Source organism: Pithys albifrons, chromosome 4 (genome assembly GCF_047495875.1).
Source record: "Pithys albifrons albifrons isolate INPA30051 chromosome 4, PitAlb_v1, whole genome shotgun sequence".
Taxonomy (NCBI): Eukaryota; Metazoa; Chordata; class Aves; order Passeriformes; family Thamnophilidae; genus Pithys; species Pithys albifrons.
The window spans coordinates 63,582,666-63,698,869 of record NC_092461.1 but is presented as its reverse complement, the minus strand read 5'-3'; the positions used below and the strand labels follow the sequence as shown (position 1 = coordinate 63,698,869).

The 116,204-nt window shown below is 38.4% G+C and overlaps 1 protein-coding gene and 1 pseudogene across 2 annotated transcripts; both read right to left on the bottom strand.

Annotated features, from left to right (window-relative positions):
• Positions 1 to 2,995: 2,995 nt before the first annotated feature.
• On the bottom strand, positions 2,996 to 5,232 carry LOC139670939 (uncharacterized; annotated as a pseudogene).
• Positions 5,233 to 7,200: 1,968 nt separating this feature from the next.
• Positions 7,201 to 98,084, bottom strand: ARFGEF1 (ARF guanine nucleotide exchange factor 1). 2 transcript variants are annotated; one of them, XM_071554399.1, is made up of 40 exons: positions 98,063 to 98,084; positions 97,281 to 97,394; positions 69,210 to 69,240; positions 64,920 to 65,076; positions 63,711 to 63,857; positions 55,730 to 55,909; positions 53,920 to 54,193; positions 53,260 to 53,373; positions 52,499 to 52,671; positions 51,279 to 51,412; positions 47,761 to 47,995; positions 43,668 to 43,767; positions 43,408 to 43,547; positions 43,199 to 43,307; positions 41,968 to 42,169; positions 40,784 to 40,895; positions 39,420 to 39,625; positions 39,235 to 39,319; positions 38,547 to 38,718; positions 37,253 to 37,404; positions 33,720 to 33,848; positions 30,509 to 30,667; positions 30,004 to 30,154; positions 26,261 to 26,351; positions 25,160 to 25,200; positions 24,902 to 25,071; positions 24,109 to 24,260; positions 23,776 to 23,948; positions 22,627 to 22,787; positions 21,882 to 22,012; positions 20,922 to 21,051; positions 19,879 to 20,014; positions 19,654 to 19,792; positions 14,423 to 14,492; positions 12,505 to 12,634; positions 11,509 to 11,648; positions 10,970 to 11,138; positions 10,393 to 10,531; positions 9,349 to 9,466; positions 7,201 to 8,629 (listed from the first exon to the last, which is right to left on the bottom strand). In XM_071554399.1, exons 2-40 carry the CDS (start codon positions 97,375 to 97,377, stop codon positions 8,465 to 8,467), a joined length of 5,514 nt encoding a protein of 1,837 aa, XP_071410500.1. In that variant the 5' UTR covers positions 97,378 to 97,394; positions 98,063 to 98,084; the 3' UTR covers positions 7,201 to 8,464. The 2 variants fall into 2 exon arrangements, with proteins under 2 accessions (XP_071410500.1, XP_071410499.1); XM_071554398.1 differs by lacking the exon at positions 98,063 to 98,084 and having other exon boundaries at positions 97,281 to 97,925.
• Between the last annotated feature and the right edge of the window lie 18,120 nt (positions 98,085 to 116,204).

Here is a 116,204-nt window from a genome sequence, read left to right as displayed (position 1 = left end):
TATTGTTCCAGGTTTAAATTCACCTTTACTTGATTTAATAGATGGGTGAGGGGATTCAATTTGAGATAAGATAGTTACATTTACTTCTGGACGATTAGTTTTGCAATATTTGCTGTGTGACAACCAGTTAAGAGTTATATTAGGAGGTGGGATATAAGTTTGGTATAGGTCATGCACTATAGGAATACCTTTCCAGAGTATTTGAGCTCCATTGGTCTTGTTTGTCCACTGCTCAGATAGGGATAAAGGGGCTGTCACACTTGTCATGTTAAAAACAAAAGATAAGTTCAATGGTATCATAAAAAACCACAATCCTTGTTCAGTAGATTCAGGTAAAGTGATACAAATACCTTGATCAGTATGATTCCATATTTTTGCAAACCCTTTGATTAGTTCCCAGGCAAGATTTCTCTGATTTTCACCTTTAACAGTTAGTTCTGATGAGCATACATACAAGGTAAATAACCATACAAACACAACTAACAACTTATAACTACAGTTACCCATAAACTGAAACATAGTCCAAATCTGAGGTTCTTTCATTCACCGTTCTGAAAGATTTTTTTTGTTGAACAGTTACCTGTAAAAGAAAAAAGAAAAGTCTGTCTAGCCCCTTTTTAGGGCTAACATTAAAATGTAGGAACAATCCATCGCGAGCTTATTTGGTGTTCTTTGCCATAAGCATCTTTAGCTTTCCAGGAGTACATGTTCAAGGGTGTGTCTAGTGCCATCGGTACAGCTCCCACGGTAGGCAGTTCTACTAATACAGGCTGTCCAGGAAGGTGAGAGGGTTTTTGATTACTCTCAGGTTTTGATGTTGCTGGTAGCAGAGAGGGAGGCTGTGGATAAAAAGCTGTGAGTCTGGGACAACCATTTACCCCCCATCTGTCATTTATTACTTTTACAGCATCACAGAGTCGTTCAGTCCAATTGGGTTTTGAGGTTTTAGAAATCGTTTTAGCAGGCCATTTGTTCTCTCCACTATGCCATTTGCTTGTGGATAATAAGGTGTGTGGAATATCCACTGGATTCCTTCTTCCTTGGCCCACTCCTGGACAATAGCAGCTGTGAAGTGTGACCCGTTATCTGATTGGATAGATACAGGTTTTGGGAAAAAACTGAACCACATTTTAAGAGCTTCCAGAGTGTTTGTACTGGTTGCTCGAGGGAAAGCTTCTGGTTGCACCAATCCTGACCTAACTTCTACTCCTACTAACACATACTGTTTTCCCTCAGATTTTCTAAAGGGACCAATATAGTCTATTTGCCATGTGTCCCATAGACCTTTTTTGTCTCTTATATGTAACGGGGGTTGTCCTAAAGGGTGACGCTCAAGTCGGGTTCTGCACTGCTCACATGAGGATATGCAGCTGCGGCACATCTCTCTTGTGACCGGCCATCCCCTGCTTCCTGCTTCTCTGTAAAGGTCTTGTGCTCCTGTGTGCTTTAAATGCAGCCACTCTAACAGTCTATCCCAGTTCTAAGCAGGAGCTTTCACACTTACTGGGGATAGTTTGGCTAGTTCATCTACTTTGTTGTTCCAGTGGCTAGCTGGAGTTTTATTTTCCTGGTGAGAGGCTACCCACCCAACTAAAAAATTCCCTTTCTTTGCTATAGCAAGAATTTCTTGCCACTTTTCTTTTTGCCAAACAGGGACTCTATTCACCTCCCAGTCATTTTTGTCCCAGAAGGGGAGCCACTCAGTACACCCTTTGAACACAGCAAAAGAATCTGTGTAAACATACACAGAGTCAGAGGTTTCAGCTTCAAGGTTAAATACACTCCAAACTGCTACTAATTCTCCTACCTGTGCACTGCCTTCTCCTTCTGTTATTATTTTGTTTCCAGTGTTTACTTCTAAAGCTGCAGCACGGTATTTCCAAACTTTACCTTCCCTCTTAGCTGAGGCATCCGTAAACCACACATGCTGCAATTGCTCTGAATATGGGGGTGCTACTTGGATCACAGAAGGTAGAGAGTCAGCAGTGCTATTTAAAGTTACTTCATCCTGTAAGGGAAGATTTTTTCGAGCTCCTTCTGTTACCTGAAAAATGGTGCAATAATGTTCAATTTGAGCATACCATTTCCGAACAGTACCTCGCTGGGCCACCCCGTCAGGGGGTGGGGTCCCTGCCAAAACAGGCTTAATGACCTTAAAAGGTCCCCTTAGAATTAGGGCTTGCTGACGAACAATTTTTTCTGTTTCACGGAAAGCAGTACTCACCACAAACAAGCCTTTTTCCCAGGTAGAATATCGTTTTTCAGCATCTTTAAAGCTGTGGGAATAAAATCCTATAGGCCTGGTGGGACCATCAGGTCCTCTCTGCCATGAGTGTATGGACAGTCCAGAACTTGCAAATCCCCACTCAATTTGTACTGGATCACTAGGGTGTATGGGACCCAGTGAGTGGTATGTGTTGGCCTCAAAAATTAGGAGTTGCAAGGCTTCATCATGAAGGGGAGTCCATTCCCACTTTGCTTTTTTCCTCAGCAAATCATATAAAGGCCGTGCAATTATTGAAAAATCAGGAATGTGTTTTCTCCAAAAAATTAGCAGGCCTAAAGCATGCTGTAAATCTTTTTTGTTTTCTGGTGTTTTAAGTTGGTCTAGGCAGGTGAGTGTATCTGGGGGAATACAAACCATTCCTCCTTTCCACCAAATTCCTAGGAATTTTACTTCTTGTGCAGGAGTTTGTACTTTTTCAGGAGGGATATGTAAGTCCAGAGACTCAAGGTGCCTGATAATGTTTGTCTGAGTTGTTTGCACAGATGTAATTTCATCTCCTCCCACTAAAATATCATCAATGAATTGGTACACTTTTACTCCTGGTGCAGCAGGAATAAGTGACAGCTCTTGTGCTAGTGCATGATGTGCTAGAGTGGGTGAGTGTTTGAATCCTTGTGGGAGTCAGGTAAAAGTGTATTGCTGACCCTCCCATGTAAAAGCAAAGAGCTCTTGATCCTGCTCCTGTAGGGGAACCATAAAAAACATGTCTTTTATGTCAATAGTGGCCATAATTTTATGGGCTTGTTCTTGGATGGTAGCTATTAACTCAGCTAGATTTGGGACTGCTGCAGTGAGAGGTCCTGTATTTGCATTCAGTTGTCGGTAATCTACTGTCAGTCTCCAGTTACCATTTGGTTTACGGACGGGCCAAATAGGTGAATTGTAAGGAGAATGTGTTGCAACCACTATCCCCTTTTCTTTTAAATCTGTAATAACTGGAGTGATACCTTGTCTGGCTCCTAAGGGTAAAGGGTAAGGTTTGACATTGGTTATCAGGGAGGGAGGAAGAGCAGGGACAGATTATAGTAAACAGAGATGTGAGATTTCCTTTCCAAAAGCCCATATGTTTCCTTCTTCATCAGTCCAAGACTTTCCTTTAAGGAGGTCTAACCCCAATAAATTGGTAGGAAATTTACCTAAAATCATGATGGTTTCAACTGCTTTCTCCTCCCCTGGTAACCAGCATCTTACCTTTGCTGTTATCGGGGCTTTATGTTTCCAAAAGCGTCTGCAACAAACATTCCTTTACGTGAGGGAGTGATTCCACAAGCAGATGCATCTTCAAGTTTCAAAGCAGATATCTGAGCACTAGAAAAGTGACAGGAGTTTTACGAGGACCAATAGGACAGGTTATTAGCAAGTCACCTTTAGAATTTTTGGTAAGCCTTCTAATGTAAATCCAACCTTCACCCCCCGGCTCACCTATTGAGGATGAAGCGAGGAGTTTCCCGTCACCTCCTCTATTTTTAGTTTCTCCCGGGGAGGGGCGGTAGCAGCTTTAAGGGATCCCCCTTTTGCTGGCCACTCTTGAATTAATATTTCTCATTTATCTGTGGGTTGGCCATCCATTAGGGATTTAGGGATTCCCTTTTGCAAGCCTGCAATCCACAGGGTATTCCGTTTTTCCCTGTGAGTCCCCGTATTTGTGGGTGCTCCCTGCCCAGGAGAAAATGTTACTTTTCAGAGTTTTACTGGAGGAATAGTTGTTTTGCATTCTGTTCGTCGAATTGATTTAGAATCAGTAGTAACTGAAGGTACTGGACCATATTTTCTTCCATAATTAATTAACTCTTGTGCTACTTCCCCCCAGGTCCAGATTTTATTTTTATTTTCTCTGCGGTAAGCACCAGGGCTTAAAGCAGCTTCTAAAGTGGCTGCAGCCCTTTCTTCTTTGGTGAGACTTTCTATTTGTCCCTTTAGCTGTATGCCTATGGGTTTCAAAGATTCAGGGAGGCCTCGGATAAGAGGGATCATTCTTTCAGGGTTTACCGGCAGCATCATAGGAGATTCACGTCTTGGTGTTAATTCTCTGTCATGCATCATTTTTAAACAAGCTGCCTTTTGAACACTCTCCACAATTTGATTAACATTTCCCACTATTGCGAGAGGATCTCCCCTCTCTAGGGGGCTGAGCCCCCCAGCCCAATAGGCTGCCCTTTGAGTTATAGACCATGGAGCACGGTTATCTCCTGTGGTCAGAAAAACTCCAGCTCCCCAAAATCCCTCAGCTTCTTTTTCTGATAACAAAATTTGATCACCTCCTGTGACTCTCCAAACATACTCAGTTTCAGATTCTTTAGGGGTTCTGCTGTATTCTTTTTTCAATTTAGCCAATTCAGTTGCTGTATAAGGAATTTCTTTTGTAGTTATTTGGGGTGTGTCATCATCTGACCCCTCATATGTATATTCGGTTTTAATCAGGGGTCGCAGGGCAATAGCCTGCTTTTCAACTTGGTCACACAAAGGTTTTAGGTCAGAGATGGGATATATTTCTTTAGATGACTCCAGCTCTGTTTCTTTTTTCCCTTCTTTCATTATTCTTGCATATAACTCTTCTCTGAGTACTCTAGTGGTGGCTTTTTCATTCCTTATTTCTTCTTGGAGGATATTAACAGTAGTTTTTTGTTCCTCCAGCTGCGTCTGAAAGGATTTTACTAAGTCTTGCAGGGAGTTAACCACTTCTGTGTGACCTTTTTGCTGTTGTACTTTGTGGTTAACTGCAGTAGTTAATGCAGCGCCCAATATTGAACACACAATAGGTTTTCCTTTACCTTTTCTAGCTCTTACCCCAGCCCGCAGGGTAGAGATCCTTTGAACAATTGCTTGAATATTATACCAGTTATCTTGTGCCCACTCCATTCCTGGAGGAGATGGCTTAGCATGAAATTCATCTAATAGATTTATAAGCGCTTGCACATCATTTTCCATATTACCACAAATTTGGAGTGAATACGTTTCCAGGGGGTACCTCTTGAAAGTTACAGCAAAATTTCCCAAATTTTTCACTCCTCTCCCTGGAAAGGCCCCTCTTAAAAGTTAATTTCTAAAATTACACAACAAGTCGGAGCGATCTTTTCCAGGGAGCCCCTCTTAAAAGTTACAGAAAATTTTCCAAAGTCTCGCTCCTTTCCCTGGAAAGGTACCTCTTAAAAGTTAATTTGTAAAGTTACACAACAAGTCGGAGCGATCTTCTTCAGGGAGCCCCTCTTAAAAGTTACAGAAAATTTTCCAAAGTCTCGCTCCTTCCCCTGAAGAGTTACCTCTTAAAAGTTACCATGTGCACATTAACTTAAAAAAACAAGGCAAAAACAATCAAACACACAAACAAATTTGTCATGTCAAAGTCCTAAAGTCACAGTCCTAAAGTCAGAAAGGAAGGTACTTTTACTGTGTTTGTAAGATATCTTACTCTCTTTGTCTTATCATGAAAAATAAAATAAAAAAAATGATCGATCATAAAAAATTAACAATTATCAGATTTTTGGGATAAACAGTTTTGCTTCAAGAGAATCCTGCCGACTACGCCAAATTAATGTGACGTTCAGATCTGCTTAATTTTTGATGCAGATTGAACTACAAGTTCGAATCATTCTCTTGAGCAAAATTAAAACTCAAACAAGTTATCTGTAAATACCAAAACCTGATTTTTATTAATTGATTGCGAGAGAGATGCGAAAGGAAAAGAGGAAAAATAAGAAAAGTTAGGAAAAATGCTTAAGATTATGTATAGAAGCAGAGAAAAGATACCACCATGAAAAACTACTTGAGTGCCTTATCGATGTAACTGAGAGGAAGGGGGGGGGATGCAGATGCTCTCTCTGTTTCTGCCACGATGTTATCTCTTGGCTCAAGAGAATGATTCGAACTTATAGTTCAATCTGCATCAAAAATTAAGCAGATTTGAACGTCACACCCCTCTTTTAAGTTGCTTCCTTCGGCCCTGCTGTGGCCCAAACCCACTGAACTTTACCCTCATGGCCTTCAGCACTGACACTCTTCCTTACAGCCGTCCTCCTCTGAGCACCCAGGCTGCACTCTGGACACTCTGGGTCCTTCAGTTTTCTCTGCATCTCCAAAGCTCAGCTGTTGGCAGGGCCCTTCTGCCTTCCTACATTTTTTAAACTTTTCATTGTGACAGCCTCACCTGCAAAATAAATGTATTTGCACAGTGGTTTAAGATTTAAATACTGCACAACAAACTTGAAAAGTAAAAGCCCAAAAGGAAAGGCTGTTAAAAATAATTAAAATAACCTCAATTCTCCACCTTTTGACACTGGTGAATGCAATTTGGTTTTGTGAATCACAGGTCAGGGCAGTTTATTCCCTTCTCTGGCTTTTCCACAGCTATTTCATTGAACTGCTTACACTTATTTTTGGAACCTGCTGTGAAGGGCTACATTCCTCAGTAAGCGGAGGCTGCCACATGTGCCTCCTCAGCCTTCACACCTCTCTCCTGTGCCAATCATGAGTTTTTCAGGAACACACTAGAGAACAATCCAATTCCACTTTTACCCTCTAAATCAGCAGCTGAGCTGGCTGATGTTTTCTGAGTCAGCAGAACTCCCAGTCTTTGCATCCCATCCACCCTTTCTCCATTGTCTGTTTGGCATTTCTATTTTAAATCCCCAGAAAGAAAAGCACAGTATTTGAGTTTCTATCTGTGCAGCACTGGGAGGTTCATTTGACGAGTTTGTGCCCAAGTGCTTTTATTTTCCTCCCCACCCCCATTTTGTTTTTAAATTTACCACTTTTTTTCCCCATATTTATCTTTAAGAGCCATCATAGCCAACCCAGGGGTACCCACCTTTCTGCCCTGGGGAGACCAGGGTCTGCTCCTGTGAAACAGGAGCAGGAGAGGCAAAGCAAACTAAAACAAGTAGCTGTGGATTAGGCCGGTTTTGATTGCACTGATGAAAGAGTTCAAAAACTTTATTGACCTATAACCTGATTAGAATATGCCAGATGAGAACCAAATATTGTACAGAAAGTTGTACAGAATTTTTTTTACATAGAAAACTTTACATATCTGTACCATATACATTTTGTCCATCTGAAAAAAATTTCTACATCCATTGTAATACAGAATGCTTGACAATCTCGTCTGTTAACCATCAGAGCACAATTCACAGTATGAATACATTTCCAATAAATTTAACCATCCCCAAACCATGCCAGATTTGTTACTTGAATATACTCAACATTAAATTCTGTACATAAGAGTGAAATCTACATCAAACAAAAAACATCTGACAGCAGACACAACCTAGACTTGTTTGCAGTGATTCAAGTTCCAGTCCTTGCAGGATCATCATTTCAATGGCTCGTTATATTTAAAAGCCCTAAAACAAGTATATTACAGGTAGTTATGTCAGTCGTGGTATTTCTACCGCTGTTCTTGATGAAAGTCAGCAACACTGACCTCTGGGCTACAATGAAACAAAACAAAACAACAAAAAAAGAGGAAGAAAAATCACAACCCCAAAAAAATAAACCCAAACTTCTAGTGCATTTGGTAAACGAGTAAGAGTTATGGGCTTTCAGCAAATCAATAATACAGAAATAAACAATTCAGGAAGAACTGTATAGTGTTAAAGAGTTTATATTACAGACCTGCATCTCTGTACATTTTCACAGAAGAATGATTACCAATGTCTCAGACAGCCTGAGTGTGCAAAAATCTTAAAATAAGAATATCAGACATAGTTGCTAAATATCTTTTACCATGAACAATAATCTCCATTTTCTTTTCACTATAAACATTTTATCCTTCAAAATACAGCTCTCCTGAGTTGTACTTCTCACAGAAGCTCAAACCTTTACATATATATGTTTCTTTGGGTACATTTTACCTTCACACCCGCCACAAACATCTGTTGCTATACTGCTGTCTAGGACAGGAAAGGAAACTGCAGCCCGTGCTGACAGGGGACTGTTATAAAAACTGGCGTTGTGCTCAGCACCAGCCAGGGAAGAGAAACCGATAATCCGTCAGGAAATAAAGGGACTGGAGTGCTGCAAGCCTTAATTACAGTTGTAAGCGCCTGTACCGTTAACCCTTGGATACACATTGCCATACAGAGAAATCATTTCTATGGATATCCGGACAGCGTGGCTCAGCTACCTGGTCCTTGTATTTAGCTGAGGAATATAAACTTCTAAACAGAGTATCACTATCTGCTAGTGCTTGCTTATTGCAGACTCTTGTTCTGGTGGCTGCGATATTTGGAAAACCACACCAATCCGAAGGAAAAACCTCCGTAGAACAGCTCGAAGCTCAGGAATAAGGTCAAACTGCATGATCTCACACAACAGAGGATAATAGAATGAGGCATGGGCCTTGAACTGCAGAGAAAGCAAACAGAAGAAATTACTCTATTATACATCCATACACCTCAGAAAGCGCCCTGCAAGATACAAACTTTAGATACTCTCCCAAATCAAGGTGAGAAAATCACACAGTGACAATCAGAAACATCTTTATAACCAAAGTTAGCAGTGCTAGAATAAGGCTATGACAGCTGTGATGTGTTCTGATAGATGCTCATTAGCTACACACAACTTATTCTCCAATAGGAAATATTTTTCTATTACCAGTTTATTATTGTAGATGGCCCTTTTCATCTCAGTATTTCGGCCAAGTTTTGTCAGAAACAGAGGGAGATCTAAATATGGATTTATTTACTTCAGAATCACTTTTGAGAAGGTGAAGGTGATGTACCTGTAGCACTGGAGGCAGAAACAGGAGCTAATTCTTTGAATAAAATATCATCACTAATCCTATTCCTTAGCAGGAGAAGGGTAAAAGCAACTTAACAGACACTTCTAAAGGATTCCAGCATCTTTCAACTTTTCCAGACACATTTTATTTTATCACTCACTGCACCTTCACACTGAATTATTACTGTCAGGATCTGTCAAGTGCAGTTTGAATGTACATTCCCTCAACAAAAGAGTGTCGACAGAGCAGCAGGAGCTTTTAAAGTCAACTGTGTGATGAGACAGCCTGGAAGTACTTCTACCTGTAAATGTTACCTGAGACACCATCCCAAACAGTTACTTACCCTTTCATCACTTATCTTCAGGACTTTAGTCAAAAATAAGAGTAAAAGATTAGTCCAGGCTTCCCGATGACTCTCTGATGTAAGAGTGAGGAAATAGCTGAGAGCCTCACTGCAGACACTAGAGAGAAAATACACAAAAATCAGTAACTCACATTTCATTCTAAGCTCTACTGCAGAGAGGGAGCTTTGGCTTTGCAACTTAGGACCCTGGAGTAGAACAGCATTGTTTTATGAAAGCTACTCAAAGCCTGAGTAGTGACAGAAAGCAGTGATTTTGTTCAACTGAAACCCAAAGTCCTAGTAGTTCAGTAATAAATAAGCTGACAAAACATGATTATGCTGTTTGTGCATGTATTTGAAGTGCATCAAGAGCTCTTCGGGAGGTATTAAAATGCATGGGACAAATGGTATGTAGACTTTAAGAACATATCTAAGACTGATATAACCAGGTAGTTTTCAGCTCTGCTTCTTGGTCTGTGAACCTTAAAGTTTTAGCCTTAAGGTGTTATGTCACGGTTTTAAACCCTTTCTTATTCCAATACTCAAAGAACTTTGTAAACAAAAGACATTCAGGCAAACCTTAGTATTCACAGTAATGAGTAACCAAAAAGCCAGAAGCCTCTGGATGCACACAAGGCTTTTCAAAGGCCAATGTCCATTTCTGAAGATGAGAACAAACAGTGTCAATTCCCTAAAATACCTGAAGTTACTGAAAAAACAGGGTTTGGGTGATAGTTGGTTTCCTTTTCAGCAGGAGCTGTAACAAGCCCCCACCTACCCACAATACAAAAAAGTCATGAAACCTTTGTTCTCTTCTGCAAAACACATAATGAGAACAAAAAGCAGAGACAGCATCAATCAGTAGTTGGAGGCACAGTACTCTCCACAGCACGTAAAACCTCTCAGTGTTTGCTGTGACCACAGCCACACACATTAGCACTAGCAAGTTTACTGCAAAAAGAGAAGGTGTGTATTTTCAAATTAAAAAAGACCTCTTCCTTAACATCAGAAACAATATCAACTGGTCAGCTCCGTGGGCCTTACTTCAGCAGTCTTTGCTGGACTTCCTCCCAGGCGCTGGTGCGGCTTTCGTCCATGTACATACGGAACAGAATGCGCAACCCACAGGCGAGGCTGCTCGTCTCCTGCTTCAGGAGATTAGGCTTGGATTTGCCTTTGAAACCTAAAGAAATTCCAAGGATCCATTTAGAGTTTTGGTTAGAGTTAGAAGAACGACCTTGGGTAATTAATTTCTTGTGACACAAAGTACAATGGAGAATTGCCACAAATTAACCTATTTATATATGCCACAGTTGTGTTTGGCAACGGTTTTTACATAAGCTTCCAATTAGCTGTGAAAGGTGTGACTGTGCTTGCAGCTTCCAAGCTCACATGATGGCCAAGAATCAGCTTGGCAGCTGTAACTCGGTGAAACCTTAAATTTCAGAAAACCAGGAAGATATTTGCACCCACACAAATGAGGTCTCCTCCCCTTAGGAATCTCAGGGTTATAAAGCTAAAGCCCGATATTCAGTTTTTGCATTCAGCATCTAAATAGTTTTTACCTTCAAAGCACAGTAGCACCCTGTCACAAACTATTTTTTCAAGATGACTGACTCACCTGCTTTCCAGAGAGCAGTTCTCTGCTCATTGTTTGAATTAAATGCTTTAGCAAATCTGTGAGATTCCAGCAGACAATCTAGAAGTTTGAAAAGTTGCTGTGATGTTAGAAAACGATACATCCCTTGATCTTGTGTATCCACATGGACATCAAAGTCTACGGCATCTCTCTATTAAAAACAAAGGGAGAAAAGAAAGGATTTCAAGTAAAAAATGCCAACTGCCTTCAGCAAGCTCCTGTGCCAATTCAATCCTACCCTGTTTACATTTGTATTTTTTTTTAAACTTAAAACTATGAAAAATTGTATCCACATCCTGGCTACATAAATCCTTCTGAACAACACATATTTTAGTCTCCACAGTGCTGCCTTGGCACAGCAAGTGCAATTTAATGCAAGTTGCAAAAGATCTCAACAGTCTGATGGAAGTTCTCAGGCGCATCTAAAAACTGTACATTAGCAGATGTTTCAGGACTTTATGACACTTTAGCCACTAGACAAAAAGCTGTTAAAAAGAAATATACCCATCAGTTCTACTTACTTGTGCTGCTGCTAGATTCTCTGCATCCTCTTTTTTGCTCGTTGCTGGGAAGAACACAATGTTGTCAATCGTCTGAATAAGTTCCAGCTGTACAACACACTTGATCAAAAGGGCAGCAAATAACTTCTGTTCTGGAAATTCTTTAAAGGAAAGAAAAAGAAAACTAGTTGTTAAGTAGGGAACTGTAGTACTTTATTCTTTTTTTGAGCTATTTTGAGGGTAAGTTGAAGAGCAGTTTCATTTCAAGCACATTGATAAGAACAAACCCTGGAATCCGCCTGTCTGAATTACTAAAACCTGGACCGATAACCATGTTTATAATTGTCACATCTTAAAAAACTATTTCCTGAAGTCAACTGGGAGACATTGGACAAATATTCAATGCTACCTAAAAATCACCAAAATGAGTGACTTGGATCTTAGCATCAGTGCAATAACAAGAACCTGGTCCTGAGGCTGTCCACAGGCAGGAGGCTTAGGACAGCATTGGGATCACTGCTTGTTTGCACCCAGGGCAAGTACTAATACCACCAGACATAAGCATTTTAAGAACTAACACAAAACTTTGCACACATATCTTAAGGGTTTCATATATTCTCTTCAAATCATAAAATTCTGTAGCTACATTCTACAGCTGTATTTTCAGCTACAGCTTCTGTTGCATTTGCACTGAAAGGTCTTTGCCCCTAAGGAAAAAAAATGACTCATTTACATAGCATTGTAAGGAGAACCCTATTTTTAATATTCTGCTTTGGGTAAAAAGCCCACAAGTTAGCAGTTGAACTCTAGACTTTTAAAACATAGGTCAAAAATGTGGACCCACAGGATTCCAACAGAATTCTGAAACACTGCATGAGGACAAAAATTTAAAGAGAGTGATTTTCTTCACATGGTGTTTCTAAAGTTACAGTTGGGGCTGTAACTTACAGAGATCAAACATCTGCTAAATACTGCTCTTAACAGATATAAAATACCAAATCATTACAAAGCACGCACTTGCTGTTGGCCTGGTTTTACTTGTTTCTTCACCTACTGTAGCCCCTGTGCTGGGCTGATATGGGCGTCCATCTGAAGATCTGGGCTGAATGGAATCATGAATATCTACTGACTTCTGTGAGATTGTGTCCTGAAAACAAAGCAAAAAAAAATTAACTTACAAAAAAATTCAGTGAGCTGTCAATAGTGCTGTGCTCTTCACAGCTTAAGACACTTGCTGGTTCAACACTGCACTTTCATTCACTGTAGTCATGTTTGTTATTATCATTCCTGAAAGATGTACTAAAAAGATGACCTATTAGGAAAGATTTGACAAAATTTAACAAGCAACAAATAATTATATGGAAAAGTCAATGTATTTTGCAGATAGGCTTTTGCATTCCAACCAAGCATTTAGTGTCTCAGCCAACAGTTAGTCTGGCTTTTACCAGATGAAGTGTATGGGGTTTGCTGCAAGGTTTCGATACTGTGAAATACATTATTTACTCTGGTCTACAGTGAAAAAAAACCCCTCTAAGACCTTCTGTGAGAAACTGTTTTCCTTTACAACTGGTGAAAATGTGAATGCACAGCTCCTAAATGACAAGTACAAGCAACATGAAATATCATCAGACTTTAATCTTTACATGCTTTACTCCCTAGAGTGTTCTAACAATAAGCTCCTACTGACAGATTTGTGGATGTCACAGGAATTTACCACGGTAAAATGATGGAGGAGAATATATTCATAGCATGAAAATAATCTACGTCTATACATAACAAAACACTCCACCATATTTTGAACTACCTAAAGAAAAGTAAGACGAAAATATCTACACCCTGCAAAAAATCTATCCTACCAAAAGGAAAGATCCAAAGTATTTCTCTTTAATTCTATTTATTATACAAGTTCTGTTAATTTTGAAGTTATAAAGTGCCTTTTTGTACTGGAGACAAAAATATTTTTGAAAACATTCATGTTAAAACTATTTCAAAGAGAAAAGATATTTCAACTTACTCAAGACAAAGACATTTAATACATCTGCCACATATGCAAGCTACTTTGACATAAATGGATCAAAAAGGTAGTCAACGTTTAGACCAAACATTTTACACATCAAACCACTATAAATGAGTCATATATTACATAGCATGAATGTACGATACCCACATAAAGAGAACTGGCCATCAAAAACATTCACACTCTGTTTCAAGTGAACTATGTCACCAGTCCATAAAACAAATGGAGGGAGTGAGTCTCTCTTGGTAGAGCTCAGTTGGGGCCATTACCCTTGACCAACTATTATCAAATGCTTCACTAAGTTATGAAGACTTTACACATCAATCTTGTGGGAATGTTCAATGAACAAACTAATTCTCATCAGTAATAGAGTACCTACAGGGCTGTCAACTTGCAGGTAAATGCAAATTTTACAAGTTTATTTAATCACTTTTAAGCAATCTCACAGTTATACAGATTTTCTATTTTGAACACGAATGTTTTAAGTTCTTACTACCAGAGAAAATCTGAAGGAGAAAAAAGGTCAATCTAATTATCATTCTATCCCCCTTCAGCATTTTCTCATCTTGCTTGTATATCAGAGAAAAACCATGACCCAAACCAGGAAAACAACTCAAAGCCTAAATACAGTATTAGAGAAACCTACGAGACAGGGGCCATGACCCAAAATAAACACAGCTAACTACCTACAGCCAATTTCTGGAAGTCATGTTTGCTGAAAACAAATATGTAGTTCTTTATCAATTAATTCTTGTTATTTTAAAGCACTAAATAGAACTTTAACTGGAAAAAAGTTTTCAAGTAAATCAAAATTGAAAAACGTCTTTAAACCAAGTATATTTTTCACTTTTTCTACATCACAGCACAACTACACCAACGTCTAGCAATCTTAAATATTTTTTTATTTCAGCAGCTTACCAGTTTTTCTTTTGCATCAGAGGGAGAGCCAGAGCCAAACTCCCCTCCAACTGGTCGCCAAGTCAGCAGCCTTAAAAACACAAAACCAGTACCAAATTTACTAAGTTTGAAATACAAATCAGAACAAACACTCTAAAAAAGTCCACTTCAGTATGGTGGGGTGTTTGTGTTAATGCAATTAATGGAACCTAAACATAAAAAGAGTATGATATAGATACTTCTATAAATTAAAAAACTCAGTTCTAAGTACACATTTTACTCTTTCATACCTATTGAAAAATGTAAGTATTGTGCTTTTTGAACTTCAATGTTTCTCCCAACTACTTTGTATGGACAACTGGATTATGTGGAGGTGAATTAATTTTTCTCAGAAACACTGTTTTTGGCTTAAGGCAGTGTTCTAGTGCCATTAGTGGGCTCTGTTCTCCCACAAGTCCTTAAGCTTTACCTAGAATAAGGAATGAATATACCCCAGAACAAATCTGCATGAACATTTGGAGGTATTTTGCATTCTCTGCTCGGGGTATGTTCCAGTACTGTATTTCTGCTTCCACTTAGGACTGATTGCTACTGTAAGGTATCAAGTCACTGACAAGACTTCTGATCATTCCCTGCTGATTTCCTACAGGATGTTGCTGTCTTGAAAATCTTCACCTTAAGCACTGAAAAACTTCTACCTTAATTGTAATTTACTGAGGCTATTTGTGCCCGCCAAGAATTGAGGGAAACTGGATTAAATAACCTAAGTGGTCTCATCATCTCTTGTTCTATCAAATCTATTGCTACAAAGTAAGATTAAAGCTATTTGTCATCGTTAAGATCTCAAACTATTTAGTTTCAGTCTGTGAAGCAATGCAGGATGGACATTGTGTCTGCATACCCTAAAGGAGAGCCTTCCTCACTGTGTTAAAGATCCTAAATTAATGTATCGCTGATCTTCAGAAAACTACAGACCAGAGAACTAGAAAGACAAAGTGGAGATAAGGAAACACAAAACTTGAAGCATGTAATGAGACAACAAATAAAGTTGTCAGAGAACTGAATTCATTCTTGAAATCTACCAGGACACAAACTGAGGTCTTGGAATAATGAGCCAGTAGAGGCCAGATCCTCATGATTTGTGCAAGGAATCAATTCCAACTCGAATTTCTTGAGGACAAGAGGGCAGTCACGATGGCTTTCAAAGCACCAGCAAGCCACGACTTGCTGTCATGAAGCTTCAGAAAATTTTTATCAACAAAATTCAGAAACAGAATAGAAATTAAACAAAAATTAAAGAAACTATTAAAATAAACTAACAAACTATGGACTGGATAAGCAAACAGTGAGATGGACTGAAAACTGGCTGAAGAGCCCAGTCAAGAGGATGGTGATGAGTGGCATAAAAATCCAGTTGAAGTCAGTGGCCCTCAAGGGCCAATATCAGATCCAGTTCCGTTCAGTAATGATCTGGGTAATGGGGGAGAGTGGTCTCTCAACAAGTTTGCTGATGACATAAAAGTGGGAGGATTGGCTGATATATCAGAGGGTCATGTTGCATCCACACAGACCTCAACAGGCTGGAGAAATGGGCTGATGGGAACGTTGTGCAGTTCAGCAAGGGGAAGTGCAAAGTTCTTCACTTGGGGAGGAACAACCTCATGCACCAGGACATACTGGGGGCTGCCCAACTGGAAAGCAGCCCTGGGGACTAAGAAATACAAGCCAAGAAGGCCCTGGGGATCCTGCTGGACACAAGGTGCGTCCTTGCTGCAAAGAAAGCAAATGGTATCCTGGGCTGCACAAGGAGAGGGAGGGGATCTCCCTGGGCTCCCCATTATGAGACATGGACCTACTGGATAAAGTCCAGGAAAAGTCCACAAGGTGATGAAAGGACTGGAGCATCTCTCCTACAAGGAAAGGCTGAGAGAGCTGGGACTGTCCAGGCTGTATAGGAAAAGGCTGACGTAATCTCATCAACACTCATAAATACATGAAAGGAGGGTGCAAAGAGGACAGCACCAGACTTTTTCCAGTGATTCACAGTGCCAGAAGGAAATGGTACAAAGTGAAACACAGAAGGTTCCTACGAACATCGGGAAACGCTTTTTCACTGTGAGGGTGACCAAGCACAGGCACAGGTTGCCCAACAAGGCTGTGGAGCTTCCCTTTTGGGAGATACTCTAAAGCCAGAACATGATGCTGGGAAAACTGCCCTAGGAGGCCACGCCTGAGCACAGGGGTGGGACTAGACAACACGCAGAGTCCTTTCCAAGTTTAGCTATTCTGTGCCATTCTGTATTAGTATCTTCAGCTATCAACACCTCAGTGATTCTGTAGAAGCTTGGCAGCAGTACAGGTTGTGGTTTTCTAGTGAGTGATCCTAGCTGAAATTGGTAGTTGAGTGTATATTCTACTACTACAATTTCTAAACAAGGAAATATGATCATCTCTCTGCAAGAAAGTAACTTGCCAAGAACCAAGAGAGGTTGATACTGCAGCTCAGAATTCCTGCAGCCAATATTGCAGCTCTTAAACTGAAGAAGTTAGTTACATAATACCTGGGAGATGTTTTATATGAATACTAAAAAAGAACATATTGTAACCTCACCTGATCAATAAGAACCTCTGCCAGAAGATACTTTACACTCCACAGATTCACAGTAACTATTTCAAGACAACCAGTAATTAAAGCACTAGTCCATAAAGTTGCATTTATACCACTGTGCGATTTGTCTCTGTCTTCAATTCAACATTAACTAATGTGTTACTTCCAGATATGGTAAAAGGTAAACAAAGGTAAAAGCATCATTTGCCACTTTCTCTAAGTACGGAGGGAGCCTTCACCACAAGCTGAGCATTACAACTGCAGTCAAAAAAAAGTAATAAAAAAACTAAGGCTGGGAGGGCAGGAAAAGCTCTGTTGCAAAAATAAGGCTAATAGAGGGACTAAGAAATACAAATATGGAATGTCAGCCAAATAAGGAGTCACAAAAAAGAACTAGATCCCATAAAAAGAGAGATAAAAACCACAAGCATCCTCCTAGGAGCTCAGAAAGAGAAGGAAAAAAAGATAAGTACAAAGTCCCCAATAAAATTATGAACAAATACCTGCATATTGCAATAATATCTTTTCTTACTCATCTAAAAAGCTTCTGTTTTAATCAAATATGGTCAAAGTGAAAAGACTGTTTGAGCAGTTTTTTGCAACCCAACAACTGTTTGGAAAAGAGCAGGCCTACTTTCAGAATGGATAAGGAGATGAATTACATACTCATATTACATACTCATATTTACTCTCCTATAAAATCCAATTAAGATTTACTTTATCCACAAAAGCTGGGAACCTCCCAGAAATTTAAGAAGGAATAACACAATGAAATTCTCAAAAGAAGGCACAGAAAGATGAAAAAAGGAGAAAACTGGAAATCTATGGAATGAGTCAGATATTCTCCTAGTAAAAATAACCCATTTGAAAAGCAGAAGTGCCATAACCATCAAAGGGAATAATATACATATTTCAAATCAGATGTAACTAAAGGCAACAAGAGTACTTCGAATGTGTCTAAATATTAAGATACTCAAAATGCTGCTCTGGAAGGGTTTCTAATATTCAACTACAAGAATACCCAGAAACCTACATTTTATCATATGCTGAAATCAAAGCAAATATTCTGCTACTGAGTATTTACTTCAAAATATTTTCAAGTATAGGACACAGTAAGTTAGGGCTAATTCAACTCGACTTTCACATCCAAGATTTCAAATTTTATTTTTGGCAGTTATTAAAACGCAGAAAAAAATACCTGCTACCTCCCAAGTGTTTCACCTTTATTTCAGTATTATTTTTGGATTGAATTAATTCATACCTACTCACATAAAAAAGTAGGTGAGGTAATGACAGATTTTATCTGCTAATGAATGAATCTGTTGTTATCTGTTAATGAAGCCCTCTTACAGTGCTATCTGATACACAACTCTAAAAATTAAGGAGACTGATGTGCAGAAGTTCCTTTTGCTTCGGTTTTCTTCAGGCCTGAACTAGGTCCCAGAAGCAAATGCTATGAACCAGCTGACTAATACAGGACAAGTAATAATATCAGATTTGAAAACAAGTAGTGTTTCATCTCAGTGTTGGTAGCACAGGGGGAAAAAACCTCATCTTTAGCATAATGCTGGGCATGATTTCTTCTTAGTCTGCCCTATGATGTCTGTGTGTAACATATTCCTCTGTAAGGTGCAGCCTTGTTCCAAGAAGCTTCACATCAAGTAATAACATGACGGGAAAGACAGTTACCAAATAAGATCATTTTCATAGAAAGACTTAAGACTTGCAGAAACATATGATGGAAGTTAATCATCCACCACAGAGACTTAAATCTGTAAGATGTGCAGTGGATATAAGACCTGATATGCAGGTAGGTAACCAGAGAACTAAGCCATAACTGGAACACTGAGGAAATTTTAATTCAAAATAGGAAATGCTACAATCAGCTGTGAGAATTCACAGCCAGGTGGGACAAAACACACACATCCTGCCTCACATAAAGGCATGTGAAGATGGCCACTAGGCTGCTCTTTTACAGTTCTTACTTTCTTTTCTTATCTCCCTTCCCCCAGGTCTGTGGGAAACAAAGCTTTGAAGTTTTACACAACCTGCAGTTATCTTCCTTGACAGAAACTTCATCTGTTTGGCAAGAACAGACTGAGGGAAAGACAGAATGTTACAGTTCCCACACTACTTTTCCTAGACTTAAACCTTCCAGGAGCAGAAGGTCTCTGGAGCAAGGAAAATCCTTAAACAGCTCACCCTTTTCCTTTGCCCGAAAATCTTGTTTGCCATCCCTGTTTTGCCACAGTGGGAAAAGTTTCATGTGTAATTACACATAGCAAAGTCTGCCTATCAATAGCATTATTCTATTGCAAAAAAGAAAATAACAAACAAACAAAAAAACCACATAGTACTTCTCCAAAAATCCAACATTTTAAAATTGAATCAAGTGCCATTTTGGAGGTGGTTGGGGTTTTTTCCACTTATCTCCTCTATGGTATTTTATGTTTTAACAGTTTATAATCTAAAATACAACAGTATACCTAGCACCTAATTTATCATTATATTCCAAGAAAGTCTGTTTCTCTGCAGTCCACAGGTAACAGCTCCTTATTCACTCCACTTATATCTGAGAGTTTGAAATCAGTAAGTCATTTAGTTGAACTATTTTACAAAGTATAAGTATTAGCAGTTGTCTTACGCATGAGGGATTGTAGTTTTGAAAATATCCAGCATGCAAGTGCAAGTTTTATCCCAGATTTCTAGGGTAAACTTTTCACCATTTAGGATGACAACATTCTCCAAACAGTTTGTACCAGATCGTGCCAGTTGTTCATTGTCTGCAAAAGACAAAGTGTATTTGTTTATTCACATTCAACAGAGTAAAATGTTAACATTGTTTGAACACAATCTGGTACAGTCCTACCTTGCTGCACGCACCAGTACAGCTGTGCAAATATATCGTCCAAAAGAACATCACTAAGTACTTCTAAATACTGTGTGAATACATCACATATTGCATAAAGTGCATGGTTGCAAGTAGTTGTCATCCATTCAGCTTTCTAGGAGTGGAAGAGAAAGACTAGTTACAACAGATACATGTATTTACTCAATTTGAATAGCTTCCTAGTGACATGCAATTTGTTCCTCTATCTCAAAACCCTCAAAACTTGGAGCACCAACTTTTGCTTTACTAGCGAGAAGGTTTAAAAAAAACTACAGACAACTGCCTGAGTGTCTAATCCTAGCTCAATGATTTAACATCATGTCAAAGCTGTGTTTAAGTATTTTCCAGAGAATAAAAACTCAGAAAGTGAGACATGTACTTCCACGAACAGCCAGGAAGTCACCCAAACAACTCACAATTTTGATCAAACTTTTAATAATAATAACTTATACATAATTTAGATTTTTAAGCCTCATCCAGTTCAATTCTTTGTCAGAACAGTACCCTGCTCTGGTTTTGCAGGTCAAAACGGTTCAGTGAAAACACAGTGCTGGTTTTGAGAGGCTTTCTGCTTGTTTTGGGGTTGGTTATGGGATTTTTTAGCTTCTGTTTTGGCTTTTTTTAAGTTAGTAATCAAAAATTTTGAACTAGTAGAACTTATTTCTTCCAATTGTAACTTCACTGCTGATTACAAGCCTCACTCCACCGAGCATGTTGCAGGTCTCAGATTCCACACATCTCATGTAAAAGCTACAATTCTCATGAAGCCCACATACATTTCATTTTATGCCATTCCTCTGTTGTTCATAGTGTAAATTACTAGGTCTTTGACACTCATGGTTTAAAAAAAAATGAGAAAAGTGACCATACCTGCCTAGAGAATGTCATTAAAACAAAATAAAGCCACTAGGTCAACCATGCAAGTTTTGAGGTTTGCCTTATGTTACATGATGAATCCATGTTACAAGTGTTCCACTGTAAATATAGTTCTCATGTAAATTATCTTTTCCCACTTTTTTCACCTCAGTCTGCTGTTCTGGCAGTTTCATGTTGTCAAATATCCTGAAGACAATCCGAAACAAATCTTGCCACCAGTGTTTTTCATAGGTATGGCCATATGTCTTCATTATTTCAAACATTACTGTTAAGCCCCTGAAACGAAGAAAGAACAACATATACTAAGAGTTACAGAAAGACAAGATACCCGAGACCAAATATGTCCAACTGCAGCAGCAACAACAAACTCAAATACTGTTGACAACATTATACCTTGATCTGATGTGGATCAGGCACACTAGTACAAAGAAATTAAGTAGAAAATCAGCTTGTAAAAAAAGCACTTTATAGTCACAGGCAATAGCCAGAAAACTGTGGTATCTTAAAAATAAAATAGGAAAGCAACTTCTTTACCAAGCACCACAAGAATAAACCAACAAATATTTCCAGGAAGGAACAAGTATTAACCTTCACCAGCTACAGAGTTCATACGTACAGCTCACTTACAGATGTGTAAATTTACAGTTATTTGTAAATACCCTCTCATATTTCACATGAGCTGCAACTGAATACACTTTATAAAGGAAAAGCTGTACACAAGGAAAATAAGGTTTTACATGAGATCAGAGTGCAGCTTCAGTTTTTTCAACTGTTCCTGCAATCCTCAACCAGTTAATGAATCATGGTATAAACCCAGTTTTAAAATTCCCAGAGTAAGTATAACGGTCAAGACAGAATGCAATCACAACTACTGAACTTTGTTATTTATTTTAACAGAAAATAAAAATGTCACATGCAAAGAACACAGACTAAATTTCTACATTCCAGCATCTGTTTAAAAGGTGTTTATAGTGTTTACGAAGTGATATCACAAAAATTAAATATGTAAGTGATTTTATGATGGTTACATTTAATAAAAGACGTGTTTCTATTTTAAAATTTAAAGTAAGCATTTTAAAATGTGAATTACGAATACTGATTGTTACCTGGTTCTTACATCTAATTTGCATCTATTGATGATACAGGACAACTCGAAGAGAATTGGGAACCATCCTCGCACCCACACTCTGTCTTCAGGAGCTACATTCATATCATCACTTGTGTATTCCTTGAATGCCTTTAGAAGGAAACACAGGGTTATTTAAGAGAGTCACAGAAGTTAAATTCTTAAAAAGATCCCATGATCTGCACTGTAAATAATGATCTCTACTGTACTGTACCCTGATACTTCAGGGGAGCTGGCAATCAAAGTAATAATACTGGGAAGTATATTATGAAGAATAAACTTAAAAAGAAATGAGATTGTACATTCAAGCACCGATTTTTGCTTGTAGTTCAATACGAGTCTCCTGCTGTCATTTTTATGGAGACAGCACTGCAAGTGAGGCTCTACCATAATATCTTGAGGACTTCAAGCATTTTTGCTTATGCCATTATCCATTCTTCACACATTTCTCAGTAGAGAGCAGATCCTGAGATACGTTGATTTCCAACAGCTCTCAGGAACACTAGTCACCAGCTGAACTGGGTGGATAGGGATGGGCAAAGGGAAATAGAAGAAAAAAAATGCTTATACTTTCAAAGCTTGTGGCATTTTATACTCCTACTGTGTCTGAATAGCAGATACTTTTCATTAATCCATGAAATTTGAAGGGAAGCCAGTAAGTTTAGCACAAGTCTTTTTTCTTTATAAGATTAAAGCACTTAGAATCTAGTTAATACAGACTATACCTGAGGTCTGTCAGATACGTATTTTGCACAGTGGCGAATGAGTCGGATCGCTTCCATACTGGTATCTGGGAATGCTGCATTGCAGGCGAATTCAGACAAGCACTTTACTGCATCCTGGAAAGAATCTATGGTTGCTGGAAAGTGTTTTTCAAACACAATTGCTGAGAGAAAAGTGTGAACAGAAGAGAAAAAAGCGTCATGCTTTAAAACATATTAACTCTAATACAAACCGACCGTAACAGAAGTCATGAAAGACCAGTTTATTGACTGATGCTGTCAAATGCTTGAGTAGTAAAAAAACTGAAGAGAAAAAAACAGAAGAATGCTCTACCAAAAAGAATCACCTAGAGGGCATTTCATTTTGACAGTACCTAAGTGTTTAAGATAAATTAAGGTAGCATCTAGTCTAAAGGAGGGAAATGTAACAGTTAAGCAAGACCAGAGTGACAGGCTTACTGTATAACACTAGACTGTGTGCACAGAGCTTAAGAGGGCTACATGAAGCATGGAGTTACATCTACTAATGGACCTCTCTCTCTGCAACATGCTGCCCTGTTTTTAAATAGATACTTTTGAGGATTAAAAAAATGTTTCATCAATGCTGAGAAAGTTTTAGGAACTTGCAGAGGTTGAGACAGAATGAAGAGATCCGTTATGGTCCCTAAAGACTGGGATCTAGATTAGAGTGGGAAGGAAAAAAAAATTAAAATCATCATGGTGCCACCTAGCTCAGCACTTTCTCCTAAACAGGACCATACAAAAGCACAATTCAGAAACAAGGAAAAAGACAGGGCAATAGTAAAATGACTACACTTCTTTCTCTTTGGGGGAAAAAACCACAAAATTCTTCACTTAAATGAAAATGTACACATTGTGTAAAATTATCTAAGGCCCGACTCATTTTACTACAGAATGATACGAACATTCTTTTTCTTTTTTAAGCCATAAAGACAGACAAGTAACTAGGATCTTGTTGCATTACTTTCCTAAGTATTTTCTCAGCAGACTGGTCGAGAAGTGTATAACACTATTTCTAAAGACATGAAGCAGGATTTACTATGCAGGCTGTGGAGCCAACAGCCTAACAAAGCTTCTCGGGCTCTGGAGCAACACTCACTTCCATGACATCTGACTATCGTCCATACTCACTGACAATGTGTCCTGTAGTCTGGAATGCCAGTTCCACTATACTTTCATCCTGATCCGAGGCTGCCAGATGAAATACGGAGAAGATGTTTTTCCAGCCAGAACGAATGTTAGCAGCCTGGGAATTTACCATCTGTGCAATACACCGTACAACCATATCTCGAATAGTAGGAGACCTAAATTAAGATAATAAATAGTTTTTTTCAAACTAAGTTACATAATCAATTAGAATAGTATAATTTCCTAACAATTGATTTTACAGAAGTAATTTGAAACATTAATTGCAAACGTTTATGCATGCAATCCCAGGCAATTCAGTTAATTGCATGTTATTACCTATTTCTCTTCATGATATGTTCAAATGGTCTTAGGAAGTCCTTCTGGAATCGGAAATTAGCAAGCTCTCCTTTTTCCAAGAACTTCATTGACAATTGCCTTAATGAGTCTACTGCAAAAATAGCTACATCTTCATTGGGATTGCAGCCAACCTGAGAATGTAGAATAGAAATGCATGGTAAACCTACATCAGAATTCTTACAGATTCAGCATGAGCTGCCCATACAGTTGATAATAATGGAGAACTAAGCAGTACCGGAAAATTACCAAAATTAACCAGCAGCCAATTCCACAAACCACACTGTTAATGGCATTCGATAATCCCATACCAATACCAGCTACTTGCTACATTAAACAACATGGCATTTAAAACATTCTCAAAATAAGCAAGCTGTCTAGAAAGACTTCAGTAGCTCTATTAAAAACACAGGTCAGACATTCACCTGATAAATAGTCCATTTACACTTGAATAGAAAACAGTATCTTACCTCAAGCTTCATAAAACACCCATGAAAATTCTAACACAAAACTAATGGCAGCCAGTTCTAGACTCATGTCACAATAAATAACAATGTATACTTCTGTTTTTACATTTATTATACTGTGTACCTCTGCCTTCTCACACACCTTTCCAGCTTTACAATTTTTGTTGGTTTAAGCCTCTAACATAAAAGGACAATAAAAACAGTTTCATTCAGATGAGCATATGCTTTTCCAACTAATCTCTAAGTAAAATTAATTTGTATCAGCAACTGGAGCATGTAGTAGAATCATTAACCTTATTAATCATTACCTTATTAAAATGATCGCCAATAACTTCCCAGATCCGAGACCACTGTAACCTTATCCGGCCCATGTTGTAGTACGAGATCTCCACTATCTTCTGCAGACTAAACATTCGAGGGTGGGTAGCAGACAGCAGCTCATCCATAGATACAGCACACAGCCAGCGAACAAAATCCACTGTTGAATGACCACAGATTTTAATGCAATATTTTTCCAAGATGTATTATTTTACAGTGGTGGGGGGTGGGAAAGAGATAAAACCTACCAATAGCATTTCCATCCAACCTTGTAGATCCCGTAAATATTCTGTAAAGGGAAGTTAAAAATATTACAATTTTTATTAAAAAAGCAACAATTAAACATGCATTCAGGTTTCCTTTAGGTTGTTATTTTTTTAAACTATAGAGACCTTTTGATTACTTTTATTTATTCAAAAATAGTTATTAATTGTGAAGAAATATTGATGAATACAGTCACAAGTTTTTATCAACCCTGCCCAAATACAGAAGTCAAACTTCTCTAGAGTGCCCAATTCCCATTTGCCATGACAAGTGGATATTTGAAACACTTTCCAGTATGAAGCAGGGAGACACTGCAAACCTAAAAGGCTTTTAGAAGTTTGACAGTAACCTTCCAGTTCACTGAATGTGATTTTACCACAAGGCAACTTTCATCGAACTGGGATCGATCTTGCTGCCTATACTCAACAACAGAAATGTCTGTAAACCTTCAAAATGATACCTCTTTATCTACTTTGACAACCAGTAAGAAAATAAGGTGATCTGATTTCTTATATGCTGAGCAAACAAGCGCCATTGACGCTCCTGTCTGATCAGTACTTCATAATATAAACAAAGAATGTTCATGATATGTATTACACCTGGCCAAATCCAGATAAAATAAATGTGATTCATTGAAAGGAAGACTGGAATAATAATTTTGGTCATTTCAAACAACATCTACATAATCTAGAGGAAAGCAGGGAGTCAGTAATTACATTTATTAGAAAAAGAGTCTGTCAATAATGATCTCTGTACTAAGACAAAATGAGATTTACTATCTGTTACTACATACAGCAAATCAAGATTCACCAGACACCACAGCAGACTTCATTCTGCACTCTCCTGCAGTAATCTTTTTACCAGTTACAAGGCTTCTTGCCTAATCTTAGCTGTGCTTTCTTGCAAAAATACTTATGATCCATAAAAAAAAGGGAAAGCACCGCTCCAGCACAAAAAAAGCACTTTAATATGGTACTATTTATGTAGGGTTTTCATATAAAATTAATAATGTGCCATTCTTAGCACAGGGTATTCAAGTAGTGCTTAAAAAGCTTGAGGTCACAACAACAAATTTAATACAATACCTGTCCACAGCAACGACAACGCTTTGGGAGCTGGTTTCTCCAATGGATTCCTGAATACTTGCTATCTGCTTCCAATCCACATTTCCACCAACTACAGTGAACAAAAATTGAAAAATGGGTAAGTGATAAACACAGAAAGGGATGGGAAGAAAGAGGAAGTGCCGCTACAGGTATAATTAAATATACTTTTAATTCACAAAAAAGAGAAGCATGTTATTAATTTCCATTTCATGAGCTAAGCATCTCAGTCAATAGTTGCATGTTGGTTGAAGTCCTCATTAAGTGGATTCTCTATCAATGTATAAACTAGATTGGTCTGAGAAAATTGTCCATGTTTGGAAGCAATTATATGAACGGACACAAGTGAAAAAAATAGAAACCACAAGAACCCTATTTTTCTCCATCTTTCAATGAATCTTAGGTAATTCTGCTAATGAAAACACACAATGTATGATAGAAAATACCTCATAGAGGGGAATATTTCGCACTTTATTAGCATCGACTAAATCTATCTTGATAGGCTTTATTTTAAACTATTCACAGAGAAGAGTTTTGACCAAAACTCCATCTTTCAGCTACATCTCAAGTACAGCAAAACAGTCACAATAGTGAGAAAAATCTGTGAATAAAATTAGCATTTATTTTGGAGGCTAGAAACTGTAACCCACATCTGGGAAATCTCATATTAAGAAACTGCTGACGGGGAGCAAAATTCTGAAATTTCTGGTGATCTCTAAACTCCCCTCAAACAGCCACTAAAAAAAGAGAGGAATCTTGCAACTATTCTGGGTAATTCCATATACCCTATATTTAGGGGTTTTTTTTCCCTTAGGTAGCCTATCAGAAAGATAGGGGAGAACAGAAGACTGAAAGAAAGCCAACAGTTCTGTTCTCAGAGATTTGCAGGGACAAGAAGTTCTCCTATTTCAGACTGTCTCTCAAAAATCTGCCTCCGAATCTCGCTGTGCTCCATCCACACTTGGAGGTGGCTGGAGATGGCTGTCTGACAATCTATATAACCTGACCCATCTGAATTACTTTTCTAGGGCACTTATGGACCAACCTTTCAGTATGTACATGCAGACACATGTAACCTTATATTGGTATTTCAGCAACTTATAATACTGCTGAGTTTGATCAAGACTTCTCTTGTAAGCACGCAAGCTGCCAGTATCAATTAGCTTGAAGCTTGGTAATGAGTCAGCTAAGAAACACATCAAATGAGCAGCTGTGTGAAGTGAATTTGAAGGGCTATCTCCAAGAAGTCAGGTAACACTAACCAACTCAGTCAGTTTACATGAGAATTACTTGCTATTGCAGGATGTTAAAATGAGTGTTGGAAAACCTGAACGGACAGCAGACTTCCATTCTAACACTTATGAATCTCTTGTAATGAAACATAAAGAGTCACCTATATAATTATGATTTATGAAAAACTGATTCCTCAGATTTCCCTTGTCCAAAGAGGATTGCTGGTTACATAAGCTCAGTTGGTCAAAACTTGGTTGTAATAATGTCAAGGTCATGGGTTCAATCCCCTGTGTGGGCCATTGACTTAAGAGTTCGACTCGATGATCCTTGTGGGTTCCTTCCAACTCAGAATAGTCTGTGATTCTGTGATAAGAAATACACTTTGGCTATGACCTACTCACAGCTGCAGGTTTTGTCTTCCAACCTTGTGGACAGAAACTGGAATAGAAGAAACCTGAATTTCACAGTTACAAGTAAGACAACATTCCTTCCAAAGAGGCAAAAGAATAGATGCTTATTCATTTGCTTTTCCACCTCACATGCTGGTGATGCTTTGAATGTCCAAGTAAAAGAAAAAAAGGAAGATAATGCACGAGATGAAGACATTCAAATGCAGATGACTGAAGAGCCACACCTGAATCCTTGTTGAAGCAGGAAATGAGCCAAGGAGACTTAGAAGTTGGTTCTGTTGCTTTTTTGCATTTTTTAAAAAAATGCATATTAACTGCAGCAAGAAGAGTGAATGCTGCTGTTTATCCATGTCTGACTTTGCAAGATGAAGATTCTGTGCCACAAGATCAACTTCACTAACTCTAATTAAAACAGCTGTTTTCCTCTAAAATGTGTCTGTATATATGGATGTAGGCACTATGTGTTCTCCAATGGAATTTAGGTTTATAGAAAGGTTGTGTGAAACACATAGTTCCAAAGAACACTTTGGAGTGATCACAGAAAATTAAACTGCCTGCAAAACACGATTTACAGAAAAAAGTGAAGAAAAATGAAACAGTTGAGAAAATGTTGTAACAGCCCCTAAGTGCAGGAAAACCAAATTCCTATAAGTTAGGCATTTTCCTACGAAACTGAAGCAATATTATTAAACAAAAGGAAAAAAAAAAGAAAAAAGGGAAAAAAATTGTTAAGTTTCCATATGTGCACTGTAATATGCATTCCAGAAATTCAATTCAGAGAGACACTTTATGCATTTGGGCATGAACTATTTTCCTTAGAAATGCAGTCGACAGCAATAAAAAGTCTTTATGAGTTGCATTACACCAGTGACTAGCAAGAATGATTTATAGACACCTGACTACAGTTTACATTCTTGAGCTATTAGGATTTAAAACCTTTAGAGGCCAGTCACTTCAGCACAGAGAAACTGCCAGCATTTCGATATGGCAAGGTTGGATAGGTCATTGGGGAACACTAAACTGGAGGATGCAGATTACAAAGGCAGAAGAAGCACAGTATATGAGATGTTGGCAGACTCATTCATTTCCAAGCATAAGTTTTCCCTTCATCAGCCCTTGGCAAAGTGAGTACACAAAGGCAGGCCAAAGGAGAGCAGAAGGGAAGGAAAAATACTGACTGCAGAGGAAGAAAAACTGTCTGAGGAGAACACAAAGCTGCATGATTAGGACTAGTTTGGGGACTAAGACCAGGGAAAACAGGAAAATAATCATTACTACTCAAGAAAAAAAGTTACACAAGAAACTGAGGAAAGACAAAGCTTTTGCTTGGCTGTGGGTGTAGTTCAAAAAGGCAGGAGATATACTGAGCATCACACAAACTGAAACTTTCTTTCAATCAAATACAGTTACACATTTACACTTTGATGCTTCTAGAGTTTCCTATTATGCTACATCTGTATATCTTTAACTGTGTCCCTTGTCTGAAAAACAAACAAACAAGCCCACGAGAAAACCCCCACCCTTTTAAAGATATTTTAAGGTAAGATCACTATGTATTTCTAGGAGGATGAGAAATAACATCTCATTTATGGCATAAATTTTGGTGCTTGGGTCAACTCGATACCAAAGTAACAAACCAGGAAAGAAATGGCATCTCAGAATTTAAGCTAAATTGATCTCCCAACTTGGTTTTAATTCTGTATATTTTTCATAAAGCTTTGAAACAGATGCTTAACCTACACATACTAACTTGCTTGCTTGGGAGAATACTTAGCACACCAATGTTGCAATATTATTAAATCTGGTTACACCATCTGTGATCCACTCTAACTTGGTCAGTTATATTTTAATAGTAATGAATAATATATAATTTTTTTACATTTCCCACTCTCTCACTCTAGCAATATTTAACAGAGCAAACCAAATATTCCAGAAATTGCAAAAGATTTATTCAAAGCCTAAGAGTTTTACAAGGACTACTTCGTGGTCTTCTGTCTGAATCTCACAACCAACAAGAATGAAAACAAAGGACAAACTTGAATAGCTGTGAACAAAACCAGTTGAATGATGTGTGTTACTTACCCAGTCCCAGGCCCACAAATTCATCAGGTGCCTGATCTTTTGTTCCAGTAAAAGAACCTTCCCTGCCACGCACTGTCCCTGAGATGTAGCGAGGTTTTACTCCAGTTCCTATTAACTGTGCCAGTTCAAGCTGACTGATGCATTTCAGAATCTATTTCAGAGGATAACAAAGTTGTTTATCAACAAAAAGTACCTTTAAATAGTAATAAATAAATCAATTAAAATTTTTAGGAGAAAAAAAATTCTAAACATTCAAGGTCAGAAAAGTATTTCTCTTGTTCTGTCTAAAATGAATATTAATTTCAATACTATTGGATTCATCTGCCACAATTTTATTTCTCACTTAGAGACGTTTTGCTACTTTAATTGGCTGCATAATGTATGCACGAAAGTATATACTTGGCACCTCCCTAAAAAGCACTGTATTTATGCACAAACAAGTACACCGCTGTGTTCAAAATCAGTAAACATGCTTTCTTACAGTTTAAGTACAAATGGCTTTTACCTCATGCCAGGAATTTCCTAAATAGTTTCCATCTGTATGAGCCACTGTGATGAGAGTTTTAATGGTGTCAATATTCTTCTGCTTCATTTCAGTAATACCAGAACTTACTGTAAGTAATGTAAATCTTGCTAATGCTTGAACATAGGCATCTCTTTCAAGCTACAAATGGGAGGGAAAAGAACAAAAGTCTCGTAAGTATTTTGTTTCTTGCTCTTAGAGCAGTCTGTGTGATTTCATGAACTATACCATTTGTCTTTCTCTTGCTACAACTGAATTTCCAAAGCATAGTGAAAACATCTCATGTTCTTCTACAATAAACTGTTGGATAAAACCAGGCTCCTCCTACTCATGAAGTGTAATGTCTGACAGCAGAGAACACATAGGTTGTTGTTAGGTTTCTAGTTTGGTCTTTTGTGGGGGAACTGGATGCTCTTTCAAAATAAATGTGGCTACTTAGCTAAGCTTTTAGTATTCTTGTACTATACTCAGACCTACTCTGAAAATGCTGCCTTAGTTGCAGGATTTTTTTGTCAACAGAATCTACATAATGTATCTAAAAAGGCATGTTTTTGCCAATGCCACAGAACTGCTCAAACCCTATTTGATTTAATCCACATCGTTTGGAGCACCTTGGAATCTTCTGAGGCAAGAGTCATGGGCAGGTAAACAGCAAGAGATTATAATCTAGACAGATGAAATCTATCTCACAAGAGTTCCACATGTAGTTTACCCAATTTTTATGTTTTTCTATAAACCACAAAGGGAACTCCTCAAATTTCATATGAGCCAATTAAAACAGTGAAAAGGAGATCACACTTGAGCTCACAAAGTGTGTTTTACTGTCTTGTTATGTATGAGTGAAATGGTTGTACATCAGATAAACAAATTACAATTACAAAATATACTTAACTGCTTGGATATTTAAGGCTCTTTTCAAGTAAAAAAATGGCTGAGCACACTACAATCAAATATAAAATATTAAAAAAAATCCCAGGAAGAATGCTTGTTTCACAGAGAAAATGTGAACACCACGGCTCTGGGCAATGACAGAAAGGATGAATTATCATAGAGCCACACAGTGTGTCTGCCATGTTCAAACCCAACTACTATAGCAGGGTATGCTGGCAAAGGCATAGCAAACAAAGTCTAAGCACAGAAAAATAGAAGTTTCAAAGAAAGTGTACTCAGCAATGAAGCTTTAGAGTCTACAAACTATGCATCTTCTACTAGAAGAAAACGTTTTCAGTCCTACATGTTCATATTCCCCCTCTGTCACTTCTACACCATCAAAGTAGGAGAAAAAACAACTAAACAATGTGTCCATCATCCAAAAATTGAAACCAGATGATATAAGCAGATTAAGTACATCCTTTTGATAGCTATCTTGGCTCAGATGTTTAAGTCAGACTGTGTGACACTAAGATTAAAATATAGATTATAAATAATTATAAACAGAATCTATAACTGAGGTTTTAGAGGTAAACATGCATAGCTTAAACTATATTGTATATTCTGAAAGCTTTTAAAAACTAAAGGCATCCAGCTCTCTCTGTTATCTCTCAAAATGCATAAACCAATGGTAAGCTGTTATTAGATACCAATCTTAATTTCTGTACGTTTATTCAGTGAAACAGAAAAGTTGTCAGCACTGGTTAAGCACATGAAGAAAAACTTAATTCCAACAGAAACGATCCTTCAATCAGCTCAAGTACAGATTTGCCAGTCTCCTTCTAACCACCAGAGCTGTGTGGCCTCTGAAGTCAGACAACGCATCATCTTAATAAGGACCTCGCGCAATGGAATAGGCCTGTAGTATATTGAGATCATCAACAAACCAGGACAGTTTTTCATTACATTGACAAAGCAGAATTCCCACAGGAAACAAAGGAGGAATACAGTTTGTATAGAAAATTCAAAAGCAACACTTCTCATTTTCTGAAATTTAAAAATTTGGTTTTCGAACACCTCCAGTTCACGTTTGACCCAAGTCAATCGAAGGGTACAACTGAAGCATGGGGATCTTACAGCAAACATGTCCTTGCCCTCCCCACGCAAGGCAGACAACTCTAAGACTGGGAGTTAAACTCTGTAGCTGCTGAAACTGGTATTTGTACCAGTTTCACTTTTGCAGATTAGAAACAAAAATAACAGCAATGCCAATTTCACTGAACAGCTGCAGGATCCAGGGAAGGCTTTGTTAATCAAATTTTTAAGGCTGTTTAGTTTGGGGGCAGGTGGTGGTGGTGCAGAAATTAAGTGGAAAGACAGAGGAAGGAAACCTTATATGATCTCAAATGGGCTTTTTTTTAAGCACATCTTTTATAAGAGGTCCTAATGTGACTTTCCCCATTAGTGATAAAAAAGGTATCTAATTTACCAAATACAAGTGCAAGGGGAGAAGGAAGGCAAGCATTCACTATCACATGACATCAAAATCAACAGTTTTTACTAATAAGTCTTACAAGGTTGTTGATTGGTCTTTAATTTTTCTATGTTTTCAATGTACACATCAAATAACACAATGTCAAACACATGAATTTTGCTTGTCCCTCTCTTCAGTTATCCCTACGATGGACTTGGAGCAGACCAGTATTCCATTTATTAACTAATAATCTCCAATAATACAATTACACCTTAACTACCAAGGTTTTTTAAATGAAAAAAAAAAGCCAAAAAAGTGCCCAAATTTAATCAGAATTACCCTCTGGAGCCAGAGAGTCTGGAACTCTTGGCATCGCGCTTAATGCAAAATACATTCATGCATCACGTTAGGAATGAAATTTCCAGTGTCATAACTGTTAAAATCTTGTATTAGTATAATCTCTCTGAAGTTGAGAACAATACCTCAAATACAGTTCACAGAGATACTATTTTACTTAGGACAGACTCCTTTTAAGGAAACACCACAACAAAGCTAAACAGCTTTTGGTAACAAAGTTAAAAAGAGTATTTTGACCTAAAAGCAGTCAGCTTGCAGGGGAACAAAAATTCAGTACATAGGCATGGAAGAACTTACCACGAAACACCAGGAAAAATAAAGGTCACTTCGTTTTACACTTCCAGTTAAATATCAGATCATGTAAGTAACAGTAGAAGGAGGCTGCCTCTAGGTATTGCAGTGCATAACTTCAGCAACAAGAACTCTTAGAACCCCCACTAACATTTTGCTGGTACATAAATCAAAGTATTGTCTCAATCTTTTTTTTCTTACCTGAATGTTGAAAATGCAAGCAATCCGGATTGCACACCGTATACCCTCCAAACAAAGAGAGGCAACTTCGGTGTCATCACAGTCCTGTAGACCCACACTGAATGCAGCCAGGAAAGGCGTCCACGCCAACTGGAACACATGCAAAGGAAGTGTTATATTAGTAACTTAGTTAAGTTAGTATGTGAAGGGAATGTTATAAACATCTTGCTAGAGTATGAATTCCATCCTTAATTCACATCATTCCCCTGAAGTTGCCTTTTGTGCAAAAGGAAATAGGATAGACATGAGACACGGAACAGTACGAAGTATGGTTAGATGAGACCTGAGACACAGAATGGGACAGAAGTAATGCAGACTGGCACTCCCCTCAGAAGCATTCCACCCTCTCCCTCATCAACCAACACACACAATCATCCTTAGATTGTTGAAAAAAAACAAACCCTAGACCTATGTCAGTTAGATGTCTACTAGAGCCTTAGTATTCCCAGGATAACCTCTATCTTTGCACTGAGAAGCAGAGAAAGGGTCAATAGTTATTACAAAAATCAACAGAGCACATGACAGATTCATTTATGATGAAAAGTCTGTACTTAAGAAAGACTCACTTGTCCTGATAATACCAGAAGGAAAAAAAGAAGGCAGAGAAAATAGGGCTAACTTTATTAATTCCATTAAAATTATGGTAAGACAACAACAAAAGCAGGACATGACTCTTGCCTTATGTCTCTGCTCTTAATTTTGTTGCCCTAATCCCTCCATCTTCTTGTATCTAAGTCACTGCGGATGTTCCCCATCTCCCTTGCCTCAGCTGGAACTGAAGGAGCAATACACTCAACTAGTTATTGTGGAAGTGTCTACAAGGTCCTGTCCTTGTGGTGAAGGCTCCCTCTACCACAGGCAGAAAAAACAATCAGAAGATGCAGAGGGAACCTGCCATAAACACATGTGGTCATGGAGAGAAAACCCCACACTACCCAGAACAATTTTCAAAATCATTTTAAGTCAAGTCACCCCAGATGAAATATAGTCAATGGGCACAGCAAGGTGCACAGATCTCACACTTAAATTCATAATAAAATGATGCACCACAGAGCTCTGGTTTAATTTAACCCAGCAATTTCAAATGCATTATCTCAGAAAATCATTTAGAACTTGCACATACCAAAAGGTAACAGGGACAGTATTAATGACATTACATGATTGCCTAGATCCAGGATTTAATTCCCTATTGTATGACCTTTCAAGGTTCCTTCCAACTCAAACTATTCTGTGATTTTTATGTTCAGAAATGTATGTTTCTTCTCTTCCTAATTTTTCATTCCTATTGAAACCAAAGCTAATCTTAAAAATCACAAAAGTGAAGAACACTCTTAAGAACTATCTAATGATCTCTACAGTGTGCTTTTTAACTAGATCCATCCAGTTATTTGTGATACACTATTTCACTAAGTGTGAAATTCAAGCCTCAAAAACAGACAACCAATTTTGGGCTGCTAAGGTGGGTGATGAAGTGAATTTTTGCTCTGTTTTAATAATTTAGCAAATCTAGCTGTAAATACAGTTATAATGATCAATTTTACATGGACATCAATAGGTGAGCCACACAGAAATTCATAAAGTTTTGCTGAAATAAAAATTTAGGAGTCTAAATAAGAAGATGTGAAATTCAGTATTTAGATTTCATGTTTCTCACTTTTTTGAGAAGACTGCTCTCTGTTTGACACATTACTGTCCTCAGTACTTTAGTTCATGAACATCCTCAAGCAAGAAGACTTCTAATTCTCATCATCTTCACAAAAGACTTTAAAGGTGTTAATTTACCCTGATGCTTCGTATTTCATTCTTTGAAAATGGATTTTGCAAATGTACTTTTCGGATACTAAAGCTAGGAAGTACTAGGGCTGGTATCTTAAGGAAAAATAGACTGAATTTTACAGATGTCTGCATGTAGGTGACTTCATTTCAGCCTTAAAGAATTCAAGTGAGGATGTACAGTATACCTTTATCAAGTGACACCTTGAAAGCAGATCTTTTAAAAAGGCTACATTCAGTGTTCATCTTTACAAACAGGGTGCTTTGCTAGTATTATTAATAAGGTGACAAAGGACTAAGAAGTTTGCCCCATGGACAGCAATCTCACAGCTAGATTCTCAGTGTGCCTAGGCAGACAAGAAGGCCGGTGGCATCCTGGCCTGTATCAGCAAGTGTGGCCCGCAGGACAAGGGCAGTGATCGTTCATTCCCCTGGACTGGGCACTGCCGAGGCTGCAGCTCGGGCACTGTGTTCAGTTCTGTACCCCTCATGACACCAAAGACATTGTGGTGTTGGAGTGTGCCCAGAGAAGGGCAGTAAAGTTGGTGAAGGAGGTGGGAGACGGTCTCTTCTCCCAAATAATAAGTGATAGGACAAGAGTAAAGGATCTCAAGTTGCACCAGGGGAGTCTTAGATTGGATATCCAGGAAAATTTCTACAAGGAAAGAGATGAAAAATGTTGGAACAGGCTGCCCGGGGAAGTGGTGCAGTCACCAGCACTGGAGGTATTTAAAAGATGTGTGAATAAGCCACTTAGGGACATGCTTAATGGTGGACTTCGCAGTGCTGAGTTAAGAGTTGGACTCAAAGTTCTTAAAGGTCTTTTTCAACCTAAATGATTCTATGATCCTTGAGTCTGGGCCTGGAGCCCCACCGGACCTCACAGCTTCCAGGGAACCGTTTGTTTATTGCAATGGTCTGAGACTCTACCTCTCTGGAGTAGTTCACAAAGGAGTCATGTGAGGGCCATGACTTGCACAAGGGCCACAAATGAGAGCACACAGTAAGGGCACAACAATTTATTGTAGTGGGAGGTAACTGCCATGAGTTAGTTATGCCAGAGACCATATCCAAGAGCACACTGAGGCATCATACGCTACTGAATGACTCTGTATCTACCACTCTGAATCACTGGTATGGAAAACACATTTGGGATGCAGACATATTAGTACCTGTACAATGGCAAAGATAGATGTTAAGAGTAATAGTTTAATACAGGTCCAGTTACCTCCCCCTAAACCAGATGAGAGTCTAAGCTTTTCTAAAATACTAAGTTGCAACAGACAACATCAGATTAAGAGTTTGTTCTGACAACTGCCCCCGGCAAATGCTATTAAGTAACCTCCCTTACAAGCAGTAAGAACAATGAATCAAAATTAGAAATCTGGTTTTCGACTATATCTCTACACCTGAAATAAAAATCCTATAATTTAAAAATTTTAACCAGTCTTCATACTTTTTGCCCCCTTAACATACTCCTTGTAATTCCTTCATTGTATAACGATGCTGCTTCCATCAGGACTGAAACTTCTTAAATTCCAAGGTAAATGAAAGTACATTAGAAGGCTCAAAATCCTTTCTTTTCTGTAGTAATTTTAAATAAGTTACAAAATGAAAAAACTATAGCAGATGCAAATCTTTAGGATTTTTAATAAATCTTGTCAAGTCAGTACTTTGTATTAAGAAACTGTGATATTCTATATATTAAGCATGTATCTCACCTTAAACATGGGTCTCACATGCTCCAGGTGTGTTGCACTAGTAAAAGGGGCCTGAACGTGGCTCACTGCCTCCATAAGAGCTTTAGCTGTTTTAGCCATTTGTTCCATTTCCAAGTTATATAGGAGTCTTCTCTGCTTTTCACTAGCAACACCTGTAAACACATTTTTTCCTTTTATTTGTGCACCTTTAGCAGTGGTGTCTTTAGAAATATAATTATTTTATGTTTTTCGTTAAGTGCAAGACTCAAATGAACTTTATTTACTTCACTTCTTGAAATTGCCCCACCAGCAAGATACTTCTTTTACAATACAGATAAAATTTAACTTAAGGCAAACTTGATAGGAAATATAACCTCCTTTAAACCTTTATAGAATTTCTTCTCCATTGCCTAAAATGACAGCATAAATATCATATTCCCTAAGCCAAATTCAGGGTGAAGAGACAATTCATAGTAATCCATTGGCACAGAAAATAACAATAAAAATAACTGGACATCCTTTTTCTGAGGGAGAACTACATTAATCACCTTGTTATTTCCATAACAGAACCTCCATCTCATCGAGAGTGAAACCCAAGTAATAACCAGCTTTTCAAAAATTACAGTAAAACATTACATTAATTGAACGAATACTGAAAACAAGAGGGATTCTTTATTCCAGATGCAAATTTCCTGTAAGCAACCTGTTCATAAGGCTAACATAGGATTTAAAAGTATATAAATATGTTGGGAAGAAGTCAAGTCTCTCTCAATGCTCTCTGTAGAAAAGCTAGAATGATAACACCCGAATCATTACGCTGTGCCAAACACAAAAAGTTTTCCTGGTATATGAGAGTGGAAAAGGTAATTAATTTTGTAAGTGCATAAAATAGTGCCTACGAACCAAATATTGCAAAATTTTTGAAGATGACAGACTGGTTGTTACAGGAAATTGCGATGGTTCCTAGAAGCAGAAGACTGACCTTGTGTGTGCTTTGCACTATGCCTATCAATGACGTTTCATAGAGCCCTCAGATTTCCCTGTGTTGCTGTTCAACAGCAAACCCTGCCTTCTCTATGGTCATGACTGCCAGGAATTCAGATGCAAAGGGAAGTGAAAATCAGCAGCTGCATTTAACACAGATCTAAAGGAGCATCATGCATTTATGTTAAAAGGAAAAGGAGATAAAATTAGAAGCTAGGGCTCATTTTGAGTTAAGTGAGTGGTGTTTGCTTCATTCAACTCTCGTTCTAAAAGGAACTTCATGAAACTGAAAAGCCAAACTATGAAGAACGGTAACATTGCAACTACTTACTTTGTTTACTAGATTTTGTGGGTATTGTTAATTCTTTCGTTTCTTTCATCGAAATCTTCTTTCCAGCTATTTCATTATATATAGCAGACAAATATTCTTCAGGCAGATCTTTACTGTCATTGATACCTCTATTCATTTTAATGTATTGCTCTTTTGTCATTTTATTCTTAACCTGAAATCCAGAGAGTAACTGTAAATATCAACAAATGAGGCAAGCTCATTGCAGTTGCAATGCTGTCTATAAAACTGCCCAGCAGATGAAAGGTTACCATCAAGGACAAACCTGCTGATTCACAAGGCATTTTTAAGTACTCAATACATGCAAGACTACACTGTCAAATCTACAAAATAATACAAGTGCATGAGGACATTCTACCACTCAAACATGTGGTAGGAGCCACAGATCAATTAGACATATATTATAAAAATTAAAAGGAAAAAAAAAAGGAAAAAAAGAATAAAAGTGCTTTATCTTGTCATACAGACCAAACTATCTTACAGAAGGCTTAAACAAAAGAACATTAAAATATCAAAGCACATGAAACACAAAACTGCTAACCATAAGCTACTTTACTTCTCACACACATATTGGTGTTAAATTGGACATCAACCTTTTACAACTACATTGTCACAAAGTCTGAAAGTTACATATCTATGGATTGCACAAATATTTATCCCAACAACATACCTGTGGACTGTGAAGGTCTGTTGTCAACATGATAATGGAGTAAGCTAAAACATACGCAGTATCTGCACTAGCAAAAAGAGTTTGCCTGAAGGCAAAAAGGAGAAAAAGAACAGCAAATTTAATTTATTAGGATTTTTTACTAATTATTCAACTTTCCAAAGTTTTGAAGACAAAGTACATCTTACCCCTGGTTACATTCTAAATATCTAGCAGCAAATTTCTCCATTAGCCGATCAATTTTTTGAGCTTCTCCTGGAAGACGAAATCCTTCTAGAAACATGCGCAGAGCTGAAACAAAATCCTTTCCTGAAAAGTCGTGTTGGTCTACATATGCATACATGACTTCTTTGTTAAATTTATCATTGTCTCCCAGGAACTCCCCAACCTGAGTCTAAAATAAGAACAGAAAAGGCAAACTAGTGCATTTATACTTGGAAAAATACCCCAAACTAAAACAGAGTCAAGTATCTCTCAGAGAGGCCTGTATGTTAACTAAGACATGCTCCTGCTTCTCCTCTACTCTCTAAAGCCAAGTATTTTGGCCATATATTCCATCATAATGCTCTTACAAGCTCATACATATCTGCCTACATTCATCCTTCTCTGGCTTTACTTACATACAATTTTTTCATTAGATGAACTCCACATGTGCACAATACAAAGTTAATATTACCAATGATTGTTCTTTGTTATAATGATTTTTGTAGTTAGGAAGCTTACTACAGGAATGAAAAGGTTACTGAACTCAACTTTATTCCCTAGGTGAAGATCTCAAATAGATGCAAGTGATGCTCAAATACAACCATGTTGATCACTGTCAATGCAACATGGTACAGTGAAACGTAACAAGCACTCAGATAAAGATGCCTGTATATCTATATGTAAACTGAGGTTAAAAAATTTGTTTTGATGTCTTATTCTAAGTTTCAATACTCAAATTTGTGTTTAGCCACAGCTGCAAGTGTGAGCACTAATGGGGGTGGGTACTAAGCACAGTGGTGCAGACTGCTGTTCCAGAAAGCTGAGTTTTCCATGAGAATATTACCACAGATACTCCCACCCTCCTCAGCCAGATATTGCAGCACCCTTCCAAGTCCAGCAGTAACTGCTAGCTGTAAATAAAATCAAAGAACTAATCTAGATTAAAAAACTTTCCATTGGGAAGCAGAAAAGAGTGCTTTTAATGTTGTTGCACCACATTATTTTTAATCCATCTCTGAAAGACAGATACTTCCAGCAATTCCTTACTGGAACTAAAGTATATACAATTTACTAAGCTGCTTCTAGCTATACAAGTAACTAAGTACAAGTTTTGAGTCAGCTCAAGCAGGTCAGTGTTTTCCTTTACACGTCACTGAACTGCAGGTGTGCACAGTACAGGGTATAGCTCTAATGCATTCCTCAAGCTTATAAATTTTAAAAGAGACAAGTTTTCTTTTCCTCACTGTACAGTAACACTACACACTTTAAAACACTATCAAGTGATTTGCAATTAGTATAAACACATCTGCATGAGCAAAATCAATCATCAGGAAAACAGTTTTCTTACTGAATCTAATCTTTCCTCTTGATGCAAGAACTGGGCAATATCTTCCGGGGTAGTGCCAAGCATTCCTTGTTCTTGCAGGTACTGAATCCCCCTCTTTGGTTTCTTATTGAATCTGTACAATCAAGATCAGGATGGAATAAGGGTTAACCCTTTTACCCATGCACAAAGCTATATCAGCTTAAGTAAGAAGATTCAGTAATTTCAGATGAGGTCCTGAAAAATCTATGTAGTAAATATTTTTCCTTTATCAAACTGCATTCGATGGATCGAGCTGTTCTTTCTATGATTATTTCCATCATCATTGGATAATGTGCGTTTTGTTTGCTTGTTTTTGTTGTTGTTCCCCCGAAAACAGCCTCCTCTTCCTCTTTGCAACGTAATTGCCAGCATGGCATCCAGGCAGCTCTCAGTAAAGAGAGTTAAACACTATTATTTACTCTGGCACTCGTCAAGAAAAAATATTCCACAAAGACAGCAAGGTCTTGGCTTGGAAAGAACAATTATGCTCTGTTGATTTTTATGTTGATCTGTATGGACCAATCAAGAAATCCATGAGTTGCCTGTAGGAATGGAAATGTACAAGACAAGAAACCAGGTAACCGAAAGGAACTGAAACCCTAAAGGACTAAGGCATGTTTGTTCAGGGCCCCAGAACCACATGACAGAAAACTTACATTTTTGCATAAATGCACCTCACTGAGGAGGTTAAGGTGATAAAGCTGAAATCACACAGAAGATTCATGTCAGACTGCACTGAGAAATTACACTATCCTCCAGTTCTAATTACAAGTTAATTAATCAGAAGCAAGCATCAGGTTAAGCATATAGGCACTTTCATCAGTAATGTGTACGTTAAAATGGGTCATATTCAGCTGATCACAAGTTCAATGTTCTTCTTATCCAAATATGAAAACCTTATTTTTAGACAAGCAGGTCTGGAGAAAAAAAAGAACAAACATTCAGAGTACTCATCTTCTAGCTGTGAGGAATTAGGTTAACACAAAACACTGTTGACAGGCTCCAAAGCGGACACCATTCAGCACTCTTTCACCAGAGAAGTGCTGTTACATCCAGAGCATTTTCCTAACACAAGATGAGTATCTATGAGGAGAAGGAAGAAAAACCTAGGAATCTTCATAGCTCCAAAAGAATCCACCCTCCTGGCGTGATAAAAGTGCACTTACAAGTCAATTCCTTGTTCTATTATTTCCTTTTGTTGCTTTAGGACCTCAAACTGCTCTGGGTTGTCAGTGCCAGACATCTGTGTGCTGTAACTGCCAATTCCCGATGAAGCAGTAGAATCCAAGGAATTTAAGCTTCCATATCTGTTAATTGTCTCAGGGTGTTTGGTTTCATTGCTGTCCTGTTCAGTGGGTTTTTCTTGGCCTATTGGAATTGGAAAGGGTTACATACATCCAAAATACACACAGTGAAAAAAGCCTAACATCATAGTTTATTTTTAAAATTCTTTCTGAAGGCTCTGAAAAGTTACTGGGGTTACCTTCAATGATGTATTTATTTTTATATAAATATTCTGCTTTTATTTTTATCGGGAAAATAAATAATAATTAAAAATCATTAAATATAACAAGAAGAATTCTTTTAGTTCATCACATACGGAAATTCAAGCCTTAAACTACAACGCTAATTTGTAGGCAGTTGGAAAAAATTCAACACCAGAGAAACCTAATTACATCTCGTATCTTCTATTTTCAAGTCTAATATTACTTTTGAGCTGAAGCAAATAACAGTATTCTGAATTTTTGAAGTACAGTATCTAAATGAATTTAGGCATGTCAAGGAGATGGTGCTCTCAGTTCACAAAGACAGCAGTGCTAACCACTCCTGAAAAGTTCCTTTGAAGTTATTCACTTTAAGCACCTAATCTGAAAATTCTGGCATAACCTTAATACTTCTCACCACAGGTCAGATAGAAACAGAATTAAAACAAGTAATGATTTAGTTACTTCATTGCTTACAACATCCAAGTTCTATAGCTTCAGTAAGTAAATAATAAGCAAAGAAGGAATTTCTTTACTATTAAGTAAAAGAAATGCTTTCCATCCAGCTTGCTTCAGTAGTAATTTAATCATTATGAAATTAGATGCAATCAGGGAGCTTCAAAAGAAGTTTTGAGATGTTTTTAAAACTACAAACACAAAATCACAGGATTTAGTGATTTTTCAGTCTAGCAGTGTTCTAGGAATTCACACAATTAGGAAAAGACAACTGAGAACTTGTTCAAATGATACCAAACATCAGTATTTCTACTAAAGAATAAAAATTTATTCTCCCTCTTTTTTAATGCAAGAGGCCTTATTAATCTGTACACTAACAATATCAAGACATTGGAAGGACGTACTAAACTCCTGCAGCACCTCTTACTAAAGCCAGAAGAAACATCTTGTGCCTTACCCAGTGTTGTCTGAGAATTGGGGTTTACATACTGATCCTTACTCCACTCGACCATGCACTTCAAGATTGACACTAAGCATTCCAGTCCTTTTTTCCTCAAACTTAATTCCTAGAAAAGATTTCATAAACAATTTATTAGTGGAATAGAGTTTAGTTTCAACCTATCATGACAAGAAACATGAAGCTTCATAAAGTTTAGTTTAGTTTACCTGAACATTGGACATGCCAAGTTCTTGGCTACCCCTTCCTTGAGCAATCTTTGACAAGTCATTAACCAGCCTTTCAAATATATTTGCTGCATTTAAATCACAATCATAGTTCACGTAGATGTCCACTACGCTCTGGGCATCTGTAAATACAATGACATTGTCAAACTTGGAACAAAAACTAGGTAATTCAATGAAAGGTAAGTACAGTTCTGTTCTTTAAGATAAAAATGTAAAAAGTAGAATCAAATGGTCCTTAATACCTGCACATATCCTTGTCAGTGTTTGTATAACCATCCACTTATGATCAAATGAGCTAGTAGAAGTTTCCAAGATATACAGGAAAATTTCTTTGAAGAAAACCTAACAAATATTCAAGGAAGAGGGAGACAAAAAATATCTATTACAAACACAGTCACTAACTTTGATGCCAAAATGATGATATAATTCTGAAAGCAGTAATTCAGATCTACAGGCAATAAAGAAAAAAAATGAAGAAAGGAAGAAATACAACTTATGCTTGATACATTCAAATTAGGAATTTGAATTACTTATGTACTTCTGGAGTTTTGTCCAAATAAAAAATTTGGTTTATATTCTGAGTACTCAAAACCAGAAGAACTGGGAATGATGTCAAATCCTGAAGTACAATTTAGCCTAACAAAAAGTCTAACCTGCTGTTAAAGATTCATTTGGGATTTTGAATGAAGAGGTATTACCTCATCACAAAAAGGTCTTTTTCTACAAGATGGCACAAACATAACAAACAGCCTTAAACAAATCCAAAGTACTGGACCTCCACTAGAAAGGAAACGTCCTGACACAAAACAATTACACTATGGTATTAGATTACTGGAAGAAAAGCACTGGTCAGGCACAGCATAAAAATTGCAGCAAGTCTATTAATAAGAAAGGCTACTTCTCCCTAAGAGAGATTAGTTTTCCCTGAAATCACTTTAGTACAGATGTTGTTGTTTGGAACAGAGACTATTTCATACCCCCTCAGTTCCTCACCAGATCTATCAGCACTACAGGCTGACTAATTCAGCTGAGCATGCTCAGCAGGACAGGCTTCTTCTTGCTTTCCCGAGCAGCACCAACTGCTGTGACAGCACCTGAACCCCAAGTGTGAACTGCTACACGGCATTACATCATCATCCTACACAACATTACATCCCAGCTCTGCACTTCTGAGAGCTCTGCTCTTCGCAGTCAGTGTGGCTACCAAACCCACCAACATGTTTTTTCTAGAATGCTGCTGATGGGCTCAAGCCACTTCTCCGATAACATCATGCAAATATCCAAAAACAGAACTACCCTTGTTTATAATACCAGCTATTCCTTTATGGCAGAGAAATTTTACACAGATTTGTATGCTATTAGCTGGGCTAATTAGCAATTAGCATAAGGCTAATTCCACTTTAAGTCACATGTTTGAGGAAAAACAGTAACGGTGACTTCCAGGCAACCTTGTTGGTAAATTATTTCCTCAAGCAAAATGTGCTAACAATAGTCACATGTTATTGGCCTCTCTGGAGAGAAAGAGAGAGACAGATACAGAGTACAAATCCAGCTCCTAGATAAGGAAAGAATCCCTATAAAACCTAAGGAGTTCCAACACATAACAGATCAAAGACTTTCAAATACCTAAACCTAAATACCTAAATATTTAAGAGAATACTACACTGATTTTAGCCACAATTTTATGTAATCAGAGAAAGACAAAAATTTATTAAATGTCATGCTATGAGCAATCCTTAGTTATATATTTGCTGTTTTCTGGGTTTTTTTTACTCAAAGACAGTAATGCTATATACTCTCTGGAATCAGGAAAATTATTTTTTTCTGGTAGAAAACAAAAAAAAGTCACTGATGGAGCAGAGAAAAAAGGTTTCAAGGATAAAATCTACACTCAAATTTAATAAGAAGAAATTAACTGGGAAGTCTGCATACTATAAAGGCACTTCAGATCTCCATGCTTCCAAGACAGAACTGACTTCTTCGAATAAGCCTATCTTGGAATGAACAGCTTCTCAAAACTGCTGATTATTTACATTTCAGATATTTAAAAATGCTATCTATCACTATGTCACTGATTGCAATTCACATCACAGAGCTGAGGCTTTGTTCCTAGTATATTGGAAAAGTAAACTAGAAAACAGTAATTGATTTATTTATTTGTCAAATGAGAGTACGAGTACAAAGACAGCTTATTCACAGTTATGAGAGGGGTTGGTAATGGTAGATATAGGTAAATGACAGCCCAACTTCTGTGATATCTGGGACTTCATTTGCTGCAAATATATTCATTAACCCATTCAGAAATACAGTTACAGTACACCTAAGGTACAACTCAAACTCTTTTAGCTGTCAGAGCTACTATTTTAGCTGAATATGTAAGTCAAAAGGCCAAGGAGGGTCGCTTCCAACAGAATTTGAAGCTATTCTTATAAAATATGCCAGAAAATTCTTACACAGATGAAGAAAGCAGCCTCAAATCCCAAAATACACAGATTTTGCATATCATAAATCAGAGCATATGGCTCTTCTTACAGCTCCAAGACACAAACTGAATGTGAAGTTATCTACTTCTCTACCCACACCTTTTCAATAACCTTTAGGATCAGTAGCTGAAAGAAGATGAATTCTTATGTCACAAACAGAAAAAAGAAAAAAGGTTCTGTCCCCCATACTTTGTACAAGATAAACACTTTGGCAGCATCAAGTTTTTGGCTTTCACAAGGAAGAAATGTAGCTGATATGTAGTGGTGGTCCTAATTCAACATATTCCAGAACCTGCTACAATAGTGTAGGGTGTCCTGTATCCTCAGATATGCCTTCATTTTCTGTTTGGAATTTATGAAAGGGTGGCAATGATGGAAACCCATGAAATTTCTGTCAGGGAAGCTGATTGCAGTGCATTCACCACCTACATGCTGACTTGTGAGCTCTGTGAGCACATAGCAAGTCCAGCACTTTCTGGGAATAAGGCCATGTGACTGAGGAGCAGCTCAGCCCCGTCTGTCTGATATGTCAAACACCACACATGCACTACGGTCTTGTTGAGCACACAGTTTCGCTTGAAACTCTTCAAAATACATCGTATTTTCAAGGCACATTCTATTACTGCTATCTATCTATGCTTAATGAAATACTGGCAATCCTATTGTTTTTTCCCCAGAAGGTATGAAAATAATCTGGCAAGTGTTCAGAACACAATCCCTTTCTAACCTGCTACTGTTAGAACAAGGTTCTTCCTCCAAAGCTGCCATACCAATTTGTACAATGACACCCAAAGATGGAAAATTCCCTGAATTCAAGGTTTTTATAACAGCAACATTATCAACACTTCTTGGCATCTTTTCACACACTTAAGTTCCACACAGATGGGGCAATCTGTAGGCTTCAGTATTCACACTGACTCCACAAACATAAAAATACTAAAATGAGCAGTAGGGACACACTGTGCACACTACTGCTTCATTCACCACAGAATTAAGATCTTTAACACGTGGGACACCATAAGAGGGTAAGCATGTGGTTCAAAAGGGCAGATTAGTCCTGTACACACCTACTCCACAGCACAAAGAGAAGTCAAGAACAAATACTCTACATATGTCTGGCTTTCCCTTATGACTTAGAATATATTGGTTCAGTGAGAGAATTCACGTCTATCAGCACTCAGGTAAGTCCATATTCTTAGCAATAAGTTCTCTATTTACAGCCCAAGGAGTTAAATTCTGCACACACTTTTAGAGGAAATGAGATTACTTTAGTCAGGAAATACATTGATATAGCTCCCTGAGATATATATATATGTATATATGTGTGTGTGTGTGTGTGTGTGTGTGTGTTTATGTGTGTATATGTGTGTATATATACACACACACACACACATATATATATATGTATATATATACACACACAAAGGAAAATGACTGAGATTTCCCTAAATAAAGAAATCTGTTCAAGAGACCTCAAAGAGAATCCATAATGCTTTTCAAGCCATTAATTTTTCTCCTAAAATTCCTTTGAAAAACCCATATTACATAGTCCTTTCATAAGTGTATTCATTTTCCTAATTTGTACTATGCAGTGCAGGGCTGAACTTTCTTAATCACGTTATTGAACATTGATTGATTTAGCTTAGCCACAAACCTACTCAATTCTGAGTTTCAGCATCATTCTGCGATAACATACTACAGCCAACAGAAAACTTTAAATTAAGGAAGATCTGGCAAGTCTTACACAAAAGCTCGGAATCTAATTTATCTTAGACGAGGTACAAACAAATAAATATAAACAAATGTTTACTTAACATCCCCCACTCTTTAATTAGAAATTAATATAACATACCTCAATCTGCATCTTTAGATGAGTCTTAAAGTTTGAGAGGAGGGTGAGAAATATGGACAGTGAAAGTTCAAAGACTTCTGGAACTGATGAGACTCCATTTTTTGACAGTGCAACACAAAGGTACTGCTTTATAGCATTAATAAACATTTCATTAGTCCTGAAGACTGGTCCTGCATTTTGCAGAATGGACAGAAGCAACTGCAATGAAAGAATCTTTGATCGCAGTTCATGAGATCTGAAATAAAACAATGCAGCAGGTCAGCTCAGCCCAAGTCATAAAACACAAAACATTCTCTTGAAAAGTCAATACACATCACAATGATTTTGCAAGTTGAATGTCAATGAAATGAACTCATATTTGTCACAACCTGTTGTAGAAAGGGTCATTAAAAGATGTTGATCTTTTTTGTGGAAGTGGTCATTCTTCAACCAAAAAGGTGGGCAAGAGTAACTTTTTAGAGAAAAGGAAAAATTACTATTGAGCCACTCTCTCTTCTGCACCACAGAACAGCAGCAACAGGAGGCAATGCTGCCGTTTTAGCCAGAGGATGAAGGGAGCATTCTTCCCTTTTAATGGAGCTTTGGAAAATCCCACCTAAAATACCCAGTCCATCTACCAAACCCTGACTACCAAAAGGCAGAAATTCCTCCTCCTCCATTATTTCTATCAGCACAGAAAGAGAATTGAAGAACTATAAACAAAACAGCTGTACTGCCTGAACTACTTCAGTCAACATTGAAACATCTTTTCTCCAGTACAGTAGTTATCAGTCACTGGCCCCATCCCATTCCAAGAGCAGGTAAGATACATAACATGCTTATTTTAAGCATGGCAGTCAAAAAGTCAAACAAGTGCAGCATAGTCAAGGGCTCCATGGCAACATCACCCTTCTTACAGACCGAAGCAAGCTAGAACTTGTGTCAGAACAGTGCTACTATTTATGCTTTAAAACCCAAACAAAATGAAACCTAACACAATAAACAGCCAAAATACCCCCAAACCACACACACAAAAAGCACAAGGGAAATCTTGCATCTATGGAAACGCAACACAATGGAAAGCATTCTGTGTGAAAACATTCCCCCCTCAGACACCTGATGCTCCTTCCCACTTCTGATTATCTCAAAAAAGACTATAGCTCTTCTGAAGGGCACAGACACAACTGGCTTTCACAACAGGACAATCTGCAGCTTTCGTTAAACAACAGCACACTGACAGAGGACAGTTATGAAACATGACAAATAATGACAGGAAATTTTTCATCCAGTACAGCCCAGACACAGTAAGGAGTGCTTCAAGTCAGCACATGACACACACAGTACCTGGATATTTGCTGTATACTACAAAAACATGAGCTTAATGAAAAAAAAATCCAATCTAGCTAAAAACAACAATGCAAATTAATAAAAAGTATGTTACAAATAAACTCAATTATTTCTGTCAAAAAAAGTGGGATGCAAACATTCAAAACTTTCATAAAATGTAATTCCAGCAGTAGGCTTTTTTCTGAAGACACTTTTGAGAAGAAAACAGGGCCAGTCAAACTGAGTGAGGAACTTGACCCTCTCATTCCTCCTCATGGGCTGCAGGTCAAAGCCAATGCCCCAAAACTGCTCTCTGTGAGAGTTCTTCAAGAAAATGCTTGGCTTTGGCACTGCACAGCTGCATTAGACCTGACATTTTTGATGCAAAAGGCTTGATTTTGCATCACAGAGTATCATGTGTGCAGACAGCAAATTTCAGTCATCAACAAAACAATAAATATTGCCTATTTACAGCAAGTGTCAGCTCCTAACTGCTGTCTTGCTGGCCTTAGTAATTCTATATGACATGTAAAGCCCATTTAATTTGAGTTTAAGGAAAAATAAAAAATAGCAAGCAAACCTTCAAGATATTTCACCCCCATCTTATTTTATTCCAGGGAAAAAGGAAACAAAGACTTTAACCAGGTTCCCAGGAAGCATAATGCTGATCTCAACTCCCAGCCTTGTGATTTTAAGCTAAAGCTCCATGTCCAGTTACCTAAAATTTAAAAATATTTCATTACAGACTTAATAAAAATGTCACTGGAAATATAACTTTTAAAGAGGCAGGTAAGATTCCTTAAAATGCTGTAGGTACCCTATGTCTCCCTCTCCAGCTACAGCATGTTTGTAATAGTTCCAAAAGCCATCAATGCCTCAGAAACACTGATAACATTCCAGGCGCTTCTCCAAATATGGGATATCTTCAAATGTATTTGCAGTGAATTTTTTGTTGCCCTAAATGCCACTTCTTCTGGTTTGTTCAATTTGAAGAGCTTCCTCAGTTCTAATACGATGTCAAGGACTCCATGGATTCAGATGAGACGCTCCAAGTGCCTCAATAGCTATTACTGCTTTTGCAGAGGGAGTTAATCCATTAAAGCCTTTAATAAATGGACAGCTTCAGTCTCAGAGAACTAAAACCAGAGGATTTTCATGGCATTTCCTGGATGACAATTCTCAAAAACAGTGAGGAAAAATCTGAAAAACCTTATTCCTCAGTCATCCCGACTTTCCATAGTGCATTGCTAGATGAAAACTTAAAACCGGTTCTAGACTAAACCTTCAAACCCTTTCTACTATGTAATATCTTTCCACTTTATTAAATTCACAACACACATCACTGATTGAACTAAACTGTCTTAAAGTTACCTGCTTTAAAAGCTAGACCTTGGAACAGTAAAGCTGATTTCATTTTGAAGGATACCAGGCCTTTGACTGTTATCTTAAGTAATACTACAGTTTTAAGAACTCAGTAACATAAAAGCAGGCCTCTTGAAAAGTATTACCAATTGCTCCTACTATGAAAAAAAATACACGAGTAAATTCTATCCAAGATTGGAAAGCAAACTTTTTTGCCAACACTCAGACTTAATGCTGGCACCCGTCTACAGAGGAATTTATTTTTTGCTTTACAACAAACAATTCTCTAAGCCAAACTGAAAACATGGTATCATTCAGTCAGAGCACAAGACTTCCAAATCCAGTCAAATAAAGACTGTGTTCTCACAACATTTGTGTTTTGATTAGGTAGGCCGACAAAAGTGTCCAACCTGAACAAAAGAACAAAACACTACCATGAACGTATCAGAGCCAGCAGCAGCTCCCAGTGAGGAGCTTATAGTAACACCAAGTAAAGCTGGGTATGTGCACTGGACACAAAATACTTAAGAGGTGAAAGAAACTGTGGGGCACAAACAACAACAGTTGCAAACTCAGAAATTACTTAAAATGCAGAGCAACATGGGCCAAGACCAGAAATACCTGAAGATCTTCTATATGAACTCTTCAGGAAAAAAAGAGAAACTAGGAAGAACATCAGGTACTTACAGGAAGCATAGGTGTTGTTAAAAGAAGTATACAAAAGATGCATTAAAACCTTTTCAAAGTTTCTAGGTTCTTTTTACCATACCATTATTTTCTCAGTAACTGAGGACTCAATATTTTTATTTTCTGACAGTAAAGAAGATTATGAAAACTCCAATTCTACTTACTTTGGATCTGGTGGTCCATCTGACAGGGGCTTCATGGAGAGTTTACACAGTGACCTGAATACAAGGAAGGCATCCTTTTGTAAAATGTGGGAAAACTTAGCACCAGGGGTAGGTCCTGAAGAATTTCCAGATTCCTAAAGAAGTTAACATATTTCAGTATTCCATTTTGCATTAGCAGGGTGTGTAGGGAAATCCCCACCTCCTAGCAACAAGAAGTTAATATATTATACAAATAAAACCAATTCACTTTAGGTTTATGGTCTCAAGACTAAGCCAAAACAAAATATTCTGCAGCCCAGCTAAAATGAACACGTTCACTAATAAAACTTGTATCTGAATAAAAAGTCAGAATTAATTACAGACTGTCAGAAAATTAGGTAGGTCAACTTTAAGTAGAGTAACTTGCAGTGAATTGCCTTCAGGCATTTTCGGGAGATAACTAGTTTAAAAAGACCCAAATGCTTGATATTTTAATAGAATGTGAGTAGTTCTGTATCTCTCATCAGATACATTTGATACCATTTCTACAATATAATAAACACCCCTATTAGTAAGTTACTGCAATTTTGTATTATTGTTCCATATATAAGCAACATTTTTAATCTTCTGTTTGCATGAACTATGTGACTGCAACTTTTCTAGCTGAAAATTTATTATTCCCAAACCTAATTAGTCAGTACATTCTGACAGAAGAAACACTTTGCCAGTTGACAGTGTACACATGTCCATTTCTGATACAACAGAGGGAGGATATTTTCACATCTATTTTGTCAATGAAATAATATCAGACTTCAAACTATTTATCTGAAATCAATGTCTTAAGGTGATACTATAGGCTTGAATTTTCCATTTACCATTTGAAAAGAGCACACTAAAATTACCCAGGTATGTCTATAACCCTTCACTATGTATATTGAATACCACTTTTATAATTTTTGAGGAGCACTTCACAAAATATGAAACTGAGTTCTCTAATCTTGGAACACTGTACTCCCTGGGGTCGCTAAAAATACAGTAGGATAAATAACATATCACATGTAAAATTTACTTCAAAAAATTTCTTTTAAATAACACATTAAAGTAGAATAATGCTTAGAATATGACTTCATACTTGAAATGCATCTCAGTAACTTATTTTATGGAATTATATTCAGCACTCTGCAAAAGTGTTAGGAAGTATTTACTTTTTTCCGTATTTCCTTATTTATAACAGCCTGTACCTGAGTATCATTCGAAGAGACAGACAATCTGTCGTCAGGTAAAGATGGTGTATAAGCAACAGAAATTGGAGTCCCTGGAATTCCATTTGCCTGAATGTTTTCACTGTCACTGCCATCTTCTAACGTTACAATTGTGCCATCACCACCTGCACTTTCAGCAGTCCCCTCCACATCTATCAGAAAAGATGGAAAAATCAGTAACAGATGTTACATGAGACTGAAAATTAAAAAGAGCTGTTAAAACTAACATTTAAACACTAAAACAATCACAATGATACTTTGATAAAGGCAGAATTTACATGGCATTATAGTATTACAAAAATTGAAAATACTTTTAATTCCCAATAATAAAAATGGCAATAAAAAAAAGTTACCCATAACTTTACCACCACTCTACCAAGTTTTCAAGAAGTACTGAGAGGGGAAAATCACTCACTAATTTGATAAACAAGTTCCAACAAGTCAAAAAATGTAGTGATACTCCACTACTACAGAGGGAGGCCCATTTCTGAAGAGTGCTTATATAGAACAGAAAAAAAACCCTCCAACTTTTATTTCATTTTAAAAGAACACTAGTGTCCAATATAAAAAATCCAAATCAATGAATGAAATCTTGTCCATTTTACTGCTAAATAATGCACAGCTAAGGTCAGATAACTGAAACTGTCTTCTTTAGCATGTAAGTAATTTTAAAATAACGAGACATTTCAGTTAAATGTTTTAAAGTGTAAAAATTGACCAGACAGACATTAATACAATACCTCCAACTACTATGTTCACCATTTCCTGCACAATACTTTCTACTATTTCTTGTGCCTTCTCTTCACACTCACTGCTTTCACCATCATATGTTCCTCCATCAGCTTTAGAAAGATCTTTATAAAGAAAAATAAACACAAACAAACACTAATGATAAAACTCAAAAATTAAGAAGGTATTTTGCTTGCATTTAGCATTTAAAAATTCAAATACAAATCTATTAATAGGAGAGTATACATTAAAAAAAAGCATTTGGATGCTTAAAAACCAGGTATTTGCAGAATGTAAGAATTCTGGGTTCAATCTGTAAAGGGTAATTAATCTACAAGCCCATGCCAACAAAAGACATCAATTTTCTATCTTCACATGCATTAAACATCAATCTTGATGGTTTTAAGTTGTTATACTCCAAAACTTCCACAATATGACACAGATACGGAGTGTTTGGGACAGTGACTACAACAGAGTTCAGGACTAAAGAATACTCAAGATAAAGTTTTAACAGTAGTAACAAGGGCAACAGATATTTTGTACTAGTCAACTACTTGAAAATATATGCCTGACTCCAGATTTGGGAGAGGGTAAAAAAAAAGACAACCCCTAAGTCTTTCATTTTACAGACATTTCCCTCCCTCCAAGAAACAGAAATACACACTGATTACTTTCTGCTGCTGTGGCTTGGTCAGCTTCTGTCTGTTCATTTTCAGCACTAGAAATGTCAGATCCATTTTCTGCCTCAATATCTTCCTGAAGGTTCTTGTCCACATCATTTGTGCTGTGGTCAAGGTCTCTCTCATGTTCTTTGGACAGCTGATCAGTCTGTGCTGGAATGTGTCTCAATCGAGGTGATTCAGGCTCATGATGGCTTAGGGGAGACTGCTGTAGATGGTGCTGCTGTCTGTGTCTTTCCTTTTCCATCTGTTTGGCTTCCTGAAGCTAAAAAAGCATTGCAAACACACGAGAACTTCTCTATAAAAATACAGTAATGAACTCTATCCATCAGTTTATAAACAAGACATCTCTATTGTCTCTGTTTACGTGGTACCTTCCTAAAAGTGTAACAGTTTAAGAAAATGCATCTTTCTTTAATCACAACTAATTTGAATATCATGGATAATCCATTGCAAGGGGACTGTTCACAAACTGTGCACACTGCACTTAACCATACATTCACTGTAGAAGAGGGATGACTACACTACACATACTATAGCACCAAGAGTTGTCTGCCTCCCCGATATGGCATTTCAGGGAGTAGATGGGACAATAAACATGGACTGCATGGAAAAACATCAAGCATATTTTTTTTTGCCGCTTGATTTGGAATCCCCTGGAAAGGGAAGATTTTCAGTCACTTTTCTAACGCATTAAGCCAACACATTAAAGTCAAAACAAAGCAGGATGTCCTTTGAGGTGATGCTCTAAGAACTGGCTTTCTATCCCTGCAGGGTCTAATGTTTACCAAAAGCTTTGTAACTTTTTTTACTGTTATTTTGTGTACTATGATCTCAGCCCTTTATTCTTTTCTGAGAGCTTTCCATACTGCACTTTTTGGAGTGCTACAGAGCTCCAAGAAGATACTACCAAGAAGAAATTACAGCTCAAACAACTCCTTTTAGCATTAGTTAAGTATCATAAATAACTGCCAGAGTGTGCAAAATAAGTAGGATTGCTTATAAAAACTAGACTTTAATCTGACAAAGGTGAAGACTTCCAATGTAGCATAATAGTAATAATTCTCTTCTAATTAGGTTGCTTAGAAGGACAGTAACTGCACCTATTTCCCAAAGCACTCAGTGCTTCATGGCCCTTGATATGAAGTATCATAAATACCACCTCTCATAAAGCTGCAACTGTGATGGCACCATGTATCACCAATACACATTTGCTTCTGGAGGGAAAGTAGAAAAGTACTACCAACTTAGAAGTTTGGAATAATACAGCAGAATTACTTCCAGACGTAGCAAGGAATTCATCCTGTTCTCAAATCTGGACATTGATTTTTTGCTTATGTGGGTTTTAGGTGTTGTTTTATTTCTTTTAGAGTAGAAATTAGGACACTTATTGTGCCTTATTGATCTTTACTATGAGCAGTAGAAGGCACAGGGTATATGCTGAAGTCCCTGCTGACAATTCACTGTAGCCATTTCAGGGACATAAGAAAATGTTAAAAAATGCAAATGATTACATGACTGAAGAGGCTTTTTTGTTTGGGGAGCGTTGCAGTTAAATACATCCATTAAATATAGATCACCACTATCAGAAGTTTAAAACATATACACCACTGCCAAAACACATTATAAAATTACTGTAGAGTGTAAAATGCAGGAAGAAAAATATAAGATAGCACATTCTTTTTTTCCCCAAAGTACCAAATTTAAAAAAGTAAAAAAATTGAGTAATAATAACAAAACAAACCTCAAGTTGTTTTGCTTTCAAGAGCTAGTTTCTAAATAAAGATATTGAGATACTCACCGCTTGATTTTCCATACGTGCAAAAATGACATTCAGCATTTGTGTCAGAGTAGCCTTGGCTGTGGTTTGATTTATAAGATTTTTGCTTGCTAGGTAGATATTGTAACATGTTCTTACAGCTTGTAGCACTGTTCCTTCGTGGATTTCTATGTGCTGAGATGTTACTGCAGTGAGCAAAGCCTAAACAAACAAACACATACACGTATATATATTTTCCAGTCAAAACCTTTCTTATCAATCAAAAGTTTGCAAATTAACAAAACCAAAACGGGATTACTTCTAAAATATATCTAAATACTTATCTCGAACTGCAATTTAATTATGTTTTCCCATGCACTCTTGTAGCAATGTTGGAACATCATATGTACCAGTCATACTAAGCTGAGAGTGTTTTTAATTAAAATATCTAGGAAATACATTTCATAGTATGTAACAGCAAGAAGTAACAAATGGAGCCATCAGAGAGAGTTAACAGAAGTCATCCTAGAATTTTCTAGACACAAACATGAACAGACTACCTGTTAAAATCTGGAACCCAAGCCAAAGTGTATAAATACAAATCACAACAAAGATCGAGTATGAGATTAGGCAGATATACAGGGACAACTGCCTTTTACAAAAACTCTTTTTGAGTACCTGCCAGAATGCTGTCCTCTCTAAAGAAATTTATTTTTTTTTCTTCCCATTTGAGAGAGTATCTTCTTCTCTTTGAAAAAAATATAATATGCACATAAGTGTATAAAAGATCAGGTAACATAGGGGTAAGAAACATCTTTATGTGAGGCACAGGCAGGCTGGAGTAAAGGGCAGAAATAGAGGCAGAGGAAAGGAGAGGGCAGGGTATGAAAACGTCAGAGATGCGTGTTGAAGAGTGGAACGAAAGGGGAAGAGCTTGGTCCACATAGTGCATATGTTTATGCTGATCACTGGATACCAGTAGAAGAAATCTGGGAACTTTATCCATGAAAAACTTTGACATAATTATGACTTAATGGGACATTTAGACTAAGAAAGAAAGAAGTAGGAGCACTGGAATGCTCCTCCTTTTGTTTTCAGTTGTGATAAATTTAGAAAAGTTGCTTCAAGTGTTGGGTAATTTACTCAGCAAACCACACCTTATGTCTCCTGCTAACATTGTTAACACTTTGTATACACAAGGCATCAAGAAGTGAACAAAGAGTATCCACTGTGCACTCAAACCCTTTAAAAAACCAAATCAGTAACTCCTGAAAACAAGCCAAACAAGTGGATTCCAGGCATAAACACCAATATTTTTCCAAAGCACTACTGTCTGAGCCCTATACAGTAGGTATTATTTAGTTAATATTTCTTTCACTCAGTACAAATGATACCACTGACACCCCCTCCTCCCACACACACACACACACTCTCAATACACCTGTTTAACAACCACCTGCAGCTTATCACTTGGAAGATAAGGACTCTTGAAACCTAGGACACTAATGAAAAGCTGTAGGGGGATCAAGCCTCCATCTCTTTTGTTCTAGCTATGTCATTCATAAAGCTACTCCTTTATGTCACTTTCTCCCTCCTTAAATTCAGGTGATTAAAAAGCTAATATTTCAAAGTCCAATTTTACGTTTCATCTCAGTTCAGTAAAGTCTTAAGAGGTTTTTTTCCCCTCCCCACTTTTAATAACAGGAAGCAGTGCCAGCTACTAGAAAAAAAGTGACAAGGCTACTGGTGGACTGTGTGCTCTTTGGTTTTAATTCACTTAACAGCCTGAATTTTCTCAGTTTTTTCACTATGCCCATTATGACTCCTAGAGCCTGGTTCTTCTCACACCTCCTGATAAGGGGGTACAGAAACAAAGAAATTATTCCAACACACAGACAACCTCCTTAACATTAATCCAAATTCACTGAATAACATCATCTATGCAGACTGAGAAATCAAGCCCTTCCACAGAGCACCTCCTTGTAGGTATCTAAGTATACGAGTTCAACTTGGATACAGAGCTCTTGACAGTCACTTCTCTGGACTTCTTTCCTTCTCAGGTCCTAGAGACTAACCTTAATGACTACTATACACGTTTGCAAACTCATGAGCATTTTTAACTTTGATTTCTTGCAAGTATCTTCCATCTAATTTAGAGAGCCATCCTCAGGCTATTAGTCGTGCTTACTTCACATCTGAAGTGTCATTTCTCCTCCTCTACCATGAAAACCTAGTAGAAATGTAAGAATGAACATAAGAAGTATTTTACAATTATTTTCTGAACAACATCCTTTCCTCTTGGCAGCTTTCATTTAGGGCTCAATTTGATGACATGTCCTAAACAACATCACCTCATTCTCCATCATAAAACAGTACATCATTACCACAATGGGCATGAAAGCTAACTCTGAGAAGCCACAGGTTACAATCAGGAGCAACAATACTCCTCCTCTGAAACCCTACACCCTTCCCTTCTCATTTATTGCTTTTCTCCATGTTACTTCCCAGCCTTACTCTGTAACCAACTAGCTACTGTGTCCAGTTCAAGGAAGAAGAAAGAGTAGACAGGCATGAATAGGGGAAAATCACCTCAGCAACTGTCCCCAGTGAAGAAGGGTTACACAAAATCTCAAACTGCTACACAACTATGCACGTCCTTAAGACGTGGAACAACAACAGCTCTACCTTCCTTGCAGCCATACGCTCTTACTGCTTACTTTGCAACAGGTCTAAGACTTGAAGTCACCTGTGCTATTTTAACAGCACCACATCAATACAATTAAAAGCCAAATAGCATAAAAACACCCACAAGTGGTTCTCTGATGTTTGGGTTTTCCTTTCTTTGTTTTAAAAGTTTTAGTAGGCTCAGAGTATTAAATGCCTGCTAGGACAAGGAATGGTGTAGGATAAAACCTGGGAGCAAAGCCTGGATGGAAAAATTCCTCTCTGCAGAGGTCAGAACCATAAGCTACTCCTTTGGAGTCACAGCATTATGTTGCTCTTTTCCATCATGGTAAAGATTTGCTGTTCAAGGCTTTTCACAGTTGAGTTCCCGCTCCTTCTGGTCACACTTAGCTCATCTGTTTTCATCCAATATCTTCAGTGTGAGTTAAGAAGAGAGGAATAAAGGGAAAAAAAATTAAAGCCTGCTTTACTGTACCCCCCCCTTCCTGTTCTTTGGGCAAAAGAAACCTTTGTAAGAACACTGTTAGTACTACCCCACTACACTTCAGGTTGTTCCAAAAAAGCTTTGCCACAAAGCTTGCAAAAATAGCAACACCCAACAAGCTTTCCTTGTTCTACCACTCTGACTGTGAGTTTGCTTCCTTATGCTTTCCTTCCAGTCCTTGACACCTATTGTTCTGAATTTGGGAAAGATCCTACTGTTCTGTGCTGCTACCTAGTCACTATAAATAAAGCTTATTCATTTTTATAAACAACCACTGGATGGCTTTGGGAAAGGAGAAAAATCTTTAGGATCACTTTCTGAGTTAGAGATTATCATATATTTGTGTGACAAACACGGTATTTTTAATTTTAGCCTGAAACATATCTGCCTAGTGGATTTCCTACTATGTAAAACAAATGTATTAGCACAGGAAGAATCACACACTTCATGAGGCAAAACGAATGCAATTTTAAAAGTAAACTAAATTAACAATAATTCTCTACTAAAAACATCCAGCATCTATGCATATCTCTAGACTTTTTGTTCCTCTCACACTGAATATTCTGCAAGAAAAGCACAGTTGCAGTGAAAGAATATAACTACAACCAGGAGAATAATTTTCAACTCATGGTCAGTTTTTTCTTCCTCTCAACCAACTCTGATCATTTTATCTTTGGAAGATTTATGACACAGCACAGCTGTCATCTGATCGGCATGGGCTTACTTTGTCTTAATTTCGTAATTCAGTTGCCTGGAAACTCTTGAGTACTTGAGACAGTATATAAAACACAGTAGCCCTAACTCTTCTCTTTACTGTTAATTAGCTACTGCAACCATATAATTCTGTTTTCTTTGAGGGCAGCTATTTGGTTATTTTCAATAATAAATTTTTAAGTTAACTTGAAGTCCCAACATTTACTGATCATGAAATAATGTGTTATTATGGACTGACTCTTGAAAAAACTCAGGACACTGAAGTCCTTAAACCAGAAAAAAACAAACATCAAATAACCTTCATAGATAAATAATTTCTTAATTTGTGACACACACAAAAAAAATCATGCAGAACACAGTAATATAATTCTCCAAGCAATTCTCATCTTCTGCTTTTTACCATTTCCAAATTATTCAGTCACTTATGTTCCATATTTACATGGCTTTAAAAGATCTGAGTTGATCTAGCTTAATTTACCAACTTTGAAGACCCGTGGAAATGCACTGTAGGGGTATGAAAAACAGAAAAATACAGTGTTTGCTTCCAGTAAACTTTCATAGTCAAGATGATGATTATCAGCAACAGTGTCATATCCTGGAGTCTACGCCAGATTTCAGTGATAATGAAATTATTTTTACTTATCACTAAGACTTAACATTTGATGAAAACAGTAATTTTTATTGACTTAACATCAAGTTTAAGAAAAAAAAATCACCTATATTCTCAAGCATGTGGTCAGCTACCAGTCATGAAACTCACTGAAGGATTATGAATTTTTTGAATGAAAGAAATAAAACTATATTCAAGTTTCTCCTATGGAAGATAACATAAATAAAATAAATTATTTAAAAATATAAAGTTTTATTTAGCTTTATCAATGGAAATTCAAGTGTTCAAAATGAACTAGAGTCTAATATGGAATTAACCAGATAAATATTTTGCAAAACAGAAGTATTTCATATCCAACTCTGAAAACATAATCCTTCTCTAAAAAATATAACTGCAAACTGACAGGACAGCATTTTCAGGTTAAGTAAGGACACTCAGCCATTAACTTAAGCCTAAAATACAAATATTCAGAGGTAGAACTTCTTGCATCATTTTGTTTCCATTCTCAAAGCATTCCATAGTCCATAGATCCTCTTAATGTCATCAGAAAAAATTAAGTTTTCTACAATCTCTTTATAGGAAACAAAAATCACATTACTAGATGATACTGTAGATGATTAAGTTACTCAGCACTCCAGACTACTGAAGCATAACAGGACATGGAACTGACAGTAGTTCTTTCTAAGGGTCTTCTCAATTTGGAATCTGTTTTCATACAAATTTTGTTTAATACTTTCAAATCTATCAACATTCTCCTCATCGATTAGAGTTAGTTAGCTTTTACAGACTTCCCATTCTGGAATCCAACAACGAGTTGTCTGTTTTCCCTCAGCTTCAAATAGCAACTTGTGCAAAGGACATTTGATTTAAAAACTTCCTTTCTCCACAGACACCTGCCACACTGAGTGTGACCAGTTGTAGAAAGGCACACACAGGAGGTGACCTTATGAACAGTCTACTGCACATGTAAAACTCAAAAAAACATCACTAAATAACATTCAAGTTCTCAGGCTACAGCTATCAAACATATACAATTTTCCTCTGCCAAAGATGAAAGCTTTCTAAACTGCAGAAGTATCTAGATAATAAAAGATACTTTCCATATAGCAGACCGAGGTGAAACAAAAACAGATGAGGGCAAACAGTTGACAGCATGTCCCATCCTTCTTTCTCATCCCTATTCCTTCTTTACAGATTTAAAAAAAAAAGTACATAATTTTTGTCATAATTTTAGTTCTTCAGGAACAAAATGTCAGAACAAAATGCCAAACAAAACTTCAGCTATGACCTCTGCAAATGTCAACAGAAGTCTGCACTCTCACATGACAATGCCATAGTAGTCCCATGAGATCAAGCCTATAGACCAAAAGGTTCAACCAAGGAAGGCAAATTCAAACATAATTTGCATAAACCATTTTCAATTGCATCAGTTGTCCAATTACTTGTTTTTTTCTGCCACAACAATCCACATAATAACAACCAAGCAAGAAATTTGCATGGCTTGACATCAAAATTACACCAAATCAAACTAAACTACAACAGAATGGCAGGAAAAGCTGAATTTCCCAGTCCGATTCTTCACAGAGTCTGTAGATGAAGAATAAGGGTATTACAGAGATGAGAACATACAAGCAGACACAAGCCCCCATCAACACAAGTGGAACATGTGCCTCTAAGCTTAGATACCTAAAAAAAGACAAGTTCTACTCCTCAGTGTCAGCAAAATTATTTCCTTGGTAGTCAGCAGAAAGTTATTTTCAGAGCATCTAAGAAGCTCTGGTTGTTGGGAACTGGCTTAAGATGACTCCACCACTGGAAAGCCATCTAGTAACTCAGAAACAGCACTGCAGGAAAACTCTTATCCAAGGATGGCTCTCAGATCCTACACTGAGGGCATCTCACTACATAAGGAACACCCATACCACATGTAGAACCAAGACATTTCAGGAAGGAAAGTGTCCAAGTGATCAAGGGTCTCAACTTCCACTGCGGTGTTTGTGATTCAGCTCCCATGTGGGAGTGCTGCTTAGGTTGTGGACATCCTGGGAGTGCCAGCATAAGAAGGCAGAGGATGCAGGTCCACCCTGCCTTCTGTCTCCCTGATGGAATTAAAATTCTTCAGACAACATAGTGATTACACTAGAACCACAGAAGAGTCTGAAAAGACATATGATCAATCTTTCAAATCATACTGAAGAATTGGACTCCACACTCCGCTTAGAAGTGAAGAGTTGTGACACCTATGAGAATATGACTGACTTAGCAGCTTCATTACTCCTCCAAAATGAAGTTCTGGTCTTTGGCAGGGTTATTTCTAGTTTTCAGGCTTTTTACAGTGTTTAGTCTACTGGACAAACATGGGACAAAGTCAAAACAGTACTCTCTACCTTCTCAGTCATTCTAACATGGCCATGAGCTAAATCTAAACAGTGAAAGAAATAAGGCACTTAATGCATTTTACAGTTGTCGAAGAATTTACTTTCTCAACTCTTTTCTTGGACAGAAGGAATATCAGTGCATAGATAAGGCCCTTCAGGTGGGGAAGGCTGGAATAAGAAAGCATTCAGAGTGATAGTATTACAGTGAGAGGGATATAGAATAGTTTCTTTCAGACCCTGAAAGTTTAAATCCACAAAAGCTTCCCTTTGCAAGATGAAAAATGTCTTAAATGCTTGGGCAAAACAACAAATCTAGACAACAGCAGCATAAACCAACATTTAAAAAACCTATTTGCTGGAGAAGTGGAGTGCAAAGAACAAGGAAGATTAGAGATATGAGAAGGAGTAGGAGAACAAAGTACATTCTCAGTAAAACAAGTAAATACAATCCGCAAGAAATGACAAGGCCTCAGGATACATATACACAAGAATATGAGGTAGCAAACACTCCATTTCTCATAACTAACTCCAATTGTATTCTTCACGACTGCTCACCATGGCAGACATTCAAAGACTGCTGTTACAGGAGCAGGGTATAGCATTTTCACTAGGTAGCTAAATTCTAGTACCTGGCATAGTAATTTCCTGCAATAGATACCCATAATTAATGGCTGAAATCAAAAGAGATTCCCCAGAAACATTTATTTGTACAAACTTCACATGCAATATTTACAAAAGCTACCGTGGTAACGCCCAACTGTCAGGTCTAATTGCATTTCATCAACCAATTCCAAAACGGATTTTAAAATCTGCTGCTTAATTACCATTTCCCCCACTGGGAGTGAAGGATGGTTTGATAGTAATTCCTCACAATTAGAGAAGGCACAATTATAGGCTCCACAGGTTTGCTGTGAATGAAATCTCACCCAGTGGTCTGTGCACAGGACTTGAGGTCACAACCATGAGTTCACCTGAGAAATCAGGGAAAGGAGCGTAGGATAGGGGGCTTTCATGTCAAAGAGAAAGGATTAAGAAAATACTTTTATAGTATCATTACATTTACAAATTAAACACTTTTGCTTCTGACCTTTGAGGTCATGAATGTCTTCCTGCTGTCAGGACAATAAATACATAAGGTATTAAAGATGTTACCTTTATTATTTGTAGCTGAACCCCTTCGTCTGTTTGAGGGCCTTGAAAACAGCCACATATTGTCTCGATAATTCTATCAATTAACTTTTTGCCTGGAGCTGTACTGTCTGGAGCATTCCCTGTCAAGTGTCCATATGCTATAAGTTTCTGGAGAGAAGAAAAAAACCTCACATAAATAAGAGCTTAAAAAATTAAGCTGCCTTTTTGTTATAATAAATAAATAAATTCATTTGAAAGCTCTAACTTCCACAGAATAATTAAAACAGTACACTTTACCCCGTGTCTCATAAAACTTTTTTTTAAATGTCCTCCAGATTTATTCCATTTTCACCCAGCAACTGCAACACAAAGTTTGTCAGCAAGCTCAACATTAAAGCTTTTGTTCATCAGTTAATGATGTTTTAAAACAAACAGGATTCTAAAAACTAACTCACAAGTCTTCATATGTAGTCAGCACACAAATGTTTTTAACAACAGATAAACCAGCTGCAAATGCTTTCTATTTAAAAATAGAAGATTGGCTAGTAGCTTAAGTGTTTCTTCTGTTTTTAAGTGTTCTTTTATCCCCTTCTTTTATTAGATCTTTAATACTCAGAAGTGGAATTTATTACAAAATTAGTAAAATTCTCTTCTAAACACTTCAGACTTAAGAGTATTTCTAAGTCTCTGTGGCCCACCTACTGAAAAATAAGAGTAGCATCACGGTGTAAGAGCTTGCCAGGCACACATGTGCTGTCACTGTAAAGTGAGTTCAGTGTTGGGCCACTCAGAAGAGAATGGCCAAATTCCAGGCTGCAGAATTTGTTCTGAAAACATTACAAGAGCCCTGGGAGTTTTGAGAGAATAGACATCTCAAATTGAAAATATTTTACTACCATTATAAATAACAAAATGAATTTGCTGATGGTATACTCGCTGTGTTAGTTCAACACATATTTAAACACATGAAAATAAGTAGTTGTGCATAATAAAACCAATCCAAATATGTAACTGTGGTAATACATATATACACAAATAAACACATACATACACTATATAATAAATAGGGCATACATTCACCTTTTGTGAGAAAAGAAATTCTATTTGGTTGTTTGTGCAATAAAGCAAAATAATAAAACCCCCATGACATTATTTGTTGTATACAACTGCACTTCCCCTGCAAAGCAACAGAATTTAAAGCTGATGGTTAAGATACATCTTCATACAGACCTGTAAACAATCCAGAGATGTACTGACAATCCTGGGGCACTTGGACTGGCATGCCAGTTCAAACGGTAGGAAGTATTTGTCTGCTTCAATGAAGCTGGTCTTTGATTTCACAGGTGGGAGAGTGCTTGAACCAGACTTGGCTTCTCCATGAGGGGGACTAAACAGAGTGACTCTATTAGAATGCTGCAAGTGATCGCACAAATAGTTCCCACCACCACAATGTTTATGAATGAAATAAAATATCAAGAAAATTAACATTAGGAAAGATTAGCTTCTATGAAGTTAATGCAACAGTAATACATAAAATATTCTTAACAGGTTTTCACGTCTCCTTTCTGGATCAGGCACATGGACCCAATTGCACACTAACTGGATATTTAATGGTCCCTGCTGGTTTGAAGACAAAGACTTGTTTCCTCTCAAACAGGAAAAGACTCCCCTTACTTGACTGGTGAAAGCAGAGGCAAAAAAAGGATATCTATTCAGTACAATTTCCACAGCAAATGATAATCTAGAGATGTTGAGCTTGTTACTACTAGAATAAATAATAATGTGACTGGCCAAAACATTTGATGACCCTGAAAGTTAATAACTACTCAACTACTGCATTATGATACAGTTTTGGTTCAGCACTTTAGAGATAAAGTACATCTATTTTGGACATTAAATTGTATCTGAACTTTAATTCTGAACATACTCAGGAAAAAAAAAAACAAATTAAAAAACTAACAAAACATAACCCAAAACCCAAAACCTTTACCCTATCTCTGCTTCAGGTGACATTACAAAATTTAAGAACTCAGTGGTTACCAATGTATCTCACTTGGCCAAAGTATATGAAATCACTAACAGTACAAAAGCAAGAAAATTATGAGCTGTTGAAGTTTTATTGCTTACAGAACTTTTAGAAAGGTCATGCTCATTAATACTTATCAAAAAAGGATCATGAAGAATGGGTCATTTTTCACTAATTTGTGTGCATCAATGCAGTGTGCCCCGGCTCAAAGCAGTATGTTCAGATTTTTTCATTTCACAGAAAGCTCATCACCTTTATAGAAAGCATTCCTGACCTTTTTGTGCATGAATAAGTATCTTTACATTAAGGGTAAACTATACTGTCTTACACAGACTTCATAACCAGTATTAAAAAAAATAAGTGCATAACATCAAGCTGTAGTGAAGGATAATGAAATTCTTGCAGCAATTCAAATAGATCTTTATAGAACAACTATATTCAAATACAGGCCCTATGCACGTTGCAAAATAAATCAGATGCTTCAAGGAATGCATTCAATTTCATGCTCCTAAAGAGGAAGAATGAACTGCTAAGAGTTTATCATCAATCCAAAGAATGATTGTACTTCCATGCATCATGGAATGACCCTTAAACAACTCAATATACGTCAGTTTCAGCTTTTCAAGGAGCAAGCTGGACTGGCCTTGAGATGATGTTAGTACACATTCAAACAGACCTACTTGTTTACATTGCTTAAAGAGGGTACCTAAATTCTAAGTCTTAACAATTACTGTTAAGATGTTTCTTTCTACTAAATAACATTTGTTTTGAAAGTTTAATTTATTCCTACACATTTTTTTCCTGAAGAAAAGCAGAGGTTTGTTTTTCTGTTGGATGCACAACTTTATTTATTGCCCTGCACTGTTTTGCTGAAAGCAGAGCACTTACGAAAAAACCCAATCAGATAAGTTGCAGAGGAAGTATAAGGTTGCTCTACGTTCTTAAACCTCTCTGAAATTCCTATAAAAGCTTTTCTCTGATGAATGGAAGGGTGGTTATCTCTTTGTTGTGTCTTATACACGACTGTTCTTCATCTACTGATTATGTCTACTGAAACCAATAAAATTAACACTCCGGAAATAAACCCAAAACTGTTCAAAACAAGGAAGAGGCCATGATGAGATTCCAAAAATGAAGAACATGGCCAGTGCAAACTACTGCAAAAGCCTGAAGCTTATCTTAATTGAAAGCTATTTTAAAAAGGGCAATATATTAAGTATGAAAAATGATGCACATTTGTCTCTGGAAAAGCAACTCAATAAGCTCATCACATTGTTGATGATGAAAGGGAAGGAGATAGCAGGGAGGGGAGAAGAGAAACTCAGAAGGACTTCTAAATGTCAGTGAATTGCTTCTGTTGGTTTGTTGTTGTTTTTTTCCTAGCAGTCTGTAAAACCAGAAAGTATCCCCAAAACTTTCTTCCATTGTGGCATCTATCAAGCATGAGAATTACGAAATATGTTGATCTTTACATATATTTACATACATAGAAAAAGGTTAAGGTATGTCTCAAACAATGGTTTTTGAAAACCGTTTTGGCAGCATTTGCTGTGTACCAGTTACATAAATCAGCCTGCAGTTTTCTACTCCATTCTCCTCCACTTCACTACAAAATATCAGCTCTGTTTAAAAAACAAACAACAAGAGAAGCAGTTTTCCATACAAAATTTCTGAGAGGTGGAAATGATCAATTTTTCAATGCATTCCAGATTAACTGTTATTAGTTACCTTGAACAGGGACTGGAAAACTTAAAGCATCATTAGAAGTGCCATGTTAGGGTATTCAAATCTCAATTACAGAAATAAGGAGCTGTAAATAATCTGATAAACTAAGAAGTTTACCTATGCTAAGGCCTAGAATGACAGTATTTTTTACTGCATCTAAAAAATTTGACACTACAGTAAAAATAGGGAGGTCCATTCACAATATCCAAGTCCAGAAATGCCTTCACAGCAGAAAAGGCTACTGTCAAAATAAAGACAGCACTGGAGAAATCAAAATTCATTCAGAAAATGTACATAGGCAGGTATGACATACCCATTCTACCCACTAAAAAATCAGAACTTAAGACATTAATAGGGCAGAAACTAAGCACCCAAAGCTCAGAAATGGCTGAACCATAATTGTATAAATAATTAAAATTCAGTGTTCTCATTAGTTTTAGCTTTCCTTATTCAGTGCCCAGAACAAATATCTCTCATTCAGAATTCAACATTAAGCATTGTTTTCTTATCATGCTTCACAATGTGGACTTCTGTGTTATTTATATTACTGTAGGAAAATCTTATTATAAATCCACATTATTACTTTCTGTCTGAGACAGTCTTGTCATGCTAGATGCAACATTTTCTGAACACTACACAAATATTACATTTATTTTCACAATCCTACTATGAGCTAGTGGTATTGACTTTATTATGCTGGTGGAAAGCAGGGCAGAGTCTCAGTCATAAGCACCCACTAAGTTTTACGTGTCCAATTTCATAAGCTGCAAGACTAAATTTTTCAGCGTATTTGATAGCAAGTTTTCCTTTACATCTTCTAAAATGAAACTGCCACTAGCTTTCCTTCCAGCTAGAAGTGCTTGCATTTTACAAATCAAAACTTGTAGACCTCAGCTCAAACGCCCAGGGGATGAAGCAGAAATCATCAGCAGCCTGTTTTGACAGTAGCTGTGGTTTAAATGATTTGCCCAAACCAGAAATTCAGTTCCAGGGCCGAACGCAGATCCCCAAGCAGCATTCATCTGCTTAAGTCCTAAGAACACTTTAATCATCAGTTCCACTCACTGATCCGCTTCTTTCAACAAGTGGGATAAACAGTCCTCACCACACAGCCCTGACTCACACTTACGAAAAAGATCCTGTGGAATATGTAAATACTAATAATGAATTCTACATTTTACCAATACTTTAAAAATTACCTGTTGATAGCAGAAGAGTGCTGAATGTCAAATTTTGGTTCTACCTTTACACAGAGAGGAACTGCCTTCACAAATCTACGCCTATTCCCTAACAAGGTCCTTTTCAGATACAGTCTTTTGAAATTACATTGGTTTACTGTGCTTATTCCCACCTCACCCAAATCTCCTCCCTTTGCTCACTCACAGTTCAAGTCCTTTATCTGCATTCCAGGCTTCTTCCCTCTTCTCTGAACCCGCTTCAAGGTTTCTCCACCAATACACAGAAGAAATTTCTGTGCCACCCACAAAGATCTTTTCCAGCCTTGATCCCTATTTCCTGCATTCCCTGGCCAGACAGTATCAGCCTGCTCCCCCTAAGCCGTCCTGTGCTGCTACTCACAAGCTCTGTGCCTTGCACCAGAACAACCAGGCACAGAGGCAGCACTATCTGCTCATTTCCAGATACCACCAACCACCCAAAATATGTTGAAAGTGATTTTCAGAGAGAGTCTGTACTCCCACTGCAGAGTGTGGTACACATTTAAAACATGTTAAAAACACTGTCATTTAATATGATGAACTATCACGTACCTTTGCTTTTCTGTTTCAGCCTTTATTTCCTCTGTAAAATGAAACAAAGGCATAGTTATAGAAATTGGTATCATAAAATGTGTGGAAAGTAAAACTATTTAGGCAAACATTTGAAATCAGGATTAATATAAAAGAGAAAAGACACACTTACAAGCTGTTTCTGAAGTACTTCTACTCTTCACCTGCACTGATTGCAAACTGTATCAAAATTACTTTACAAATCTATATTCAAAAATGAAAGCTAAAATTTGCATCCACTTATAACAGCTAAATATCACATTCCTGGAATGTTTCTGCCAAGACACTGGCAAGCTATTTTCACAGCTCACATACACAGAAATAACAAGGAAAAACGAAAATATTATTAGAACTATTCACTTATCCATAAAGGACATATATACTGCTTGTTAAATAAGGAACATACAGGGGAAAAAAGCCCAGATTATACAGAAACACCCCTCCACTCCCCCCCCAAACAAATAACCCACCATTGCTGATTCTTACATGAAATCTTCATGACCAGTTATCATCTTCATTTCTAAACAGTGTTAAGATACCACAGCAATGACTAACAGGGAGGAAAATAAGTCCGCAGTGCCTCTATTGCACACTACTTTAAAATACATTAATACAGAAAGACTAACACTTTAATGCTTTTGTTAACACTTTAAGTGATTTTTTTTACAACACATTTTCAAGGTAATTTTAAATTACTGAAACAAATTTTAGGAAACAACTTCAATTTCAAGAGTAGTCTTGTCTGTATTCTCTAGTCATTTCACATGCTTAAATCATAGAGTGTTCCATAAAGCCCTAGGTTTTCCAGTGTTGTAGGAATACATTTCTGAAATATATAGGATCAAGAATGTGTGTGTGTATACATATATACACACACACACATATATATGTATGTATGTGTTATAAGAAATCATCACAGGAAAACTGTTCTAACACCAAGTCCTGCTCAAACACGCAAAACCATAATCAGCCAAGCCCCACACCTTACTGTGATTTTTGCGTATAAGCTTTAAACTAGTGGCATGGATGGATTCTGACAAAACCCCCACCAATGTAGTCTTTCTAAATTAACCTCCCACGCAGACCTGTCTGTCCCTCATTCACCATTTCACACAGTCATACTGACTTGCTTATCTAACAGGTTCTCAAGTTTGGTATTTTATCACAAATCAGTACTAGCAAATATGTTTACTCATCGACTTGCCCAACATCAAGAAATGTGAACAAAAGGAACACACATCAACCTAGAATCTGTATCTTCTTTCTGATGTGACTCATGTTCATGTTTACCCCCAGTAAGCTCCAGGTTAGCAGGTCAGTGGTTCATCCCAGAAACAGTCCAGAGATTGCTCAAATTGCATTAACCATTACTGTTCAAAACACGAAAAGAATTCCATATTCCAGACATTCACTATTCCCCAATAAGTAACAATAATAACAACAAGACTTACAGTCAGCAATGTTTCAGGAAAGTATGCTCTGTCCCAGGTTAGGACATTTCATCCCTTTACTTGCTTAAAAACAAATTCCTGACCAAAAGGAAGGAGAAGAAACTCTCTTCCACCCTGCCCACACCTTCATACCTTCCTTTATTTTTCCTCCCACCTCAGCATTCACCCCCAGGAACTCTGCTCCCTGAGAAGCTCTGAAGTTTGTCCAACAAACTGCATTACCAATCAACAGAGAAAATGGAATGGCTTCTGAGTTTAGAGTTTCCAAATAAATCCATAAAACTGAGCAGAAGGAAAACACTTATTTAAGTGTCAATCTAATTTAATATTACTACCATTTCAAGCAGCATTGCCTAAGCCTATTAATGTGAAATATGGATTTCATAACCATTGCTAAATAAAAAGAAAGGTTCTTATAATGGGCAACATTAATTATTTTCAGAAGACCAAAATATTTTTACTGACACAATACTATTACTATGAACAATTTTAGACAGCAGACTTGAACTTTACTTTTACCCTTGAGAATAGAGAAAACCCAATTTCCTTCCCTGTCTGATTGCTCTCTCTGCTCTCCATATCAAAACACAAGTTAATTACAGTACAATTTCATGCTCATGTACAACCACATGCATTAGGAAGCATAAAAAAATCAAGAAGCATTATCAGCAGAAAAAAAAGATTATAATAAAGATAACTAACAATTCTCATGCTAGATAAATAATCTGTTAAAGACAAATGAGATAGAACTTACTGATACATTCTTTTTAAATGGGAAAAATTAATCCCCCAAAACTAAAAAATAGCTAGAGAAAGAAGCATAAGTCAGGTTTGATAACAGACGACTTCCTTGTTGTGCTCTCCCTCTCTCCAAACACACAACCAAAACCACAACAGAGGATCCAAGGGCTGGAAAAGGTTATCTCAACATTGCCATTCATTTGGGGAAGGAACAGAGCATGTAAGATGCTGGAACAGGAGAAGAATGCAGAGAAGGACTACAGATTTTGGAGGCTTCCTCTATATTATCTGTGATATAAACACAGAATTACTACAGAAAACAGCTCAGATTATTCTATTGCCCTGAAAGGATTATGTATTCTAAAATGGAACTAATTGTACTAATATTTAGTACTAATGTTTAGTGCTTTCAAATAAAGTGCAGCAGAAATGACAAAATAAATGCCCCCTGAACTCTCACACTCACACACAGCTCCAGAAGACCACCTCTTCATAGAGCTCTATCACAGAAGTAATGGTAATATATGTGACTTTTGCATACAAAAGCTAGAGCTCATCAAAGAGACACATTATTTTGCAGTTTTACAACGGTATGCATCAATTGTTTCACTATGCAGGTAAAATAAGTTGTGCACATTAGTTTCAACATAATTTTCTACTTCATCTACACTTTTAAAGTCCATCATAACTTGAAAGCAATCTCTGAAAATATCTACGACCTTTGTTGTTGGTTTTGGCTGGATTAGAGCTAATTTTCCTCTCAGTAGGTTGTATAGGGCTGTATTTTGGATTTGTGCTGGAGACGCTGTTGGTAACTCAGGGATGTTTTAGTTACTGCTGAGCACTGCTTACAGAGAGTAAAGGCCTTTTCCAGCTTGGCACACTGACCCCACTAGTGAGCAGGCTGGGTACACATGGAGTTGGGAGGGGATACAGTGGGGACAGCTGAGCCCAACTTACCACAGGAATATTCCACTCCATTCCATTCCATACGGTGTCAAGTTCAGGAATAAAAAACTGGGGTGGGGAGAAGGTGTGTGTACAGTTTGCTTGACACTGCTTGGGGACTGGCAGGGCATTGGCCACCTGGTGGGGGGTTTTTTTGCATCACTTGTGTTTCTTGGATTTGACTTTCTTTATTATCATTTTGCCCTCTCCCCACCTTTTTTTTTTAATTAATCTGTCTTTATCTCAACCCACATGTTTTCACTTTTACCCTTCCAGTTCTCTCTTTGATACAAGAAAGCAAGAGGCTCCGTGGGGCTTAGAAGTAAACCACCACAACAGCTATCCATGATTCCATTCCTGTCTCTCCAGCTTCCATTCACTATTTCAGCATGTAATTTGAACATTTTTCCTTACCCTCTTCAGACTGTTCATAGTTTTGGTATAAAAATCCCTGAACTAGTTTCCAGTTTTCTCCTTCCCCCTTTAACACTTTATACACAGCTAGTCACACTTGCAACTAAAAAATTAACAAATCTCTGTAAAGACAGCGGTAAGACCTTCTCTGCAAGGACAAAATGGGCCAGGTAGGTCAAGTGGTTGCTTTGGGCAATGCTGGTCTCTAACACCAAACTAACTCCAACTTAGAACCAATTCACTGTTTACCCCACTAATCCAATTCAAAGACTGATTTAAAACTTAACTATACTGAGGATCTCTAATTTCCATTTGAAATTTGTTTATGCCTGGATTAATCCTTTGGTTACTATGCCAACATCCCTCTACATCTGAAACAGACCCTCTCCTCTAGGTTATCTTTAGGGAATATTTCTTCTGATTACCTCGCTATGCTCTCATACCACATAAAAGTATAAATATTCTGGGCGGTCCTGAGGTGTAATGGAGAGCACTCTGGACTCTGAATCCCAAGGACCTGAGTTCCAGTCTCAGTGGGGACCGTCCCCTGGCAGTTCAATGCCTCCCTGCCATCCCATCCCATCAGATCTCGGATGCTCAGCCCTGGTGAGTACCGGGGTGCTGTGACAGTCCCGAGGACTTTACTGTCACTGTCCAAGCTCACTTGGCCGTGGAAAATGGACCTTAGGACTTAAACAGTGGGGCCAGTTCTGCACACGCTGTGCCTCACCTAAAAAATTCACTGTGCAGGCTGGAAGGGCACACCCACGTGGGGAGAGCCCTGCCCAAATCTTCCTTCTCAGACTCTGGCCATACACATAAATAGTCTACAGTTATACTTTAGCAGAAGTCAAGGATAACACTCTTATCAAGTAAGGGATAACTAAATTGTTACCTTTAGGAATGCTACACAGATTCCACAATATCAACATCAAATTGTACATTAGATTACAGGAAGAAGAATTCTTATGGAATATGCTATAGGAAAAAATGCAAACTATTTACTATAAAATGGAAAAAATATTTCACAAAATCATTACTAAATATAGTGCTATCGAAACTCCCACACGTAAAAGCATTTAATCTCTCTCTCTCATTCTATCTTCCATTCTTGCATCAAAATTATATTAAAAAACGAAGAGCATATTACATTCCCTCAATACTGTATTCTAAACAACTGAGCTTGCCTGCCAGAGAAGCACACATGTCTCAAGTCTACAAGGATCTGCACATCTAATGTCCAATAGTCACTCTAAACATCACAATAGAAGTTTATTTACTTAACCAAAAGCAAATAGTTTGGTATAGAAAATATTCTACATTCTCACTGGAAAAAAGAATTACCTCATAAAAATTGTGTCCAAAATATATAAATGTGCTCCTCTGCTCACAGGGGCAGAGGCAGAAGATACCCTTCCACTTAGTATTGACAAAAATATTTGTGTTTTCCGACTCTTCTTAATGCTAAAAATGTATGCAGATGAATTAAAAAAAATCACAAGACTACTACAACTAAAAATAAAACAAACCAAAACATATTATTAAACATATAATGAATTTAAGAGAGTAAGCACTGGCATTTTAAAGAGCTGTCACCATCCTGGTAATCAGAAGGTAGAACCAGCCAAAGCAGCACTGGCTGAAATACTTCAAGGAAACCAATGAATGCTTGAAGCTCACGTAACTTACACATAGAAGACTGTTGTGAGAAGGAACCAATTTGAATTCAATTCTTCCAAGTCAAAGCACATGGATGAGAACCAAGAAATATACAGTGAAGAGGAATTTAAATTATATTGTTATCTATATTAAAAAAAGAAAAAAGAGTGAAATGCTATTAGAACATTAAAGGCTTTGCTTGAATTGTCTCTGCTTGCGTTCTTACATGCAAGTATTCTAGTAAATGCCTCCAATATCATACAAAATATTGTGGCAAACAATAGATTAAACCTCCCCAAATTTTTCACCATTAACAATACTGACACTGCCTTTCCCCATGTCAAGGTATCTGGAAACCCTTGAAGATGTAGCAGTCTAAAGGTACTTCTGTTTGCTGTATTGCAAGTTATATAAAACTAGAAATTCACTATTTATTTAAAGAGAATGTTAATTAACTACATTCCCAACTAAGTAATAGGGTTAATACACATATGGTAGCAATTCACCAGATTGGAACTCACAGTAGTAAAGCCATATAAACATAATGGGAATAAAAGTGCCCAGAACAATTTCTCCCTCAATGATATAAAATTCCAAACAGACCATGCTGAGTAAGTTCTTTCCTAAACAGGTTTAGAATATATTTCTAAATAAATACCTGAACCTTATTTCTTCTCGGGGTATCTGTTGGCTTTAAGCAATGTCAGAAATTCCCCTGCCTATTCAGCTAAGGTAAGGAAGCATTAATACCTGTAAGCCACTAACTGATTTCAGAAAAAAATGAAAATAATTATGTCTGAGGAGACTTAAACAACAGCACTGGAGAAGCATATAGCCATTTTTACCTCAAGGTCCACTGCATTCAGACAATGACATCTCTGTGGAGCTTCTGCCAAGTCCGTACATCTAAGCAAAACCAGCAAGTTTATGCAAAAATACATGCTGCAAATTCAGCGTTTGTTTTTACCCAAACATTTTTCGTAACATCTAGACTGCCCACAGCTCTTCCACAACGCTGAAGATTTGCCAAGAAATGAACAGTACTCAGAACACAGAGATTTTCTTCGTGCTACCAGCTAACAACTATTGCTCCCACAGAGCCTTTACCTCACAGCTTCTGGATTGTGAACTACTCCAGTGTCACTAAATTTTCTTGTGCTGTATAGAGAATGTATAGAGAAGAGTAACTGGCAAACTCAGATTATGGAATTTTACTCTTTCATTGCTTTTTTGCCTGTAGCAATGTAATCAACTTTCAGTAACTTTGAATACATCCATCTTCAACAGTAATCCATATCAGTGTATGCAAATTACAAACAGACAAAAACATAAACCTTTTTAAGAAGTCTCACTGGGATCCCAGATCACCATAGAATAATTAAATAGTTTAGTACAATACTGTAATTCCCCTAGATTATCACATCAGGTTGGCCTACCTAAAACTGGAGTAGTGTATGCAAATTCATTATAAAGAAATTACTGCAATGATCAGTATTTTGGGTAGCAGAAGATACCACTCCTTGTGAAAGATGAAATTGCTCCTTAAATGGAATACCCAAGATACAAGCAACAGCACCATGCCACCCTGTAAATGCTATAAACAGCTTTCCCCATCATGCCTTCCAGGATGCAGAGAGAGAACTCCTCCTCTCCTCCAAATCCTCCTGAACACATTGACTAGAGATACAGATGCAAGTGCAAGCACATACAGCATCAAAGTGTTAACCTTACCTGTGTACATTCTCCCCATTCTAGCATACCATGAGTGTTTTTTCACCCCACGAATTCCTGAACCGACTGTGGCATAAGCCTTCAGCTATAGTTTGTTTACACATCTGTATGATTACTGGTATTTGCTGGGGTCGATTAACCTTTCATCATACCCAGCTTCCTCTGTCTGCAAAATTACAGCTCACACAGCCATGGCATATGGCCAGGAAAGCGCAAAGTTCTGTGCAGATTTAAGAAAATGACTGCTGTGGTCTTCATTTAGCATTCATATAATAGGAAATAATTCTTGTACAGACAAACAAAACAACCTTAAGAGTACACCTGAACACTTTCACTTGCAACATACTATACTGTTGCACCTTCACGTTTGCAGGTACTGAAGGAGTAACTAAGGAAGGAGACTAAACACACTATTTAAGAAGCAGCATTCTAAAGAAACAGCAGTTATATTTTGAGTCAGATAACTTTTGATGAAAATTTGTGTAAATTCCCCTCGTTCTGCTCTACAGAATCCTGAAACTCTCTAATCAACTGAAATGCAAAGTCATACCTTTGAGAAACATGGAGTAGTAACCTTTGAAGCATGTAGAGACACTCAAAGTAAAAACTCAAAAACCACGAATACAAACTTAGTACAGGTGAGGTGGTTCAACTTTAGATGACACAAATCCTCTGAAAAGAGTGCTAATAAAACAAAGGAGCATTATATGTTGCTAATTCCCACGCCATATTTTCTGGTATGTTACAGGTTTGCAGCAAATCCTATTGAAAGTATTTCTCTACTTTTATATCTGCACTTCAAAAGACAGTGTCTGATGGTTTTTATTGGCTTTTTTTATCTGTGAAGCAATCTTCTCACTTATTCTCCATTTTCTCTTCAGCCATCTTTAGACATTCACACAGCACTGTAGGTGCTCCCCAGCTCTGCTCACAATACACCATTCAGGAATATGCAGCTCTAGTGTAATTTCAGAAACCTGAATGCACAACCTGCCTTGATTCAGTCAACCTTACAATCTGCTCCTTCAGCTTATTAGATATGACATTTTCAAATAACAAATCACAAGCCAACCTACAGAAAAGGAGAAACTACTCTAGTGGCCTCATTCTGCTTAAAATGAATTCTGAATAATTCAGTCCAGAGGGGCTTTATAACTGGATTTTCTGTAATAATCTTTCTATTTGCTAAAGCAAGTTGAGACTACTGTCAAGTTGCTTCACTGACTACTTGAAAAGAGGAGGAGGGGTGACACACAAATAGGTCACACATTACCAAGGATAACTGAACTGAAGGCATTATTAGTAGCATTTATATTCCAACACATGGCTGAAAAGCTCATTTTCTGCAGCAGTAAATTCCTCAGCTTCCCTTCAATATTATATGGGTCCCCATCCCTTATTAAATCAGCAGCAAACTCTCAGCAGCATTCAAACTTTTGCCTTTATTTAGCTCAAAATTAAAGAACAGAAATAGACTCCGTATTTACATCTTTATACAGAGTTAGGAGGACAGCCATGTACATTTATTTTAATCAAGCTGGACACACCTTTCAAATACTTTTTCCCAGCCTTTTGGGACCTCCTCCTCTGCCTTTGTGTATCAGTTTCATGCTCAGAACAGGGGGCACAAGTTGCTGAAAAAGTGTATTAACATACACCAAAACTACACTGACCTACCCAGATTACAGACAGGATCTTGCCTAGGGGTAGTTTTTGAACATACTTTAATCCAGTCTAACTGAGGGGGACCTCCAAAATAAGGTGGTGCCTCCTAGTCCCCATCTGTCTGTGCTTATTGCACACTCCAATTCCTACCAAGGAATCAAGTTTTAGGGGCTTGACAGCTTTAGTTTTCACTGGGCCAATGAGCTATTTCAGCTCACTGCAGACCTGCATGACCTCCAGTTGCCAACGTGTGCATCACTTTTCAGGAAACAACAGCTGGAACAGAATTGCTCATTGCAGTGGATGCCTAAAGAACACTGGAATAAATACACTGCAGAACCCCATGAAGTTTACCCACTGTGTTTTATCAGCATTACCCCTGTTTTTTTAATAATGAATTAAGTTTTGCAAGGACAATAATGTTTTCTTTATCATGTAAGGGGAGGGGAAACCTGCAGCTTCGCATTCCTCTTCACATTCACAGTGTGTAACTTTTCTGACTCTTCATTTCCATCTACCTGAAAAAGTTTATCTGAAGTGAAAGACATCCAGAACAAAATCCTCTGATTTGTAACTCATCTGAAGGGACACAACAAGCTTCTTTCTGAAGATCATCTTTGACCTTTAAGAAGGAAAACAGGAGCAGTTCAACTCAAAAAAAAAAAAGTCAAAGACCTGACAGAAAGAAATTATCTCACCCACCTGCAACATAATTGCTGGATTCTTGCACCATATCCATTCTCGTAAGACAAAATTTCTGCACACTCGCAGTCAAAACACATCATGAATAGAAGGCTCAACAAGAACAAGTCTCTTAAGTATCTGAATGCCTCTTAAAATGCAATTACCATTTTTAATTATTCCCATTTACAACTGCAAAGTATACCAAACATTCAACAGAACCTACATTTAGAAACACAGAATGTCACGTTCAAGCCAGGATTCATTTTTATATATCTGATGTTTCTCCCTGTGTATTTTCATGTATGACATCTGCCCGACCCCTTGCAAATGCAAGTTGTCAAGGCAATACCAAGCTGAGGAAGCTGTGCAGCAGATGGACCAGGAGGTCTGCTTCAGGACTTGGCCCAGCCATTCTTCTCCAAAGCCAGCGGAGAGCTGATCAATAATTACGGAATACAAGAGATTAGATACATATGAAGGTTCGCAACCTTAGGCATCTTACTCTAAGTGAAACCTGTTTCAAGAGTTTATGCTCTAATGAGAATTAGCAACCCAGTAACAGAAGTGACAGGTAATAAGAATTTAAGGCACAAAGCCAGTTTCTCAATTTTATCTCAGCACCAATACTGTCATATTTTAACAACAGTATTACAGTTGCATACAAAGAGCTGCATTTGCATAAATTATGATAGAAGCTGAAAGAAACAAAGATGTTTCATTAATGTACTTGGGTTCTTTAGGAATCAAAATTCTAAGGCCTAGTCAAATCAAGCCACAGTGTATTTTGCAATTGTTGAGCTCTCCTTGTGTTATACAAGCATTCTGTTCTTCCTACTTCAAATACAACACAGCTTTTTACACCTACGTGCAAAGTTTAATTCTATAGAGTTAGTGTATCTTCAGTTCATGATGCCATTCCCAGAACACCAGTATTTTCAATCACCACTTCATGTCATAAGACAGGGATTCGTATGCAATAGCTCTAGTCCCTTTAGTTAATAAGAAAAATGCCTTTTTCCTTTGCAGGTAAACCTGCATTTTAATACAAAAATAAATAGTTAAATACAAAAAAAAAGTAAATAATAGTTTTGAAATTTTGTCCTGCCCAGCTCAAAAGCTGTTTCACCACAAAGTGCAGACATAGGAGAAAAATAAATTTCAAGTGAGGAACGAAGGCAACTAATAAAGCTTTACAAAAAATGAATGTTTCATGAAATACATAAGCAGATCAGTGTCCAAAGATGCTACCAGAAATGAAGCATCCTTATCCCAGATTTTTAATAAAGTTTCTGGAAACTTTAAGAACTGGGGAACAAATACAGAAATAAACTCTCAAAACATCAGACTCTAATTGGACAAAAAGATACAAGAACAGCACATAAACCCTTGATAACTAGCCTGCATTTTGCTTCCACAAGTGGCCAACAGCATATGTTTAAGTAAATGCAGATGATAAAAGCAGGACAAGAAAGCTGCAATAGTTCCCTCCTACCAGCATTTAGCCATCTGTGGCTTATAGACTTCCTGTACAGAGACTGTTCCTGCAGGTTTGACAACCCTTATTAAATTTTCATTTAATCACTTTTCAAACAATTTTAACTTTCAGGATGAATGTAATTACAAGCTGCCGGCAAGAGCACTTTTTTGCTTCACTTAAATAAGCTGGGCTCCTTACAGGACCTCTGGATGAGCATTACGAGAAATTGCTATCAATTATTCTTTCTTCAGGTCCATACCACTTATAACCTTACAAACTTCCTTCACATCCATCTTTCTCATTTTTTTTCCCTCCAGGGAGCAAGAAGCATAGTCTTCTTGGTCATCTCTAGAAAACATTCCATACTTCCAAACATCCTTGCTGATTTCCAGTGCAGCGCTTCTAAGACTGCTGTCTCTCAGAAAGGAAGCAGAGAGCAGAACTGCACATGGAGCACAGGGTATCTTTATAAAGTGGTGTAACAGCTTCATTTTTTTTCCTCTATTGTTCTCATATTTTTCTTTTTCTGACAGAATCATTCACAGTAATTCAAAAACCATGATCCCCACCACTATAGATAAAAGTCTTCCTCGGAGCCCATATTTGTGCATGCACAATTGAGATCAGTTTCCTCCTCAACTCACATGGGCCAGGCTGCATTTAGCAATACTCTACGAGCACCAGTTCATGCAGGAGTGGTCAGTACAGCACAGCTTTAGCAGGTTGTCTGCATGCTGTGTTTGTCAACCTTGGTTACCTCACCATTCACCCCAAAATGCCAAAAACCTCTACAGAGATGAAATACCTCCTACAGTACATGTAGTAACCCTTGACAGTTTGGTACCTTCAGAAACCTTGGGTCAGCAACCTGGTTGAGGTTTACTGTAAAACTGGATTACATTACACTTACCTATACACTCACTGACTCTGCCTTGCAGATTTGGGATGACAAGTTTCCCCTCTGCAAGGTTTGCACCAATTCTTCCTCACCACAGTACACACATGCATTCTGTTTTCTAACACCTTTATTCTTTGCTACAATTCAGACTAGTCAGGCTGAAATTCTCAAGATTTCCTTATCCCTTATACCCTTGGCAGTTTATTTACAAAAAAAAGAAAAAATCACAAAAACACTGACTCTAGTCACATGTGCCATCTTCCATTCCTTTGTTAGCAATCAATGAAATTTAAATCTTACTAAATTCAAACTCTATTAAAGTAACAGTTCAATAATTTCAGACACTTTAAAAACTCCTAATCCTAACAGTTAAATCCTTATTTGGAACTTCAGTTTAAACTTCAAATTTGGTATGGTTTTTTCTGACTCATACCTTTTAGTTCCTCTGTAGAAAACTTCCTCAGCTTCCATAAACTGTAGAAAAGTGAATAATGTATTTTGGTCTTCTTCAATATCTTTGTATTTCCCAAATACTTTTGTGATATTATTATCATTTACAAACCGAGATATGGGTGTGTTTTCTTTGCTATTTGTCCATACCAGTTTTATCACAGGCTTTTCACAAGTTTTTATTGACATTTGATACACAGTAACTTAAAAAAACATGTGACAAAGAATCAGCTCAAGTATTTTGCTCCTTTCAAAATATCCTCAATCTTGTATTACTCTTTTTGAAATTAAAAAAATGGGCTTTAGTCAGTTTTTTCAGGACTGCTATGAAGGTGAATTTGAGGCTATGTTTGAACACATATAAAGATGAAAATAGTATTACAAATCAGCTCTTCAGTTCTACATCTTAAACCAACTCCTGGGTACTCCTCAAAAAGGACCCAAGAGCTGTTCAATATATCTTAATTGAACGTTACCTGTCTATGCAGTTTATTTACCTACCATGACTAAGCTTTCTAATCAAGTACAACAAATTAAACATTCATACTTACACAATTAATGCTATAGAATTAAGGCTTTTCCACAAATTATCCCTCCTCATTACTGGTCTGTTAAGACAGTATCCACATTTTAAAACCACTGATATTTTCTCAGCTGACCGTTTTTCAAGACTTCTGGCATTCATATATAAGCAAAGATACATTTGTTTTTGACACAGTTATCTACTGATGAAACTATTTCTTGAGACTTCTCTGTCATTTTCTACTACACTTTATTTGCCCATTTGCTTGGTTGGTGACAACTGAAGGCTGAAATAAATGTTTTACTTATGCTTTGTGTTTATTCTGGCAAGGACAGGCTGCTGCTGCAGAACAAGACTGTCATTATGTTTTTCAGTCTTGTTTCTGGATCATTTGGCAGAAGGAACAGAAGCTACATGTCCTCTCTTCACACAGCTCACCTCTTTAGTAATACTTTGTCATGTACCATGATCCTTCAAACATTCTTATTTTTCTCTTTAATTTTTTTCAGGAGTAAGCACACATGCGTAGCAGTGACGATGCATACTTACTCCACGTAGTTTTTAAAGTAAAACCAGCTATCACAAACTACTGCTACATACAAGTTTCACAGTTGACTCAAGGTAGGAAAGTAATGACACCTCTGCTGTGCCCTTCACAAACACAAGGTAACAAGATATTAAATAGGTGTAATATATATCCAGAACATACTCATGGAATAAAAAAAATCCTGGCATATAATGATTATTCTAAGTCAGCCATGTGAGCATATTTATCTCAAAGCAGGTAGTTACCTTAGAATCATAGAACCGATTGGGTTGGAAAAGACCTCCAAGATCATAGAGTTCAACCCTTGGTCCAACTCTAGTCCATTTACTAGATCGTGGCACCCAGCGCCACATCCAATCTGTGTTTAAAAATCTCTAGGGATGGTGAATCCACCACCTCTCCGGGCAGCCCATTCCAATGCCTGATTACTCTCTCTGTAAAGAATTTTTTTCTGATATCCAACTTAAATTTCCCCTGGCAGAGATTAAGCCCGTGCCCCCTTGTCCTATTGCTGAGTGCCTGGGAGAAGACACCAGCCCCCACCTGGATATAACTTCCCTTCAGGTAGTTATAGACAGTGATGAGGTCGCCCCTGAGCCTCCTCTTCTCCAGGCTAAACAACCCCAGCTCCCTCAGCCTCTCCCCATAGGACTTGTGCTCCAGTCCCTTCACCAGCCTTGTTGCTCTTCTCTGGACCCGCTCCAGCACCTCAATATCCTTTCTGAACTGAGGAGCCCAGAACTGAACAAGGTGTGGCCTCACCAATGCAGAGTACAGGGGAAGGATCACTTCCCTGGTCCTGCTGGTCACGCTATTTTTGACACAGGACAGGATCCCATTGGCCTTCTTGGCCACCTGGGCACACTGTTGACTCATGTTGAGCTTCCTGTCAATTAGTACTCCAAGGTCCCTTTCTGCCTGGCTGCTCTCCAGCCACTCTGTGCCCAGCCTGTAGCGCTGCAGGGGGTTGTTGTGGCCAAAGTGCAGGACCCGGCACTTGGCCTTGTTGAACTTCATCCCATTGGAATCAGCCCATCTCTCAAGTCTATCCAGATCCCTCTGCAGAGCCCTCCTGCCTTCCAGCAGGTCGACACTCCCTCCCAATTTGGTGTCATCAGCAAATTTGCTGATGATGGACTCAATCCCCTCATCTAAATCATCAATAAAGATGTTAAACAGGACTGGACCCAATACAGACCCCTGGGGAACACCACTGGTGACTGGCCGCCAGCTGGATGCAGCTCCATTCACCAACACTCTCTGGGTCTGACCCTCCAGCCAGCTCCTAATCCAGGAGAGGGTACACTTGTCCAGGCCATGGGCTACCAGCTTTTCCAGGAGTATATTATGGGAGACAGTGTCAAAGGCCTTGCTGAAGTCCAGACAGACCACATCCACAGCCTTCCCCTCATCCACCAGGTGGTTCACCTGATCGTAGAAAGAGATCAGGTTGGTCAGACAGGACCTGCCCCTCCTAAACCCATGCTGGCTGGGTCTAATCCCTTGTCCACCCTGAAGGTGCTGTGTGATTGCACTCAGGATGAACTGCTCCATAACCCTGCCAGGCACGGAGGTCAGGCTGACAGGCCTGTAGTTGCCAGGGTCCTGCCTGCAGCCCTTTTTGTGGATTGGGGTGACATTTGCCAACCTCCAATCATCTGGGACCTCCTCAGAAAGCCAGGACTGTTGGAAGATGATGGAGAGCGGTTTGGCAAGCTCTTCTGCCAGCTCCTTCATCACCCTGGGATGGATCCCATCTGGTCCCATAGACTTGTTAGGATCCAGCTGGCTCAGTAAGTCAGTCACTATTTCCTCCTGGAATACAGGAGGGGTATTCAGCTCCCTCTCCCTGTCCACCAGCTCCAGAGGCCAGTTGTCTTGAGGGCCACCTGTCTTACTGGTGAAAACTGAGGCAAAGTACGTGTTAAGTACCTCAGCCTTCTCCTCATCTTCCTTAACTATATTTCCCTCCAAGTCCAACAGAGAATGGAGGTTTTCCTTGCCCCTCCTTTTGTTTTTAATGTATTTATAAAAAGACTTTTTGTTATCCCTAACTGAAATAGCCAAATTTACTTCAAATTCCACTTTTCTTTCCCTAATTTTTTTCCTGCATGACCTAGCTCTATCTGTAAATTCTTTGTAAGTAGCCAGCCCTTTTTTCCATAGTCTGTAAACTTCTTTTTATCCCTGATTTCTTGCAGAATCTCCCTATTTAACCAAGCTGGCCATCTTCCCCTCCGGCTGGCCTTTCGGCACACTGGGACAGCCTGTTGCTGTGCATTCAAAATTTCCCTCTTAAAACATGCCCATCCCTCCTGGACCCCCTTGCCTTTAAGGGTTGTTTCCCAGGGTAGGCTCTGAATCAGTTCTTTGAATAGGCCAAAATCTGCTCTCCGAAAGTCCAAGGTAGAGGTTTTAATGGTGGCTCTCCTTACATCCCTGAGGACTGAAAATTCTATTATTTCATGGTCACTATGCCCCAGGCGGCCTCCAACCACTACAGCATCTACCAGCCCCTCTCTGTTTGTAAACAGTAGGTCTAGCAGGGCCTTCCCCCAGTAGGCTCATTTACCAGTTGATGAAGGAAATTGTCCTCTATACACTCCAGGAACCTCCTTGACTGCCTCTTCTCTGCAGTATGAAGCTCCCAGCAGATATCTGGCAGGTTAAAGTCACCCACAAGAACAAGGGCTGGAGATTTTGAGACATCTGCCAGCTGCTTGTAGAATAATTTATCCCCTTCATCATCCTGGTTGGGTGGTCTGTAACAGACACCCACAAGGGTGTCAGCCTTGTTGGCCTTGCCCCTGATTCTGGCCCACAGGCACTCAACCTTGTCACTGCTGACCTCAACTTCAACAGAGTCAAGAGACTCTCTCTCTAATTAGCTGCTAGAATATTGTTTGAATAAAAGCCAGAGTCAAAACTGAACAAACTATGGGTAGCAACCCTCCCCACATCCTGCAAAAAGGGAACACTCATGCTTTTTGATTATCCTCCTGGTAACAAGAACAAGCATTTGCTATAACATTTTCAGTGTCTATGAGGAGGTTTCATTTACCTTTCTGTCAAGCAACTCTGATTTGTCAAAGACAAGATACAACCAAGGACAGCAAAGTCTTGTGCAGTGTTAAGTTCTTAAGAACAGCTAGAATCAATTTAGAAGATCTCTTTGTAATACAGGAAGGAAATCTGCATTTTATTTTTAACCTCCATTCTTGTTGTTGTAGGTATCTGAGTACAATTATTTTTTCCCTTTTGGAAATAGGTAGTTTAAAAGGCAATGTAGAAGTTGGAAATTACTATGTTTTAATTCAGACTTAAATACAGGATACTTGAGAAATGTCAAAAACCCAACCCCAACATATTCCCATTAAATAGCCTGCTTACTACAGTAACTTCAAAAGCAACAAAACACATGACTCTGCAAGACTCTTATCCATTTCAAGCACTAAAACTTTAAAGGTCACATGTAAGTCTATACATCAATTATTCTACTGGTAACCTTCTAATTAAAAGCGCATTAAGCCACTTCCCTCTTGCTGTAGCTCTGCATTGGAAGACAATCATTACCTTTTCCAGCCACAAGAAGATAACCAGACTACAATTTAATGGGTGTCTATCAAATTCATCAAGCTATATTTGACAGAGGAAACAAAAAAAAAGGATAACAAAGAAGTACAGACTTAAGTTTAGTTTTGTTAATGGTATGACCCTCAAAAAGGTTACAACCATATTGAATTTGGAATTTTCACCTAAACAAAGATTTGTATTTGTAACAGAAAGCTCAAACTTGAAATCTGAAGTCCTGATGTGAGATGTTTCAAATGAAGTTTTCAAGGTGATCATGAGTCCTGAATTCTTCATTAAATTCTGATACTGGAAGCAGCTCAGACTAAGATTCTTGAAAGAACACAAGAAGTAAGAATATGAGCATTGAAGCACTTTGAAATCTCCAGTGTGGCTGCCTTCAGTACAGCACATATGCATTAGATTATTAATACAATTAAACCTTATTTTCCATGTTCTTTTACTTATTTCTATGATACCCTTTTTAGAAAAATTCAGACTGCATAAATTAAGACACCTTCTCATGTGACAACTACTATTTCTTTTTTCAAATGCCAGTAAGAAGACAAGTGCAAAGCTACTTAAAGAGATCACCGCTACACAGTATAGTTAACCCCACCCATGTTGCAAACGGTGCTACAACAAAGTGCTTCTTTCACCACTGCTTACCAAACTGGGAAGAGTTTAAAGCATTCAGTTCCATATTTACTGGATCCATGGTTGTCCTAGTTCAGCAGGAGGGACCAGTTAACACTGTGTGTGGGGTGATCAAAGCTGTGTATTCTACCCCCTCTATTCATTCCCCAAGGACAATGGGCCATTAGCAGCAGCTGCCCATGGAGTCATTATCAGCTTCACACCCAGCCTGAGGGGGCGGAGCTACTAATGGGCCATCAATAGTTCAACAACACCCCCTGGCTCCAGAGTTAATCAAGTATTGTGTGAGTCCCCGCCCAGGGGGAGGGACTGGGTGCTCCCTGAGGGTACATAAGTGGTGGGTAAGAAGACCTGGGGAACTTCTCTTCAGATCCAGAGGAGCAGCAGGACCTCAACAGGAGATCATCATTGGTCTCATCCAGACTACAGCCCTCGCCTGCACCAACAGGTTTTTCATTTCCTTTTGCTCTGGACTTGGGGGAGCCACAGGGGTCTTAGCACAAGGGCTAACAACCCCCCTTGGGTTTGTGCCCCAGGACACTGGGTTATACTGCTGGGTTTTTGTGAGTTGAAAGCAATTTCCCTTTTGTGTCAGTGTATTTATTGTAATATTATTATTAAATTTTAGCTCTGACTTACAATCTCTCTTGTGGTGAGTTCATTTCCCCTGCTGGTTCACCTTCAAACCAGCACAAGGGTTTATAACAAACTACTACAAAACCCCGTATTTGCATTGACTACACAAATTCTTCTATTTAACAATAATTACTTTCTACTGCACTGAGATTGTATCTCTCCTACTTGTTCTTTAGGAGCATTTTAGGACACACAGTTAAATAAGAGCTGTTCTAAACTACAACAGTCAGTCAAAGAACCTGTCACCTGCCTGAAGTTCATCACTGAAAAGGCCTGGACAGCAACCAAACAGACAGCAGCTTCTGCTTTCATGTGACAAGGAGGAGAACAAGGATAGAATGGTCCAGGTACTGCTTTTCCTTCAACAGTAAAAGGCTGTTAATAACGTGAATGCAGATTTGGTTTCAAGCAAGATTTAGGGACGGAGGTCAAACTCAGCTCCTCTCGTCTTCCTTTCTGCACATAAGATAAAAACCTGAAGCTTCTCCAAGCATTGCTGACCACAACAATCTCTTTTCCCCACAGCATTAGGTGCAATTTTAAAGAAGAAAATTAGTTCTCTTTACAGCAAAATTTCTAGGCATTCAAGATCTATTTATATGCATAATTATGCACACATAATCATACAAAATAAAGTGTCATATCTTAAATTGCAAGTGGAAAACATTCAAGTGTCTCATTTCACTGCAGGTGAAGAAAATTTTAATCATACTTCTCAGACACTTAGACAGTCTTTATCCAGCTTTCAAACTTTCATGCAAATGCAGCAGCTGTCCTATTCTAACAATTTTACTGAAATCTGTTTCCATTTAAGAATAATGAAACCAGAGGTTAATTCACTCCTATCCATTTCCCCATACACACACAAGATCCAATACAGCATTCTTGCAAACGTGTCAATCCATCAGCCAAATGAAGCAAGCCAAGTTAAAACTGCATTCTGCACTTTCCTGAGTTGCAGAAAAAACCCTGTGATTTTTTTGCCTGCTGCTGCACTCTCAGTACATGCAGCAGTAACACCCAGACCTTTATGCACAGGGTTAGCACCTGCAATGTCACTTGCCAGGCATGCAGAGGTCTTAGTTTTACACACAACAGAACCACACTTTTGCAAAAAAATCTTCATTTCTGAGGGCACTCCCACTGGTTTATGCTTACACCCTGCACTACAAGTACACTGCTTTGTGCAAGTATATTGGCATTAATCTGTAGCACAGTTTTAAAATTGAAATACAATGGGAAGCTACCAAAGAAATTACACCAGTGGCACACTATTTTTAATTTACATGTTTGAAAGTGTACCTCATACTATTCAACTGGACAGCTTAGCCCTGTAGTATAAAATGCTATTTAACATCTTCAATAAATGTTAATATCTATCTTAATTTCAAAGTCTCCCCAGTTTCCCTCAAACTGCAAAGCTGCACAGTGCAATGTTGAAGAATGCTGGTCATCCAAACACTCCTGACAACAAACTGCAATGCAAACTGACACTCAGGAGTCACACACTTTAAAAAAAAGGGGGGGGGGGGGGAGGGGGGAGTAAAACACTTCTGTATCCAACACTGGCTAAAATCTCTTGACATGAAATATTTACAAACCTAATTACACTTTTATTTCTAAATGAAAAGAAAGAGTAACATTACAAAACCTGCTAAGATTACTAGAACAGCAAGTGTTAAAGACAGTATGTGCAGAATTTGTATTATTAATGGATCATCTTTTTGAAACCTATCTCCTCTGTGTCTGAGTAGACAGAAAGGAGAGCTTGAATAAACTCATTTATCTCAAGGGTGACTGTTTTCAATTGTTTTTAAAATATAATTTTTCTGACATAAAAAATACATGAAATGAAAAAGCTTGAAGAGCACAGGACAGCAGACATGATCCATTTGAACAAAAAGAAGTATTAAACAGCATAACATCAATAAACATGCAGTCTTGTATCACATGAGTATACACAACAGACAGAGTACCAGAAATGGGGGGAGAGGAAAGAGGTCACAAACATTTTGAACCAAAATAATTTATAAGGAAAAAAGTCCAGAGTAATCATGCTCTAATTATCTTATTAAAATACACTCATGGTTTTAGAAAAAAATTAGCTATGCTATTAAAGTGTGCATGCAACTCTAAAATAAGACAAAAACCCCACCCATGCATGATAAAACAGCTGTAAGGTGTATCAGGCACAGTTATAGCACAACCTCCACATTCCCCAGCCAAGCTTCCATGCTACAGCATCATACTAAGAGCTCAGCTCCCACAAGGCTTCAAGTTCTTTTAAGACCTCCTGCTTCCCAACTGAAATCTCATCATCCACTAATACATTCACTCTGAAAATAAAACTTAAAACTTCAAACTAAAGAAAAACAGCAAACAACACCAAGCCCAGAAACCCCTGAGAAACCCAAGCAAAATCTCCAACACTAAGAATATATAACAGTTAAAACCAAAGGTAGTCTGTAAAGGAGCAACATGAAAAAAGGGGGAGGAGAACAAAATTAAACAAACAAAAACCCCACACCAAAATTTGTCAATATTTATCAATTCAAATGAAATATGACCAAGCTTTCTTCTACCAGTTTGGCAATTTTTACATCTAATCACAAAATTAAGAACTAAAGAACACAGGAGTTACAGAAGACTAAAATGTGGTGAAAAAACTGTAAAGGCCCTGCCTTTTTTTTTTTTAAAATATATATATCTGAATGCTTGCTGACTGCCAGTTTTGTTCTCACATCATGTATCAGTCACTCCACTACTTTGTCTGGGATCAACATTAGGCGAATACACCACTAATTACCTAGATCATCCTATTTGTCCTTGTAACAATGCTGGCACAGTAGCAGATGTCTTCCAGTCCTTTGAAATTGTCTCAGTGTCGGAAGACTGATTAGAAATCAATAAAAGAATTGTGGCAGGTATTTCCAACTCTTGGGTCTTGACAGTCTATTTTTAGCATCTCTTTACATTTATGCGTAAAATGGAAAGTATCATGTAACAAGTATCATCTGCCTTATTCTTCAAAATAGATTTTTATTCAACACTCCCCTGCATTCCATTAAGGTATCTATAAAATATATAGGCTGGGTGCTGTTTATTTGATTTGGGGTTTTGTTTACTTTCTTAATTTTGGGTTCTGACATTAAGAGTTTTTCATAGCAACACCAGCTACCATTTGTTCAATTATCTTTGTACCATATTGTCTTTCCATAAAGTCCCACAGAAGCATTTTATGTGTAGCCTGATTGTTTGGAGACTTTTTCTATGTATGTGACTTTTCCTAGAGGTCTGGTTTGCCTAAAGAGTAACCTATGGTTTCTTCTACTATTTACTCATGGGAATAAACCACAGGTTAACTGAACTACACACGGAATACTTCCTGGTCTGTATGCCTCTGACTAGCACAGCCATATCACACTATTTTTGGCTTTCAGACACATACAACAGAGTTCTGCCTCCTCTGACACATAAAAATTATCAAACTTCTTACTCAACTTGATAGCTACCCTCCTTCCTCGAAATCTGCAGAGCTGTGTTTCCCAAGTCCCTCCAGCCTAGGATGCTCCACTGACAGTAGCTGCCTTTCCCAGACCAAAGTACTTTCTCCCTGCAAACCACCAATTTACACTTCACACAAGAAAGCTTTCCAGATGGATGCAGAAAACAGGCAGCATTTGTTTAAAGTACAAACTAATCAGCAACCTGATAAAAGTATCAGCACTGATAAAAACCCCAGACTGACAGCTGGGTGCACCAAAAAAGATTAGCCTTCCTCACCTAGCTCTTTGTAAGTCCGTGATTTCAGCTAGGATGTTTGCCAAGAACAGGGAAGAGAGACTGACTGGGATACCACTGGCTGGTGCTCCCTCTCTATGAACACCATGTGACAATCCTTCCTGAAAAAAAGACACATGTAACAACGTATCAAAATACTATCTCAATACCAGTTGTTCTCTGAAGGATGCCAGGAAAGGTCTGGAATGTACCTCTGATTTTCAACAGTCAAGCTAATTTTTTTCAACTGTACGCAAAGATGATGCACAAGAACATACACTGTTGTCATCCTGAGTGAATGACACAGTGATTAACTGGAGATAAGAACCAAGAGAAGAAAAGAAAACAGTTACAGCAGTAATACACTGGAAATGAGTGCAGAAAAAATACCAAAAAACCCTCACAAAACAGCAAAGATAGTTCTTACAAGAAATAGATGCATTCTGGTCACAAGGCAACAACTTCTCACTTTAAGCTTCAGCATTCCAATTAAGGCTCTAAAATATGCAGCAGACCAGAGGTATTTAAAAGCGGTCCTGTGTCACACAGATGTGCTGAAGTCTTTCAAGTTTAAATTTTAAAAGGCAGAGAAAATCAATGTTAAAACTTTCAAAATATCAAAGGCTTTGACTGAGCATATATTTCAGGATAAAGTCAAAGTTACACATAAAAGAAATATAATTTTTGACTTCCAAGGCAAAAACCAGTATTTGATACTCATTCTCCATTAGTTTTTCCAACCCAGACATAATTCACCTTGTTTTCTACAAATGTTGTCTTACATGCATCCTGCCAACCATCCCCTTTCTCAAGTGAGATTAAAGCTCACCAGCATTGCCATTCTGCACAGCCAAAATCTGATTACATTTTAAACAATAAAAATTCCCACTACATACAACTTTTCTTAAATTACCCCATAAATTCTACATAAACAGCACCTTACACATCAAAAGCAGAAGGCAACCTGGAAAGCACTTTATGGGGCCAACCAAACCTCCTGTTGCTAAGCCACATTTTAAACCTTTCCAAAAGTTGATGAGATCTTAAGCATGCTGAAAGGCTGCTAGTTAAAGCCCAAGCTTAGCAAACCAAGCAAGAGGAGGGAACAACAGCTGAAACTGTTAGAGGGGGATTTTTAAAATGTACATCTTGGGTTTTACTGGCAAGAAATCTCCATTTATTCTCCCTGCTTACTCAATGTGAAGTGTTTCAGAAGAACAATTATAACCAGAAAATAACCTTTGTATGGATAATAGTGACATATATTGTGAAAATATATGCCCACAGCACATGCAGACAACAGACAATGGTACAATACTGATCTCTTTGTATTCAGCTTACTAGAGACTCCAAATATTCTGGCTTTTGAAGTCTAAAAAAAGGACAACTAGTTTTCATGAAGAGGGAAGGCAGCCTATGAAGAGCAGCACTATCCAAAATACAAACAGAAATTTAGCTCACCCACAACTTCTCCAGTAGAATTAATTTCAGTGGAGCAACATGATAATGGTCTTCAAAATGCATTTTGACCTGTCCTTGACAGTTTAGGAAGGTTATTTTCCAATGTACCCAGCATTTCCAACTCATACATGCACTTCAGTACTCACTGTCAACCTGACTAATATACACAACTGTATGTATACATGAAGGACACAAAAAATGAAACTAGAAAGGGTAGAAAGAGACAGAAAAATGTATTGCTGGTGAGACTTTCCCAGGTCATTTTAAAATATGGGCAGGTGAGGATATAGATTAACCTTCCCACCTCTGGGTAAGTTCTACTCCAAACATTACCTGTTTTCAGGAAAACTAAGATTCAGTCCTGAATTGCATCCCACTGCCTCATCATCCTACATACGCATGCGATGGCAGCACAAACTGAATGGAGCTGTTACTTTCACACTGCATGAGACCTACATCATCCACCAGGATCCTTGCATGACAGACTAAAAATAAACAACCCAAGGAGCACTAAAGAGCTTTCTGAAGGCCTCTTCAGTTGATATTTCCAGAACTCCAAGCAGCACATGCAAATACTATGCACAGATCCATATGTATGTATGTATGTATGGCCAAACTTCGCGAACGAAGATTTGGGAAGGGCTGTCCTCACGTGGGTGTGCCCTTCCAGCCCGCGCAGTGGATTTTCAGGTGAGGCTCAGCGTGCGCAGAACTGGTCCCACCATTTAAGTCCTGAGGTTCTTCTGCCATGGCCGAGCGAGCTTGGATGGTGCCAGTGAAGTCCTCAGGACTAGAACCTACAGCACCCGGCATTTCCCAGGAGGTCTGCCATCCAAGTACTAATCCGGGGCTGACCCTTCTTAGCTTCCGAGATCTGACGGGATCGGATGTCAGGGAGGCATTTAACTGCCCAACAGATCCATATAATTTTAAAGCATATACTAGGTATGTACCCATATAATTTTACATTACTTGCAGTTTGGAGTTCTATGGAAGAGTTGCTTGACTCCCAATTTGTAGCTGAACTAGCAGCTTTTATACAAGCAGGGAATTCTAGTTTGCTTAGCTTGGTCCTATGAAACCACCTTTCCAGGCAGACAAATCCACACTCCAGATTCTGACATAAAGCACTAGTAGGTTTTGTTCAGTCTATGAAAAACTTCAAGTTCATATGAGGGTACTTCTTCCCCCAGGACCTTCCATGGATTATACAAACACAGTGTGTTTACTGTAAACCTTCCTAGAATGCAATGTGGCTGAAAACCAACAGAGAAACGGCAATGGAGGTAACTCACTGGGAAAGGAGCTTCTAAACCTAATCTTGCTGACAGCTTTGCTGCCTGATGCTTTCTGCAAGTGGACAATTTAAGAACAAACTCTTCCTTACATAGATTAAGAGCTGTTGCTATGCAAGTAAACAAAGCCAAGTTTAAATTAGCTGTACTTCACTAGGTGACTAAACAAACATTATGTTTTCTACACAGAATATCTTTCAGAAAGGACAACGTCACATGGAAAAATACATTCAACTCAAGAGTTAACTGTTCTGTATTAATCCAGATACAACCTGGTGAATCATCAAATACAGGATCCTATAAGCACCAGGCTTAATTTCATCCCCATTGAAAAGCCAAAGAACAGGTATAATTCAGGTTGCAATACTTAATTCATATTTTCATTTTTTACCTTCTAATAGACCAGAAAAATGGTCATACTAGAAGGACCTCATCTTAACCCCTGTTTGGAGGTCAGACTGTCAGACTAATATATACCAGGAATGATGTAGGTTTTTTCTTCCTAAGAATTTGCAAACCAAAAATAAATAGTGTATAATCTTAGTGGATTTAAGTGCAACAGCACAGATTCATAAGAAAATATATGGTAATTAAAAATGACAAAGGAATGTTATTAAAGATTTCTAAAATATGCCTTGTCAACCTCAATCTAAAAAGCAGAGCTGTAATTTGTTTGTCTGTGGTACAGGAATACAGTATTTCTGGTCACTGCTTGCTTCTTTCTCAAATAATTCAACACCATCTCATTTTATACAAACAATGTAAAAGAACGTAAATAGTGGATTTAGAAAAAAATATTTCAAAAAATGAAATAAAGAGACTAGATTAGTAACAACTCATAATTAGAATATCTGATATACTAAAAATGAGCAACATTTTACTCCAGTTCATGCAGTTGGGCAAAAAAGGGATCTTCATGGCAGAGTTTTGTATTATTGACAGCATTTCAGTGAAGTACCAATCAATTAAATATTCAGACTTAAAAAAAAGTTGATTTGAGGATGTCTAATTACTGCCATGATTTTTAAAAGATACCTTTTTATATAACAACCATTAAAAAAAATCCAAGAAAATTATAAAAGACTTTTCCAGAGTTAACACCAAACTGAATTTAATTCTAAATTACTATTTTACTAATGTTTTATCATTAATGTTGTTGTTCTCCATAATAAGGCAATTTCTCAGGAACAAGAAGTCTGTATTCCTTGCTTAAGGTGGCAGAGAAGCATCCACTTAAGAGCAGAGAAGTCTCCCAGAGATGAGGAGCAAGATGGACAGAGCACAACACATGCATCCTATTTCCAGTACTGCTATGAAAATTACAGCTCAGCTTTCACAGCCAGTTGCCTTACACATGAAATAAGATTGATACATACTTTTTTCTCAAAAGCTTTTTATAGACATGAGCACTACTCTACTGAAGAGTTACATACTGCCACTTCTGAATTAGCTATCACACAAAACCAGACAATAGACCATACTATATTTACAATGACCAACTGTATTTGGTTGTGCTACAACTAAAAAAAAATTATTTCAGCAGGACTGTGTTAATTAACATCACATCTGATATTTTTCAAGTTCATGAAGCCCTTCTACATACTTAGGTAATACACACAATCTTGTATTTCTTCTTTCCAGCTTCAATGGCTTTTATACCCACATTGTACTGTTTTCCTACTAAGGCCCCAATCACACAATCAGATCCACAGGAGAAGGTTTCAAAGAAGGTGTAGGATAAATATCTCCGAGATGTGTGCTTGGGAGCTCTCAGTTTACAAGACATGAGAAGCAGACTTTGCAGTCTAGAGGGCTTGCTTTATGATCTGTGTAAAACAATGGAGCCATGATTGGAGGGATCTGGATGATACTTAAGACAGATCAAACTACTGAAATAAAGTACAGCAGAAACACAAGATTAACATCAGTATCTAATTCTGGGGATGACATGCAGGCTGGAAATAAATTCAGTTCGACAAGAATAAAAACATTTCTCTGTTGTATTTCTAACTTGAACACACTCTCTAATGTCAACGGAAGGGCCAAAGAGTTACCAGATTAATCCCATCTGCATAAATCATAAGATTATTGTTAACCATTGGAGTGATAAATGAAAAATGCAACAGAAAAACTCTTTCTGATCAGTTTTGAAGACATAAGTAGCTGTATGGTTCTTTCTGCCCCTCCATCTGTCAGGGTTTTTCACAGACAGAGAAAACAAGTAAAGGATTAATCTTTTTTTTTAAATAGGTACTATAAAAGACAAATTAATAGAATGACAAAAGAACAGCATGAAATTACTTATATTAATTTTTAAAACAAGTGAGTTCCAGCTTAATGTCACCTCTTCAAACAAATCCATTTAAACATTTCTGTACAAAGTCAAGGTAATTATCTCCAAACCCAGAAACAATTACACCAGAAAGGGAGTGGCATAACCCATTCATGTATTATTTAAATAAAACTGGTCTTTCTCCAGAAGTCTTTCAGTAAATGTCAAATTTCTGCCACACAGGTTCAAGCCCTGCCAGTACTCATCATGTCAGAATTGTGAAGCCCAACTTGTTCCTTTACACTGCCTGTTATCGGATGGACACATGTGCTTTGTACTACCCAGCACTTCCCTCGCGCTCCCAGACAAGGTGGTGCTGACATAGTTGCACCACAAATCCAACAACCTCCCTCCTTCTGCCCGAAGCAGGCAAACGCTCCCGCATCTTGGGAATCCATCAACATGGGGGCTGGACTAGATAGATGATCTCCCGAGGTCTCTTCCAATCCTAAAAACCCTGTGATCTTCCGTGGCCGCTCCAGATCTGCCATGCGGGAAGGAAGCGCCCTTCCCCATCAGCTATTTCTCCATCAGGAACCACTCGGCTAAGGTTCGCCCTGGCACATCTCCCGGACCACCCCCTCTAGCCTTCCTCCCGGCTCCGAAGGCCCACCAGCTCCAGACGTGGCCAGCTGACATTGTTCTCCGCCACTCCCGCTTCCTCACCCGTCCCTCCTCCCTCGCCGCTGCCTGTCACCTGCTCCCTCCCCGCCGGCCGTCTGCTTCCAGGTCAGCTCAGCTCAGCTCAGCTCCGTCTCTGCCTATTCATGCTGCGAGCGGGGAGGAGGAGGAGAACGCGCCAGGCGCCGCAGCGCCCTCGCCGCCGCTGTCACACGGGGCCGAGCGCTGCGGGGCCGCTCCCGGAGAGGGGCGATGCTCGCCCGCACCCGGGGCACACACACCGCGGGGGGCTGTACGGCTCTGCAGCACGACCTAGACCTGCGGCACAGCACGGCTCAGCCCGTACCGCACCGCACCTCACCTCCCCCGCCGGGCAGCCCCTCTGCCTCATCCCCCCGAGGATCCATAGCCCCCCGGAACACAAACACGCACAGCCAGAGCGGACCCGGAGCGCACCCCGACCTCTGGCCACCCCTTCCCTTCCCTTGCCCTCCCGGCCGAGCTGCGCCTCACCTAAGGCCACCTCGCAGGCTTTGCGCAGCTGGGAGTGATGTGCCTTCTTCACCTCCTTGTCGGCCAGGATCTTCTCCAGGGCCCGGGTCAGAAACATGTTTTTCGTCTTCTTCCCTTCATACATGGGCGCGATCGAGCCGTGAGAGGAGGAGGAGGCGGAGGAGGAGGGTGGGGTGGGGAGGAGAGAGCGGGTCAGCGGCCGCTCCCGCCGGGAGCGCTGCCAGGGGCCGCGGGAAGGGAAGGGCTCCCTCGGAGGGTGCCCCGACACCCGCTCAGCGGCTCCCCCAGGGGAGGCTACGGTGGGCCCGGGCAGCGCCGACGGCCAAGCCCCGCGGCTGAGGGAGGACGAAGCCTTCTCCTGCCGTCTCCTCCCCCGCCCCTGCTGCGTGTGTGCGCGGACGGCGCCCGTCAGTCCCCGAGCCGCCCCCCGCCCGCGCCCGTCTCCATCAGCACCGGCAGCAGCGGCGGCGGCCGCAGCAACAACCTGCCCTCGCCATGTTGGAAGGAAGCGACGTCAGGACCGCAGCCGGAGCGGGAGGAAGCGGCGGCCGCGTCCCGGGAGGGAGGGCGGGCGGAGGGAAGCGAGAAGGCGGAGGGCGCTCGCCTTCTGCCCGCCCCGCGGCCGCGCCACAGGTGGGGCGGATCGGCGGGAGGCAGTGGAGAGGCAGGCGCGGAGATGGCTACTGCCACCTGGGAGCTGGAGGAGGGGCAGGGCTTCCCTTCCGGGCCATCGGCGCCAGGAGGAGGGGGAGGAGGAGGAAGGTTTTCTCGGGATGCAACACCTGCTCTTGAAGGACGGACTACTCCAGGGCTGGGGTAAAGAGGCTCCCTCGGAGAGGAGCTGCGGTCCTTCCCCAGCTGCCGAGGAGCGCCCGGAGCTCCCGGGGCAGCGAGCGGAGCAGCCCCCGCGGCCGCGGGAGGGCGGGGAGCCCTGGAATGCGGGACGGGACGGGGCTTCCCGTGGCGTTCCCGCAGCCTCTCCCGCCCCGTAGCGCTTCGCTTCTGCCTCGTCCCGCCTGCTCCTGCCCTGCCTGCAGCTCCCCTTGGCCTGGGATGGGTACCGCATCTGCGAGCGCGCAGAGCGCTGCTTCTGTCGCCTGCTATTTCTGTCGCCTCCGTCCTCTGCCTTTAAAATCTGGCGTTTCTTCCCGCTGCACGTTCACTGGGGGTGCAAAGCAAAAAAAAAACCAAAAACCAAAAAAACCCCAACAAACAACTAACACCTTCACTTACACCTAAACAGTGCCCATTGTAATTTGTTACTTTATTAAATTGTTGGAAATCTTTGTAAAATTGTGCGGCTTTTGTTTTGAGGTTTTTTTCGCTTGTTTTCTTTGGCCCTTTTCCCTCCCAGGGCGCGAAAGGGTAGTTTGCTCATGGTTGGTTCAGAGCCAAGGAAAGCTCAGGTCGACACTGGCAAACTGGCAAGCAGCAGGAACATCACAGGGCCAGCTTTTGCACTCAGAGGCGTACATCAGTATTTAAAAGTAGAATTTGGCGCTAACTGTAGCCAGCTCTGGTTTGGAAAATTTTTACTTGATTATAAAAATATTAATCTGGAAATAGAAGGACAGAATTTCTAGATGTACCTTTTAGTCAGAGTGGGACAAGGCTATAGCATCAGCGTGCAGAAAACAGAGACAGTTGTGGAAAATCTCAGGCTGTCTCTGACCTTGTAAGACACAGTGCCAGCACACAGAGAAAAGGTTATCCCCAGCTAACTCTCCCGGTCTGTTCTCTGTTTTGGTGGTCCTGATGCATCAGTGAGGAACAGCCTTTCGAAGTTAGTAGCTATCCCTTCCTCATGGAGAATTTCAGATCATCTGCCCAGGCTGTCATGCCACAATGCTAAGCCCTTGTAAGCAAAGCAGGCAATTTATTTTTTTGTTTCTTTGTCTACATTGGAGCAGTTGTAGCTGCATTAGTAAAGATACAGTGATCCCAGCACCCTGATGAAGAGGCAGCTAATGGTGCCCAGTGTTGCTTTAACCAGTTTCCCAAATGAAAAATTACTTGTGCCAAAATTACTTCTTGCTTTATAGATATCTATATTTGGACAATTTTAAAGGAATAACCTGGCACAGGGAATTCTGCTAAAGCTGTAGCTGAATGCCAGGCCTCACTGTTGGAGCAAATGCATGCTCTGAAATTACTTGATTTGTACCAGTGGCTTTTTCTGGTCATTGTCAGGACCGGGAGGCTATTTACTACCCAACTGATAAACTATATGGAAAATATTAGGAGGATGTATGTGATTTTGGCATTCTAATAGCTTTGTGAAAGAGAAGTCACATCCCCAAGAACATTGATTCCTGAAAAAAATACAGAAGTTTTTTTAATGACCATAATCAGATTGCATTGATTTATTCAAGAGACTGTGTCTTCAGCAGCACGATTGCTAAGCATAATGAAATTATTTCTAGTAATTTATTTAGGGAAAACATTTTGTTTGTTTGTTAAATATCAGATTTTTTAAGCACAGGTGCAAGTTCAGAAACACAGATGTCAAAATAACTTTGGTCTTTCAAAGTTCTCCACTAGTGACTATATGGCAAAAGTAAAAATTTCCATGGAATTCTTGCTGGTAGTTTTGCACAAACCACTCGAGTCCAAATTTCCTTAGCCAAGTCAGAGTTCGCAAGTGTTATTCAGTACATGGAGTTTGCTATTGATTGTCACAGTCCATTTAGCAGAAATAGACTGGCAGTATCATGAAAACAGCTTAAAGAGCACTGAGCACTGCACTTTTATCTGTTTTGTTCTTATTAATGTCTATTTTCACGTTCTGTGTACAAGATAATTTTACATGTAAAATATGTTTTAGTTGAGCATACAGAATTGCTGTTGAAACATCAAACTACTGACGAAAAAGACCTGTCAAAAAGAGACTCAATTTCATGTCTTTTGTTCCTGCTCTAATATGAACATATTAAACTGTTTGTTTTGGTTTGGGTATTTTTTGTTGTGGTTTGGATCTTCAATTTCTGTTCTTAGGTTTAAACAACTGCCGCTCTGTTGACTAAATTTATAGCTTGGTACAGTTGGGAATCTACATCTACATGCTATTCACAAGACAACCACTACTCAAACCTCGCAACAGTGTGTAGCTTGTACTGAATGACTGCTTCTGAAATTGCACAGGAAGATTTTCTGGTAAATCCTCTGTCCAGTAGGTCAACATTCAGTTTTCTTCCAAGAGCTGAGCCAATAAGGATAGAAATCACAGGGGAACTATGATAGAAGCATTGGAAATAAAAAAACAGTTCTGTGCCCTTTTTTAGGGCCAAGGTATGAATGGTGATCTGCTTGTGTTTTGGGTAGCAGTGTTTGAATATTCAGTTGTTATGACAGCTTTATTTAGATATTAAAATCATGTTTAGTCAATTATAAAAAAATTCATGGACTTTGAGGAAGCATTTTGAGGGCAGATTTTGTTACAGGAACTATAGACCATAAAAAACATGTTTAAATCTTTACTGATTACTTTAAAAGCTACTAGTTTATCTCTAGTGAAAGGAGAATAAGAAAACTCACAAGAAAGAAAAGGTGAAGATTTGGAATATTTGTCTTACATGGATTCCTAACTAAAGGTAGAATTATGGAATCATTCAAGTTGGAAAAGACCTTTAAGATCACTGAGTCCAACTGTAAACCCCTCACTGCCAAGTCCATGGCAAAACTGTCCCCAAGTGCCACATGTATATGCCTATAAAATAAATACAGGTCTTTGCTTTATTAGTATAATTGGCATCTGTAAATGTCTGACCCAAGGACTGTAATCCTCTTAGCTGCAGAGATCCCTATTTGGTTGCTGGTGAAGTTGTGAAGATACAGAAAAGGACTGGTAATTGTTTTTTCAGCTCAAACTGCTAAGCCTGCTGGCAACATGTATGAAATATTACAGTTATCCAATCAAATCTGAGAAATGTTTTCTGACCAACCAAAAAGAAACATGCTGGTATGTATGTGCTAAAGCACAAAAGCATCACTGCTTTTTTTTGGAGCCTTTGCATTTAAACATAGAGCAGCACAGGAGAAAAAAATGTATTTGAAAAACATCACAAAAGTTATTGTCTAATATGTTTTTATTTACAAGTTAATTGGAATATTCCAAAAGGCATGTATATTGTTTCATTATATTTAAACTGTGTTCAGTAAATGTTAGATACTTGTTTAGTAAAAAACTGTAGAGAACTTTCTGTGTGAGAGGGCACAATTAGGACCTGGTTCTCATGGTTTTATGTACCACAACTGTATGCAGTGCTTGTTTGAAAATGCCGAAAAGGTAGGACTTTTCTGCCCTTGCCAAAAGTCACATGGGCAATGAAAGGGGATAGTAAAAGGGCAGTTTCATTCTTAGAACAAACTGATGTTTCTCAGCTGTTAAACCTCCCAAAGGGAACTCTTTCACCTGTATGAGCTCTCACCCCCTTTGTTGTGTTAGTCCAGTTGTGCAACTGTGCAGTGAGTTAGTTCATGTGTGGTCCAGCCAAAAATCAGCCTCATAAGAAAGTTAGCTTCCAGTGGGATCAGTGACTTGATCAGACTTACCTGAATATTCGGTGTATCTTACACAGCAAAGGGAGCGGGGAGCGTGGGTGTTGAGAAGGGCTTGTCTACTGCTCATGGTGGCACTGTCTTCCTAAATCATCTCCATGAGCTTTGAAACAGCACAGCAATGATTAGACTGTTACCAATTTAAGCTGGAATAAGATAGAACTGCCACTAAAGTATGCAATCCTTCCTGCTTCTTCCTATATGTTTCTTGCTTCCTTGATCCGTGTAAGCATTTGCATCACATGTTGTGAATTATGTGCTGAATTATATTGAGAATTTAATTATACTGAAGTTAACCTGACAAGAAACAGAGTCTTTTTTAATCCAGATATATTCCATATCCTGATTCATCAGGCAACCTCACAGATGTTTTTGTTAGCTCAAGTGAGAGGATAACACAGGAACAGGAATAAGAAAATGGGTAAGAAGAGCACAGGTTAGCTGGTTAACTTCTCTTCCTCCCCCTCCCCCCAACAGTATCAGTTTATGGCAACTTTAAAGTGTTGTTTAAAGTACTACTCTTAATATAAATTTTCTTGAGTAGTTCCACTGTGCAAGAGATCACTCAGCCCTGTCTCTGTATGTAACCCTTTATATAGGAGAGATGGGTCAATAAGACCAGTGTATTCGTGCCCATGTATATGAACATTTAATTGTGGTGGCTCAGTTGTCATCTCCTTTAGCTGCAGAGTAGTGCTTTGCATCTGCTCCTGTTCTTTTTTCATGTACCAGATGCAGATAATCAGTGCGTGATGGATCAGAGTCCAGATGGATCTGACAGATGGGAACCTGGAACAGGAGAGAAGCTGTGATTATGTTCTGCAACTGCAGGCACCTTGGTGGAGAAGTTTCTAAGTCTCTTACTGAATGCATAAGATTTAACAGGTCTGCTGGTGATGTTTGGTCATGTAATACTGAGGTACAAAACAGACATTTCTCTCTGTCCCTTTGTGGACTCATAGATTTGCCATCCATGTAAAAATAGGTGAAGCGAAATTCAGAATATTCACTGTATCCACTATGCAAAGGATTGCAATCTGTCAACCAAACTGCAAGGGATACACTCACCATTAATGTACTTTAATATTTTTATGAGGGGCTTTTTGTTGGTTTGGTTTGGTTTTTTTTTTTTAAATATAAATTCAGGAGCAGAATTTAAGAGGTCAGTTTGTTCATAGAGTGAGTATTCTAACAGGTTGCAGTACATCCACTCCTGCACTGAAAGAACAAAAAAAGAAAATGTCTATTATTAGAGGGAGCATGCATCAGTAAGTTATGCCTAGGTTGGTTCCAAACATTTGTACAAAAGCATATGACACCCTGGAGTAACCAGTAATGAAATAAATATCCATCACTATGAGGAAGGTGACAAATTTATTCCTTAAGGCTAAAAAGTACAGTCTTGCTGTGTTGAAATACCTTCTGACTACTACAGTTAAGTGAGGGTACCTACTCCTAGAAAAGCATGCTTTTTGTCAGTTCATGACATATAGGAAAAATGTCAGAGGGCAATGAAGATAAAAATCCCACCTCTTGTGGTTGATGGAATAAAGCTTTGAATTGTGGCTGGAAACTGTGGAGGATATCAAAAGCTCACAGCTGTAGCTTTGCATGTGGCTGGTGGAAGTTATACTGATGCATTTTCTCAAATGTGATTCCTCTTTTCTGGGTCTTTTTTCTATGGGAATACATTTTCTTCTAGCCTACCCAGAGGCGTTTTCATTTTCTTCTTTGTTCAGCATCTTGCTCCTGCTAATAGATAAATAATTGAGTTTCCAGCTTTCGTGGCACCTCAGCATACCATTCCCTGATACTGTGAATGAAAGGGGACTCTGAGTATCCCTCTTAAAGACAAAAGGAAATACATTTTTAAAAAATTGGTCACATAGGGTTTTTAAAAAACTTTCTTTAGTAGTTTTTCAAACTTGAGGGCCTGATATGGATGTATCAGCCATAACTGTCTGAAAAAGGTGATTTTCTGAGATACTCTGTTGGAGAAGAAGGGTAATTTGGGGGAACATAGAAATTAATAGCACTTCTTCACCCTGAACCAGGAACCTACTATACAGTTACTGTGGTATTTGAGGCTATGCAAATACCAGGGTAAATCCAAGCCAGTATTGTGACTCCTTCATAATGGCAAATACTTCTGTCTCCAAATGCCAAGAACATAAAGTTCTGGTAATTTCCTGAGAGCCTTTGCACTGCAAAAGAGAGCATTTGGAGAATGTATGGCAAAGCCAGCAATAAGATCCAATGATTTATTGCTTCTCCCAGCCAACTCCAGCAGATAAAATTGCTAAGGAACTATAATTGGATTTTAAGGAGAAACTATTGAAGGGGGCAAAGCCACAACATGATTGCCCTTTTCCCTGGGAGGTGCTATCACCAGCATTATGACTTTTCCTCTATAGGTGTGAGTCTGGTTAATTAGTTATCTCTCCAAACATCTGTAATAGGAAGAACTACCTTAGTGTATGTTTATCCTGTCTTAATCTTCAGTTTCAATTTTAAAAAATGGGAATATTCTGACTTGTGACAAATTAGAAAAGTAACTAATTTACTGAAAATAATGACTGTCCTACCTTAATATTCTAGATTCAGACTCCTGCAGGTCTTTGTAACTGATTTGACATGAACAGTGTAATGCATGCTGAGTTGTCGTACAGATTAGTAATTAAATAGCCTAGATATTGTGTGCATGAACCATTAGTGTGAGCCTAATTTTACATGCTGAATGACTCTTTTTGCCTTGATCTGAGGTGAATTCAGCATAGCACTTTACAACTTGTGTGTTTTCAATGGTTTATGCAGATCTCTTTCAATAAGCTGCTAATAACAAAAGAACAGTTGAAAATGAAAAGCAACTGAGAAAAGTTGAGTGGAATTCAGCTGGAGAAAAATGTCCCTTTAATCTCTGTGTAGGGTAAGTCAAATGAATAATAAGGATGGTTTCCAAGTACTTTAATATCCGTGTTGAAACACTTATAGAGGGAGGTCATAAAAGTCATGTGAATTAAGGTGCGAAGCAATGAAGCTGAAGCAATAACCACTTTTAACTGCCATGAAATGATCTTTGAATCTGCCTGATTGTTTCCTCCAGCAACTGCAGTGGGTTATTTCCTGTCAAAAATGCAATAACTGATATTTCAGCATATACATTATAAACTGCGGGCTTCATGGCAGGAATGAAAGATTCTTAATATGAATAAGTGGAGACAAAATTCAATGGGTGTTATGGGTACTCCTGCCTAAAAGAAAGACATTAAAGAAAAACTAGTGATTCTTTCTAGTATACCAGTTAGCTAACTAAGTATTTACTAGATATGTATTCACTCAAATATTTTTACAAGACATTTTTAAATACCTGCAACAGTTTTGACTAGACTTCCATGATGTTTCTAGTTTCAAGTCAAGTGTCACAGCTTACGTGCAATCTGGATCATGAAAAACTGGACTGACTGGTTTACACCAAGGACGATGGATTGTTTTTCATGACATTGAAAACTGCTGCTGTCTGGGTTCTGATCCAGGCAGACCTGGGATATTTAGTTTTGTTATCTGGAAGTTTCTATTTTGTGCTCTTTCTTGCTAAATTTAACCTTGCTACTTTTTCCCCTCATACAGGAGGACAGACATTGGCTATCTGAAAATGTTGCTGTGCCACCAGTGTAAGTATTGAGGTGTAATTTATAACTGTTTGTAGCTGAGAAAATCAAACAAATGTTATTGGGTTAGTGGGCTGGTACAAATCTCATTTATCACAGTTTGTGAGACGTGCATTAGATAATTCTACAGTACCCAGTTCCTCTGAATCCATAGAGCTATTACTGATTTTTGTGACTGCTTCTCTTCTCAATTACTTCAAACGTGATTTGAAGTAAATTGTGCTTACCAATATTGCAACCCTTGCCTAAACAAGAACTCTGTGAAGGGGAGGCTTGTGCAGGGCCCTTATAATAGAAACTAACAACACAAATCAACAGTAATGATAATCTTCATAGTGTTTTATATGTACCTGGACCAAATTTGCTTCCTTGGCTAGCACTGGGACTAGATACATATTGCACTAAAAGCAACCTGGATTTAATAGCAGGTTATAGCAGTGGAGCTGGAATTGGTCTACTTGGTTTACATGGGATGGGGGTCATGACAGGTGTCATCCTTAAAATGCTCACCTGACAAACCACTTCTGTTTGTTGGTTTCTTCTTCCTTAACTTTTCCTGGTTTGAACTCATGTCAGCACATTGTTTCTCTTTGGCTCACTGTTTTAGAACAGAAATAATGTGTGGGATATTAATGCACACAAATGGCAGGAACACAGGTCTAAGAAGGATACAATATGGTATGTTTTTTCCAAATGGAGCACGCTGGCAGTAAGATCTCACATGCAGAAGGTCAGCGTGTCTGGATACTTAGAATCCAAAACACTAGGCATGGGTACCTGGAATTTCTGCGGTTTTTGGTGCAGCAGTACATATGGCACCTGCAAGACAGCCTCCTTAATTCCAAGGCATGAAGGAATATGTACAGAAGGGTACACAATTCTGCATCATTTTATAACAGCACTTTGAGGCATTCATGTCACAAAATACGAGACCCCACCAGAATTTTCCTTGTTTGTGGAAGTTTAACTTCACATTTTTACTTCTTACTGTAGTGCTGGATCAAAGGTAAAAGATTAAAATGCAAATTGGCTTTATATTCACAGTGTACTGTATAGGAATGTGGTTGTGTCCTTTGAAATAGGTGTGAGCTCTCTATGGAAGCTTACTACACTGTGGTTTAAAAATCTAGGATATAACAGCAATGTCCTATAAGCAGGCTTTGAGTATTTGTGCACATGTGATCACTGTGTGAAATATAGTATAAAAACATTCTTGTGTATTTGCAAACCTAAATATTTATGCAATAACTGAAAAAATAATCATTAATTAAAAAATTATAGAACATAAAAATCTGTAGTCACTGTGCATATATTCTGAAGTTATTTTTACTCCGTGATTTGCTAGAAAGTATTTAGTTCACTCATACATTTCTAATAAATGTTTTACCATGAAGCTATGACTACATTTTATTTTTCTTGCTCATGGAAAGCTCAGAATGGGTTTTCTTTCTAATGAAGGTATTGAATTCTATAAGAAAAAGATTAATTTCTGCAGTGGGAAGCTGAAGAGGCTATATTTTACTTTGAATATTTGTTTACTAGTCTCCATTACTGAACATTTGCATTAAACATGGATTTGTTATACTTTCTTATAAAAATAACATAACATTTTCACTTTAAACTCAGGGAGCACTTTAAACTCAGTAGCCTTTAAATATCATGCTATGCCTGCTAGAAACAAGAAAAAGAGAGAATTAACAGAGAAGGCTGACTGTTTGCAGGGGTGCCTCCTGTGGATTCAGCTGGCAGCTGACAGGCAGGCAGCTGCTGGGGTAAAATCCACAACGTCTTACCAACTCTGGAATTTGCTATTTTCGGTGACAGATTTGGAACTGCCTATGATAGATTCTGAATACTCTATATTGCTTGATTATTCATGTACTATTATGCCATGTGTCTTTGGCACTTTCTGTGTTGTGTATAGTAGCATTTGTTTCACTTCTAAAAAAATTGGTCCAGGAAAATAAGAAGAAACACCAAGCAGCTAACTCAACGTTAGATGGCTAATTGTTATTTATGGGGGGTCTTACATTTTTTTACTCCCTTTCCAGCCATCTACAAGGACAAGAAATGAAATGTAAATGTAGAGTATCAAAAATAATGTGTGGGATTAAAAGAGACATGAAAGAGAGACAGAAAAGGAGAAGCTCTCATGGTCTACAGCACCTGAAAGATGCCAGACTTCATTTGTTGTGGCTGAATAAATTAGGTCTGCCTGAATTATAGTTGAAGTTATGTGTCAGAAACACGTATATGTTTGCTGATGTGTTTGTTACATATAGTTGGCTGATTATGTGTACATTATTTTTATTACACAAATATTTATAGCTAAAGTAAATATCATTGATTTTTAAGAGTCGTAGAATGGTTGCCTTGGAAGAGGCCTTAAAGATCATCTAGTTCCAACCCTTCTGCTATGGAAGGCTGTTTGTTCCCTGAATGTCCTACATATCATGGGCAATCCTGAGAGAAAGAAATTCAGGCATCTGAATTCAGCCAGAGCTACTATGTAAGCATGGATGATGTATTGGAAGTTAAAAAATATGTCTCATCCTAGGGTGGAAATTTTCTTAATTAATTTTAACAGTTATAGAAACTAGACATCTGGTCTAAACCTTTGTCTAGGCTCTTACTATACAAAAAGACTAACATCTAATGAGTAACTCATGCAGTACCAATGGTACCAAGTCTAAGATAGATGTTACCTGTGGACAAAAGTCTGTTCATGATCTTAACAATGTTTAAGACATTAACCATTTCAGTCTCTGACAACCTGTCATCCCCTACATCCTTTATTTTTCTGTACCAACTACAGAAGGAATCGAGTGAATTTAGTTTAGATGAATAGCTGTTGAAAATGAGTTAAATCCCACCTCCAGAGCAGAAAGACCATGAAATTCTTTTCTCAGACAGGTGAGAGTTGAGGCTTGCCACCACAGGGGATGAATACAGAAAAACAGAAGGTAAGTGGTGGCATTGGTAAGCCTATAACTCAAACACCATCTTGTTCCTTAGTATCCTGCATTACTGTACCCCAGTAGAAGGTACAAGAGTGCCTGTTTTTTATCAGACGTAAGAATGGGAGGATTTACTGAGATTTCTCAGAAATCTCAAGTAAAGCTTTTGTCTGTAGGATTATTGCCAGTTGTTGTCAATACACTGAAATACAGTGACAGAGCTATTAAAGGTTTGGATCTTTTTCATGGTGGAGTATATAATTGTCAGGGAACACCTAAGATGACCTACGGAGAGATTTGTAATTGAGGTATGTGAGTCTTGATAAGTCATACTCTTTTGTATAACAAATATGCAGAGTTTAAAGATTATTATTTACTTATTGTTCCTTTTTAAAATAGGTGTATGCTGGGCAAATAGACTGAATGTGGCTGTGTTAAAATAATTTCCCACACTGAATGGCAAATAAAATGATACATATCCAATTTTTCACTTTCCTTGTAGCCTTGACTTCTGTACTCCAGTGAATCTGAGCTTGAAGTGTGATTTAAATAGATACACATTGTCAAGATTTAGGGAAGCCTAAGCAAGGCGTCCTTGGAAACATTTCTGTATAAGTCTCTTCTCCTGGATTCCAGTGCTGCTTTTTGCTTGGAATTTACATGTGTTACGATTTCATACGGTATATTGGTTGCACTGCAACTTTACCTTTTTCAGCTATGGTATCAATCCATTCTTGAGAAGATGTGTACTTATGAAAGTGCATTGAAATGCAGAAGAATTGAGAAAAATCATCCTTGTGTGGCATTATGGGTGTCTAATGAAAAGTGAAAGAAGAAATGTACTTCCACCATGCAGAGGGATCAATATTTTGATGAATTTTATGACAAGCAAGGCTTTCCCTAGAGGAAACTAATCTTAACCCTCTTCACCTTTTGGTATCTTATAGGAGATACATGGTTTTTTTTACACTTATGTATGTTCCCTTGTGGAAATACCCCTCATATATAACGCAGATGACTTCTGCATGGCATCCACTGCTCTGTTTCGTCACACAGCAGCTACCAGTCTGGTTTTGCTGTGTTAGGCTTTATCCACATGTGCAGCTGCAGAGGAGAAGATAATGTGCCAACTTGTGTGGAGTGGGAAACATTGGTATTGCTAGGTAAGTTAGTAACCTTTTATCTCTTTTTAATATCAACATACGCCAAAAATTATGTTACAAGATCCCTGAATATGAGTCAAAATTAACATTGTCCCCATGTGTTGGGATAGACCTGGACTTTATTAAGTGGTAGAAGTATTATAAGCAGTGGATGAACGAAGATGCAGAAATCGGAGAGCCTGAGGCCATGGGCCTGAGCATTTCATACATTGATTTTTCCCCTGTTAATGGCATTGGCCATCAGGTCTACCCATAATGTTTCCCTATAGGAGTCCCTATCCAAGTTCTCCTTTTATGGCTATGTTTGGATCCTTATTCCCTATTGGTCCTTTCTCTGTACCTCCCCTCTGCTCATGCTTTGACCAATGGGATGCTTGACCCTTCCCTTTTCTCCTCCCATTTTCTGGAACCATCCCTCAAACCCTTTATAGGCCGGACACCCCAATAAAGATTGCTTCTTCTGTTGCCACCTGGTCTCAGGTGTGGTCTTTCCTTGGGGAGGCTGGGCTGGGCTGGGTGTGGGGGGAGCCATCCCAGGCTTCGAGAGGCGGCCTAAAAGACCTGCAAACCTATGGCCACCGTGCCTCTCGAAGCAGAAGACCCGCACTCCTATTTTAGGAGCATTCACCATCCATCGATACCTATGGGTGTACTCCAAAGGCAGGTAATTTTTTTAAGGTAAGAGAAGTTTTATTGTGGACACTGACACCATGGGAAAAACAGAGAAGAGGTTTTCATCATTTTAGTGCCAGTCTAGTCTCCTCTGCTTGTTACTTTTAGAAATAATCCCAGCAGTGTCTATTTTACTTACTCAGGATGAAGTTATTTTTATATTCCTCACAGAGTGTCATTCAGTCTAAAATAGTTTGGTTGTTTGTCTGGTTTTTTTCCAAAATTTGTTCTTCCACCTGTTTAAGTCACTGATAGCTTTTCATTGTCTCAGTATGCCATCTGACCCAGCAGACCTGAGTTTTTCAAATATTAACATTATTCAACATTATTTTCTTTTATCTTTAAGTATTGGTGCTTCAGTGATTTTATTTCTGGTTAAAAATAAAAATGCCTTTTTATACTAGTTAAAGTAATCTCTGTTTCTCTTGGGCTGTAGAGTCTTGCTATTTTACTTGGACTTTTCCTCCACTCCATTTTATAAACTTCTGTCTTTGCCTTTATTTTTTATCCTGATACCAAGTGAAAATGGAAAACATGCTCCAACTGTTCCACCTTTGGTCTATGCATTCGGAATTAAAGTATGAAGATGATACATTCTGTACTTGGTATGGTTTTGGATAAAACTTTCCATTAATAATTTGTCTTCTGGGATTACGTTTTTTCCCCCCATGTTCATACAAACTTGATTTTCAACAGAATGGAAATCACTGAATCCAAAAATGCATTTTTAAGAAATCAGCTTTTTGTGTGACCTTCAACAGACAGTTCTCTCCAAAGAGAGTTATTCTTGCGCATATTCAGGTTTTAGCACCAGTGGATTGTTCATGATTCTGGTAGAGGCAAAAGAAAAACAAGACAATTATTCCATCAATTTTAAAGAATGCCGTTTGTGATGGGCTGTGTGCCAGCAGATCTGCAGCCAGGCAGAAGAGCCCTTCCCTGGTGCTGTGCAGAGGAGCGTGAAATGAATGAGGACCTCCTTGTCTCTGTTAAAACTCTGGCACAGACTAATGTTTTTTTGAAAAATGAGGTCCTGACAGCTGTGGAAATGTGGTGTTCCTGCCCTCAGCTGAAGAAGAGAGAATTGTAGAAGAGCTTCCCAACATTCATTAGCCAGTCTGCATCAAAACTGCTCTCTGAGGAGTATCCTGGTCTTCAAACATGTTTGCAGTGAGGTCTCTGCTGAGACATCTTCTGAAGGTTGCACTTATTATCTGCAGTGTTGGTAGGTGCTTGTTTGACAGGTAGTGGACTGCATCCACTTGCTCCATAAACAGCCTTCTGCATGACAGAAACTTCAGGTTATTTCTACCTCAGCTTCTCAGAAGAGATGTCATTTCTTAGAAAAGAAATTTCATTAAAATGACAAGAGCTTCAACAGAAAATCTTTAACTTCTATAAGAGATGGGCATTTTTTTGGTCTAAGATTACCGTTTTTAAAAATGTATTTCTGTAAATGGTTAGTATATAGAAGAATTGTTTATGAGCTGAAGTGGTTTCAAAAATCCTGGTGGCAGCTGGTATGGACCTGTAGGCTCTCCAGTGCTGTCCTTAGTGCTGTCAGACTTTCCAGAAACAGTCTCAGACATCCCTTTGGTCACTCTATGTAATGGTATAGGACCTTCTTCATAACCAGTGAGGTAACAAAGGCCTTCAGGGATTGCAATCTACATTCAGACTTGGGGGCATAACACCCCCTCAGAGCCTCTGCCCTTGGTGTTCATAATAGCAAGAGCTGACCTCTGAGCTCTATAGGGTGCAGCACACAAAGGACTTGGCCCATGAGAGGAGCTTGTAGGTGGTGTGTCAACAGCAGTGGCAGGTAACCCACAGAAATACACTGCAGCAACTCCAGGAGGAGAACTCCTGTGTTGCACCTGTGAAATACTGTGAAAGGGTGTTTAGGGAACTGGCCAAACAATCTGAACTTGCATGTGCTTACAGCAGGCAGAGAAGAGATGCTGAACACATACTGCCTGCTATCAGCAGTCCTGCAGTTGCCAAGAATTACAGCTACACCATTACATAAACCATCACAGTACACACTGTGCAGCCAGATGTCTTGTTTGTGTGTGAATGGCTCTGCGTAGGTATGTGGGGAAGTTCACACATGTTAACAGGTTCATGATTTAAATTTAGTACCAAAAGTTAGGCTCTTTTATAGCCTAAAGTTGTCACAGTATTCCTTTTTGAAATGGAGGAAGAGAAATGGAGATGCATGCAGCATGACAGAGCAAATTTATCCTGTCAGAGAAGGCTCAAGTACATCTTATCTTTTTGACAGATTCTGTGCTATCAAGGCTAAAGAACAGCTCTGGTTCTCCTCCAACACTAGTAGGCATTTCACGCATTTAACCCTTAGGAAACTGGTTGGCTCTCAGCAAAATGAAAAGATGTATTTCCAAACCACCTCGGTGAATGTGATAATTTAATTCAACCACTGTAAAGCAATTAGTCTGTATAAAGAACTTATAATAGACCAAATTCCTTTTTAAAATAAAGTAGCTATTTCTAGCTCATTAAGCACAGAAAACCCCTTTACACTCAGCTTTTTGATTGCACTCCATCAATTCAGCCCAGTCAACACAGATTTTCTCAATCTAGAAACAAAGCAAAATGGAACAAGGGAAATTAAACAGTGAATAGATCAGTCATCTCTGCTCAGCTTTTCAGGCTGCTGTAACTGGGTTTTTTTCGTCAGTTAGGACATGCTGAAAACAATAAGCCAACTGAAAACCATGGTTCTGATTTTAAAGGAGACATTATTTTAAAGAAATTTGATTATAAAATCAAACTTTCTCAGACTCTTTTGTGACTGTATATCTTCAGGCCTAACTTGATATTCTGCTCATAACTGGAAAAAACACCATTTCATTATTTGGTTAAAGAAAGAGACAGTTCTTCCAGCATCGATCCATCCTGGTTTGCAGAACAGTCTGGCACATTGTAGTTAGCACAAACGACTGAAACACCTGCTCACAGCCATGCCACCATATTTATTTCAGAAGCTGATATCTATTATTTGATATAAAGCATATGCTCCTATGGACCTGGGGGTAGTTTAAAATATTTCATTATTATGGCTATTCTGCCACATGTCTTTTTCAGTAAGACCAAGTGGTGCAAAGGTAGCTGGAATCCCAGAGCAGGCAGGACAGATGGAATATGTTACCCCACATCTTTATGGCAATAGATGGATTTTCCTTGTCACAGACAAACTATGGTTTCTGCATGGCTGGGGACAGTGGCAGATTTGTTTAATTAACATTTGACTCTATTATTTATGAGTGCATTCCCTGATGTCTGAATCCGAGGGCAAGCCCTGCTGTGCTTGACTTGGTCTCTCAGGAGAGAGGTGAGACTTTTTGCTTGGCTGCTTCTGCTGGTCAGGCAAGGATGAGAATTCAGGGGCTAAAGCTTTCCCAGTTCTCTGAGTCCTTGCCCCAAACATCATTTGCTAAGGAGAGACATGTGTTAGCTCTCTGCTAGTTCCTAAATTTGCAGATGTTAACAGAAGCCCTTTTTGTAAAAGGCAGACCCCTTTGACACCACATGCAGCCTAAGGCTGTGAGTGTCTGACAAGCTGCTCAACAAGTACATCATGCTTTGGGTGACAGGCACGTTCAGCTGAGAACTGTGAAAACCTTTCTGGAGTTGTTCCCTTTCCTCCAAGCCAGACCCACCAAGAGCATCACTGTTCCTGACATGGTGATGCTGATAAGGCTGGAAAGTCTATTGATGCAGTCAGCCAGAAGGCAGCTGTCCACATCCAGCTTTCCTCCTACATAGTGAAGGAGGAAGCAATTACAGCTGTTTGGACCTAAATTTTTTATCCTGAATGATTATGAGAGTCGGGCATACATTAAGCACATGCCAAATGATCTATGATTTCCATGAACAAAAGACTTAAATTTACAACTCAGTAAAGGTATTTTGTGTACTGAGCTTTTAAAAATGTTTTTAAAGAAGTATACCTAATGTCGCAGGGTTTATATTTTAAAGGTCTTTTTGTAATTTATTTACATTTCTGATCTCTTGTCCTGTTTTCTACAGCAGAAGGGTAGTTGTATCTCTGTGCATCTGAAATATTGTTCTGGTGTTTTACCATTGCTTGAGAACTACCTGAAAATGGTAATATCTGGCTTTTAGGCAGAGAGTTCGAAAACATGAACTCAGGTGCGAGACTGAACGCGACTGCTACATAACAGTGAACTGTGGAAATGATATAGTAGTTTTGCACAGCCAAAGGAAAGGTCAAGGCAGCCAAAGCAAAGGTCACAGCACTTACACAAAAGTACTTATTATGCTGCCTTTGCTACTGAGTATCTTTTTCTTTGAGTGGTGCCATTAAATTGAATGTAAACAAAAACAAAGGGATTGTTTAACATGAATAAACTGCAACAGTTGAATAGTAACTTATTTTTGCTAGGAAATACAATGCTTTTATCCCAACCTTAAGAATTAGATGCAATCTTGTCAATCTTTTGTGCAATTCTCAAGTAGGCAGTGCAATCTGCACGCTGGTGTTTGTTACAGACAAGTGGATTGACTCTACATGTAAATGGATATTAGCATTCAAGGTAATTTAGATGCTTTCATTTCAAATTTCAGAAAATTCAAAAAGGATTTGCCATTTGCCATAGGCTTTATATGTTACACGTGTGACTGAATACATTGCTCTTTTTGAAGCAACTTCTGAAAAATACAGGACCTTCACTCATCAGCCATGGTTTCTTCAAGGTTTGCCACAAAACTCAATACCTTTTTGGACCTGTAAAAGCCAATTTATTATCAATTTATGAATGATGATTTAATGTAATTTGTGATACTTGTTTTTGGGAAAGGTGACTTGAAAAGTCGTGGACCTGTTTCCTTTCCACTAATTAATCTCAGAAGTTTGTTTATAAAAAAATAAAAGCTACCCCCCAAAAAACCACACACCAAAACAGATATTCACAAAAGTTTGTCCAAGCACTTTTCCTAAGTTACAGAAGTGGTTGTAACTATTCTGTCAGTAATCAAGGGAAGCGTAACTTCTGGGTTTCACATAAGCACTATATATGTGATTTTGACTGCTGGGTTAATAAACAGTGTTTTGCTATTCATGTACTTTTTATTGTGTTGAATGATAAACTGTACCTGTGATCATAAAATAAATGCACTTTTCTCAAAACCAAAATTTCTTTTATTCTGTAGCCAATAAAGACTGCTGAAGAGAAGTACAAAGGGAAGAGAAGTAAGCAATTATGGAGATTAAAAAAAGCTGTTCAGAGAAGTAACATTTGTAAGTCACAAAGGCTGTGATTCCATATCCTAATAGCTGATTTCCATGAACTTTTTCCTTAGGGTGAAATACTCCATTCAGAATCACTCTTGCTCATAGTCTTACAAATTTTTAATTCAGTAAACAGGGTTTGTTCTTTCCTAGTCACTGTCTTTCCATCAGCTTTGGTGACTCTGAAATCAAAAGGCTCTGAGACTGTTTACACTTGTATTCAGCTGTGGGGCATTAAATTACCCTGCACAGGTCTTCAAAACTCAGGTCAGACTTCTCAGTTGCACATCATACATAGTAACCATGTGGAATACATCCAGATACTAATGTGAAGCTTTATGCGTTGACTGATTTTGATATTAGTACTTCTAAATGTCAAAGCTTCTTAGATTAATCTAAGAATACTTGCAATTATTCCTGTCCAAGGAGATCAAATAAATCTACAATGTTCGGTCCTTTTGGTAACTAAAAGAGTGTTTGTTTGTTTATTTCCCTTTCTTGCTCCAAGAGTTCAATTGCTTTTCATTACCAGTGGAGTTGTAATGGTATAAAGGTAAAGCTGAAATATTTCATATCATGAACTATTGGGCTATGAGCAGGAATCAAACCACCACATCACAATCTGGTTTCAC

Excerpts from the sequence above, each read along its gene's own strand:
- ARFGEF1 (XM_071554398.1), bottom strand. The coding sequence starts at position 97,404 with ATGTATGAAGGGAAGAAGACGAAAAACATGTTTCTGACCCGGGCCCTG. Across the intron at positions 9,467-10,392 it reads GTCCAGCAAAGACTGCTGAA|TGTCTGCAGTGAGGCTCTCA; the intron begins GTAAGGCCCACG and ends TTTTCTCTCTAG. Across the intron at positions 8,630-9,348 it reads TGAAGATAAGTGATGAAAGG|TTCAAGGCCCATGCCTCATT; the intron begins GTAAGTAACTGT and ends CTTTCTCTGCAG.